The sequence below is a fragment of the Coffea eugenioides genome, chromosome 3 (genome assembly GCF_003713205.1).
Source record: "Coffea eugenioides isolate CCC68of chromosome 3, Ceug_1.0, whole genome shotgun sequence".
Lineage (NCBI taxonomy): Eukaryota > Viridiplantae > Streptophyta > Magnoliopsida > Gentianales > Rubiaceae > Coffea > Coffea eugenioides.
Genome location: NC_040037.1, coordinates 39,466,180 through 39,588,075, shown reverse-complemented (window position 1 = coordinate 39,588,075; position 121,896 = coordinate 39,466,180). Strand labels below are relative to the sequence as shown.

The window sequence follows — 121,896 nt, the reverse complement described above, 5'->3', positions numbered from 1 at the left end:
TGACCATAAAATATTCTTGAATAAGAAAAACTAGACAACAAGAATACGGGTGTTTGGTTGAAGATTGTGTACTGCGTAAGCAGAGATCTTGCTTGACCATCAGAAATATCATTCTTGTTGACATTGTAGAAAATTTGAGGGAATTGGACATAAGACTGAAACTAGATATCTCTTGATCAAGATGGAAACACATTGCTTGTTGGGCAGAGAGAGGATCATTGCAATACATGTCACAATCCAGCACTAGAACATAAGGCGCATTGCTCTTGATTCCAGAAACTCGAAGCTGCAATGCCACATTAAACTTTTTGTTTCAGATACGGTTTTTTTTCTTTCTTTTTTTCTTTTTTTTGGTGGGTGGGTGGGGGGGGGGGGGGGTGGGGTTATTGCAATTTGCATACTCAAACTATTACTAATTAGTGTTTGCACCCTGAACTATCAATTTTAGACTTAAGTACCTTAAGCTATCAATTTGCAGCACATTCCTCAAATTGATTGAAAACCGATTACTTTTTAAAACTTATTTTTTAAATTGAAGTAGCTTTCCTCCCCGAAACTGAATAAGAAAATTTTAGCGAACAGATGTCAATTGGGGGTACTATAGATTGTGATTTAAAAAATACTAAGACCAACTCAATAATTTTTAAAAGCTATGACCAATGTGCCACAAATTCATAATTTGAGGTGACAAAGCGCTAAAATCAATAGATTAGGGTATTAATAAAATTTGATAATAGTTAAGTAGCGCAATTTGCACGCAATTAACCGATCCTACTTTTGGGTGAAAACAATAAAGGATGGATTTTCTTTTTTTTTTTTTATCAATTGGTGACATCTACTTTACTTCTATTTCTATTATGACATGTATATATATATGGATCTTAGAATTCATACAAGAGCATTGAGAACCCCAGCTTTGAAACGATAAGGGCGTGATGGTCTTTTCCCCCGCAACACACATAAACAAGGAGTGGCATTTTATGATCTTTTATCCTCAACCCCATCGTTCACGTTACTATGGCTCACCTGCAAGAGTAACCCTTCTTAGTTTCTTTCTTATTTGGTAATGATCAATTGACTCTGTACCTATAAAATTACTAGTGATGTATTCGATTTCTTATCAAAGATTAATTAAGGGAAGTGATTTTTTGCTCTTCCCAATTAATCTCAAAAACTCCTTGAAAGTTATATTTTTAGTAAGTGATTCGGAGTGTCAAAGGTTAAATGGGGAATGCGAATATCAACTTTTTAAATTAATGTTAGAACTATATATACTATTAGAGGTTCATTGACTTTGGTGCTCGAATCCCATTTCTGCTGCTCGCTCGAACTCAGAGCAATACATCTCTATTGTCAATATGCACAATAGGATTAAAGATCTATGAGATAGATCAAGAAAATTACTCGACCTTTCAAATTATATAAAAAAGATGCCAAAGAAGTTTTGTATGAAATGATCCTAAAAGGGGTTCTTATCTATATCTTATGAAACAACCATTAACGTACTAGGGCCAATGTCTCCAATGCTCTAAGTGTTATAAGCAAATTTTCAATCTAATCCTGGTGAGAGTCAATGGATAGATAGTTTTAAAAGAATATCCTTAACTACTAAGCAGCTATTCTTGGTCAATAAAGGATTAAAGTTGGAAGTTTGAGATTACACTAATACTAATACTAGCAAGTGATAATGCCCAATAGGCAGGAATGAATATGATCAGCCATTGGTGTAACAGGCTACATTATAAGGCAGGAGTATTGGCACGTTTACTCCAGGTAATGGTTGTAAAAATGTGTCTGGAAATGGATTATGCAGTACTTTTTTGCCTTTTCGCTTTGTTTTTTATTCATTTGAGAGCAAAATCTGGTAATAACTGCTTCAGGTAGCAATAATTTTGGACTGTTGACAGCACTAAACCATCAACCAACCCCTCTAAAGGATACACATTAATGAATCTTAGATTGCAGGGAGAAAGTTCACTTAGCAATCAATAACAGGATTTGGTCCATCAATGTTCTAAAGTGACTGCTACTTGACCACTAACAGAAGCAAATTTTTCCGGAATCAGAAGAACACAAGTTGGGTAAGGTGGGAAACTCTATAGGAAAGCTAGTTCATTTTAGACATAGGATCAAAGAAGAACCTAGTTTAACCAAATGCAAATAAAATGAAGTCAATTAGGGAGATAAAATTGTCAAGTGGAACTAATGCTTCACTAGTCCATCTTTAAAAGTTAAGGCAGCTCATTAAAGAAAAATGACAAAATTATGAGAGAAGATGAGCAATGTTGGTTGACAGGAAGAACATTGGAAGAAAGTTGAGCTTCCCAAACATTTGTAAATGACAACGTGAATCTTCAACTAACGAATGTTGCAGGTTGCATGGACCATGTACGAGTTTCTCTACCTTCTTTTGTTGTAGTTGTAGGACAAAATAAAAGAAGATGATTCCTTTGGGCTGGTGGCCACCACCAATACATTAAAACTTGATGAACCCTTGTCTCCCATCAATTTGTCACATTAATTAGTAACTCTGTTCAAAAAATCCAGACGGGTGCAATGGTTCAGTTCCTTCCGAATTATCCTGGGAGCTTTTTAGGTCCTCCCCCTCCCCCTAATATAGGATAATTTATCGTATCGACAAAAAAAAAAAAAAAAAACAAAGGAGGACAAGGGCCAAGGGAGAACTCTAGGGGAGAAGGAAACCAATCAAATATGATTTTTCTTGTGCTTAGTCATATGCCTTTTCATGTCTTCAGAGATCATAGACTAGCTAAAGTGTACCCTTTTTTGGCTTACCAACGGGAGAAAAATCCTTTGATGCAAGATGTTTGGGCAATTCTACTTCGATTGGGACATGGACCAGATGTGCATCTTAATGGCAACAAGACTTGTCCCAATCATCAATTTCCTATATGATGTCACAATGCAAATCCCATTTCAGAAGTACTTGGCTCTTAGTTGAGCTTTCCTCTGCTTCATCCATTAGGGTTTGCCTTTCTTCTTTTGAGTCCTATTATAGGCTGAACTGACAATGTCAAAAAATTATCATCATTCAGCACACGAACAACTCATTATTACGGAATACAAATTTTACCCTTGAACAAGGAGTGTCAATTTTGCATTTTTTTTACAAAATGGAGGGCTATTTCATTGGACGTGAATGTTACAAGAAACAAGATCGCAATTATTATTGTGTATCACTTTCGGAAGGAAGATGCATAAAATCAAAGTTCTGTCAAGCACTACTCAAAAACTACATGATAGCTTGATTATTTGCCTCCAATTTAAGTTATTTTTTGTAGTTATCACTTTGGCGATTCTCATCAATTAACTTGTGCAATTGGAAAAATTCACGATCTTAACAAAACAAATAAAAAAAAAAGAAAGAAAGGAAAGAAAATTGCACGAACCAAATACATTTTTGCAGAACTTATGAGACCAAATTAGTCTATAGCCCAACAATTGAACCGATTGGGCAATTATAGCTATTTCAGCTATCATCCAAAACTGTTATAATGTGTATGCCAAACACGGAACTTTTGGATCTCTCAACATTACTGTAATTGAAGATCCTATTCAGTGAAGGGTTTTTATTGTCACATGTCCAATTATTGATCTTATCTTTCAAGGGGCAACATTAAATTGTAGAATTCGTCACAAGAAAACCCTTATGATCTTATCTTTCATGCAAGTACTCATGCAGACCAGGGAACAGCATTGAATTGTTGAATTCATCGTCAGAAAGCTCCTCTGTATCTACCTTTTGTCACTCTCAATTGAAGAATACCGACCAGTGATTAAAAAATTTTCTTTTTTGATAAAAAATAAATATCATTACGGGTTGTTGAAGATGTCCAGCATGATTTGATTTATATCATAACTCTAATTGCAGATTAAACATGCGTTGAAAATAACAGATCTGCAATTTAACAGATACAACAGATCCAAAAATTATTATAAATAGATTTGAAGAGTACAAAAAATTTTAAAATATTCCTCTAATGAGATAAACCGCTACAACTCCTCCTATGCGTATGTTGCAATTGTCAAATCTGCTAATCAATAGTTTCAAATTTCAATGATGATGATGAGATCCGCAAAGATAGATCTAAGATATATAAAATAAAAAAAATCTAGATCTAACAATTATATTTGAAATAAAATTTAGATCTAACGATAAAATAATAAAAATGTAAAAGTCTCACTAGAACTCCTAGGAGATACGAAAAATCCTTACTAGTAGGAGGGAAACAAAGGGCTCTCATTAAAAAATTTTCGGAGAGACTTTATTAGGAAAATGAGAAAACAAAATCCGTGGGTCTCCCTCGCGAATAACAAAGCCTTTTGAGATGAAAAAGTAAAAAGAAGTCGGAGAGAAGGAGAGGGTACTTACTTTTCAGACAGAAAAAGTTAGAGAGAAGTAATTAAAAACAAAAAGAAATTCCTAGTAGCAGTACTAGATCAAAATTGTGGAATACGAGCTTTGATCACTATATATGATTGACGAGTAAGTACGTAATGGACCATTACTTGTTCTGGAGTAGGTGAAGCATCAAATTTGAATGGGATGATGGCAACTTATAAAGAATAGGATCACACAACGTTCTTTTTTTCTTGTTTTTCGAGGAACAAAAAATGTTCTTTTCACTATCTAGTTTAAAACTTGGCCTTTTGAATCCAAGATCAATTATTGGTTGAAGGAATATACACCACCAAGGAATTGAAGAAAAGTGCTATAATTGCTGCTGCAGCTTTTGTCAATTTGTCACCTTTAAATGATGGTCAAAAAAACAAAATGACCCACGTCCAGAACCAGCATTCAATTTAACCGGGCCAACGAACATTAGATTGCCACTTGGACCCATGACAAAAAGAAATGAATGAAAAGGTTGGGCAGAGGATCTTAAAAACAAGCGACAAAGCACCATCACTAAATACCAATTTGGTAACTTGGCAATGTTTGGATTGCCGTTTTCCGTCGGAAAATTACGTCATTTTCCGTGATCACATTTTTCTATTACCTTTTTTCCTCACATACATCAAATCGTTACAGTATTTTTCCATGAAAAATGCAATCCAAACTTTCTTTATTTATTATAGAAAGGAACAACCAACAATGTCAAAAAAATAATAATAATAAACAATAGGGATTATCGAATGATTAAACTTCTATACACTAATAATACATACATTGTAGCACTTTTTGTGATGTGATGTATGTGAGATAAAAAAGTAATTGGGAAGATAAAAAGGTGGTTGAAATTTGTGAAATAAATTTTTTTATTTGAAATCAAAGTTGTCCAAAAAAATTTACTTCACAAATTTTAACCACCTTTTTATCTTCCCAATTATCTTTTTATCTCATATACATCATATCACAAAAAGTGTTACAGTAATTATCTCAAATAAATCATCCAAATAAACTCTTATCCAAACAAACTCATTGTTGTCGTTAGATGTATAATAATTAATCTGAATTTGAATTTGTAATTCAAATTTTATGCATGTATTATGCATCTAATCATAATAGCATATACACTCTCAAGTGCATATAAAATTAACTTTTATCTGAAATGATTATTATTACACTTTAAAAATTACAAAAAAAAATCGTAAATGTTCACCATCTTTGCAATTTTAAACTCTTGTTTTTGAAAATGCAATGCCTTCTATGGTCAACAATTTGAGTTTTCTTTTGTTAATTATTTTTTTAACTATCTTTCTGCTAGCCTCTCTCCACTTAAAAGGAATCAATTTTGAAACTTCTAATTAACCTTTATAAATGTAACAAATGTCAAATGGAGATCTTGACATAACATAGATGATATCTCAGGGTAAGTTATTTAAACTTCGTAAATTGAAAGCAAAATGAAACTCCTTTAGAGATAAGAAAAGTTTGATTGCTTGCATTTATGAAATTTCGAAAGTAATTCTCTACAAATAATGCTTGACTAACTAAAGGAATAACGGGCCACATATATATGGGTTTTTTTTTTTTGGGTTGAGAATACCTTTTTTCTTACTTTGTCAGGATTATGTGTACATTAATTTATATTGTGAAATTGAATTTTGGACTGTTCGTCATTAAAGAGAAAGGTTAACTAGTTGAACGCATGAAGATTGGACAAATTCTCCATAATTCTTGGAAGTTACAGATTGTAGAAACTCAAAATTTGAGAGAGTACCAATAATTCGTGAAACCCTAAAATAAGACAGCAATAAGTTGGTTTCTTTTCCCAACACAACAGCCATTGTACAACTTTTTCCTCACTCCCTGTTTGGAAGGTGAGTTTTTTGGGAGTTTGTCTAAAATTTTACTGTAACTTACTATAAAAATTTTTTAAAAAATTTTTGAAATGTGTAAATTTTTAAATATTTTGAAGTGTATAATTTAAAATTTTTGAAAATTTTTTTGAAGTTATTATAGTTAAAGTTTTTAAAAAACTTGTAACAGACAAACTTGGCAAAAAATTTAGGTTCCAAACAAGGCTAAGTTTCCTTTTTAGAATTTTCTGAAACATGGTCAAAGGTTATTTAGCGCATTTCGAACATTTTAATAGATTAAATAGGTCCATCCTCTCCTCTTTTTCTCAATAGAAGACCAATTGTAACAATGTTATATTCAAAAAACTACCATAGTACAACTTTGATTTTTTGCAGGCTAAATGCGATTAGTGTAAATTCTTCAACCAGGATTTTTATTTTCATTTTCTTGGGAGGTGTTGGCGGGGCCAAAAATGATATGTATGACAGTAATATGTGACTAGCAAATTCGATTCCTAAGTGATAAGGGGAGGGATGTAATGTCAAACAATTTTTTGAGGTCAAAAAAATTTTGCTATAGATTCTTCAATGTAAAATGAATACTTAGTCCAACAAAGATAAAGATTTTTATAGCAGTAGTGGAACCAGAATTTTCATTTCCTTTTTGGGGGAGAGGGGTGTTGGGGCCAAAAGTGAGATTTACAACAATAATGTCGTTAGCAAATTACATTCCTAAGTTATAAGAGGAAGGATTTAATATCAAACAAATATTGTAATTTTCTGAATTTTTTATAGAAAATGTATTATTTGAATTGCTATTTTTTGGAGTTTTTGTAGAAAGATATACTGTAACAATTTGATTTATGTAAGATAAAAAAATGATTGAAAAATGTGTTCAAGTAAAATGTATAATTTTTTTGATGAAAAATAGCTTTTCAAATAGATTTTTTTCAACTGTAAAAATAAATTGTACGACAAAAAAGTCTATTGTAATTTCTTTTTCTTTTTTTTGAAGCAAGTATTTAATATTAAAATAGTTTCTTAAGGTAAAAATTAATATCAATAAAGTCTACCGTAATTAACCTTCTTTCCTTTTCATTTCTTTTCATTTCTTTTCATTTCTTTTCATTTGCAGTGAAACAGAGAAAATGACAATCGATAATTAATAGTAGTGTGCCGTACAATTTTACCGACGATGAAAATGCGCAACGGATCTTCTGTCCCACATCCTGTGCCACTCTCTATCCCACTTTTTATTATATTACTATTTCTCCTTCATAAACATCATGTTTTAATTCTTTTTTGTTTCCTTAAGATCCAATAACTATTAATTGAGTAATACACAAAATTTAACAAACTCAAAAAAATTAAAATGCATAAAAAATGAGATTTTTTATGAATTTTCTGCTGTATTTTTTAATTTTCTATTATATTTTACTTTTTTGAAGCTGTTAATTAATAGTTATTGAATCTTAAGGAAACGAAAAAGAATTAAAACATGATGTTTATGAAAGAGAAATAGCAATATAATAAAAAAGGGACAGAAAGTGGCACAGGATGCGGGACAAAAGATCCGTTGCGACGTAGATGGCTGTGTGACAACCATACAGGCACACAGAGGGAAACCCGTGATTCTCGCATCGTCGCTTACGGTATAAAAGGAATGGTCCAGGAAACGACACCTGCCGGTTTTGGAGTTGCGCGCCCTATTTCTGGCAGTCAGTCTATCCTCCACTCCGCGGATCCTAGCCTTGGATCCACCGGCAATAGCCTGTCAGTGGGGAATGATTTTTGGACAGAGCATCCAAAATTCCAAATTCCGAGCAAAGCTTTTCACCTTTTGTTGCTAATTGCTACAAGGGATATTTGCCAGTTTGGTCCCTAACATTTTTCATAAAATTTTTTTAATCCCTCATGTTTAAAGCCAGCCAAGATAGTCTATTAGATATGAAATGGTGTGCTGTCTAGTCTGAAAGTTCATTTTCGCTCAGTTCTCCGGGCCGAAAAACATGCGCCTCACTCGCCTGCCCATTATTTTAAAGGTAAAAATGAAAATACACTTCATTTTTCTCTAAAAAAGGGCACGTGACAACTACTTCCACTCCTTCTATCTCTGTTTTTCGCTCACCATAACCCTAATTTTAAACCACCAAAACTATTTTTTAGAGAGAAACAAAGTGCATTTTTATTTTTGTCTTTAAAATTTTGGGCACGTATGGGAGATGTGCCCTTTTTAGCTAACAAATTGAGTGAAAATGCGATTTAGGACTAAAAAGGCACGATTTCTTATATATAAGAGATTATTTTAGTTGATTTTGAATATGATTGGCTAAAAAAGCTTTTTATTTTCTTAATGTGAGATACCAAATTGACAAATTTTCCTTACTATAAACAAATTTGAGACAGATATGGTAGTGTTTGTTTCATTCGGTTCTATCCATTTGTTGTATTTACTTTATGTGATGTTTTAATTATTTGTTACTGTTAGTACACCTAGATTTTATCTAATTTATCATGTAAGTGCACATTACTTGCACTTATTTTACTCATATTTAAACGCTTTCCCAAATTAGTTTTATTTTTGCAGGAAAAGATTAATACCTAAAACCCCTCTTATGGTTGTGTTTGTTCACGTTACTTCCATTTATTTCATTCACATTTAAATGCTTTCCCCAATTAGTTTTATTTTTGCAAAAAAAAGAAAAAGAAAATTCAATACTTGAGACCCATCTTAACGAGTATGCATTAGGCACCAGTTAGCAAAACCGTACTATATGTATTGGTGAATAGTCACATTGTATTGTTATAATGTGTTTTTGGTATATTTGATTTATATACATTAATTTTGTTTTCATTAATATAACAATACAATGTAATTGTAGATAATAGACCAAATAATTTTATAAATACACAAAAAAAAAAAAACCGGAACCGGAACCGGAACCGGACGAAAACACAATGGTAATTCGCCTAGTCCAAATAAATTGAGTTTTTGACTGCAAACTTCCAGTTTATTAATGCATTGAGGTTAGGTAGCATTATTGAGTTTAGGTTACAAATACATAAACTTGCTTATGTAAATAATACTTTACACTAACAGTAAAACATTACGAAGGTAAATTACATATTTGTTTATTTTATTAACATATGTGTGATTATTATGTCCATAAATCTTATGTTCAAATTTGGATCATTGATGAAAAGAGATTTTTCTTTTTGTCTTTAACATCCTACTATAGTCTTACCAAAAGATAAATATATTGCAAACAAGAATTTGTTTGATTTTTGGTAATGAAGTGTGTCTCTAAATCAATTGTTCTTCAACTCCATGTCATTTTCTGTATATTTTAGTAGTTTGTTGTTGATGTACACAAAGGAAAATTATCATGGACGATTCAGAATTTCTGGCACAAATTTGTGAAGTTCTTGAAACTCTGGATTCTTCAATTAAACCCCTTGAACACCATGTTTGATCTTGATAATTTTGTCTGATATTAAGGTTGAATACTCGAATTCATGCAAACTTTTTTGTCCCTATACATCACAAGTGAACTAAAACAAAAACAAAGTATTTAAATAAGTCAATTTAGACTTGAAGTGCTTAATAAGTTACTTTTAAACTAAACTTCGGTTTGGTCCTATTTGGTAGTAAAATTACAAGTTCAGGACAATATGTGCTATATACTAGGATGCTTTGGGTTATTTAGCTTGCCCTTATTATTAGATTATTTAAAATAATTTTTAAAAAAATATTATAATACTTTTTTAATATAATGTATGTGAGATAAAAAAAAATAATTAAAAAATATTGTTTGCTCTAAAATGGTTGATGCATAGACCTTTGAAAAAATTTCTTTGGTGTCATTCTGACAAAATTTCATGAACAATGGATGTTCTCACATATAGCTTTTACTGTTTTTTTTTTTTTTTTTTTGAAAAATAACCACTAATGGTTCTCCGTCTACTCTTTAATAACTCGAATCCGTAACCTTTCGATCACAAGTGAAACTGTCTTATCAACTAAGCTGCATTTTGTTGTCAATAGCTTTTACTACTTCATTGATGCTTTTATTTTATTATGTAATTTTTCTTGACACATATTGAAGCTTCGTTGTTGATTGAAAACGTCAAGTCCCATGAGAAGCTAAAATATCCACTTCATTGATGGGTAACCCTATGAAAGCTTTTGTTGGATAATTAATATCCTTAAAGTACATTAACTCAAAGAATTAAATGTCAAGCACTTACCTACTTAGTCATCACATTATAAGTGGCCCAACAGTCTGTGTCTCATGAATTATCTCCACCTAAAGTATTGATTGTCCGTGCTAAGCATATAGAGTCTCGTATGGTGCACAATTTCTAGTCTCTTTCCATAATTCAAAAATATTGCTAATGATTTATTTATCAAGCACTTTATATCATTTATATCATGAAACAATTATTTCATAATTAAAGCAGAATGATAGGAGACAAAAAGTAACCAAGACAAGGATAGATGAAGATTTGAATTTTGAAGTACTTGTACAACATCTTTAATTTGCTTCTAACTATAGGACTTAAGTTTAGCGGTTATTTGGGGGAACAAAATAATGAAAGAAAAAGTAGTAAATGTGAGCATGCATAGTTTATACCACATATTAAAAATGCATTTTAAGTAGGGATAATATTTTTATTCACTATCAGTATGTACAAAAGCGGGCATAGGTGCATGTCATATAATTTAAGAATTAATTTTTCCTACACTGACAGTGTGTACTCTGATACACTGTTAGCGTTGGATGAATGATAACTATGTAAAATTTGAATTTAAAATTTAAATTTTGTACACATGTCATAAATTCAATGGTGATAGTTTATACACTGTCAGTATATATAAGATTTACTCAAAATTTAATTTTAAATTTGAAATTCAATTTTTATATAGTAATGCAAAACTCAATATTTTATATTAACAGTGTATAAAAACTTAATTCCTTAAGTAATGCAATTAAAAACACTCTTTTAGTAGTTAAATATGGCCATATTCCTGTATGCAAAACTCAAGAAAACATCCAATAGTAAATTATGCATGAAAAAGAGGAAAGACATGAGTAAACTGTAATCGTCATAGCTGTTTGAAGTATGATATTCTTTTCTCTTTTTTTTTCCGAAAACGATATGTTTGAAGTATGATATTCATGGCAGCTGATTGCAAGCATGTTAAGCATATCTTTACATTGTACTAACTTTTCATTACATGGAAATATTTTACTCTAGGATACACAAACTATACAACTGAATAAAAAGTAAAGGATGGCAAGCTCATAATTGTCTTTCTCTATTTTTACATTTATGTCTAATGCACAGACGCATCGTATTTTCTACTCCCTCGTTTGTGTAACTATACAAAATTTAGAACCTCTCGTTTACATTCTTTCTTTATATGCCACATAACCTATCCCTCCTCATCTTCCACAACTATACATTAGCTTTTATATATTAAAAAATTAGGAGGATATTTTTTTTATGAATGCTAAAATTAAATGAAATTTCCTTCAATTTAACTCAAAGAGAGACGTACATTCATGCATTAAAAATGTTTAAAACGCATTGGACAATGTTTGCCTAAGAGATTTTGATTTAATAGTTAAGGTTGAAATCTCGTGCATAACTCTGTTTGAATTGATCATTTTTTCAAAAATAAATTTTTCAAATACAAAATGTTACAATAATATATAAATAAAAATAAAAATAAATTTCTTCTATACAATATATTAAATATTTCAAAAAAATTTTATAATAAAAATTTTTCTTATACAATAAAATTTTTCAAAAAATCTTCAAAAGCAACTTCCCCCCGCCTGCTTTTTAAATCTCATGCCTAATCTGCTTAAACTTTTTTAAAAAAAGAAATGTTTGAAAAAGTGGGTACTATTGAGGAACAAAAGTCAAAAGAACCAGCAACAACAAACGTTCCAAAAAGCGCGCCAGGTATTAATGGCTATGCTTAATTAAAGTCGGAATTTAATATTACACAGACAAACAGGACGTAAGGACAAAATGCGTATTCATGCAAATTGAATATATTAAAGTTGCCGCTTTTGAAAAAAAAAAAAGAAAAGAATATACTAAAGCAGAACGACAAAAGAAGATTGCATGAATCTAGCGCACTGAACGTTTCCCTTTCGAGTTCAATAGACAGTAGACCAACGCTTTTCCTCTGCGCGTGCTGTCAACCAACTATTTTTTTTTTTTTTAAACGGATGCCTAATTACAAGTCACGTTTATTGCATTACAAGACGCTTTTGCAAATTAATTATATTGATGTAAAAAAGAAATTTAACATCTAAGACCAATCTTAAAGATTGTTCACTAAACATTCTTTGGTTAAATCCAATTGATGAGCTGTATACATTTAACAATTAACTTATCTACAGTCAATTTTTATATTTATAAAATTTTAAATACCCTACATGCGATTTTTCGCAACTATACGAATCAAAATCGAATATAGAATATTAAAGGTCGAACCTACAGGAAGAATTGTCAGTTACCGATGATTTTTGAACTCCTTTATTATTTACACTATCACAAGTGTAAGAAATTAAATCTACACTATAAACATGAGATAAAAGTAATAAAGTAACAATAGAAAGCTCATAGGTCTATGAAATTTATTACTATTCTTGCAAATGAAATTACCGATTAATTGAACAATATTATTTTGACTAGTAATGGCGTAATTTTCTCATTTATGTGAAACTTACTGTTGTAGTGAATCAACTATACTTGTAACTAATCTATACCTACTCTCATAGTTATGAATTAGTTTCAAGTTAATTATCTCTATGAAATTACATAAAACAAATCACTAAAACCATAAAAAGTGCATCTCTACTCTCATGAATGTACTCTCTAGATTTAGCATTTTCTTAAACTAAGTGTTAAATCGCAATTCTTATTGAAGAAACAACACCTTAATATTATCACAATTAATGGTTGGTTAATTATGATTAGATAAGCAAAAGTAATAAATAACTTGCTCAAATCAATTAACCAAACAAATATCATAAGCAAAATATAGAAAGTTCATCCATAACTTTAGGCATAAACTTTAGCAAAACATAAAAAAAATGAAAACAAGATCCAAACTTGTAGTATAACCAAACATGAATTCAACTACAAAATAAAAAGTGATAGGAGAGAAGTCACCCTTGTCATATGAGTTCCAAGTCTTCATATTTGTTTCTCAAATTTTCATCTAAATCTAACTACAAGTACAATATGGAAAAACTATACTAACTATACTATACTAATAAATTAAGAAAAACTAGTAAAAACTACATTTTGGTAGTGTCTCTAACCTTCTAAAGTTATGAAAATATTCTTCAAGATCTCTATTTATAGAGGAATCAAAAGTAAAAATAAGATGTTAAAATTAATGAAAAATGCTCATTGAGATTCTCAAAAGATGCCTCTACAAGTCTCCATGTATTTCTTTTTATAACTACACTTGAAATTCTGAGTTGGGAATAACTGAAAAAGTTGTGTGAATGCAGAATAAGTTGATGTGCAAGTTATAGAAAAACAAGGGAAAATACGCAGGCTCTAAATGCGCGACTTGATGCCACGTATTTAGAGCTCATGTTTTACTTCTACGAGTTTAGCACCACTTCAACTAATATTAGCTTGATGATGGAGATTGAATTAACTCTTTTTCAAAACATTAAAGTTTTAGGCTATTGTTTCAGCTTTTGACAACAGAAATAACCGACTATATTTCTATATTTTGACCAGGAAAACAAATGAATTGGATTTTGGTGTCCTCACAAGAAATGTAGAATTTTGTGTTAGCTTCAAAATGACATAAGAATTAACTCAATCTGATACTTGTAACTCAAAATATAGCAAAAATACCAAAAGGTGTCAAAACTATATTAATTTACATTTCATCTTTTGAACATTTTGCACTTCATGTCTTCTTTAAATCACTTCAAATCATCAACAATCATCCAAATATCTTCTCAATTCACTCCATTTGATGATTGAATAATTAAACCTACAAAAACATGAATTTTTCATCATTAAAATTCATAGGAATGCAATTTTTGACACTTAGATTAAAGAATACATGCATAAGATGAGAAAAAAGAACTCATCAATTGTTCTTCTATTATTTTTCTTCTCTACCATTTCATAAAATAGATGCCCCGAATTTATTGCAGAGAGCTTTTGCAATCTTCACCTATGTTATTTAACAGTATTGATTCAGTTAAATAATAGTAAAATGCTAAAATATAGGTTAAAATAGAAGTAACTAGGTATTGAATATGATTTTCTAATTATTATTTTAGTTGTTCATTTAACAAATGTTTTACTAGTCAAGCAAAAATTGGTTTAATGGTCAAAGTTAGGATTTAGAAATTAGAGGTTTTGAATTCAAATTTCCTCTGCTACTCTTCCCACTTTTTAAATCCCATCTCTTCCTTATTTAAAAAAATAAAAAAATAAAAATTTTATTAGATAGATCCTTTATTATTATGCAACTAACCACATGGTTTAATACTTAAGAGTTAAAATGCTCTCTTTTATGCGTTTAGCAATTATAGTGCAACAGTATTATACTCAAAAGTTGAAATTACCTTTTAACCACCATTTTGTTTCATATACACCACAACACAAAAAATGCTATAGTATTATCTTAAATCATTTTTACTAAATAATTTCTACCCAAACACATGTTAGTTTAGTGACAAAACCCAATGAGTGCTCTAGATATCAAATTTATTTTCCTAATCAAGCAAAAAAAAATCTAAAAAGCTAAAGAAGAAGAAAAAGGTATAATTTCACTTTTCATTGAACTATACTCAGACTATCACTTTGCTCTGTAAACTTTAAAGTGGGATATTTTAGTCCTAAACTACAAAATTTATCAAGTTTTAGTCCTTAAAGTATAAAATATGTCCTTATTTACTTTCTAAAATATAAAATTTATTCCACTTTAGTTTCTAAAGTATATCCACTCAAATATAAAAATCTTCCTCACCGAGTTTCTCAACTATCTAACTTAAGGAGGACGAATTTCATAGTTTGGAAACTAAAATGTCTCATTTTAAAGTTTAAGAATCAAAATAAAAATTTGGACAAAGTTTAAGGGTCCAAAATAGAATTAACCCGAAGACAAAGCGGCAACATTAAAGCACGCGCAGCAAAAGAATGTGGGAAAGCGACAGTAGATTCTTCCTGATCAAATTGGAAAAAGGACCATTTTTTCACAAAAACCAACAAAATTATTGGGGTAATTTTATACTCCATTTTTCTAGTTCTCCTTTGACGACAAAGCCAAAATCACCAATCTACTTTTTCAACATACAATGTAGTGTGAAAAGGCTTTGTCATTATTCAAACTCTATTGTCACCGCCACAAAGTCACAGCTAAGTTTAGCTTTTTCCGCTTGGAGTGAAGAAATTTGTAGGAATCTAATAGTACACACACTCACGTAAGGGAGAGAATTGCAAAAGCTGCAAATCCCAGTGGAATGGACCACTCCACCCGTGGTCAGAGATTTTTTTTAACCTGCAATTCAATTAAATCTCCTGGCATCATTCTCCAATTTCTTTTTTGTTTCTCTTTCATTTGAGTAATCAATTTTCTTTTGGTACCATTTTTTGTACAAAAGCGGGGCAAGGGAAAAAAAAAATTAGAGGGTCAAAATATATTTAGTAACGCTTTAGTTCAGGACCTTTAGGCTAGGTCACGCATTAATACTAGAGTTATAAACGAATCAAGTCGTTCACAAGTTATTTGAGTCTGAGTTCTACTCGAATTGAGTTCGAACTAATCAAATCGAACTCAAGCTCCAAAATACTAAGTTTTTTAACTCGCGAATCGATTCGAACTCAATTATATATATATGTATAAATATATTTATTTTAATAGTAAAATTATATATATATTTCTAATATTTTATTATTTATTAATTAAAATTATTATTTTATTATTTTTTAAAATATAAAATAATTATTTTTTAAAAGTTCGAATTCGAGTTTGACTCAAATTAGCTCAGGGTCGAACTCGACTTAAATTAGTTCGAACTTGATATTTTGAATTTGTCAAATTCAAACTCGAATTCGAGTTTCGTAAAATTATATTGACACTTGGTTTGATTAGATCGAATTTTGACTCGACTCGATTCGTTTACACTCCCAACTGATGCTAATCAAATTTCCTCAATTAAATGAGATCGATCCTCATTGTCTATTGAGTACTTGGATATGAAACATTCGCAAAGGAGTGAAATTTAAGAAATAAAGCAAAAAAAAAGGAAATTAGAACCCATCATAGGATGTCAACTTTAGCTATTACACCAACACCACCTCGTGGTCAAAAGACTTATTTTTTTTTGTCAGCCACGATACATTTGTATAACCTACTATATCCTAATCTAGGGGGGAGGGGGAGTCTAAGGAAGCTGTGGTAGGGGGCTAGTGGGTATACAGACCCAACTAGACCAAGGGAGTACTCTGACACAATCCTTAAATTTTTTTTGCTGTAAGTGAGATTTGAACCCTCACCTACAGTCCAAGGAAGGACAAGCCCAAGAAGGGACTTGAGCCACTCCCTGGTGGCCACCGAGCCATTGTGGTTGGGGTCAAAAGACTTATTACCTTGTTAAGTTATTGGCATTAGTACATTATGAAACATTTGTCAATTTACATGTTTTGACCTCTTCCTAAGGTCCTCGGACGGTCACTTCCATGCCATCAAAGATTAATAAACAAAAAAAGAAATAGATATTCATTTCCTATCATCTTAAGTGGAATATAAAAATTCATCCCCGTTTGAAAAATGAATTGGCTGCTAGGTGATGTATAAGGTGCAGATTTGACTGCAAATTAGAAGAGTTTTAAATCTCGGCACTCAAAAGATGTACAATAGAAGTAGGAGTTCATGATTGGCCAAAAAAAAAAAAAGAGAAGTGTGAATTCTAAATAAATAAATCAACATATTCAATTAAGGCAAAAGAATACCCCACATTTTCTTTATTCCTAAATTGCCTCCAGCTTGCTAGAGCCAATCAGAAATCACTCAATGTTATACTGGATAATAATAAACTAGTAGTAAAGTTCTGTCTTTAATCTTCCTTTTAGGATAAGGTAAAGAGGAAATTGACTGCAAACTGTCAAAGGTGAACCATTTTTCAACTCTAAAGTCTGTACCATCCTTCCCTCTGAGCCACCGCTCTCTTTCTTCTCAGTTCTCAGCAGCCTCTGTGGCTCTGTCCTGTCCAAAGACCACCATGTAAAACTCCAATCACCCTCTCCCCTACCATTCCTCTCCTGCCCTGCCTGTCAGTCCTGTGACCCTTCCCCCCATCCCTTCACCACCACCACATCCCCTGCAGCAGAAAACACACATTACACAAACAGAATAAGAACCAGGAGCAAGAATTTCTTCAGCATTCATTAGTCTGTTCTCAGCATTCTTCTTCTTCTTCTTCTTCTTTAAAATTTACTATCATTCTACACTCACCTACCAATCCCATTCTCAGTACTGTTTTCTCTTCCTGTTCATCCAATTCCTCACTGAAAACTGCTCAGTGTATTATTACAACATATACTACTCTTAGAGGAGACAGCAAATCAACGTCAATCTTTGCCAACTGTTAACCATGAAACAAACAACAATAAGTTAATAACAAATCTTTCTTTTCCTTAGCTTTCCCTCTCCCTCTCTTTCCTTTGCAATGCTCAATGCAGAGCTGGGAACAGCCTCCCCTGCCCCCCCTCCCCCTCCTTCCTTCATCCTCTTTTCTTTACTCTCTTTAGCCTTTCTACACATCTCTCATCATCAAAGCCTAAAGTAAAGAATTCCTAAACAAACAGATACTAAGGAGGAAAGGAGAAAACAGAGCTCGTTAATTAGAGACTATCTCTAGCTAAAGATGATGACTTTTACCAGTATTAGCAATATTTTCTTTTGCATTTACTGCTGTTTCTTTACTTCTTTCTTCACCACAGCTTCCACCACCACCACCACCACGACCACCATTAGCCACCACTATGGCCGCCGTATCCTTCATCAGCCATTGTTCCCTGTTAGCCATTCTCTTCCACCAGCTCTTCCACCAACCACCCTACCTCAACCTCCTTTCCCCTCCCCACAGTCTGAACCTCAGCTCCAACCAAAGTACCCTTTCTCCTCACTTTCACCTCCCACTAATCCTCAGTCCGAAAACAACCCATTTTTCCCTTCTATTTGGTCTCCTCCACCAGCTTCTTCGCCGCCTCCCCCCTCCGCTTTGTCAACTTTTCCGGCCAATATCTCCTCCCTCATCCTCCCCCATTCTTCCTCTTCCTCTAATAACAGGCCCATTTCTCACAAACTGATAGCTGTCATTGTCTCGGTATCCCTTGTCTCCACCGTCTTCATCGCCGGCATTGCCGCCTTTATCCTCCTCCACCACCACCGTCGCCTCCGCTACTACCACCAACACCAACGGGATTTCTCCAAGACAGACAGTCTTCGCCTTTTCCCGCCCAACGTCACTCCTTCCGACAGCACCACCACAAAAAACCCACTTCCGGGAACACCTCTGCCGCCACAGCTGGCCCGCCACACTCCTTCCTCTAACAGCTCAGAATTTCTCTACCTGGGAACTCTAGTAAGCTCCAGAGATGTTAATTATGAGGCATCTAATGTTCCTCAGAGCTCAGAAGATCACCATAATACTGTCCCTTCTTCAGCTTCAGTTTCAGCTTCACTTCAGTATCAACGGCTAGGCTCCCCGGAGCTCCAACCGCTGCCGCCGCTGCCACGTCAACAGCAGCACCAGCACCAGCACCAGCACCATTTCCACCAAGACTACAGAAATGGTGCTGCAAGCAACCTGGGTTCCGACGAGGATGATGAATTCTTCTCCCCAAGAGGGTCCACGGGGGAAAAGTATAGTCCTGTCCACAGCGGATCAGGTGAAAATCTCCCTAGCCCAGGTTCAAATTCACACCGTTATTCCACAAAATCCCATTCTTTGTCAAGTAGTCCCTCAATTATGCTGAATTTGAGCCCCAGGAGCAGTATAAGATCGAAATCGCCAGATTCCATGGTGAATTTTCTTGCCCCGCCGCTGTTCATTCCCCCGCCACCGGCCCGAGAACCAAGGGGAATGTCGTCGTCCCCACCATCTTCAGGGAATACCAAGAATTCGCCTACTCGAGTTTCGGATTATTCAGGGATAACTATGGAGTCTCCAGGGGAAAATTTGGATCTTTCGGGGAGGTTTGCTGGTATGAGAACAGTGCCTCCACCACCTCCACCACCGCCGCCACCAAGGTTTTGGGATACTCCTGAGTTGAATGCCGGGCCACCAGAGCTGGTGGCTCCGTCCAGGCCGGTTGTGGGACAAAATCTGAGTAATGGGTTGGGCAATACGGAGGCTCTGGAGGGGAGAAATGAGAATGGTGTGAAGCCCAAGTTGAAGCCTCTGCATTGGGATAAAGTTAGAGCCAGCTCAGATAGAGCTATGGTTTGGGATCAGATGAAATCTAGCTCATTTCAGTAAGATTCTAGGATTTATCGAAAGCCTTTCTTTTATTTATTTATATTTATAATATACGTGTTAAAAGTATTCAATGATGACCTTTTTCTGAGTTTCGATCCTATGAAGTTTTCCAGTTTCAGGTAAAAATACTTTGTAGCTGAATCGTTTTCAACTTTGGTTGATTGGTTTTATTTTATGTTTCTAAAAGAGAATGATTCTTGATGGATACTTTTCTTTTGTATTTAAAGTGATCTATTCTTGCTTAAAGTGGATATTTGGACTTAATAAATAGTTTATTTTTGTGTACAATTGTTCTTTTCTCCTTCTAAGCATGTAGGATATGGAAAGCATGTAGGATATGGATCCTTCTAAGCACAGGGAATATGGATTTTATAGGTTGAATGAAGAAATGATCGAGACATTGTTCACTGCTTCAAATTCAAATGCGAGAGATGGCATAAGGCGTCCATTGATGCCTCCATTAAATCAAGAAAACCAGGTCCTGGATCCAAAGAAGTCTCAGAACATTGCCATCTTGTTGCGAGCGCTTAATGTTACCATTGAAGAAGTTTGTGAGGCACTTTTAGAAGGTAGACACAGAACCCTTTCCTTCGATCTCAGAGCATTTTTCTAATGCTTAAACTTTACATTCAGTATGCATCTGATATGATTCATTGAAATTTGGCGAGCTCACTCAAATTATGCCAACTTTTTGTTTGAAATGAGAACAATGAATCTGAAGCTGATGATGTCCCTGGTTTAAGATTTCATTGGCATTTGAACCATATGCATGATTAGGTTAAATAGGTTAGATTGTCATCTTATGTTTACCTTAATGACCAGGATTTGCTGTCCTAGGTTCCTGAGTTTGGCAATTGCTTCTCTTCTGCATTTTTGTTGGCAGAAGATGGTAGGAGGTGGGCTATGGGTTGGTCATCTGTTGAACAATGTTAATTATGTAAAAGTTCCTATATTTGGACACTAGATTTAATTTTTGCATTTTGCTTACTAAAGTGCTTCAGAGTTCGTAAATTTGGCGGTGGCAGCTGGCGCAGAAAGTCGCTAGTTCCTTGCTTGTGGAAGCAGAAAATCCCAATCCAATGCCATTAGCGTAGTGTTTTAAAAGCCACAAACTAATGGGGTCCTAAGATTTTAATTTTTTTTATTCATTGTATTAAGATTGCTTATCTTGCATGAAGTTTGTTTTGTGTGATACTGACTTCTTAAAGATACTGGGTTGTGAACCTTGTTGTAGTAGCTGGAAATCACTGCTAATGCAAAGTTTGATTGGCCAAATGCACCTCCTCTCTGTCTAACCTGCCAAAAAACTCTTTACTAATGAAATTTTCACCTAATTGCAACTGTAACTAGGCAATGCTGACATGTTGGGAACGGAGTTGCTTGAGAGCTTACTAAAAATGGCTCCTACAAAGGAAGAAGAACGGAAATTAATAGAGTTCACAGATGAATCACCACTTAAGCTGGGTCCTGCTGAGAAATTTCTGAAGGCAGTGCTCCACGTACCCTTTGCGTTCAAGAGGGTGGATGCTATGCTCTATATAGCAAATTTTGATTCGGAAGTCGAGTACCTTAGGAGGTCGTTTGAGACACTGGAGGTAAAGTTTGATCATCTGACTGATTTCTCACGGACATCTATTATCTGGAAATCATATTATCTTGGAGCTTTTATTTCAGTCCGTATTGGCTTCGGAAATCCTGCATTGTTACTTTGCTTTTCGCCCTTTGAATATAGTCGTTTTTTCAGGTATGTATTGTCAAGTGGTTATGGGAAGAGGTTAGCTAGATGATCTTTAAGGGTATCCTTATCATGCAACTTATGATATATGAACCGCATTCTGAAATCGTTGCTTCCAGTTGCTTTTATTGGTTCATACCTTTTCATTCCGAAGTGATAAAAGACAATCGTGTTTCTCTGATGACCTCAAAAACAATGCAAGCAGGAGCATGATCAGAGAAAAGAAAAATGAGAATAAATTTGTGTTTCAACATGTAACGATCCCTGAATCATGTATGAGTACGTGGCCAAAGATCAACAATTGAAAATTTGCAATGTTTATTCTTCTTCCCTGATTTACTGTTCTCAGAGTTCTTTTCATACTAAAACTAAAAGCAGAAATTCTTAATAGCAAACAATATACCCACATCTAACTTGGTGAGCACCTTACTGTTAATTGAAAGTTGCATCAACTAAGTTTGATTGTAATCTTATTGTTCAAACACTATCTGCTCATGTTACTTTGCAGGAAGCCTGTAAAGAATTAAGAAACAGCAGAATGTTCCTGAAGCTTCTAGAAGCTGTGCTTAAAACTGGGAACCGTATGAATGTTGGGACTAACCGTGGAGATGCACGTGCCTTCAAGCTTGACACGCTACTTAAGCTTGTTGATGTTAAAGGCACTGATGGCAGAACCACGCTCTTACATTTTGTAGTTCAGGAGATCATCAGAGCAGAAGGTTCTCGTCTTGCTGGTGCTCGTCAGAATCAAACTGCTGAAACAGACCAGCAATACACATTGCAGAATGAAGTTGAATTTAGAAAGGTTGGTCTTCAGGTTGTTTCTCGCCTTAGTGGGGAGCTTAGCAATGTCAAAAAGGCTGCTTCAATGGACTCAGATGCTCTTAATAATGATGTTCTAAAACTAGCCCGTGGAATTACCGATGTTACTGAGATTTTAAAGTTAAACGAAGAGCTTCCTTTAACAGACAGTCGTAGAAAATTTTCTGAATCCATGGAAGGCTTTCTTAAGAAGGCAGAAGAAGATATTATCAACATCCAAGCCCAAGAAGGCGTTGCTTTGTCCATGGTTAGAGAGTTAACAGAATATTTTCATGGGAACTCAGTGAAGGAAGAAGCTCATCCATTTCGAATATTCATGGTTGTAAAGGACTTTCTTTCCATCCTTGATCAGGTTTGCAAGGATGTTGGAAAGGTCAATGAGCGAACTATTGTCAGCTCTGCTCGACAGTTTCCAGCACCAGTGAATCCAAGCCTTCCCCAAGTGTTCCCAGGATTCAGTGGACAGCAGCATAGTAATTCCTCTGATGATGAAAGCTCATCCTTACCTTAACTTTCGATCCCTTTCAGCAGAAATTTCGTCTCTGCTTGGTCCACTACACGATTTTAGTTTGTTACCTGAACCTAAAGGAGCTTTGCCTTGTGTGAGTCATTTAGCCATCTCCTTTTCATTTTCGAGCTGTATAAATTGATGTAGAGGATTTTTAGAATTATTTCGTCCTATATGTAATATAGCCAGAAGTAATCATATCAATCAGGATATAATAATTTGGTAGTTTTGATTGACGAGGGCTAGCTTGTAAATCTCACCATGTTTAGTAATGCAGCATCTTTGTTAAGCTTACTCTTGCAAGATTGTACATCTCTGAATCAGAGAAATTCTCGTATGCTGCTTTTCTTCTTTTTTCCTTTTTTAATTTTACAATTAGTTTTAAAAGGGGGGCCCGAGGGTGGAAGGGTGGTGGTATTCGAATTAGGGTTGTATATGAATCGAGTTAGGGTTGTATACGAATTGAATCGATTGCGAGCAGTTTGAGTTAAAATTAGACTTGAGTTCGGTCAATATCGAGCAGTTTGAGTTAAAATTAGACTTGAGTTCGGTCAATATCGAGCTTGAGTCTGATCAAATCGAACTCGAGATCGTACTCGAATTTAAAGATACTTAACTCGTTAGTTCGCGAATTGATTCGATTTTACACAAACACACACTCACGCACATATATATATTATTTTAATAGTAAATTAAATATATATTTCTAATATTTTTTATTTATTAAGAAAAAATATTATTTTATATTTTTTATATTGAGAGGTCATCGAGCTCGAATATTTTATTTTTTAAAATAATATTTCTAATATTTTATTTTAAAAAATAAAATAATTATTTTTATTTTTTAAGTTCGAACTCAAATTCGAACTTTAGTTTTATATTGAACGGTCGTCGAGTTCAAGTTTGATAAAATTAAATCAAAATTTAGATTGATTAGACCAAAACTCGATTCATCTTGACTCGTTTGTATTGAATAAAGATGCACGTGTTATGTAGTATTGTCAAACACTTGGCCTTTTTCGGCAGCAGTGTGCAATGAGATAATACTGCAGACATTCTCTTTTCACTGCAGACATTCTCTTTTCTCTAGGACTCTTGGATTTGTTGTCTGGGAATAGTCTTTGACATGCGTATAGAGGAAAATGGAAGCAAGTTTTTGTGCTGTCGTGGAGGGTGTCTCATTCTGAAGAATTGTCACTTACCTAAAAGACATGGCAGTAGATATATGATCAGTACGGTTGGCAGTCTGCATAACAATACTCACTGGACTGACTGTTAATTCAGAAAATGAAAGTGAAGGGAAGCTTAGTTATAGCTTGCAGTATTGGTGCTCATATAGCAAACTTCTTGCCTATTCAAGCGGAAAGAAATTTCTATCAATCAGCAGTTAAAGAGACATTTGCATTCTCTACACAAAAGAAATAATGGCAATCAACAAATTTCAACCCAATATGTCATAAAGAGATTTAAGTCTGCAAAACCTGGCATATTATTATTTACAACAGGTAACTCTTCACATCCGCTGTTCAGGTAACCCAGTTTTGCAGATCAACAATACTGTCCTAGTTAGTAAACATACCATCAATTTTATTCTTGGGATCAAGAAGGGACCTAAGTCTTGCTCATAAGCAACAGATTTTTATGAGCTGAACACCTACTTTTTCTCGGCATCCATACGTTCGATAACACGCTTTGCTTCTTCTTCAGTAGCGGGTACGACGTTCCTGATCTTCAAACCATCTTTGATGGCATCTGGGCGGACAGTGAATGTGAAGTAGAACTTGTTGGATACCTGGAGAGAAACAAATATCGCCCTATAAGCTCTCAACAAAATTAAATATTACCATGAACATATTACTGTGCATGTATCCTTTGGAGGAGAATATGTATTTGCTAACCAACACATAATGCAGTATTTCACTGAAGTTACTGTTTCTTTAATTAGTGTGAAAATTTAAGTTATTGTTTCTTTAATTAGTGTGAAAATGTAAGTGATGTAATCACTGGACCAGTAAAATGCTATATAAACTATTGATTGGGGCATCTATTTCTCAAACATGAGCATCCCCAAATGTCTTCTCCACTTCTCTTATTCATTTCCATTTTTGATTGCGTATTTGGTGACTTTAGATGCCCATCCAAAGAGAAGTAGAACAGTTGTTTCATCTCAGACTTGTTCCACAAATGTCCTATGGAGGATGAAACTACTAATACGGTAAATCAAACCCTTCTCATGGTTCACCAAAGAGGAAAAGTTGAGAAAATATGGCAAAAGTACAATTTAATAAAGTTTGACGAATGCATGGATAATTGACTAATGCGATGAATATCAGCTCAATTCTATTAATTAGAGAACTTACTTCACTAGATCTGAACTCAGGCCTTGTAACATGAGCTACAACTTCCACATTGATCATAGGCTTGTCTGGATTCTCAAGTTCTGTATACAAAACACATGATTTGACACGAAGAAAATTTCCAACATCCACCTGCATGAGCAGAATCATCTGTTAATAACTCATGAGCTTAATATCACAAGATTGTTAAGCCCTCACTAGCAATGCCAGCTTTTCAGGATGTACATCTAATATTCTTGGACTAGTTGGGTATTATGCATGGATTTATCCGCCTTCTTACAAGATATGGTCCATTGGCAGTCTCACCGAATTATTGAAGAATTAGTTGCTTTTTGTCTTATTCAGTATGGAATGAGTGGCAATTTTTCCTATAAGCTAGTTACTACTTTTGCACGATCAGTCAGTGAAGCATTTGATCAACACAGACACCATGAATATGGGATGGCTAGACTAGTACTTCTGATCTTACAATACAGGAAACTATGTGACTAAAAAAATATCTTCGCCCCAAAAGACTAACTTTATCATGTGACCCAGCACTAATAGACTTGAATATACAGGCTAATATTTTTATGCCCTGCAAGTTTCTCTGGTAATGCAAAAGATCAAACAAGAAGCAAATCCAAACCATGTGCAGTTTGATGCTTGAAGTTTGCTCACTCACAAAAAAGAGAGGGCCAGAAATGTGACCACAAAAGGATAAGTTCAGGAACATTCTGAATGTCAAAGAATAATGCTTGTGCTGGTAACCCACCATGAACACAGGGCACATGCAAAATAGTTACTTACAGGTTTTAAAAAATCAACGTGGTCAACTTCCACAAAGCGTGGTGCGGCACCAGCAAAACTATAGGCTGTGGCAAAGGCCAATTCAAAAGCCCTTCGCATTAAAAAGCCTCCAAAAATCCTACCATGAATATTCCTTTGTTGTGGTTGACAAATCAAAGAGTTCTGCAGGCAAGTATCCCTTATGAGAATGCTATCTCTGTCGGCCAAAGCTGGCATGTCACAAAAGACCCGTCCCTCAGCCAGCAACTCATTGAGCCTTTTTGTTTCCTCATCATTATCAATCCCTTGCCTTTTCTCTCCCCTCTTCTTTTTCCTAATTTGGTTCCTTTCTTCTGCCTCTTCCCAAAGCAATTTTTCTCTTTCAGTTTCAGGTGAGATCTGGTTTACTGGAGCTGATTTTCCAGTTCTGGAGTCGCGGGCCACAAAGGTAAAGTTTGCAGTAAGAGCCAATGAGTCTGATTGACTGGATGTCTCTGCAAAGAAATGGCTTACAATTTCAATCTACAGACAAACATAACAAGAGGATACTGAGAGAATAAGAAAACCAGTGATTCGTAACTGTTTCTTACTAAAAGAAACCACTCTATGTCTTATTTCTTAATTCTCCAATATGAAATAAGCTTATAATGGTCTCTACAGGAAAATATTATCCTATATGGAGAAGAAACCAGACAAAAATTTCTTATTATAAGACTGAGGTCTGGGCATCACGAGAAACCCATTGTAGGATATTTGAGACATTATACTCAGACAAATCGATGATTTACAATTACATTTCATGTACATTTTTCCTGCATAACAGCAACATATTGATGGTAAAATCAAATCATCAAGATGTCAGATGATATTTGGAATTGCCTAGAAAATGGATATAATAAAACCACAGCAAAAGAAGAAAAGATTTCCCTTTGAACAAGAGCAGTAAACTTGGTATTCATATTCAAATCATTCAAACATATAAAGTTTCCTTGAATATGAAAAACATTTGGTTACAGCCAAACATGTACACCACTGAGCTTAAACTTTTTATTGTACTCTTACAACAGATATGTGATGCAGCAAATTTCAATTCTTTCTTCAGTTAATATAAAGTTTCTAATGGTCTGTGTTACAAAATGCACCAAAATAAACATGATGAGACATGAATTTTCAAAACCATAACAGTGCTACCTTTTCATCTGTTGTAACTGTTTTAACAAAGGGATACCCTGCAAGGCAAAAGATATTTCTACTAGAACTTCTCCAGAAAAATCACGAGAAACTTGGCAAGCTCGCACTAGAAGGAAAAGCAATTTGGACATTACTTAACTCTCTTCTCATAATTAACATCTCAATCACAAATATCAACTTAATTACACTCTAATTAGAAGCAATTTGATTCCCATATTATAGACAAGCTTCTGAATTTGTCTAATTAACTCTTTCTGCTCCTGTCCCTCTACACTCTAAACACATCCATCCTTGTAATCAAAGACATGACACCTAGAAGTTTAATCCATAAGATATACTAAAAAGCTTGGGATTCCATTTTTCAGGATAAGCTGGAAATTGGAGTACTATATCAAAACCAAAAAGAGTATATGGCTGACAAGTGCGAGATTGTTTCTCACACATTAAATGAGAATTTGTAGGAGGAAGATTTTATCTAGATTGGGTGGAAAATAGAACAGTATTTCCAAAGAAACCTTGCGCAGACTGAGTTACTTCAAGTTGAATCTCCAAGGATGAACGCCCAACCCAAGTGACAGCCCCCACTATTGTGAGATCAGTATCAACACGAATTGGTCTCCTCAGAACAATCTTGTCCACAGATGCAGTGACTAGTAATAAAGGCATCGTAGTGCTGTCAGCGCTGGAACAATGCTGGTTCAGAAACATGTAATTTATGAAGTAAAATAATCTCAAATAGGAGAACAGAAACAAGATCACAAACCATGAACTGTCCAAAATCCATGTAAATCTGCTGAAGGGATATGAAAATTTCGAAATGCAACAATCAATAACATGAAAGAGCATAGCAGACTGGTGAAATCAACATTTTGCTCACCTGTATTTTCTAGAAAAGGATTTTACTTTTCCAAGGACACCTATTTAGAACTGTTCAACAGAAAAGTTCTGCATATCTCTTTCTTTGTGTCTTTCCTTATTATTTTCTTCTGAAAAATGGCTTTCATAAATGTATTTCTGCTGATGAGTTTCATGAACTGAGTCAGGGGATCAAGGGCTACTAATATGCTTGAGGACTATGTTAGGTATTCTGAATCAATAAAATTTCTCTTACATGTATTTTAAGCCAAATCTATTCCAAAATACAGTAAAATGACAAGCAAATAAATAAGACACACATATGGACTCACTTGGTAAAGGAATGGTCATGACATCAACACTAGTGTTAGTGGTGATACTAAACAACAATCAGATGCAACTAAATGAGGTCTTATGAAAAATTTTCTACTCTTATTCTTCTAGCATGTTAGTAGTGATTCTGGAAAGAAATCATTCCGATTAGAATAGCTCAGAAAGCCACAAAATGGGGTTCGAAGCTGGAGTCACACCAAAGGAGAAAAAGGTCAATTGCAAGACTCAAACAGCCCACATAAGGAATGGATATAGGGAATTTAAACAAGACCACCAAGCCCCAATAATAGTGCATGATCAATGAACATTCCCAATCCACAATATTCATTTCAAATGGGATGACTACAGGAAGCAAGAAAACTATGCAATACTGAGAAATAGGCAAACATTATAACACGATGAACTACCAAAGTTTCAATTGAAACAACCAAAGCTAAATATATCACAGCATAACGCAAAATGGTGAAAACTCTAGAATTGGAATATGTCAGTATAAAGTCTCTGAAAATTAGCAGTCAGAAGTTTACACCTACAGGAGCCTCAAATTGAGCATCTATTAGCAACCAGCAAGTGATCTTGCTATAATAGAAAGATAACTAGAGAAAACAATTTTCAAGAGAAGCAAGATATGCACAATGTGACCAATGATTCAGCATAGACACATTTATTGTCAAACAACTCAAATATCAACACATTTATGGTCAAACAAATCCATTTTTCTGGATATTTTATTAAGCAACGCCCAGCATTTGAATTGATCAAACTGCAATCCAAACCTTCTAATGGTGAATAACTTTAAATAATCAATGCTTGCACAGGCCTAAATTAACACTGCAATTAAGCAAATCGAAAAATTACATTACAAATCAAACACTATCCTAATCATATTACCTTGAAGGATATTGTTCCGGCCAATGCATCAAGGTCCTCAACCAATTTTCCCATCCTAATCTCATTCCAAGGATTCCTATACTGTTCCCTCAGAATATAATCAGTGGAAAACTTATACACGATACTAGTCCTACTCTTTGATGGAGGCTTAGCGATCAACTCATTAGGTGAAGGGGCATCAGCTGCAACATTGTTAAGTCTCTCAAAAATACTAGACCTTGCTTCCCATAAGGCATTTGTGACAGGGGAATGGTACATTCCTGGCCACAAACTAATAGGTTTCCTCATTGAATGGCCTGCATCAATTGGTGCAGAACTCTCAAATCGTGGACTCATTGTTGAATTCACAGGGATTGAATCACTAGAACCAAACTCCATTGGTTTAACAGAAAAGGGGTCTGATGGTGCTGATGAAAATGACCTTTTCTGAGTAAATTTATAAAACATTCGATCAAAAGAGATAATTTTGAACATGGGTTCTGGTTTCCTGGATGAATTAAGAAAACGGGTACAAGAAATTCCATCATTTAGGTATTTTCCAGATTGGATACTGGTGGAGGAAAAGTTAGTCCGAAATTTCAGGCCTGTAGCTGTAGGAGGCAGATTTTGGTCAATAGATGTGATTTTGTTAATGGGTTTTGGCTGTTTTGATGAACCAGTAAAGTTGGTTTGTGTGAATTCATGATTTAGGGGAGTTATGGAGGAAGAAGGAAGAGTTTTGGCGTGATAAAAGTGCAATCTTGGTGAAGCAATTGTTCTGTGAAACTCCATGTTGAGAAAGTAAGAAACCAGTGTGTGGATTGATCTTTTACCCACATCCATGCTTGAAACAGTTGGGGAGTTTGGTGATTTGAAGAAGAAATGAGAGATTGGCATGGTTGGACGTTTCATGGATTCAAAAGAAAGATTGAAGCTGATGAAGATTTCAAGATTTGTAAGGTTTGATCCGTCTTGCGTGGAAGTGTTCAAGTAGAAAATGTTAGCAAATTATGGCCAGTTTGGTTCAGACTGGTTGGGCTCTGAGCTCGGTAGCAGTTCGGGAGTATTTTGCATATTGGACAAAATGCACTTTTTATCCCCAATGTTTGGGGTATTGGATAATTTTATCCCTAAAGTTTCGGTCAAAACACATTTCACCCTCTTAATTTTATAATTTCAACCAATTTCATCCCTAACGTTTTATACAAACATATTTCATCCTCATAATTTCATAAATTTAATTAATTAAAGGCAGTTGAATGATTGTTAACCAATTTGGATAGAATATCATCACATGACTAGCATGTCCAGTTAATGATTGTATAGCTAATACTTAATTCAGTCATTGATTAAATTATATATATAATAATGAGTGTGTTGGGTCAAGAGATTATTTTTTTAAATTTATGATATGATGTATGTGAAACAAAAAATAGATTGGATGATAAATAGACAATTTGAAAAACATGTATATGATGCAACAAAATAAAATCTTGCAAATAAATGACAATTTAAACAATTCTTTTGTTCACATTAATATTTTTCTCCAATTGGTTGCAATGGGATTATTTGAAAATTTTCTCCAATTGGCTATAATGGGATTGTTTCTTCTCCCCGACTTTATTTTGTCTCGATCTTTTTGTTCAATTTGTGATTAAGAGAGTAATGTTGGTTGAAAATTTGTTATTTTTTTTTTAAAATAAGAAAGTGAACTAAAAAATAGTTTTTGAGATTTTTGTTAATCTATTTTTTTTTTTTTGTATTTTTCTAACAGGTATGCTATGGTCAAGTGATGATATTCCATTCAAATTTGCTTGACAATCTATCAGTTGTCCTTAATTAGTCAAATTTATGAAACTATGAGGACGAAATGTGTTTGCATGAAACTTTAGGGATAAAATTGTCCAATACCTTAAGTATTGAGGATGCAAAGTGCATTTTTGCCTTGCCTTGCATATTTATCAAGTTTCACCTTTTTACTTTTTCTGTTCCTAACTTATTTATAGCCTTTACACATATTCTATTTAAATTTTTTTAATACCTTTTTTTTGTATAGAAAAATAAAACATATGAAAGTAGTTTTTAGTTATATTAATTTAATTTAGTTTAAATCTATCATTTTTCATTTACTAAATTCATGATTACGTATGTTGTTTGTGAATATAATGACCACGATAGTAGTAATAAAAATAGCAATTAGTATTTGTATTTGGATAAAAAAAATCACATAAACCAAGCTATTAATGCAACAGTGCAATCTATAAAAGGAAATTGCAGTGGAAAATTTACTTCTAAAGATCCATTGTTATCCCTCCTATCTCAAAACAATTAAATCCCAAATATCAATAATGTTTTATAATTAATACATTAGTGTGTCAAAACTAAAGCAATAGAAATGGTGATACTGGTTGGATTATGTTCTGTTTAAGTTTGAGGGGAATTTGTAGCTTAAACTAAGGAAGAACAAAAAAAATCATTTTCTATACAATTTTGCAAAGCTTTAATGTTCTCGATTCTAATAGTAGAAAAGAATTGATTTGCTTCTAGTTTATATCGAGATTCTTATCTTAGTTTTCAATAAATACCTAGGTAAGTACCAAAAAGGATATTATTCAAGAAATCACTATTGTATTGATCCCTTTAATGTCAAGCACTTTTGTAAAAAGATTTATGCAAATTGTTACGTTATTGTTAATTTTGCTCTTATAATTTGTTTGAAGATTTTCCCCCCTTTGTTTGCCAATATTCTACAGCTCTACATTAAGAAAACTTATAAAATGGCAATAGTGAAATAAGATATTGGTTATTAAAAAAATATGAAAGTGTAATGACATGAATATGTGTAATAACTTCCTAGCAATGAGTGCATAATAACGTTTAGTTGACATACCATTAATGTGCTACGTTCTAATTTACTAAATTTGAACCATTTGAACTTATACATGGTTTTTTTAAACCATAGCATTGCAATATTTCCTATGTTTGTAAACCAAAAAGTAAGTCTTTAATAATTCTGATTTTCTGTTTAATTATGAAGTGTTCGAACTTGCAAGCCCTTTTGGGGCTGCCAATAAAGTTGAGGACAAAATGATAACCAATATTAGTCCCTATGAATTTTAGCAAAACAATAAATAATTAATACAAGAAAACAATTTACAATAAATTGATCATCATGCTTTAGTTATTTGAGCAAGCTCTGACAAGTAAAAATATAGGTTGGATAAATATAATTTATTTATGGAACCCATTGAAATATTATAAATACTGTAATATATATGTAATAATTTCTTCTTCTCACTTTTATTTTCTATTTTTCTTCAGTTGTAACTTGCAAAAGTTAAAAGCTAAAGCAAAGTCACCAAATGCCAATATTACCAAGAAGTAGACAATTTTGTTCACAGTATGATAAATAGAATAGAATAGAGAAACTTGGAGGGAAAATGTTGGACCTTTGCACATATGAGATGAACTTGGCTTTTATGTTTAACATCATTTGTTGCTTTTATGTTTAACATCATAGGGAAGTTTTTGGTATAATTTAGATATTTACTACGATAAACAAATTAGAAATGATTTATGATATCGTCATGAGTTGAATAAATTAGTTATGAAATAATAAAACCAATTAACTTATGACCAGTGGCTTTCATGGGTCAATAAATAGGTTGAGTTAATTTTGAAATTTCCTTGAATCATGTGAAGAAGCCTAAGCCCTTGCTACTTGGACTAAGCACAAGTAGGGCAAGGGATGGGAGCTAGAAGGAAAGCAAAAAGGAGGAGAAGGGAGGGAGAAGAGTCTGAGTAGTGGTATATTGTTTTGGATATTTTATAGAAAAATGATTTTTTCCAATGTTCTTAACAAGCTATTGTAATCTTATAGATTGTGTTTGAAAAAAGAAAAAAAAATTGTCCTTACAAAGCCCTTAATTGTTATATATCTATAGACCTCAATCTATTTTTTTTTTTTTTTTAGATTTTTGAATGTTTTAGATAGCTTAAAAATGCTTTTAAATTTTGAAATCCACCTACAAGAAGTGACTTTAAATCACAACATTACTAAAGAATAGGCACAAATAGGGAATCTCTAAAATCAAGGAGGTGAATTATCATTTAGTTTGATTCTGTTGCCGTTTAGTTGTAATCATAATGTCGCATAGTAAAGGATTTTCTTAAGTTTTGAGTAGCAATTGTAACTCAAGATAATCTTACTTTTGAAGTTACTTGAGTTAGACACTATAGTTTTTCATCTTATTACAAACTTTACACTCATAACTTCACATAAATTAATCAATTCAATTATGATACAGAAAAAAATTCCAATATATTCTCCTAATAAGCTATGAGCGGTGTAGAACTGCCAAATCTTAGTCCACTCCCTCCTCATATTCTTCCAGCTTTGCTTCAACTGGACTGCACTTGGATGCTTTCTATACACCAAAAAAGTTAAAAAAAAAAAATACACGTTAGCATTGACCATGCATCCAGAAAGTATCTAAGAGACATCAATTCTAAGGAAAAGGTTTATGTGTATACATTTTCATATACACTCAAAAGTGATGAAACCCCGCTTAAGATTGAGCATTGGACAACTCTCACTAAAGAAAAGCAACCAAAATCATTCTCATTTCTCCATTTTAAACATAAAGCTTAACTTCAAACGGAAGAGTTAATTAATGTTCAGAAATTCAAGAACGAAATAAATAAAAAGAAAAGCATCTCGATTTTATAAACTATAGCTCTACTCAGATTGTTTGTTTTTCTCACAAACTATTTTTTTTGTGGAGTCTACACTAACACACACCCAAAAAAAAAACCGCAAAAACACTTAATCCATACAATTTCAAATACACTAAACAAAACAAGAACCAAAATAAATGGCTAATTGATATGACGACTGTAGCTAAGTCAAAGACATGCATACCCCTTCTAATTTACGCACCGAGAGAAGCCATCCAAACTAGAGCAACATGTTGTAAATCAATATAACTTTTAAAGCCTCATGCTTGTAATGCACTTGAATTGGCAATTTTTAATCATAAAAAGCATTCAACAAACGATTCTTTATGTCGTCAGTTAAAGTTTTATGCCTCAAGTAAATAACTCAATCTCTAAAATGGCACCTGGTGATTTTTTAGCAACCAATCTTCAAATAAGTGCATTTTCTCCAATCTAGACGATACCTGATATGTTCCCACAAGGGTATCAATAGAAATGATAGAGTATCTATCATCCAAATCTTGACCAGTGGATGGATCAAGAGGGACCACTTTTTCATCCAACCATTTCTTCAATGCTTTTCCATCTACAACCTAATAAAGGCCAAAAGCTTCACTGCTCGCAATTTGCATCACAAGGATATGAATAAAGACAGTAAAAATGGCATACAACTTGTCAATTTTCCAAATTTCAAGTTTACAAGTTGCAAGGAACAAAATCCCAGCTAATCACATAAAAATTCATATTCCATTTTATAGAACTTTTAGTAGATGATAAGACCATTTGCTTCTTCCTATTCCACTCAATTCCACTCTAGAAAATGTAAACATCTTTATAATATTAAACATGAATAAAAAAAGGTTCAAACTATGTATCAATGTCAAAGTGATTGTCTTAGATCTTGCTTATCCCCTTCATCCCACCAAGCCCCCTTCACATCCTAATACTATCTAGAAAATCAATAATTTTGTTAGATATATCTCACACCAAACTTAATAATGTCAGGAATCAAAAGTGTCCAAACAAGAAAAGGAAGCAAATTAAACAAAAATGAAATCGTCTATTCCAATTGTGTTCAGATATTTTAAAGATCTTTAGCTTAAAAATTATTTTTACAGGAAAGGAAAGTAGAATGTTGTTTGACCAAAACTAAAAGAATTGCACAAGCAAAGTTCCAAACATCTAAATGTAAAGTGATAATTGGAATTTCAAAGAAAAAAATATAAGCACCAATGTATTAGAAGAAGCAGGTGAACATAGGTACTAGTTCACTACATATTTTTTCATGACAACTAGGACATGTTTAGAAGGAAACAATATTAGTCCATGTTTAGAGAGTTCTCAAACCTTTTGCCTTAGAATTAGACTGACAACAACTGTAACACCTCGTAATGCATCAAAGACAATAATATTATCTAGAGAATCTAGTAAGTGCCTTGCAAAATTTTTTCTCGCCTGAAATTATATCAGAATGCTTGCTATTAGTTTGCAAGTTGAATAATCATAGACAACCACAAGAGATACAGTACGAAGATCTAACACGAAAACAAGTAGAGAAACATTATCTTCTCTGCTAATTTTCTGTATGTTGGGAGGTGAGCCTTCTCTCCAAAGATTTGCACAGGTAAAATCAAATAGATAAGGAATGCACTTTTCCTTTTTAGAGGAAATTTATCTCCACGAGAACTTGCTCTCGACCTCTTGTTTTCAAGGTATGGTCGTGAGTTAGATATGATGGAGGAATATTAGACTTAAGCTGCTCAAAACTGATATTTGATATAATGATTCTAATTGAATGACTGAAATTCACATGATGACCATCTTTATCGCTTAATCTTTTGTTAACGATGTTTGGAAGAAGAGCATTAACAATAGATTAATGGGTCTTTTCAATTTGTTGAACAGAATAAGACTATGCAGCTTCTTTCTTATAACCTCAGAAGCCATAAAAATCTGCATCTAGAATCTCGTCCTTTGATATAGTATATTATCATAGTCAAGAATAAATTAATGGCCACGACAAAGAGGAACAGAGTAACACTCTAGGCAGTAACGAATATACCTAGATATCTTTCCATTAGACTGCATCTTCGCATATTCCGACATGTCAACTTGAATTAGCATGCTAGCGTCATCGAAGACTATCTTAACAATGCATTTGGCTACTTCTGTCTTGCCAATACTAGAAAGGCCCAAAAAGAGCAACGAGACCCAAGGGTGGTTATACAAGGATATAGGGTCAAGAGGAAGTCTCCTGGGACTGAGAAATGATATCACAATAGCAACAAAGATAGAGCCCTAATTGCCAATCCTCCTAAGCAATTTTTCTTTCAAGTGCAAGATTTGTACCTAGCCAAAAGTAGGTAGCATGGGGATAGAGATACAATAGATTGACTCACCACTTACAGGTGACATAACAAGACAAAAATGTAAATGATATTGTAGTGTCGCACAAAGAACGCGAATCATGCAATGCCTATGAAGTTGATAAAAGATGACGTCATGGACAAATGTGTCTTAACTAGTCAAAGTAGAAAGAAGAAAGATAGCTAGGCAAGGAGAAAAAAGGTACCTCTATAACATGATGCGGACATACATCCATATATTCATTAGCCAAGTAATTACGAAGAGTTTGCTCTATCCAGATAGCAAGGCATCCAACTCCTGGATTGACTGGTAGCACATTGAAAAATCTTTTTCCATTAGGTTCATTGAAGAGAAACAGACAGGTAAATCAAAAAAACACTTCTTGAACAATTTGATGGCCAGAGATCCCAATTGAGATTGATTTTCTCAGTTTCAAGCAAAGCAAGCTTCCACCTGTTGATAAACTTTATCAATATGCTTAACATTTTGACGTGATTCAAGTTGACTTGGGCAAGCCACGGGTCATGGGGGTTTTTCTTGTGCAATTCAGAACGCTCAAACAAACAACACGAGATAATATATTTCATTTATCCAGTTTCGTCTCATCAGCGCTGTAATTTATTTCATCCCATTGGATTTTTATAACCATTGCCAATCCCAGTACTCGTATAAGAGAGTGTCTCTATGGACTTTATCATAGAGTTGCCAAGATCAGAAGGGTGCACAAGCATACTTGTGGCCGTGGATCAATTGTCCAAGTATTTAGTATTCATATTCATCCCAAAAGAGTGCATAGTAGAAATGATGGTGAAACTATTCATAGGACACATCATCAAGTATTGAAGTTTGCTAGCGTCTATAGTGAGTAAGCGAAACTCACGTGTTATGGGTAGACTTTGGACGGAACTGTTCTATTTGATAGGGTTGGAACTCAACATGTCAACAACGATACATGCATAAATAGATTGGCAGATAGAATAAGTCAATGATGTGCTAAAAGTGTAGTTCCGGCACTATATAGTTGTGAATTGAGCCGACTGGACAAAGATGATAGATATTGCCCAATTTTACATCAATTTGTAATAAAATAAAAGTATCGGTAAAAGTTCGTTTGAAACCTATTAGATTTTCATCCGACGACCCCAAAGAACATTGATAGTAAGTACAAGGATCCAAAACCTCTCGCATTTAGATTTACCAAGGATTGGCAAGAACGAGTGAAAATGGCCAAGTTGTACTTGGAGAAGATCTAATAGTGAATGAAAAAGTAGGTTGATTTTAAATGTACATTTCGCGAGTTCAAGAAGGGGGGACCAAGTGTTGTTAAAGTTCTACAAACACAGATGTATTTTTGGGGTGCATGTGGGTCTCATGAGGCGACATGAAGGATTACTTACCATGCTAAAGAAGATTAGAAATGTGATCTACAAAGTGGAATTGTTTAATGCTCTATTCCAACTTCACCCTATCTTTCATGTTAGTATACTCAAATCATTCTACAAGGACCCGCATAACCCATCAAGGAATGTATCATTAAGGGCACACGTAGATTGTTAGGGGAGAGCATGATAAGGTCGTTAATGAGATTCTATCTAATTGTATTATTCTTCACAAGAACTGTGCGCCATTAATAGAGTATTTGGTGTGATGACGTGACCTACTGGAGATCGAGATAAGTTGGGAGTCGGCTGAAAATTTATGGTAGTTTGTGGAGCTTGTATAAGGATGTAAAGACTCTTGATGTCTTGTTTAAGTGAGGGAGGATAACATGTCCGTACGTATTCGTCCTGCAGCCGGCCAGACATGCATTACTACTTATAAGGGAATCAGTAAAAAATTACGATCGGTAATAAAGACATAGTCTTCTACAGTGAACAAATAGGAGGTCATGAAGATTTCTTAAAATATTTTGGTAGGTTGTAACAAGTTTTATAAACTTTTGAAGTGTTCTAAACTATTTAAAAATCTTGAAAAATAGTTTAGAACTTGTATATAAGAGACTTGTTTTGTGTAAAAATGTTCTAAAGACTAAGTGTAAAGAGTTAGGGGGTGCTCGTTTCACAGATTGGAATCGAAAATAGAAATGAAATCATGGACTTTGGTTTTGAAATTAAACTTTTCATTCCAATATCTTAGCTTGGTTCACACACTGGAATTAGCATCATTCCAATTCCTGATGCTTGGTTTGATGAGTGTTTCAGAATTAAATGCAATTAAATTTCAAATTTATCCTTGATATAAAAATTATTATAAAATAAAAAAAATACACATACAACAAATTAACATCTCCATAATTGTAACTACAATAGTTAGTTGATTTTTGATAAAAGTTAAGAAAATCATAAACCATAAGAAAAATTAACACCAAAAAATAAATATAGTGGTTGTATTAACAAGTCGTTTGTGGTTCCTACATTAGACAATGATATGAAATAGAAGATCTCTCCTTACATATATAAACAAAAGAAGGAGACTCAAATGAAAAAATCTAATCATACAAAATACAAACCAATGGTCTAAACCAGTCAAGAGTGCCACTCAATATCCACAATCTCCAAAAGACTAATCATATAACCATCTAACAACCACCATAACAAAAAGAAATTGCCACCAAATCATCACTTTCCAACTAGAAATAATTTTTACTTCAGTGAGTAGATGGAGGATAAAGGAGGTTAATTACATATTGTCGTCTCATTTCTGTAGGAAGATTGTAGAACACATGAAACTTGAAAATCTGCTCCGAAAGTATGTTGGTTGTATTCATTACATCTCCACTTGATAAAAGAAGTTTCAATAACTTAGCAATAACTTGATCTCTTCTATCGAAGACCAATTGCTCACGTTTATCCTCATTTGATATGGTTGTTGCAATAGTTATGAAACTAACTTGAATTCCCTCCACGAAATCTCCAAATTTACTGGTGATAAGTTGCAATGATGCATCAAGATCACCCGTAGCTTATTGTTAATGAAGATTTCATTTTTTTGACATATTTTCAGGGAGGTGATTGTTTCTTTGCACATTAAAGTAAAGAGAACTAGTCTAACATATGCTTCAATAATGACAATTATTGAATAATGAATATTATTCAAAGACATTAATGCCTTTGAATATTCAAAGACATAATGCTTCAAAGAGAACTAATTGCTCTAAAAAGATTCAAAAGATAGTGGCTTCAGAAATAAATGACAATGATCAAATAGTCTACATAGATAGCGTAAGCATTTAAGGTTCAAGAACCAGACCACAACCATTTTCCATATTCTGTGTAAGCATTTTTTGTCTTACTGACCACATATGCATTTGATTTTGAGGTCTTCTTAAAAAGCAGAAAGTCAGCAAAGCAATCTCAATTATTATGTTAAAAATTACTATAATGTAGCAAGGTGTTCAGTAGGAGGTGATGATTTTGCAACGTGCGGATTCAACAAATCCTTTACCAATTTTTGATCAACCCAAGCAAATTCACACTGGTTGACCAGGGGATAAAAGGATCGAGCAATTCACAAGTTTTAATGTCATATGAAAGCATCTATTAACGTATCTTAAAACAACTTAAGACTAATACTGATGAATCAGACATAGAATTGGACATTAAACTTGCCAGAAACAAGGGGAAAACCATGAAGCAGAAAAGTTTGTGAGAAATTCATAGAGTAAGAGGACTAAAAAATCGGAGAAAGAAGCATTCCAATAAGCCTATAGAAAAAAAAAGGAACCAGTACTATGATTTTCCTGTATATATCATTCTTTGTCCCCTCCAAGAACATTGAAAGATGTAAACAAGTTCATTTCTGAGCAACTAAGAAATGAGTAAAAACTTATATATTATTATTATTGGTTTTAATTATAGGAGAAATTTGAAAGAATACATACCTTAGAACCCTTAGATTTGGGTTTAGGGTTTTCTTTTTCAATTTTTCTTGGAGATCTTTCTCTTGGAGATCTTGTTGAACAATTTGTCTACTCAAGATATTTGTCCACTGTTAACCCATTTAGATATACTTTAAATCTTTTTTTAAAGAGATTTTGGATAAGAGATGAAGATTATATAGGATGATAGAAAAACTGATGAAAAAGAACAAGAGAGTGAGGGGCGTATGATAGAGAGAGAGAGAGAGCAGAGGCATTAATTGTATGTGATGGGTAGGTCTGTCCATAAATGTTGTGAAGGAATAGTTTGAGGGTTTTGTCCAAAACCCCCCAATTTGTTCTGGAATGAGAGAAGTCCGTTTTTTTAGAAATGATTTCAAAAAGTGCATTTCAATAGGTTTAACCCAAGCAACAAATAAGAGATTTATTGCATTCCATGATTCCCAAACCCTTTAAATAAGTAGCCCCTTAGTGTATAGAAGTTTCTAAAATTAGTTAATATTTCTTGACTTGTCTATAAATAGGCCAAGCCTCTCTTATTTGTAAAACATTGTGTAAGTCTTTGAGTGCAATATAAAACTTTTCTTTAGCCTCTAAATGTTTATTTATTTTTTGCTTCTATATAATTGCGCACTTGAAAATTAGGCTAAATTAACAATCATTTAATTTGTAGATTAAATCTAGAAACTTGCTATGCTGTACGAGCATTATGCTAATAGGGATTTTAGCCAACCTGTAACACATGGGAGGCCTCGATCATAATCATATATTGTATAGTTATGATTAGCGATTGAATCCCCACAACTTAAGCACTTTTTTAGATTCTGCACGATCGATCAACAAAGGCTGCTATTATGAAAATCATGGCCGTACTCGACGAGTGTTATGACGTGATTCTCAAGTTCAAAAGCAACCATACATTAGCCATAAACCATGGGGTTTACTATTATGGGTTGAAATTGAGCACCCTCTTGGCTAGCTTGCATAATTTCCTCATTCTCAGTAGCTACTATTTCCAAGTGCTCTTACTCCTCAACTTCTCCCTCAATAGCAGCAGTAAGTAAGTCCTCAATATCATAAAAATGCTCATGGTTCTCGTTGTTGTCATCATTACTGCTACTATTGATACCAATATCTTCATATTCATTCTCATCGTGCTTCTTATCAGTGCAAAACATTGTGACGAATGAGAGTTTGGAATCACTGCTAAAAACTACTTAGCGGCACTGATGACGAGGGGAGGGAATTTAGGAATCACTTCTCAATGTGTTTCCTACAGTAGTGACAACGCATGCCCAAGATAGGAAGTGAACTATCGCAATAATATTTGTGCAAGTGATGTAAATAGGGGAGCGACAAAACCACAAAATCACCATATTCGTACTCAATCTGATATATTGCACACATTCCCTGATTTTTGACCATTACTAATGGAAAATAATAAAGATTTGTTTTTGCCTTCAATGACATGTCATCATGGCTACCAAATAATGTTCTAAAAGCACTAAAGGTGACTTCTTCAAACTCGTCGTCATAGATGGATGGTAAGTTCATGAGATTCTCCATCAAGAAGGGTGAACAAGAGAAAAAAATTCAAACTTTAGCTTCAATCATTAAAAAGAATCCAACTTTACCTAAAAAACTACAATTTTGAGGTACATAAAAGTAACTTGATAGACAAAAGTTAGATATTCTAGTTGGAAGAGGAGATTGGATAATTGTGTGTTTGATCGGTACACTAGAATTGAAGAAGAGAGCGAATAGAGCACTTGTTTAGACCCCAACTGCGCGAAATCGAAATGGAAAGCTTGCTCTATTTGAAAATTTGGCTCAGTACTGCTAATAAATATTACTAGTATAGTATCGCTGCTCTTGAGTTGCATATTAGCCTCAAATTTTTATAATTTTTTAATTTAGTGCTTAAAGTCTTTGTAGTTGACTATTTGTTGTGATGATGGGTTTAAAATTATATACATAACATATTCTCTAATGAGTCTCATAGATGAAAGTTTAAACTATGCTTATGATCTTGTTTAGCAAATGAATTTTTTAGGTATTTATCTAAAATTTTATTGTATCTTATTGTAGAAGTTGTAGCTGAAATTTTTGAAATGTGTAAATTTTTGGATATTTTGAAATGTACAGTTTAAAATTTTTAAAAAGTTTTTTGAGATTACTGTAGTTAAAATTGTTAAAAAATTTGTAACAGATAAATTTGACCAAAAACTTGTTTTACAAACAGGCCTTATGTTAAAAGGACAAGTAATAAGCTAGAAAAAGCTCATTTATGAAAAAGAAAAAATGAAAATGAAGGTGCAAATGTTTCTTATAGAGCAACTAAAATAACATTACCTAATCTTTTGGTCTTACAGGCTTATGTGCTTGCAATCCCACCAAAACAAAGATATAATATGTAAATAAGAAAATTTCAAATTAACATTACGTGATAGAATAATAGTTAATCAATTTACAATTATAGGGTTAATTAATCATTTTATACCCAAAAATAGACCATTGGTGGGTTGCAAAATTAAAACATAGACCGTCAATAGGTCGTACACGTACTTATTTTCGATATTAGGGGTAGGAGACTTTGAAACTTGTTGAATTGGAGTTTAAGAGGTCTAATTTATTATATTTACCCTTGAAATATATTGTTGCGTGCATGTTAAATTAATCTTTCAAAAATTCTAAATTTGACAAAATGGACGATTTGATTTGCGGTGTACTACTGGTAGATTTTTTTTTAAAGTGATAAAAAATTCCAACTTAGTCCCACTTAAAGTGAGAATATTATTCGAGAACGCATTAGCAAGTTTGTTTACAAATAGCAAAATGAACCATAAAGCATTAGTTTATTTATAGCAAAATAATAAGATAGAATAGTAAGTTTGTAGAGAGAGAGAAAGATTAGGTTATTATGAGCCTATATGCTTTTCTCGCGTAAATGATTTCGTACTTTTTTTCAAAAAACAAAAGGTATTTCATATAATGAAAATAAAGTAATATAATTTTTTTCATGTCAATGAAAGAAAATGTGGCGCTGATGAGAAGAGGTTCGATGAGATGGAATGTATTGCCTCATATTGTTTGTTTGAGCATTCTGAATTGCTTAGGGAGGACCACAGTGACCCATGGCTTGCTCAAATCAGCTTGGAACACGCCAAAACATCAACAGGTAGAAGCTTGCTTTGCTTGAAGCCGAGAAGAAACAATCTCAATCGGGATCTCTAGCCATGAAATTATTCTAAAAGCGTTTTATTGTTTTACCTGCCTGTTCCTCTTCGATGAACCTAAACGAAGAAGATTTCTGTGTGCCCTACCAGGCAATCCAGGAGTTGGATGCCCTTGCTACTAGGATAGAGTAAGCTCTTCCTACTAACTTGGCTGATGAATATATGACTGTACGTCTGGATCATATTGTAGACGCACCTTTTTTCTCCTCCTCTAGCTATCTTTCCTCTTTTTGTTTTGATTGGTTAAGACATATTTGTCCATGAAGTTGTCTTTCATGGGCATTGAATGATTTGCATTCTTTGTGCGGTACTAAAACATCATTTATGTCTCTATCTTGTTATGATATCTGTAGGTGGTGAGTCAATCTACTGATATCCTTGTACTTGTGCTGCTTGCTTTTGGTTCGATGCAAATCACACACTTGGAAGCAAAATTGCTTGGGAGGATCGGTGGTCAGGACCCTACCCGTGATGCTATTGTGAGATCAATTTTTAGTCGCGAAAGGCTCCCTCTTGAACCTACATGCTTGCGTAACTGCCCTTAAGTCTCATTGCTCTTTTTGGCCCCTTCTGGTGTTGGTAAGATAAAAGTAACCAAAATGCATTATCGAGGTATTTTTCAGTGATGTTAACAGGTTGATTTAAGTTGACGTATTAGAGTATGTGGAGGTGCAGTCTATTGGAAAGAGCTCTAGGTATATCCGTTGTTGCCTGGAGTATTGCTATGTCTCGCTTTGCTATGACCATTAACTTTGTTTTAACTCTGATAATATACTAGGTCAAAGGACGAGATTCTGGATGTAGGCTTTCTATGGCTTGCTGAGGCCATAAGGGAGAAGCTGCATAGAATAAGTCTTATTCTGCTCGACAAAATTGAAAGTGCCTATCAATCTATTGTTGATGCTCTTCTTCTAAATATCATTAATAGAAGATTAAGCGATAAAGATGGTCATCATGTGAACCTTAGTCACTCAACCATAATCATGACACCAAATATCGATTCTGAGCAGCTTCAGTCTAATGTTCCTCTATCATATCCAATTCACGACCATACATTAAAACAAGAGGTCGAGAGCAAGTTCTCTAGGAGGTAAATTTCTTCTAAAAAGGAGAAGTGTATTCCTTATCTGTTTGATTTTACCTATGCAAATCTTTAGAAAGAAGGTTTCGCTCCCAACTAGGGCTGCAAACGAGTCGAACCGAGTCAAATTTTGAGCTAATCGAGCCGAGCCTCGACTGAATTTTACCAAGCTCGAACTCGAGTTCGAGCTCGACGAGCCGGCAATTTTCAAGCTCGAGCTCGACTCGAATCAAGTCGAGCCGAGCTTGAGCTCGAAAAAAATAAAAAATAATTATTTTATTTTTTAAAAAATAAATAAAATAATATTTTTTTCTTAATAAATAATAAAATATTAAGGATATATACGTAATTTTACTATGAAAATAAAAAATAAAAAAAATATATATAATATACGTAATTTTATTATTAAATAAAAATAAAATTTAAAAATATATATATATATATACTCAAGCTCGCGAGCCGGAGCTTAATATTCTGAGCTCGAGTTCGATATTAATCGAGCTCGACTCAAGCTTGACTCGAGCGGCTCGCGAGCGACTCAATTCGTTTGCAGCCCTACTCCCAACATACCACAGAAAATTAGCAGGGAAAACAATTTTTCTCTTCTTGTTCTCATGTTTGATCTATATGCTGTATCTCCTGTGGTTGTTTGTGATTATTTGATTTATGAACTAATGGCAGACATTTTGACATAATTTCAGGCGAAATTTTTTTTTGCAAGGCACTTGTTAGATTCTCTAGATGATGTTATTGTCTTTGATGCATTATGAGGTGTTATAGTTGTTTCTAGACTAATTTTGAGGCAAAAGGCTCGAGAACTCTCTGAGCATGGCCTAATATTGTTTCCTTCTAAACTTGTTCTGGTTGCTATAGGAAAATATGTAGTGAATCAGCGCTTAATTCCCCTGCATCTTCTAATATATTGGTGTTTATATTCTTTTTCTTTTTTCTATGAAATTCTAGTTATGCACTTTACATTTGGGTGTTTGGAACTTTGCTTGTGCAGTTCTTTTAGTTTTGGTCAAACAATATTCTCCTTTCCTATCTTGTAAAAATAACTTTTAAGTTGAAAATCTTTAAAATATTTGAACACAGTTGGAATAGAAGATTTTATTTTTGTTTAATTTGATTCCTCTTCTTGTTTGAACACTTTTGATTCCTAATATTGTTAAGCCTAGTGTGAGATGCATATAATAGTATTATTGACTTCTAAATAGTATTAGGGTGTGAATGGGGGCTTGGTGGGATGGAGAGGATAAGCAGGGTTTGAATGAATCACTTTGAAATTGATAGGAAGTTTGAACGGACTTTATTCAAGTTTAATATTATTAAAGATGTTTTTTTCTTCCTTATCTTCTTCTGACCCTCAAACAGCTGCCCTCAATTGCACATTTTGACACATTTTCTTTCTCCTTATCTCTCTCTTCTTCTTTCGAAAATGGCTAGAAAAAAATAAAAAAAAAAAGAAAGAAACCAATAAAAGAAGAGAAGATATGTGGAATCTGCCGGCTGTCAACAGAAATTTTGTGGTATCTGCAAGATCTAAAGTGAACTAACTGCCTGACTATCTTAGATTCTCTGATAATTGACCAACGAGAAGAAGCAGAACAAAAAGACAGATGGAAAATGCGGGATTTCTGCAGGTTGTGGAAAAAAGCTTGATGATGGTGAGAAGCAAATACCTGTAGAGTTAACGATCATTGTGACCTCGAAACTCCCCAGTTTCTGGATCGACATACATCTAGGCCGCATCTGGCACACTGCAAATAAGTGAACAATCTCAGAAATTAGGCGCATAAAAAGAGCGACTTTTGGAATTGGCGAATCAACTATCAACTTTAGTCAGGTAGACTTTACTCCTCAATGTTTTTCGAGGCATTCCTTGGGACTTTGTCCTGTAATTAGAATAGTAACAATTGATTATTCGAAAAATAGTCCCAAAATAAAAAATGAATTTAGGGTTTCAATCAACCACCTTTTTGGCAGGGCAGTTGTTAATGTGATTCATTATTGTAGTGAGCATTGTCAACATAAAAAGAAATATTATTAAAGATGTAGACATTTTCTAGAATGGAGTTGAGTGGAATAGGAAGAATCAAATGGTTTTATATTCTACTAAAGTTCCATAAAATGGAATATGAATTTTTTATATGATTAGCTGGAGTTTTGTTCCTTTCAACTAGTAGACCGGAATTTGGAAAATCCATCTATTGTATGCCATTTTTTCTGCCTTTATCCATATCGTTGCAATGCAAATTGCGAGCATTGAAGTTTTTGGCCTTTATTAGGTTGCAGATGGAAAAGCATTCAAGAAAAGGTTGGATGAAAAAGTGGTTCCTCTTCTTCCTTCCACTGATCAAGATTTTGGTAATAAATACTCCATCAATTCTATTGATACCTTTGTAGCAACATATGAGTTATCTTCTAAATCGGAGAAAATGAATTTATTTGAAGATTGGTTGCCGAAAAATCACAAGGTGTCATCTAAGAGATTGAGAATTATTTACTTGAGGTATAAAACTTTAGTTGACAGGATTTTCCAACTGAGAAGTATGCTCTCTTGCTTGTTGAATGCCTTTCATGATTACAATTTGCCAATTCAAGTGCATTACAAGCACGAGGCTTTAAAAGTTCTATTGATTTACAATACACTACTCCAGTCTAGATGGCTTCTCTCAGTGTGTAAATTAGTACAGGTATGCATTTCTATGGTTAGCTATAGTCGTCATATTAGTTAGCCTTGTTAATATAGGATCTGAGTCTCTTATGCATTATTTTAAGGGAATATCAAGCTAAACTAAACAGAAGGGTTTATGTTCAGAATCTTGGAGCAATATAGCTAGAGAGAGGCCTCAATCAAGTAGCTGATGCTGTTATGAGATCCATGCATTTGTCATCAAGCCTTCATTCTAAGCCTGCTCTAGCTCTTCTCTTAATGGGTTTGACTGATACTGGCAAAGCCGAACTTGTAGACATGCTCAAGAATGACCTAGTACCTGATAATGGGGAATCTTTGCTTATTCAAGTGAAATTTTCAGATTACATTAACAACATACTGCAGCTGTTTATGTTTTCTTCAAGATACTATTATTGTTGGCTATACCTTTTCTATTTGTTCTAATTTGTTTAAGTTGTATGTGTTGGGGTTTTATTCAATCTTTGACCTTTAACATGCAGCTCCAGCATTTCTGAAGACAACAACCGCAAGATCCTGGAGGCTATTGAAATATTCCCATATCGCATTATTCTCTGACTTAATAGAGAATACCAATGCATTTTCCTTTAGCACTTTGCTTAAGATCTTGTACACTGGTATGTGGAGCGTTGGCCCATACATGATGATTGACTTTAGGCATTCCATCATCCTCATTACAATGCAGTAGTTAGGGAACATAGAGAAAATAACTAAGCTATTTAGTTTTTCTTCCTCTGTGAAAAATTTAGATGGCACAAAAAAGGTACGTCAGTGAAATCCAGTTAATTGATTGTAAAGTTTTCTCGGTTGATGTTTACTAGTTTTCTACCCATCTTGCGGCTTGTCTACAATTTGATTGATTTTAGTTGTCAATGATGACTTGATTATCTTAAACTGCCTGTGGCTACTAGATTTTAGCCACAATTGATGCTATACTATATCCTTCTCATTTGTTGACAGGAAGCAAGACATTTTAGGATGGAATTACTGAACAGACTGAATAATATTTTCTATCTTCAATCCTACATCACTGGATCAGAGGAGAATCTTTGAATTAAACTTAAAATGCAATTCTTTTGGTCAAAGGGTGCCAGTGCCGATTTATGATACTTGCTCTTCCATCTATTTAAGGATTATGCAAGTGTTGAACCAAGTTTTAATTCTTCATTTGAAGTTAAGTTCTATGGTTAACAGTATGTGAATACGTAAACACATAAACATTTACCCTTCGAAGTGATGCCTCTTATGTTCAATGCTTACTTGATGCGGGGTCAAGGCTAGTGTGTGTGTGTGTGTACATATATAAATTTTATTGGTGTTTAGGAAGCAGCCAAGTGCAGTCCATTTGAAGCAGAATTGGAAGAATTGCAGGATGGAGTGGACTAATATGTGACTGTTCTCACCATTATAGACACCCTCACAGCTTGTTGGGAGAATTTTTTTTTTGTTTTGTACCATAATTGAACCATTTAATTCATGTGAAGTTAAAGGGTGTGAAGCTTGTAAACTTAGGATAAACTGTGGTGTAAAATCAAGTTCAACAGTATGACTATCTTGAGTAACAATAATTATACCAATTAAAACCTTAAAAGCATTTTTAAACTATCTAAAACATTCAAACATGTCAGAAGAAGTTTTGAATGAGGTCAGGAGATATTAACAATTAAGGGCTTTATTTGGCACCTGGACATTTTTTTTTCCAATCACGATCTATAAGACTACAGTAAATTGTTAAAAACACTTAAAAATATTCAAAAATTCTATAAAACATTCAAAATAGTGTACCACCATCCAAAAAAAAGAAAAAAAAAAATACCCCATTGCCTCCTCTATCCTTCCCCTCTTCTTCCCATTGCGACGGGTACAAACTTTTTTAGGAAAAGGATAAAAGTTAAGGCAAACAAATGAAGGATTGGACGCGGATGCAGGTGAAATTTTGAAAATAAATAGTAGTTTATAATAGTTCTTTATTTGAGTTCATAATATAGCATTCAACTTTTGGAATGTTAATTTTATTATTTGAAAACAAAAATTAGATTTATATTATTTTTCAACTTTATATATTTTTAAAATATTTTTCTTTTTGTTCTTTACTGTATGTTCAAAAAAATACCCACAAATACCTATTGGATACCCAAACCCATAGAGTTGAAGTCTAGATTTACTTTTTCGGACCCATTTTTCGGCCATGCAAGTCTGAATCTGAATTTAGGTCTAACTAAGTTTAATGACTTTAGATCTAGACCAACTAGATGTAACTCAAACCCTACCTATTGACATATACTTAACTACAGAGGACAAAATTTTCATATTCAATAAACATGCTGAAATAAAGGACTTATATGGCCTTACTCTCCCGTCAAGATATGAATTCTTAATTATAAATCTTATCAATATTGCCGAAATTTTCCTCTCACTAAATATACAATGACTATAAGTGGAATTAAATTAGGACCCTACCAAATCTGAAGCAACCTATCATTACATAACGTAAACGATTGAAACTAGAAGTCAAATACGGGGAGCTTGGATTCTATGAAGATTTGAAGTAATTGAAAAAGGGAACTAAAAAATAAATGGTTGCAGGAAAAGGAAGAAGGCTCATTATTGATGATCAGAATACCCTAGTGAGGTGTTGTTTGTTTGCAAGTAGGACAGCAAGTTAGAGAGGAGGAAAATGGAAAGAACTCCACTTGTGTGGGACTTACTGTCTAATTAGTCAGAAGCAACGCATATATTGGCAATCGTCAGGATTCAAGATCTGAATGCCATCCAATGGGAGGATTTGATCAAACCTCAATTGCATTTAGGATAGGGAAATATTTGGATCTAAATTATTTGCTTGCATTATAAACACAATTTTCAATACACTTTTTTTAAAAAATTTTTCAATCACCTTTTTATTTCGCATACATCACATCACAAAAAGTATTATAGTAATTATTCCAAAATAATATTTCAAATAATATCCTATCCAAACACACTCAGTTCGCACTTCCATTTTGTTAATCACACTCCCACTATCGTTTTAATCATATATTTTTCATTTATTACACTATATGATAAAACATATGATGGGAGTGCAAATCACAAAAAATGAAATGAAAATAACATTTCGCTTAGGATATGGTCGAATCATATATCTGATGTATTAACTAGAATGACCTCTAATTTGAGACATCTCAGCGACTTAGCCTTGACAAGTGCACATAACTCTAAAAGGACCCAAATGCACATAACTTCAAAAAAGATTGATATGTTTACATTACACTAAAGTAATAAGAATTTTACCTCATGTATTAATACCCAAAGGGATTGCGAGAAAAAGCAAACTTGACAGAATAAAAGGAGTAAAATTAAATATCAGAAAGAAAAACAAAAGAGAAAAAAAAAATATAAGTAGAGGATAAATGATCGGGAATGAATAGAAGAACTTAGCATGGAAAAAAAGAATACGAAAACAAAATTTGCTTAGTCAAACAAAAATTTAAAGAGAAAAGTTGACATTCCCTTATTTGTTCATAGCGTAAAGGAGTGCAGATGAGGCAATGGAATGAGATGAAGATGAGTGACAGTGGTAGTTCAGTTTGCTTCAGTGGGTTGCTTGGTGAAAAGGATGCAAATGAGGACGTCCACCTTGTAAAAGAGGAAAAAGATATATACATAAAAAAAAAAATTTATAGGGAAATAATGAAATTTAAGAAACGAGAAAGGATTTGAAGCTAAAACTTTTAAATATTGAAATTTCAACTTTGACCATTAGATCAAAACTGGATTGCATTATATATTACTTCTCTTTCCTTTTTTTTTTCTTATTCTTTTCCCCTTTGGTTCTAGGATGGCATAAAATTAGATTACTGATGTCGTCTCATGATTGGTTATAAATGTTATTAAACATTCCCTTTCATTGAATTAATCCCCCATTCATGAACAGTATAATCCCACGGGTGGATGTATAATAATTTCTTCCTGAGATGATAATAATTTCTTCCTCCGATCAATATCCTATTTATAAACAAAGTAATCCCATAAGGGTGATCCCTAGAAGGTGATACGTGTCATTCCGCAATAACTAAAAGGTAGGATAAAAAAATTTTGGCTTAGTTTGGCCATATTTATGATATAACCATATGCTCTTACAATCTGATAAACCTACTCTCACAGAAACAAAACAAAATTTTGAACTAATAGCCCTACAAATTGCATAACAAATTTTTCGACATTTGCCCCCTCTTATTAATGATATAACATTACTTACTCGATCAATTCCCGCAGATGAATGATTTAACTCATCGCTTAGGCCTTGTGACTTGGGTTCAACAAGCTTAAGCCCCGCCCAAAGAAAAAATTTACTTGGCAATTCGATCCGGGATCAACATAATAATTGTGCGCGCGCGCGCATTCACTGAATCAAGGGTATCATATCTCGTTCAATGTCAGAGAAGGGAAGGAAAAGCAAAAAGGAAAATAACAGACAGAGGGGAGAAGAGGGGCAAAATCGAGAACGAATTTGGGTACAACACAAGAAAATCTTTTGTTTGGTAGGCCAGCAAATCATGTGTTGATGCAACATTGGCAGAATACAGGCACCAGTAGCTATATCTACTTCAACTGTACGTCAGACAATCTGCAAGCAGCCATCCATATATAGTTCAACAGATAACATGTTTTCTGCGTTCAGAATGCTGATTTAGTTCGAAGAACATGTTTAGGAGTACAAAGATTCTTGATCTGCCTAAAAGGAGAACAGCAAAAAAAAAATCCTAATCTATGAATTCATCAACAGCACAGAACATGATGAAATAACTTGGATGTATTTGGAACCTCAACTTTATGCCCCCTCTGCTAGGGTTCTCTTTGATGTGCTGATATATAGCACTGCAACCACAGAAACGCACACTATTATCATTACAGTGGAAGATAAATGAAAAACATACTAGAGCAACACCAATTTAAACTTACCATTATTTCCACGAATAAAAGCGTCTCCATATTTATTCTTCAGCTGTCCATTGACGTATTCCTCTGTTTGTTCCATTGCTATATTCATGTATCCATCGAGACAAGCTAAGATACCTGCATTCAAATAATTGTGATGTTAAATTGCAATTGCTCTTATTTTGCTATATCAGGGCTGCAGTCAGCAACACTTCGACCAACTATGTTTAGCCAAATTTATTAGTAGTCATTTTGGCCTACTAACTTAAAAGAAATTAGAGCATTTTAATTGATGCATAGGACTAAGCATAAAACAAGAAAGACCCCTGGACATTAATCAATGCTCCGAAACTCAGAAGATCCAGTAACATAATTTCCTTTTAGCCCAGCTACAAAACATACAAATAATTTGCTTCTATCCAAGTCCTATTATCATCTTCTCCTCTGACCAGCTCCCCCACCACAAAACCCCCATCTTCCATCTATATTCAGTCACCATTCTGGCAAAGTAATTTTTGTTTCTTCATTTTTAACTTAACCCTGCCACTTTTCTCACATTTTCTTCACTGACATCTCCACTCCTCCATCATCCTCTTCTGGTTTTAAAGATCTTTCTTCTCTCTCTTACCATTTATCAGCTTGAATACAGGAAAAATAATGAATCTACTGGGCGTGTCAGAAGCTATTTTCTTTTTCAATATCCCAACAGCCCTGAACAAAAAAGCAAATGATTGGCAGACATGCTAACAAGACACCAAAGAAAATGTCATGCAAAACAAGACAACATGAACATAGTCGTTAAAAGAAATTATGCTCAACTTCCTTGAGTATTTACATGACGTCCAACTGGATAATTGTATAGACATTCTATAAATTTATGCGTCAACAAAGGATGAAAAATATTAATCCAAAATTTACCAGTAAAGCTACTACTGATTATTTCATAAAACACATAAGAACAGGTAGCAGTGCAACACTTGCTGCATGTCAAATGAGTATCATTTAGTACCTTCTCATACAACAATCTCTCAACAATAAGCAGTAAGTTCAACTAAAATCTAAAGTTACAGACAGCATAAGTTCATCACTGTCATTATCACTGCATGATCAGAAAGATATTTTGTAAAACTGAACATCATCATCGAATAAATGCAATGGACAGAACCAGGTCACTTTAAACATCTTCTGGCCTCTAAGACGTAATTTTTGACACTGATTTACAGATATTACCACCCACATAAACCACTCCCACCACAGCCCCACGGAAAAAAAAGGAAAGAAAAGGTTAGCTTGCTGCATTTATGTATTGATCATGATACATGGAACTACCCAAAACTTCCTTGGTTTTGCTCAGCTATTACCATAGTTACATTTACATTGCCAGTGGTATACTATTACAGTACAAATAGCTAAATTCCAGATTAATCATAAAGCATAAAATGGACACCTCGCACATATTTGTAACACAAATATGACTCAGAAGTAAAATGGTTGATTTGGAAAGTCACATGGATAAATCATTGACAAGAAGCAGATGCTCAATTTGCATAATCAGCTCGCAAGAGGGTAATTCAAATGAGAAAACCACAAAAACTAGTCGCAACATCTGACTAGGTAGATGCCTGGACATGATAACTACAGAAAGTTAATACTACTAAATAACAAAAAGTGGTAAGCAAAACTACGTTCCAGAATTGGAAGAGAAGGTTTCTAATTGAAAGGAAAGAACCACTAAAATAAAACACATAAAATAGTATCTAACCTCGATAGTCAACGCCAGAGTTTAGCTTGACAACAACAGGTCGCCCCCGAATAGATTTGAGAAAATCAGCTGGGGTTTTGGTGGTTGCTGAGCCTTTCTCTCCTGTTCCACTCATGTCTTAGTGCTAACAATGCCACTGGTTTCTTCACGGTACAGTGACAACAAGATTATTTATGAAAACATAACCAGCCAAAATCCATATCAAACATCAAATCCAAGTAATTTATGGTAGCATTAAATATTTCATCTACAATACCATCAAATGGACATTGAACAATGCATTTGCTACACTACAGAGTGATCAATCGAACAAGGGATAGTGCATCATTAACCAATCAACAAAATTCAAGCATTAGTCAATAATGTCTTAAATAGATTCCTTTGGACAATAAAACTCATTTTTGGCAAAAGTCATTGTAACAAGAAATCATAAGCAGTTACAAACAAAATAACAGTAGCAATTCATTCCGTACAATATATATCAAAAGAATCAACTTTGGCATTCAGAACATAAATCCACTGACCTCTTAGCAGAATAAAGAACCCAAAAAAAAAAAAGGGAGACGTTCTTCTCCTTAATTCTTTGATGAATATGAACACAGAAACTGAAACGCTTTATTCTCTTCTTATATTGTTAAAGTAATTTAACAAACAGTTAATAAAGAACAAACTCTCATATTTCAAAAATCCAAGCCATACATCAGCAGAAACGCTAACCCAAAAAATAAAATACATAAAATACAAAACGAGATTTGCACCCAAGAACAATGGTAGCAGGACAACATGACAAGAATATGCTACAATAATATCAATACCATGGTAAAAGGTACTAACAAAATACTAATAACAACGATGATACAGAAAATCAACCAATAAAGAAGCTGAAAGGGAGCTCAAATTGTAAAATTACAACAAAAAAAATCCAATTTTGCATTCGTAAACTAGACTCCAAGAACCCAAATCACTGAAAAAATGTAATATATAATCACGAAGAAATTGGGTAATTGAAGTCAATATACGAGCTAAATTAATCAAGAGGAGAAAATTCACTAACCACGAGTTCAAACTTCTTCAATTGGGCCGGATTCCGATAGCGATTAAGAGTGGTGGAAAGCTAAGACTTGGGAGATTTTCGTCCGGAAGGGCTATTAGGGTTTTTATAGAGTTTTTGGTCAACTAGTCAGTACTTCCCGGCTACTGAAGACTTTAGGCTCTCTCCAGTTGAAATTTTGGAAAATTTTGAAAATTACGAATTGGTGCCTAATGTTTTGAACCGGTATCAGTATGCACTAGTAAACTTTGTTGAGGTAAAAAAAATAGCTTCTTAAAAAGCATAGCTTGAATTGAGGAATTTGATGAAAGATTTGAAATTCATCCAAATCGTGTAGTTGTTTGAATTGCTTAATGGACATTTGGGTTTGTAATATATCAATTATTAAAAAATATTTTAAATACAAGAATAATGGATAATTTACAAATTTAAATACCTCATAAATAATGTAAATGATGAGAGAGATTTCAAAAGATTTCAAATTCTTCATTAAATCTCTCAATCCAAATGCATACTAATTGAAGTCCATTTTCAATCCAAAGTGCACCTAGAACTTAAAAAAAAAATTTAAATTAGCTTCTAGAGAAGTCATTTTTAAAAATGAAATTGGTTTTCTCGATTTGTTTCCAGATTCAGGGACATTGGTTTTTCTTCTCTCTCTCTCTCTTTTTTTTTTCCGCCCCATATTTTTGCAAGGCTTCTAGAGGATGATCCAAAAAGCAGTTTTTCTTGTCAATTGATTCAAAGTTTTAGCACTTTTACCTGTTGATAAAATTCAACGTCTAGGTACAAAAGCAAACGAGAAAAATAAAGAGATTGATTTTTCAAAATCAAAATCTAAATTCGGTCAAAATGATTAAACAAGAATACTCCCTCTAAAAACTCTATACCTGTTGTCACTCTAGTTTGATTTCTTTTTTTTTTTTACCTCAAAACAAAACACCAATATCCACATATTGTTGATTACAATTTTGAGAAAAAATTAACCTTTAACTAAATGCAACATAACAAGGGGCGAAGCAAATAGTTGGTTGAAAAGCCACTGCACATAGTTGGTTATTGATTCAAAAGCTGTCCTTTTGTTCTTTGATCTTCTCCACGATAAAAAATCCTCAGCTAAGCCTTCTATATATATATATATGTATAAATAGAAAGATATACACAAAACCAGCACAAATCATCATAACCTCAAAAATTTTGAGTTCTTCATCCAAATTATCCATCATGAATCTCATATACAATGTATGCAGGAAGGGAACGTGAATGGGCCTCGAGAACACATTCACACCACCTTCCAACTTTAAATCCAAGATTGCCTTCTGTTGATCTAACTTCTGAAGCCTCATCACTTCAAAAACATCAATTGAAGAGATATCAGAAAAACAGGTTATTCTCTTCCACGAGCAAGCTTTGATTTATTACACATTGTACAATATTCTTTTTCTTTTCAACAATGTACAAATTTGATATGGCCACCTAAATAAAAGGCCACAATCAATATATATTTTGGTCATGAAAAACTTGACCTCCGCGACATGAATGGTCCGAATGCATTCTTGGTTGCCATGACCTTGCTTACCAAAAGTTTCCATTTTGCCTCGTCTTTCTTACTTTGCTGCTGCATTTTCTCCTTGAAATGCCTGAAACCCAAAGAAGGGCAGTGGCAATTTCTGTTATAGCACCTTATTGCAACTGTTTACAGAGCTATAAACCACAATCATCGCTAAAAAGTTTGTATGTCACTGTCATTTTAAAGCAAGTTTTTGATTGGCAATGGTTATCTTTGTTTTTCCAGCCAAGTTTTATCAGTTGGTGACTTTAAAGTTTGCACATTTTATATGTATAAACATTTGAATGTGCAAGTCGCATATATCTGCAACTTCTTTAGTGTGGTTAAATAGCTTTGCTTCTGCACTGCCAGCTGAAAATTTAAGAAATGATGCTACTATGTACACTGTACACATACCTGCAAAGAGGAACCTTGCAAAGATCAGGTTCACTGCACATGCGGGAATGAAGTTCAAGAAGCTGCCACATTCGCTTGCACTGCATGCATCCACCAGGGACTCTTGTCTTACAGATAGAGAAATGACGGACTAAAGTTTCAATTCCCTTGCAAGCAGGGAAAGTACAAGAAACCTGGCTCCCTTTGAGAACTTTGTCACAAGGCCCAATTGTCCTACATCCTTCCTTGCAAATATGTAGCAATGCTTCCATTGCCTCGTACAGTTGCAAATAAACCTTTTTCTCTTCAATTTTCTTCAACCTCTCCTCTTTCCTCTAAGACAAAACGAGTAAATTAATATCCTCTGTTAATGAACCAAAGCATAAGTTAAACCCTTTCCAACAAGGTAGTAGCTAAAATATGTATACCTCAACTAGTTGATTAACACATTACAGCACAGATCTAGTGCACATCTGATGTATGATATCTCTAGATGCTATGCACAAATATCATGAGTAGGTAACTGACATTTCCGGAATACCAATAATGCAACCGACACTTGTTTTGGCTCTTTATTATTACATAAAATAGTAAGCAGAAATCCGTGAAAGAACAACGATGAAGTTACCGAAAACAAAATGCATACAGGACAGCCAAATGAAATAACAAAGTAAACGCACAACAATCCCCCAGTCCCTCCTTGCGGAATATCAGGTCTAGATGCCCTTATGTCTGCGGGAAGAAATGCAGTTTCTGCATATGAAGGCCTACCGTCTAAGTTACTCTTAAGCAACCAATTTTTGGTGCCATAGCTTGCTGTTAGTTCAAGTGTGAAATAATTTTCAGATGACTCTCACAATACATAAGCAACTGAAACTAATCTGGCAAGCTACAGGAGGGAGAAGAAAATTATCCTCTTTCTTTGGAACTTGGAATTTGGTGGGTGTAAGGGAATGATGGAGGAGAAAATTCTCATAATGTCTTCTTCTAACTTAATTGCAAATTCCTCAAGATTTGACCATAAATTTACTAACTAGAACAAAGAAAAATTTGACAAAAGTAACTTTTTCTTTCACATTTTCTAGTGCTCTTCCTTCCCATCAGGGTCTAAATACAGCTCAAAACCCCTGCCTGAAAGAAAGCAATCTCTGTAGACCCCGAAGAGCATGTTGTTAACCAGATTCAGTTGAAAGTAGACATTTCCAAGATATCTTGAGCAACACATCTTATATTACATGATTGACTTCAGACAATTAGGATTCTCTAACAGGTGTCTTCCAGTCAGATATTTCAAATAAGAAAACATACATCGGTCCACCATGCACTGCTTAGCTGCTCCATCCATGAAGCAGTAGCAGCAACTGTTTAACATTTTATGGGAAAGGATGAACACTGTAATCTATCAGAATATTCTCATAGATACAGAGAAAAATATGACTTGGAAGGTTCCACAATAGTTTATTAGTATTCATATTGAGATGACCATCAGGAAGTCACTCACATCAGGCATCTCATCTTGTTCAACAAGAAGCCAGTCATTCAAATGAAAGAAATAGATTGTATTCTGTGGAGATAACGAAGGGTAGCTCTCTTACAGAATCTGCTTCAACAACTGACTCCAAAAGCTCCTGTTCAAGACTGGGATTTGCACGTTTCATTACTTTCCATCCTTCAGTTAAAGATATGGTTTTGAAGTCCTTAACAATCATACGAACACATATTAAGGAAAGTCTTGGTGCATCACAGTTTTTTGCTAGCTGCAGAACATCTATCACATTCTCGGTTGTCAACCAACGTTGCTCCAAAAGGTCTACACAAACTTTTTTAAGCGATGGTACTGAGTATGAATGTGATAAAACCAATAAATGGAGAACAAATTTCTTCATTTCTCCTTCATCATAGCTGATAGGAAAAGATTAAGACTACAATTTAGAATCTGGAAGAAGATAAAGAAACAACATATCCAACATTATAAGCCTTGACAATCATTAAAATGAAGAGGAATACTAGAAATATCAACGCAATGTTCTGGTTTTTTGCACTAACTGATACAGCAAACAATGTAGCAGTCAGTTCAAAATCCACAGGTCCAGTTAGATGGTGTCACTGTACGGTTTACACTAATTATTCATTGTTTACTCTTTGACTGGTAAAAATTTTAGGTATATTTTATGAGTTACAGCATTTTACTAAGAAAAAAAGACCACCTTTATTTGTTAGAAATAAGCATTTCTGCAAATACGAAGACGATTATGTTGACCTTGCCAATTCCAGCAACTTAGATGATAAGACTTTTATGCTACTGATGCCACTGGAACTGAATCTATTTGATAAGGAGAGAATTAAGTATCAATTTTCACTTCTACTTATAAGGCGGTCGAAGAGGAGTTTCACAAGAAGAAATGATTAGTTCTGTCATGCTACCAGAATAGACATGAGCAGAATTTTGAAGTTTTGTACCATCTATTCCAATGTAAGAACCAATGAACTCCACTGAATTATCTACAGCCATTACTTCCTAATAGACAATCCTTAGCCATGAAAAGTTGCCTACTATAAACAATTATATCAAACCCCTGCATTTCTGATCCTTCAGGACACTAAATAATCTTGACATGTTAAAGCACTCTACGTCATCTAAAAGAGGTTATATTGCAATATCAACTACTATCCATGACACCAGAAAGTTCGGGAGGGAATTCTTTATCAAGAACATCCATATTTGGTAACCCAAAGTATTGTTCTGCAAAAACCTTCATAACCATTCTTATCAGAAGCCTGGTCCAAGACTGCAGGCTGAACTGTCACCATCATGACAACTGACTGAGAAAGGGGACTGTTTAGAAGGATTAAACAAGGAACAGATACTAAGTGCATGGAGAATTAGAATGACAATGACTTCACTTATGATTTTGTACTGTACTGAAGCAGAAGAACAATAGACGAGAAAGTAAATAGCGAGATGGGCAGCATACCAGGATGAATAAAGGAAACGTATGAAAACATAAATAGCATCATAGGGTAGCCCAGGAATCTTTATATATCTTATACCATTCTTTGCTTTAGATTGCTGCAGAAAATTCTCCAGGACTGCTGATGCAACACACTACCAAAACAAAGAGGAAAAAGGGACATATATCAGCTATTACAAATAAAAGTGAATGTTGTCTAGTCATCTATCAGATTAAACAATTTCCAGGCAGACAACGACAAGCTTTCTCCTTGTCATTAGCAAGCTTTCACATAATCTTCAAGCCTACTAAGTTTAGTTGTGCTTTCAACTACAGTGGCTAAAGTGCAAGTTGCACACAGCAGACTGTACAGCTTAGAATTGATCAGGGTATGCCAACTCAGGTGTAAATAAGGTACGATGAATTTGACTTACATACCAGAACACTATAATGTGCTGGAATTACAGACCCATTTTCTGTGATGATATGCACATCTGCTGCATATCCTTCTCTAAAGAGCCTGTCCCATAAATCTTTAGTTTCCTTGGGAACAAAACAGGATTTTGTGAGACATCTTTGGTTTTTGGTTCTTTGACATATTTTAGCTGGGAGAGGAGGTGGCTTTGGGATAGTCTGGCTACAATGTATGATGGACTTCGATTTGTCTAGTGAATCTAAACTAGCAGAAGAACTAACTTCCTCTATGTGTATATCTAGGGAACCATCAAAGGATTCAATGGATGAGGCCAGCCATGGTGTGTCAAGGTCCAGTGAAGCCATGAGATACTACTTTACACAATTGATCAATATACCTGCACAGGAAAATGAACAGAACTGTAGATATTGCAAGCTGAGGAAGATTTAAAAATGAATACAAGTATAATCAGGAACAATAGATTCCTTTAAGGCAACAAGAAGCTTATATCAAATAAATCTCGTTATTTCTTCTTGTCAAGACAAGTCTGACAAATGAAAATGATACAGAAGAGATAAATTTATCGTCTCCAGCAGAAAAAGAATAACTAGCAAGTGTTCTTTGCTAATGACTTGGAACCAAGACAATTAGAAAAGTTGGATTTTATGGAAAACTAAGGATTCTTCAAACCTAAGTAAAAAGATTCCTGGATAATGTCTTAGTTTACTTTCTAGCACAACTCAAGGAAAGATTTTCATATCAATTGCCTCATTTTGTGGACATGCATTAGACTAACATGATACACAGTTCAAGTTTTGACCAAAATATTCCAAATTCTCCAATAAAATCCAAATATAAATAAATAAGACAGTGATAAGGAAAAGGGTAGCCCAGAATAAATTCTTCATGATTTCAGATTCGTGGGGAGGTTAGCTGAAAGCAATCTAATGGAGAAATTGACACCGTACCCTTATGAGCGGGTTAAAAACAACATCCAGAGTACAAAAGACAACATCACGTTTATACAAAACAAGCAATACATGAAATTCTCTACTTTATAAAAGAATCAATTCAGATCAACTAAAGTTTTAGACAAACCTCATTAGATACTACCATACTATACAGAAAGCTAAAGTTGAGAACCTTTCTTGATTAAGCTGTGGTTATTACTTAAACAGTCACCCAAATGAAACAGGGGAACCCAAAACCAGAAAAGGAAATTAAACAAGAAGATCTGATAAGACAGAAAGTGTATCCAAGTATACAATATCACACCTCGAAACATGCCAAGTATGAATAACTCTGATTAAGCAAGCCAAACCACCAGGCCTAACATGTGCTTATCTCCTTGTTCCTCCACCCCCACCCCCCAAACCACCCCAGAAGAAAAAGAAAATTAAATAAAAGTTAATGATCTATAGACTATACATACAGATAAGCATATATGTGTCTACCTTACAACGAAAAATCAGCAAATCTCCTGAAAAATTATTGAGATTTCTGCAATCTTTTTACTGTTACAACTACTACAACAGAGCTGATATTCACCCTGCTGAGGTAATATTAAAAAAGCCTGCAAAAAGAACAAAAAGGACACCAAAAAGAAAATCAATGCAGCAGAATAATCTAAATCTTCCTTCAACAATCAAAACCACCTTTTTTCCAATATATTACGTGCAACAGAACTTAATAAATGCAGCAGAGGTTTTGGAATCGAATCAAGAAAATCTGAATTCAACCCTTTTGACTAACACCTGAAAATGAAGCAAGAAGATCAAGAACTCACCTCAGAACAACATCAAACCAATAGTTGTCATCAACTATTCTGCATGTAAATATGCAAACACCAAGTACTGTGTTACTGTAGAACCATGGATATATGATAACCTTTAGCATTAAAGTTATAAAAGAAAACGTGAAAAAAATGAAGGGATGGGGAGAGGGATGGGGACTTGTGAAGAAAAGAAATGTGAAGTGGAATACAAGTGGGCTGAGAGAAGAGGAGTGGACGGAAATAGAGAGGCAAAATGGGACCTGGTTCGTTTGTACTTTGTATATTTCTCAGAAGAATACAATAAGCATAAATTGATACATGTACACCTTGTACATTGTTGTTATACATTTAAATTTTCATTGGCATGATTCTATTTCTGTGGATGGGGTGGGGACTAATTGTGGGGAACTGGGATTTGGCTTTTCTTTTTTTGGGATGGGGTGGGGACCGAAAAGATTTCTGATTCAATAATGTTTTTCTTTTTCTGACATATACACACACATATACATATACATATATAGATATATATATACATATACATATATAGATATATATATACATATACATATATATATACATCACATATATATACACATATATATGTATATGTATATATTTGTGTGTTAATCACTTGAAAGTGTTTTAAAAACAATTTATGGTCACTGACATCAGCAATATATTTTATAGTTTCTGGAATGCACATATATAGAAATAGATTGCAGTTATGTTACGAGACTATCACACAAGATTAAGGTAGTAATTTTTGGGTTAAATATGAGAAAATAAATAGACAATTAAATGTCGAGAAGACCTTAGTTTAGTGACTACGATCGGAACTTTTAAGTTAAATATTTTGAATTCAAATTCTCTTTCCCTGCTTATTAAATCTTATGCCTCCCATGTTAGAGCAAAAAATAAAGAATTAAATATGAAAAATGCATATCATGTTTCTAAAGAAAATCAAGTATAAACTAGCCAATCAACTTAGCAAATTAAGTTTTATTTTCTTAGAAAACAAAGAATAAAAACTTAACCCCCACCCCCTCCAAATAAAAGTTTAAAAACTCAGCATATTTTCATTTTCACACTGACTAAGATGCGAGGAAAGAAAGTTTAATAAGTAAAACATCATAAATGTTTTTTTTTTTCCATTTCTATGTTCTTGCTTATTTGCAAATTTAAATACTCAAAATCCTTTTAGAAAATTATAACATGTTGTTTACTTTGCCTCAAATTTTTGAAAGGTAAAATATATATTTGAACAAAGTCATTTCTACCTTTTGTTCCTATAAATAAAAAGTCCAATCGAGTTCATAAACCAAACATTAAGTCAAGACACCTGCAAAAGTGCATATTTTTCTTGAAGAAAAATTTAACTTATATCAAAGGCAAGAAAATAGCATACCTATATAACAAGCAGAAGGTTATAGGCTAGATTAGGTTATAAGAATTCTACCTTACGGTGCAGATTGTCCTTTTCTGAGTACTGAATGAGCGGAGATTAGTTTGATTGTCTATGGTCGGTGATTATGTTATATTAATGTCAATTTTGTCACACAGAGTCAGGATGACCTGTACCAATTTTAAAGTAAAGAAACGTAGGACTAATGACAAATACTACTGTTAAACTATTTACTTACCATGTATATCAATGAATTAATTGGGCATAGTTATCATTCTATGATTACATTATTATGGATAAAATAATCATGTCATGATTACACAATTATTTGAGCTTGAGAGTCATGCATATCCTATAACTGTTGACGTTAGAGTGAAATTACTATTACTATTATATTATTTTTTGCCTCCCATCTTCGACCGTCAGAATTAGGATTCAAACACTAAATATAGATCTCGAGAAAATTCTAAAAGTTCTCCCCTGCACTTAGAGTGAAATTAGTCAATTACGGCTAACTAAAACAAATTAACCAACTCCCTTTAGTGGAGTTGGCTACCACCTTTAGTGTGAGGTGTTGAACCCTTGACCTCTCATCAAAAAGTTGCAACTTAATGTGGCTTTGCTTAAGATCCATATGGGTGTTGTGGACTCGTATGGTTCGATGGTGATTTAGTCCCCATCGGTTCCCCGTGACCCTGTTGATTCACCTCCCTGGTATAGGTTAGATTAGGACTAGGAGTAAGTGTAGATGTAGATGTAGATGATGACAAGTGACAAAAAAAAAAAAAAGCTAACTAAAACAAATTAAATATAGGGGTATTTTATTGTGCATGATTGGGCATAGAATGGCAAAAACTAGATGATAATTCTTAACCTTTTTTTTCCCATTTAAGACAATACGAGTTAGAACTTATGGCAAACTATGTGAGTTGAACCAGGGCAGGTAAGATGACAAATCTTCAGCTGTCAACATCCAGTCAGGTAGAAAGCAGAGTTTCATACATGGAAAGGGTTTAGGGAAGGGTCACTTTAACGTGAAGCCATCAAGAAAAGTGACTGCCACAGACAAAAAAAAAAAAAAAAAAAAGTCATCAAAATGGGATTAGGGAATCAACAGTCTGTCGCAGGTGCAACTGTAGAGGCTAACTCACGAATCAGATTTTAAAATGAAATCCAAATTTGCAACTCAAATTGTATTATTATATGAAAATGCAAAGTTGATTGAATTAGGCCGTTAATTATTGACTGCAATTACACCTCTAATGACGGATAATCGACTATCGATAAATAAAAAATTAATAATTCATATTTAAATTTACAATTTATGATATCTTGTGGTCGATAACACATTTGCAAAATTGCACACTTTTGAATTGTAGGTAAAAGTAACGAAATTTGTCAATTTGGCAACGCATGTTCCTTCTTTCCTTTATTTTTAGGAAAAACTATCTAGAGAGCCCTTAAATTATTCCATTTGTTTCAAAGTGGTCCCTCATTTATTTCAAGTCTCAAAATGGTTTCTTAATAATAAAAAGCGTCAAATTTTGATCGTTTAGTCAATCTCCACCACTGAAACTGATGGATGTAAGGGCAAATTTTGACGAATCTAACAATGAAAATAAACTTGAGAATCAAAATTTGACATTTTTTATTGTTTGAGATGTCAATTTAATACTTGAAATAAATGAGGGACCAATTTGAGATAGTTCAAATCGTTTAAGGACTCTGTAGGTAGTTTACTCAAGATTTTTATTGAGTTGGATGCATGCATATGTAACTTTCTAGTCTCAACTGAGGAAAAGTTTTTCCTGCAATAAATCATGCAATTCTTTAGCCCATTACAAAAGATTGAACGATTATTGTGTGTTAAGATCCATAGTCAAACATAAGATTGAAATGCACCTTAATTTTCTTACCAAAAGTAGGGAAATATAGACTTCTAATTTTGGTTTTCCAAATAGTGTCACTTTAGAGGTTAGAAATGGGGATTGCTAGGAGTAATTAATATACAGTTTTAGAATAGATCTACATCTCTCACCGATTAGATTAGCCAAATTATTGTCAACTTCCTTGCTAAAAAGTTCTTTAATTTCTTTCTCAATAACTTACAAGAACCGCATGCTTCTTACCTTTTACACGACAATCTTACTTTTATTTCTAGATATTATTTAACATTGTTCTAAGCGTAAATCTTACATACACTGATTGTCAGTATAATATATATCATCATTGGATTCATGACGTATGTTCTAAACTACACAGAAAATAGAAATTAGTGAACTTAAAAATTTGACATGTCAATTCAATATGTGAATATATCCTAGAAATCTTGAAGATAGTGAACTCATGAGGCCATAATAATCATAATGAAGAAAACTCATTAAGTCGAGTTGTTTTAGTTGTCCCAAATCCACGTAAAATAAGACAAGGTACTATTTCTTGAGAAATTCTTTAGTACTTTAAAGAAGTATGAATTCATTTGAAGTAAAATATATTTGAAGGTTAATGTAGACCATTGCTTCAATAACAGGGTCATATTAGACAAAAGTAATATTTGTACTACACCCAAACTTACTAAGATACATTCACCCCAAGTGTAACACAATTTTTGTAATGAACTCAAAAACTTCCATTTATTCAAAATACTTTATGAGATGCTACAATTAACCTATGGCTGCCCTAAGACGGAAAAAATTATCATTTATCTTGACCAAATAATTTACGAACATTTCAAATCAAGTCATGCATAAGATTTTTGACAAAGATTTGATCATGCCTAAATTGACAGATTAGAAGCATCTTTGACAAAGATTGGATCATGCCTAAATTGACAGATTAGAAAAAGGAATTGTCAGCATCCACTAGGGGGCGGGAGGTGGTGGTGGTATTCAGAAACAATCAACTAGCAACATCATCATGCCTAAAGGTCGGATTTTCAAGTTTTCTGTTGGCATAAAAATTGATTGCTTTGTTTGGATAAGGGATTTTTTGAAAAACAAGTTTTTCAACTATAATGGTACAGTAATACACAAATAAAAACAACCTCAAAAACACCAAAAATAATTTCAAAAATACCAAAAACATATAAAAAAACCTCAAAAACATAAAAAAAAAAGCTTCAAAAACACCAGAAACATAAAAAACAACCTTAAAAAATACCAAAAATATAAAAAATAATCTCATCTACAGTAAAAAGTTTTTCAACTACATTGCTACAATAAAATATTTCAAAAACACCTCCAAAAATAGCTACCTGTAAGAATTTTTATAAGTTCTGGAGGCGTTCCCTAATCTGTAATGATGATCAGAACTAAATCCAGCCAAACTTTTTATTAAAAAGAAGAACAATAGAAGGTATTGGTCATGAACAATATGACCTAACGTACAAGGCAACAAAAGGAAAACAAAATGTTGAAGATTATAGGCCGGTTGGGTATGAGAGAAAGATGTGAACGACGCGTGGAAGTGGGAGACAGAATAACGTGGATAACGTCGATGGGGACCAAATGAAAGCAGTCCACGGGCGGCTATATTTGGCAGAATCACAAGAATGCAAAAAATTAATGGAGAGGACGACAATGGACGGTTGTTGAAAAAACTGGGATGCTAATTGACTGATTGGATTTGTTGGGTCCCCATGACTGTTGATAGATTCCAGCAATGAAACTCATACAATCAAACCCATGAATAATTTGGAAGAGGAATAATATGATTGTCACTGCAATCGTTCCTGAATAATGTTACATTACAAGGGCTCGTTTGGGAATGCGGTACGTCCGCGCAGAAAGCTCTTCCGAGAAGGAAATGCACTTTTAAGATGTTTGGTAAAAGGAATAAAAAAAACCAAGCTCAATGGCCGTCTTAAATCCTTCTTTGAGTTGTAGGTGAGGATTCAAATCTCGTCTGCAGCGAAAAAAATTTAAGAATGGTGTCAAAGCACCCCTTTGATCTAATAAGGTCTCCGGAATAGAATATATTGTATAATAGTTATCGTCTCCGAACAAAAAATGGTAAAAGGGATAAAAGTTTTTTTAAAGTGTTCAATGAGTATCATTCTTTAATTTTGGGAGTAGAGTTTTTGGCTGTAGGAGCACTTTTAGTTTTAGCACATGTTCTAAATTGATGTTTTTAGAACAACAAAAGATTAACTTTAACTATTTTATCACAAATTTTGAACTAATTGAGAGATCAGTATGTTCTAAAAATCCAGAACCACACATTCTCAAATAGAAAAAAAAAAAAAAAACCCTCATGCAAATATGCATTGAAACTATATTATTAAGCACTCAATAAGTAAGCACTCAATAATTATTTTGATAAGTTTTTCTACAAATTGAAGTGTTTTTAAGTCACCGTAGTTCCAAACAGGCACTAATCTTCGCAAATTGTTTGTATGTTGTTGTAATAGATATGCTATATTTCGTTATTGTTCATATAATCCCCTACATGTTAGTTGTGTTAAAATTATATGGTGTTCACATTTCCTTAGATTTTAAAATTTGGCCTTATTGTTAAATTTAGGGCTTTTTATTGTTTGGGACGGTTTATCAATTACAACCATCCTTGCCTCTTGTCCTTAACAATTCATCCTTTTTTGATTAAAAGATGAAATCTACCAGCCAACAAATTGTAAGGCACAGAAAATTGTATGAAGGGCCTGTACCATATCATTGTCGATGAGTCTTTTCTGAACAATGTTTCTTTTTGGTATAATTACAGAAACCTCCCCTGAGGTTTCTGACAATTTCATTGAACTCCCCTAAAACTTGAAAAATTACACATACCTCCCTTGTCATTTAAAATGACAATTTTGCCCTTAAATATTTTAACAAGACTCCCTTATTTGGTATGCTTATACTTAGAATAAGTTTTAAAATTATTTTTTCATTCTTTTTCCTTCTTGTTCCTTTTTAAAAATTTTTCACAAATAAAACTGTAGAACTACCATTATTACCTCTAATTTCTATATAACCAAACGTCGAACTAGCGATTTTTTTTGACGAGTTAATTTTATGTTAATCCAATGTTTTTAATGATTTTTGTTTTTTATTTTTTGGTATTAAAATTAACAATAAATCAAAAAATGGTCCAAAAGCACTACTAAATTATGATAATTCCACTGCTCCAAAAATTCATAAATTTTAAATGAATTATTTCAACATTTTCTTTTCTATCTTATAAATCTAAATTCATAGTAAAATACTATCAAAAGTATCATATCATAGTAATAAAATAATTATTATAACTGTTTATCAAATAATAGATATGGACATGAAAATTTTGGCAACTTTTCCTTATAATTATACTAAATAATCTTATAATTGTTTAAAAAATAAATTAAAACTCATTACACAAGGGCATTTTTGGATATTTATATAAAAAATTAACCAAGTCTATATTATTTTAAGATTTTGTTACTAAAACTATCAAATCAAGGGAGATAAGTGTAATTTTTCAAACCTTAAGGGAGCTCAATGAAATTGTTAAAAACCTCAAGGGAGGTTTATGTAATTATCCCTTCTTTTTAAACAACCATGCCGTATATCCGATTATAGTTTGTATTTTGTATTGACAAAACCATTTTTTTTCCTAATTTAATTTTGAGTTAATGACCTCCTTGTTACCCGTATTTTTCATCGTATTTTAACAGTTTTCTTCTTTGACCATGTAATTCTGTTCACTAAAACCCTGAACATATTTTTCAGAAAGAATGACTGCACCCATTGTTCCAAGGAAACTCTGAATTTCATTCTAACAAAGATCTCAGAAAACTCCAATAAGCATTTGATCAAGCCTGGAGTCTTATAATTTTTCATCATCATGCTTCACAAAAACATAAGGGTTCTTGTTGGCCTTGTGTACAATCATCTAAGAAGAATTACAAACTTGCTCATTCTTCAAGGCCATAAACAACAGATACTAATTCTATTACTAATTTTCATCAACATTGCATATGACCATCATAATTGCCAGCAAACGAGCAACAAATCTTGTCCACAACCATTGCAGATGTACCAAGAACCAATTCACCTGATAGTCATTTACCATCTCCAGAGCGGAGAAGCACCTCAGCAAAAGGATCTTGTAATGTACAAAACCCTGGTAGATTGCCAAAAATTCCAACCCTTGAAACATCATTCTCCGACCACAAAGAAAGGAATGCTCCTGGTGGTACAAAATTAATGCAAAATTAACAGCAAGTTTTATGCATGTTACGATAGAAACATTACAGAAACTATAAATTCAATGGTCAGTACCAAAAAATAAGGACAATGGAAAATACCAGCTTTACAACCACAGATAAATCTTTGGCCTATAAGTTACCAGAAAACATATGCAATACTATTGGCTATGAGTTTGTCCCTGTACTTGTCTACATGGTGATTCATAAAAATGGAGCAACACAAATTAACTTACACGCCACCATGCATTGAGAAATAGTCATTATCCAGTGAGATAGCTAAAGCAACAGCTACTGCTCTCTGTGCCAGAGTCAACGGATGATTCACTTGCAACTCTTGACTCTGCAATGAGGGAGCAGTTAAATGCCCATATTAACAATAGATGACATACAGAATCAGCAATTAAAAATTTACCTCTCCATCAGGATAACTGGGATCAGCAGTGCCAAATCGGATAACATACTGGCCAGCGTCAGTAAAAAGCTGCATCACATTAAGTGCAAGCACAATCAATTTGGCACCATGTAAGGAAAGTGTTCATTAGCAGCCTTCTAAGAGAATGTTTCACCAGTATTATGTCATTATTCACATAACTTTAGCAAAGAAGATATACTTTGGTTATTGATATCTTTGGTAAAGGAAGAAAAGAGGAGAGCCAAGACAAAATCTTCGGATTCCAAGAGGAACAACAGCTGTACCAAAACCAAAGTGGGAAAAACAAAAAGCAAAAAAAATAAAAATAAAAATAGAGGAGCAATGAGTGCACTAGGTGCAGTAATAAACCAAGGTCTGCATCATTTACCCCCAACACCACCACCACCCCACCCCCCCAAAAAAAAAAAAAAAAAAAAAAAACCAATAAAGTCCAAAACAAAAGAAAAGAAAGAAGAGTAGAGCTTTACTTCATATAAAGTCCAAAAAATGCCACAACAAATTGGATAGCACTAGACTCTAGTTTAGGAAACAAACATAAATCATTAACATTGAAAAACTAAACCTCAAAACCAAAACCCCTCCAGTTACGATCTATTTCAGCCAGCACTTCTCCATTAATGTCCTTCAAAGTAAATGTCCAGTTCCAGAATCCAGGATTCTCAACCACTGCAAACTGCATATTCCTACATAAGCATCAAAAAATCGTGGTTATATATGCAAAATACCATAATATTCTTGGAAAAAATGTAATATACACTTTAGTCATAGAACCCAGCAAAAATAGGAGGGATGTGTTATATGACCACTAAAAAGAGTATGACTAAAAAACAGATTCAATTATAAGGAGGATGCAGGAAGAGTATGTTCCAGTATAAGGAAGCATTCCATATACATTGTTATGAAATTTAAAGCTACTTCAAAAATTAATGCTTTTCCTGAATTTCTTCAAGTTACTGATTCAATTTCAACTGAGTATAAAGGATAAAGATACAAGTTTAAGGACAATACTGGAAGAGCACTTTCCAGTAAAAAGCAGCAATCTATCATATTTTCTTATGAAATTTAAAGCTACTTCAGCATTTAATATATGCTCTAAAGCTCTTCGAGTTGCTGAAAGCATAAAGCACAATAACAGAAAGCTCTGTCCTACAAAAGATATGCAATTGCAGCAAAAGCAGACTATTGCAAAGAAGAAGAACAGGCAAAAACTTTTATTGGAGGCATAGAGCATCAAGCTCCTTATCAAGAGAGACATATATTAGACATGGGAATTGCTTATCGAGGTGAACAATGAAGACTATATATTCTTGCTATCTTTCATATCTTCCAGTAAGCAGAAATTATGAGTTTCCAACAGAATTAAGTTTACGGCAGCCAGAAGCAAGTTATTCAGAATGGCATGAACCAAAGAAATTGAACTGCACGAACAAAAGAATGAAACTTAAGTGAGAATAGGAGGCTTCAAGGTGTTACATATCATGAAATCCTTACTGGGAAGCTGGGTTAATGAAGGCACTTCCAAAGCTTGTCAGACGAAAGGAAAACACTAGAAATTTGGGGAAAGACCACAGAAGAGAAGGGGAAACCTAAACAGGAAAGTTTCCTTTGCAAAGATGATTACTTTTACCTAATCTCGGTTTCAAAGGGGTTTAATTTGCTGTTTTAGGCACATTGCTGGCCTTCCAGTCACGACTTATTAATTTTACCATTGTATCACAACCTAGGTGCAGACGTGTGATTTCAAAGCCTTAATCTGTTAGATCTTGGTCTCCAAGGCCAAGTTTTACTAGGAGATCCTGTAGTCTGGGCCCTCAAAGAATAGCCGTGTAAAATTGCTATATATCAGCTCCAGGAGGCAGCTCATGACATGAACCTTCCAGGAATTAACTGCTCCTGTCTCAGCTTGAAGCCTAAATTCTCTTGTTTCTTTTCACTATTGTCCTTCATCCATTTTCTTCACCAGTTTCTGTTCTTTTTTTCTTCTTGTAAAAGTCAATTTATGCATAAATATTATAGCACAATGAAGCCAATCTTTTACAGTGATTCATTGCACTCAAGATTAACTCTCTTAGCTCAATAAATTAGCAACTCCCCCCAACTTTTAAGCTACTAGCTCATTAGCCTGGTTTTGTATGTGAAAATTAAAGATACAGCATCATTGTGGAAAAGCTTGGAACAGCTGACAATTCAAAAACTTTACAAGGAAGAAAGACAGCAAATGTTGATAATAAAAACACTTGAAATCTAAGTACATTCACTAGATGAGTAAGAAGTAGAAGAAATTGAAATAGTAGCAGCCTTCCTTTTATGACTGCAAATTAAACTTGCATGTGACTTGAGAAAATGCAAGAGTACAGTTCTCATGATTCTCCAATGTGAAGTCACAGAGTGAAGACAACAAAATGTCCTAAATTAACAGAAGAAATATTAACCGCTAGGTAAATGAGCTCCAAAAATGAGAAAGAACATGAACTTGCAGAAATCTAATGAATAGACACCGCATCAATTGCTTTCACATGTTGACTTGTGATCATTCCTTTCATGATACACACACTTGGTTGCCATGGTCTTGGTCAAGAAAATTACATGTACAATTAAAGTGCCATTAGCTGAATAATTTCAGTTCAAATAAGAGAAGGCACAATATTCCAAATGGAAAATCGCATAGGTTAAGATAGAAGGTCACCCCAAATATAAATCGTAAATTCTCTTCCAAAGATGCCATCTCCTATGAACAACACCAATTTCCTGAGAACAAGTAATTAAACAACACAATTAAGTTTATGTTTGCACAAAATAGTTTCCATCAAAGAAAAGAAGGTTAAAATATCATAACATGGTAATCCAATTCACTTACCTTTCCATTAATCTCAGTATAAATTGAACTGGTGATCCACCAAAAAGGCCTGCGAACCTATACAGACCCACCCATATAATTCACCAAACTACAGCTGAGATTTTTGAAAGACTAAACTGATCAGGGTGCTTACAAACTCCACAATACAAAAAGTATCATGCTTACCCTAAAGAGTTCGCTACCCAAAGCATCGGTTATACTCGCAGAGAAAGGACGCCTTGATCGCAAAAGCTGGAATGAACAATGACAAGCATTTTTTTCAGCACAAAAACTGATACCTAGAAAGGAAAGTAATGATAACGATGTGGGAAAACTTGTTCTGAAGGGACTCCCTTAGGAAGTTTTTTGGCTGCCGTATCAACTCTATTCTTGTGGAAGAAGATGCAATAAGTGTACAGGGAAATTAGATCCTTTAATAGTCACGGTAAGAACTCTGGAAAGTGACTGCCAAACTAAATCGTCCATAAAGGGTAGATAAGTGGGATTGAGGGCAAAAGAGGTGAATCTCCATAAAAACATTGTAAACTCGTTAAATAAACATAGAAGTCTCTTTATCTTTACATTGAGAAATAATTTGTTGACAGCTTAGCCTAGTATTATGATTATCTTTTAGCTTCCCATTTCCAATTTCTATATTTATCTAAGGACCATTGGAAGTATTCTTCCAGGCATGCTTTTACTATTTACATCAAATCATCCAGATCCAGTCCCTCTCACATGAGAAGGGGAACAAAAGGAAAAAAAGTGCTAATGCCAAATGTCATTTACGATTGTGCAGGAGGTGATTCTCTACTAATTAGAAATAAGCAGTCCTGGTGTCCCACACAAAATTTTCCATTTTTTGGCACATTTAGCCCCAGATGCAGACATAAGCTGCATTCAGTACTGAATGACATTGTGAAAATTGTGCCAATATTCAACTCCTTTTTCTACCGGATTTGAGACCTCCAGGATAAATGTCAAAATGTTGCACACCGATATTAACTAAACCATATTGCAGAAATGTTTGACATACTGGACTTGGTAAACATTTCAGCAATGAATTTACTGTGTAGCACACGAACACACAGAAAGGAAAACAAAAAGGAAAAAGAACATATATTCAGGTGGAGACAGGGCAGGGGTTAGAGGGGAGCAATCTTCCCCATTTAGATTTCCCCTGCTTGTTATCCTCCCTGAACAGGCACCACTTCCATTTTCATGCTTAGCTGTATTGATACCTTGTTAATATACCTTCACCCTGAAGTAATTTCATGTGTTACATCATATTGGCTACTGAAGCGAAGTAGCTTTTTTTTTTTGTTTAGTATTTGACTAGAAAGACCTAGTCAAACTAATGACCACATACTCGAAAAACCTTGAAAAAGTGAAGGAATAGTTAGTGTCTGAGGGCTGGGACTTGATACCAGACTTGGGGTTTCCAAATTAAAGAAAAAGAGGTAGAAATTCATTTGAGGTCCAAGTATTCTGGACATATACAAACATAGACACATCATACACACACACACACAAAGTTATATCTACATATACATATGTACATCTATATATGCATGTATATATGTGCGTATTGTATATATGTGTGTGTGTGTCTGTATATACATATGTATATCTATATATTCATGTACATATATATGTGTGCACACACACACATATATATACACACATGTGCACATATACATATACATATATATTGCAAAAGGAGAATAAGAAACAAGATGGCAATGTGGATGGTAATTGCACGAGGAAGGGTAGATTGAGAAGCATTTTAATAGTCTTGCAGCTTTCAGGAAGAACTGTATTCTTTTTAGGTAGGTGGCATGACAAGTATGGAATGCTTTTTCCACTGTAGATTGTGAGGTGCAAGGGTGAGGGAAAGATAATTCTGGCATCTTCAATGAAAATGAGCATATAGGAATGAGGTTTTTCAAATGAACTCTAAAGCTACATATAGAGTCACAGACTAAGACAAGGCTCAAATAAGCTCACTCAGGCTCAATAGTCTTTCAATTTAAGTGATCATATAAATGTATGCCCCAACTCTTTGCTCGAGCAGCTTGAATTCAAATTCCAAAAAAACAAAAATGTCAGAAAGAATGTTATGCCAAGTAAAGCACAGCAGAGGCAGCTCACAGAAACCTCAGCTCATTCATAGCTGTACCCTAGAGTATCTTGCAACAAACTTATAAAGCTAGTTAAGAGGCTCTGAACATCACATAGAAGGGTCACTATTTGGTCAAGAGAAGAACAATGCATACCTGTCTTGCAATGACATTACTCTTTTCCCGAATATTACCTACAGGCTAAAAAGATACAGTTAAGCTAAGGAACCACTGATAAGGAAAAATTAGCAGCAGGAAAAAATTTTGTATACTGGCAGAAAAAATTTTCTGCCAAATAAATTTTGTATGACTGCAAGATTTCATTTATACTGCAGAGGGTAGGAAGAGACAACATACTGAGTGAGGATAGCAGAGATCAACTACCGCATATCGATTCTCCTGCAATTCCAGAGTCAGTATTATAGCGTTAAACAGAGATGAGAAATGAAAAGCAGCAGCTACTAAAAATAGAGAATAAAGAAGACACCAAAGTTCTCAGAAAAATCTCGCCATGAGTGGAATGCACAAGAAATGATACACTGGAATAGACACGAACATACTACCAAAAAAATCTGGCTAAGTTGCTTCTAAGCTATTCACTTTTCTGTTTGTATTGGTAATAATACAAAGATCAAATCTTTAAAATCGTTTAAGCATCTAAAAATTTCATAAAGAATCTTGAAAAGCAGATTAATACCATTGACACAATTGATTACCAAAAAGGAAGAAAAAAGAGCTAGATGCAAAATCAGCAACTACTTAATAAAGACAGAATTAACAACCATCACAGTGCCCCTAAGAATGTCTAATGTGTTTGAAATGGACAAGATGGGTAGATTGCTATCAAAACTTTATTTTTTCTTTAAATGACGAGATTAATATTTCTGACTCTTACTAGCTTTTGGTTTGGAACCTTTAGTACCATGATTCCAATTTTTGCAAGTGTAGACACGCATTAGCTCTATCTATTAAAGTTGTTACACATAAACCAAGAAAATCCCTTGCATTTGAGTGGTTAAGGATTATCATGATCATCTGAATAAACAAAGCCAGAGTACAGGAGAAAATGCGATAGAACTGATATTCAATATTACCAAATGAAATTAATCAGAAAAATAAGAATATGTTTTATCGTGTCAGTGACAGTCGAGAAAATAAGGGCCTTTGTTTCTAATCCCCCCCCTCTCACAGGTCCCATGCCTGCACCCTGTTCTTCTGGGAATAGAATAAAAAGCAAAGATTCTGCTGATATGCAAGTTTCTTACATCTAAAGGGAAATGAAAATCTCATTTTGTCAATTTTAACAAATTTGAAAAACAACCAAATAAGATACAGAAGGTAACTTATGTAGACATATTTTTCCAATGTTTCAAGAATGAACAAATAAAGGCAACTATGGGTTCTATTGAAAGTAATCACAGAAAACCAATATTAGTGGACAAAGATCAAAGATTACCTGCTCAAAACCAACAGTAAGATTTGCCCATTCTATATCCCTTGTAATCAGGAGATTGGATCTTGCAAGAAGAGGAGCAACCAGAGCCTAAATAACTCAAAACATTGAGCCTAAAGCATAAGTAGGCAAAAAATTGTAATGGTACTCGTTAGAAATCAAGAAAAATTATAAATTCTGAAATCTTACCTCCTCTAAAGACGTAGGTTTAAGAAACCCCGTGACAGGTTGGCTGGTAGGTGGTTGCTCCAAGGCTGGCTTCATCTCTTCAAAAGATCCACGTGGAACTTCAAAGGAAGATTGACTACCAACAGGTGCAACATCATTGTGAAGATGCTTGCGAATCTTTCGACTTCTATTTTCTTCAGAAATTAGTCTTTTGTTATCTTCAACCCAAAGCTGCACAAGAAAGTCTCTGCTCAAGTCTGGATCAGAGTTCCAGCCATGTTTATGTCGAAAAGATATAGACATTGCACATTTCTCTGGTCCTAAAGTATTCCTTGAAAGGCCAAACGGAAGCTTAATCTTCCATGGTGTATCTCTTGCTGAATTCGATATCTTTTGAGGATGTGCACTTGTATATCCATCTCGAACAAGTGATGTTGCTGCTACATATCCTCTTTGTGCTAATGAAGAGGGGAAACTATCATTTTTGGCAACAAGAACACCATTCTCAAGCCGTCCGAGCACAGAGGTGCTGCACTTCAATTGCTTGGTGAAACAAGTCAAACCTTTAAAGCAGTTCATCTGGTCATGCTGCAAAATGACATTTTGCCATCCCAACCCCAAGTAGGGGGTGAAAGGAATTGCTAAGATGAGTCACACATTGAAGATGGCAAAAGAAATATCATCTAAACAGAAGTACAACCTTACGTACTTGATCTGGAAATGTCAGTCTAATCATACTTGACAAGTAATACCTAGTCAGTGTCTTAATACTCAGAAACACATGGTATCACAGAGCAAGTACTAATAACAAGGACAAATAAAATGCTTTAGGATTATTGTTTCATAATGTAAATTACGTAATTTCATCTTGCAAGTGATGTCTGGAAATGATGAATGCTTTCACTTAACAAAGCTGCACAAGGTTTAAGTATAGTCAACCCCAAGAATTATAAAATACTACGAAAACGTGCTTTAATTGTGTAATATGGTCCAAACTGGTTAGGAGCTTCAAGATATCTCAAGACTGAAAATCTGTCAGCTCTTATGATGATCCATGTGATGTCAGTATCCCCCAGAGTTGGTATTGTAGGAGGTTAATTCGTAGAAGAGATAGAGAGGGAAATGGAGAGCTTCAAAGACCAAGAGAGAAGATGGTGTAATTTAAGTGCAGAGAAGTGTTTTACGAGGCCTTTAACTCTAGGGGACTGGAGCGATTCAAGAAAAGCCTTTTTAAATCTAGGTTACCATAATTAAGTCCAGAAAAGGCTTATTCAGTCTGACGGCAGTATATAAGGGATATTCTAGGCTAGAATGGGAGAGATCCAGCAAACTATAGTAATTTTTGTGAAGAATGCTGATTTAGCATAAGGATCTGAGGATTAGTGTTTTAATTCAGTAACTGACCTCAATTTCACTTGGACATATAATATATCAAAAAAGTTCCAAATTCTTTACCATTTTCATTAAGATTTCATCTCTGTGAAGAATTTCATTTAATGATGCAAGTATCAAGACCCAAGAACCATGAGTCAAAACACCTCCAAGTTTCAAATCCTAGAGTTCTAATTTCTAAAATAACTGCTCTGCTCAGTACAGCTGAATCAGGTACCACCAAACATTTGAATAACAGAGGGTCATACCTACAAAAAGGTAATCACTTTATCATTGGATTATAAACTGATGAATCACAGCTACTATAAAGGTTGATACCAACTAGATAGCTAATTTTGTTTAGCATCACTCATATACTACTACTTTTGCAACTACAAGAGGTATAAACAAGCAAAACAGGCTCCAAGAACAGTGGTGACATCTTCAGCCATATTATGCATTACTAGTTTAGTTTTCTTCTTCTTTTTTTTTTTTTGGGGGGGGGGGGGTGTGGGTGGCACTAGTTTTTAACACTATTGATGGCATTGACAAATCCTCTATAATAACAGCAGAGCTACCTTACTAACTAAATCCTAGCTTTTCTTCTCTGCATCACTTTGAACCCCATATGGCTTCAAATAGCTCAAATGATAAGGACAAACCCACCAAAAGAGGGCACCTATCACAAAACTAACTTTATAAGCAGCCCCAGAATGCTAACGAAGCTACTACCTTATATCTTAAAATATACGGCAAAGTGAATTTATCTCCTAACAAATTGGCCATTTATTTTCTCATTGTCATTCAAGAAATAGGGAAATATTGCAAATTTCAGCACACACTAATCCAAGTTTCTAAAATTACAAGGTTTTGCAACAACCCACAGAGCAATAACAACTCTAGAACCTGTTTCTTATTAACAACACGACGGCAGATGAAATTGACAAGCAATGCAGCATAATGTGTTAGTAAAACGAACATTACATTCATGCAATTATCCGCTCAAAATCCGACTTAATGCAGAATGAAACATCCCACAATTTTCCCAGATAATCCGTGTACTCAAACTAATAAAAAGAACAAAATTTACGCCAAAAAAAATCAACTCTAATAGGCACTTGTACAAACAGTTGATATGCATATCCTAAATTCCACCCATTAACACGAAACATCTATCAGATGATTCAGATATACGAATTTGTACGGAACTCATCGATAATTGAAGATAATACAAGCTCAGGTGCATTAATTTACCGTTCAGATTACGAAGAAAGCTTCCCCTGCGGGCTTCAATGGCGAATAGGGGTACGGCCAGATTCAAGGAAGAGACCATTCCAGAGCTTCTTTTACTGCTGTTAAGTGCTCCTATTAGATTAGAGACAAATGACGTTTGTCAATACGGAAGTCTCGAGATTTGACCCAAACAAAAAAAATAGTAATAATAATAAAGGAAGTCTCGAGCGCTTAATTTTTTAAAATTTTTTTTTTTTACTATTCTGTTGTTGTTATTTTTATTATTATTATTGTTATTATTGTGTTATTGTTATGAGCATATATGGTCAACACTTGAGGGAACCCAATTATTAGAACTTAACATATTATTTCACACAATTCAATACATGCACAAAAAAGAGGGTCAATGACAAGTCCATTGACATATATGAGTAATTCTTAACAGCAATTACAAGCCAATACATTATTCCTAGAATGAGAACATGTCTTTGCCAGTCTTAAACATGACATTTTTATTCACATTTTCCAAATCCTATATTTTAGAGATCCAATTTATGAAATTACAAGTACTTTACTGCATACTAGAGCTAACAATAGCAAATTACAAACAACTAAATTCGGAAAAACTTCAAATACCCGCGTAACCACAGGTACTTCATTAATGCGCGGACTTTTGTCCTCAGTAATTATTGAGCGTGTTTGGATAGGAGATTATTTGAAATAGTTTTTTGAAAAAAAAAAATACTATAGTATTTTTTTTGATATGATGTATGTGAGATAAAAAAATAATTAAAAAATGTGTTTATGATGCAAGTAAATAAATTTGTGCGAATAATAAACTATCCAAATAAATCCAATTATTTTCTTCAAAAACTCAGTTTAGTCTTGGGCGCAACCTAGAGATGTGGTTAAAACCACCAACTGAAAAGAATTAATTTGATATAATGGTCCAAAAATCTCTGATCCTAAATTACTACAACGGCTACCTAATGGAATTGCGATGATTTTGCCTGCAAATCCCAACCCTAAAACACTAATCCCTAAACCCTCACAATAATACCCTAATATGTAAACCCTAACCCTCAAAGCAGCAAATTTAATTTAACTACAAAAATTGTGCAAATTTCATAAATGGTGATTAATCATCCTATAAAAATTCTTTCAGCTTCCTTCTGGTTGAAAATATAAAATGAATTGAAAATTAAATATGCCCAAATCATCCATTTTTTGAATTTTTTGGTTTTAATGTCAGGCAAGACATATTGAAAATTAAATATGTCGGGTACATGAACAACATGTGTGGAGGTGCCTTTTTCCGACGCCTACCTTCCTGTTTTCTATCACGCATCTGCTTAGCTTAATGCTCGATAGGTATCTCAAAAAGGACAGTACGAAACGTAGATGGGCTAATATCTTGACGGTCAAATGGACTAACTACATCCGTATTCATTGATTCAAGTATTATAATTTCTCGAAAATCTTTTCTCATATCGCTATCAATCCAGGATGAGCACACTGCGCAGGATTGATGTAATCGACATGATCGAGATACATATTACAGAGGTTTTGCAACTATATGATGTCAGCAATTGTGGTGATATAACAGACCATCAGTTGCAAAATCCTCTATTATAAGGCTAGACGCCACCACTTTGTCTCGTACAAAATGAACAACTCCAACAAAAAGTAATAATTCCAACTAGCAGAGGACTCTGACGCTTTTGCTTAAATTTAGCATGTCATGAACAACATCATGGGAAGTAACACATGAATATTTATATAATTATTTTCATGTTGAATGCAACTAGAGCATGGAAAAACTACTACTGATAATAAGACACAAATGGACACAAATGGCGGTTTCTCCTCTGTCGCAAATGAAATTTGCGGTTTCTCAAAAAAAAAAATAAAAAAAAATATTTTTTCATGCTTCGCTGCAAATGTAATTTGTCGAAATTCAAAAAAAAAAAAATTTCTCAATCTCATTTATCATTTGCGGCGAAACTTTTGTGAAAACGAAAAAAAATTGGTTCTAACTTTAAAAAAAGAAATATAAATCAAATTTTCTACGAAATATTGTCTGACATTTGCGGCGATCCTTAATCAAGAAGCAAGCCCACAGTAGCATCACTTTTGTGATGTTTTCTATTTTTCGCATTATTCCTAGAAATTTGCCTTTTTTTTATATGATGTATGTGAGATAAAAAATAATTAAAAAATGTATTTATGATGCAAGTAAATAAATTTGTGCAAATAATAAACTTAAACTATCCAAATAAATCCAATTATTTTCTTCAAAAAACTTCTTTTATCTTGGGCGCACCTTAGAAATGTGGTTAAAACCAACAACTGAAAAGAATTAATTTGATACAATGGTCCAAAAATCTCTGATCCTAAATTATTACATATAAGCTTGTTTATAGACTCTAGGTTAGTAGGAGCTTAGAAAAAACAAGAAAGAATATAGTAAGAAAACTATGTAATGAAGAATAAACTATTATACTAAAGCATAAAACATATACCAAAGCTACCAAAAGAAACATAGAAATTATGAGAAAAATAATAACTACAACGGGTACCTAATTAGAGCCCTAAAAGGCTTCCTTGGCGGCTTATTTATGGTTTCTTATCAGAGGGCAAAGAGCCTAGGGCTTGATATTCCATATCAAAATTGTTAAAGAGTCTCTTTCAATCTTCCGTTAATGAGTCTCTTTCAATTAGAAACCACATTGATTAAGTATATAAGGGACTACTTTAACTGGTTTGTCATGCTAAAAAAGGAACCAAATAGGTTAAGACGTGAAATATGAGGGACCTTTTATTGATTTTCTTTTCCTCTTTGAAACTCTTTGTTTGATGGAGTGGTTTCATGATGAGATGAAAATGGCCAATTATTTATGGGTAAAGATGGAGAAGGACTTGGTGGAAGACTTTTTTGATCATTTCCTTGATCAGCCAATTAATTATGGGCAAGTATGATAATCCCTTAGGATTATCTAAAGCTCTGTACAACGAAGTCAAAAGTTGACTTGTAATGATAATCCCTTTCAAATGAAATGTTTAGTTGTTATGACAGAGCTTTCTATGTACATTTTTCTTGGAGATGATTTTGCTACTCTTGCATGATAGTGTGTCTTCTTGGGCTTTGGGCAAAACAACTTTATTAAGCCATGATTGATACTGTAAATCAATTATCAAGTGTTTTAATACCTAACTAATATGCTAAACTTGTACAGAGAAACTTCCTCTATATATATATGTGTGTATATATATATATATATATATATATATATATTTATGTCAAACTATAATTAAACAGAAATGAAATTGAGGCTTAGCAATGCATTATTGCAGGGAGGGGATCGTCAACCATTAATTGCTGGACAATTTATTTCTGGGATCTTCCTATTTTGAAATTTTATAATAGAGATTGAAATTCCGAGAAATTTTAGAAATAATGTACGACCTAGATGGATGCTATTCACTATCCACATACATATATTCTCATAAAATCAACATTGTCAACACAAATTAGAATGTGTAATTGTGAAGCCCAGCCCCTTAGCTGCAGAAATGCTCAAGTGTGGTTCTATATATTGGACAATTCAAGTTTTAAATTGTTTTAGTATTCCAAGTTAAATTTATTGAAATTATTCCTTTCCCAAGGGTGATGAGGAGTTGAGGACTTGCTGCTTCACAAAGATTGTAAAATTGTTGATCTCAAGTGTCGAACTCAGCAAGACCTAGATCTTATTTTCTACACGGAATAACGTTTAAAAAATTGTAGCATATATGTCAAACCAAGGAAAATCTCAGTGTGGAACGTTAGATATGACAAAATTAATTGATACAATACAAATAGTTGTGAGCCAATTGCCATTTGATGGAATTTCATCATTTCACATTGATAGCCAATTGCCATAGAAGCACAGGAGTTCACATTAATATTCTAAATTCTTTTTTTAATATATAAAATATCACAATTTTACTAAAATTTGCAATAATGGCAGAAGTTATATCATCAACCATATACAGATATTAAAGAACATATCTGAAGAATGGATATTAGAAATATGAAACATAGATAAAAATTATACTGTGAAGGTCCAAAAAATATTTTAAAAATATGATAAAATAATTGTAGCCCAAAAATATGTGGGCATGCTTCTAATCACTAGATCTACTGATTAAGTGCTTCAAGTTCAGAAATTATAGTGGGATCTATCGAATAGACCCAAGAAATTTCAATTTTGACAATCAAAACTTGAAAAAACTTAGATCTAATGAAAGAACAATGAAAAAAACTACCTAAAACTCTCACTAAGAATGAACACCTAGGAGAGAAGAAAACTCTCATTAAAAAAGTTTAGAAGAGAAGAAAACTCTCATTAGACAATTATATAAGAGAAGAAACTCTTATTAAGATACCCTAAAAAAGACTTTACTCTCACAAACAAAAAGAAATTAAGAGAGGTATTGTTTCATGGGGAAAGATTAGAAAAATCTGATCCCTTCCATGGAAGAGTTGGAGAAAGTTTTGGATGGAGAGTTTTTTAGAGAGAAGGAAGAAAGAATTAGTTTTGGAAGAGAGAAAAGGGTTCATATTCTAAATTCTTATGCATAAGAAAATAATTACATGATCGCAATTCCAAGTTACATGTGTATCCTTTAAAATTTTCACCAACCAATTGTCTTACTATGCTATGGGTCTGTTTGATAACATAAAAAAGTGCTGAATCTGAATTTTTTCAGACACTCAGATGTTTTGAGTGTTTGATAAATGAAAATCCATTTGCTGAACTTGTGTGTATTTTTTCAACACAAGAATGCTAACTGAATGCTTAATTCTGATAGGAATCAATAGAATTACTTCAATTACCTTATCTTATCTACCAAATCTACCCTTGTTTGTTAATTATGTTCAAAATTCTTATCTAATTAAACAATCTAATATTCTCTATCTAATGATTTTCTATTTCTTTTTTCTCCCTTTTAAATGATTTTCACATCTTCTCCATACTCCACATATAATATATTTCATCTTTTATATTAATTTGATTTAAAAATAAATATTATCATTTTCATACCTAACATTTTTAACTAATTAAATCATAGGTTCTATTTCTTTTTTGGATGAAAAGATATAAGGACAAATTTGTCAAATTTAACTTATTAAGCATTCAGATATAAATGTTTATCAAACAGGATAAAAAGGTTTAACATTAAAATTCAGACATTCATATATTTCTTTTCAGTACTTAAAATTCAGCAAACTAATTGTTTCAGTATTCAGAATTCAGATTCAGTTTTATCAAACGGAACCTATATAGGATTCGATCGTATATTATTCTGAACCGTTTAAATTTTATTTAGCCAAAAAGAAAAAATAAATTAGTGTTGTAGTTCTTTTAGTTTTATCCAATAATTTTCATCTTAAATAGGAAATTCATCTACAGGACCAAAGTAGCTATATGAAATGTCTCTGCAGCTCAAGATCTCCATCCGGTAATTCTCTTAATTTCCTTCTTCCTTCATTGTTTTCATCCTATGTCTTCTAAATGTATTCTTATGATTATTATCCATTACGTAAAATCCTTTTTCTTGCGTTCCATCCTCCCTCAAAGTTATAATTTCTTTCTATTCATCGTCTGATTTAATATAATCTTCTTATGTTTCATTATTTATTAAATTATGATGTGTTTTATTGAAAAAAAAAAAGAAAACCAATCTTCTTAGAAAACTATATCCAGTTTTACTAATAATTTGCATAAGCCATGTGGAAAGTCTATTCTTGTGCCAAAATTGAAGGCCTGCTAGGGAGAATATCCAAATCCTGATCGACCCATGTAATTATTGAGATTGAACCTTCTTGGTCAACTATCTTTAGGATTATTTTCTTGGCAACTCAAAGGATACGTGTTATGATTGAGACGGAGTTTGAAATTGTTACTGCTCTATATTGGTTGATTCCGTTAAAAATACTAAGCAATGAAAAAGAAATATAAGGACAAGACTCTAAGAAGAAAAGTCAGGATTGATGATTGAATTGTACCTGGTGCCAATTTTATATATTATCCTTCACGACAAAAAGAATTGGACATCATCACAAATGGCAACGGGGACCCGCCCGGCCGCCCGCCCCCTACTAATTCCCCCATCCCCCGGCGCCGTTACGTTTTTGGGGTTAATAAAAATTTGTTATATAATTTTATTATAATTAAAATTTAATAAATAATTAAATATTTAAAATATCAAAATATCACTAAATTATTATCTATTATAATTTCACAATTGAAATTCATAAAAACAATCAAATAAAAGTTATTTGAATACAATCCAACATGATGAAACAAATACAACTAAAATAGTTAAGTTTTCACTTTTGACACAAATACAATTACTAAGTCATTTTTGTGTTTTTTTGAGAAAAAAATGTAATTGTGTTAAGTGTAATTAAAAATTTAGTATAAATGTATTAGTAAATTTAGTATCACTAATTAATAATTTCTATTAGTAGACACGTATGATTATTAGTATAATTGATAATATCAATTATATTACATATATTAATATCCATTATATAATACATATAACTAATAATATCATTATGATAAGTTTGTAACTAATTAAATAAAATAATATATATAATTATATACATACACACACATGTATATAAATTTTTTTAACGGTTGGCAGGGGAAAAAATTCCCCCGACCCCGCCCCAATCCTCACCCCATTAGCCACTCGAGGGCGTCTGCTCCAACTGTCATCCCTACTCACCACACAATATATCAATTGTCATCTTCTTTGTGGTAATTATATTTCTTTGTGAATTGACTAAAAGGACAATATTCACCACATAATATACAAGTCCCATTCCCACGTTGCTGTCATTTAATTGATTCTGTAACGTAAACTACCAAGAACTTTCATACCTAATTCATGAGTGAAATCCCAGTAATCTTTCAACAAATTTGGTTAGTAATACCATAGACAAAATACAGATATAAAATACATTCTACCTATTTTTCCTCAAAAGTACGATTTATAAAAAGTCAATCAAAAGTAAGAACAAGTACCTCTCTTTTCTTTTTCTTTTTATTTTATTTGGAAAGTGAGAACATGGGTCAAGACACAAAGTTGGAAAAATTAGACAAACAAATTTACGAGAATAGTATGAGTATACATAAACTTAAAATGCGGATTTATTTACAATAATTTTCGTATACTAAGCTACACTAATGCTAGTTTTAACTTCTATTCCAATTAAACTTTAGTAAATTGGTAGTGTCATATATATATATATATATATATGCAAAAATAGCTTAATTGCCTGTCTATAAAACGTTAATAAAAAAAGATAGAACTCGGTAAAAATAGATTAAAGGGCAGAATTGATGTTAAAAACTTGTTATTACGTATTTAAGATATCATCTTTTATTTATTTATTTATTTTTGAACTAGAATAAGGTGTCACTGACTTTGAAGTGTGAGGTGTCGTCTAAATATGAAATTTGAAATAGCGAAGCATGATATAGGCCATAAATAGCATCTCTCTTTAGAAAACATGTTCAGAAATCAGAAGACTAAGAGCCAACAAAAATGGAGGATAGGAACCAATCTTACAGAGCCCACGTCTTGGCAATTCCTTATCCAACCCAAGGCCACATAAATCCCATGTTGCAATTTTGCAAGAGGTTAGTCTCCAAAGGCTGCAAAGCCACTCTAGCAATCACAAATTTCATCTCCAAAACCATGCAGCCAAAATCAGAAACTGTTCAAATTGATACCATTTCTGATGGATTTGATGAAGGTGGCTTCACTCAAGCAGAGAGCATCCATTCATATTTAGAACATCTACAAGATGCTGGCTTGAAAACTCTGAGGGAACTTCTAAATAGGCAGAAAAACGCAGGGACTCCTGTTGATTGCATAATCTATGATTCTTTCTTGCCTTGGGTTGTGGATATTACTCAAGAGTTTGGTCTAGTTTCAGCTGCTTTCTTCACTCAACCTTGTGCTGTTAATTTTGTATATTATTATGTATATCATGGGCTTCTGACACTGCCGATTTCTTCATGTCCCGTATCCATTCCTGGATTGCCACTTCTTGATCGCCTGGACATGCCAGCATTTATTGCTTTTGAGGGTACATATCCTGCATATTTCCAGCTGGTTCTGAGGCAGTTTTTGAACATAGACAAAGCTGATTATGTGCTTGTGAATACATTCTACAAGTTGGAAGCCGAGGTAAGCTTAAAGACCTGAACTTTATTATTCTGTATTAAACTTTTGTTTTTGGTTTTGGATTAGCCTAACCAGTAGGAAAACATATGTGGTAAAGGGTCCCTCTATTATAGTTTATATTTTGGAATTTGGATCTCACAAACCTTTTGTTTTTGGTTTTGGACTGGGATCATCCATGGCTGGTGTTTTAAAAAAATATATATATGTGTGTGTGTGATGTATGTATGTATGTAGTGTGTGCATATATATATATATATATTGTTGAATGGGCCACTGTACAAACGATGAATAATGGATTCCAAAACAAAAATATTGTGGATATTCAACGCTTAGGTGGAATATCACTTAAAAGATGAAGCAGTAAAATTTGTAAGCAATCTGATTTTTTTTTTTTTTTTTAATACTAGTGATTGAAAAATAATTATATAAGATACATACTTGCCCAGTCCCCACAAGATTGTTGGAACCTCCGGTCATGGCCAACCATTTTTTATATCTAATAATACACGATTGCAGCTGTGATAATTGTCTCAGCAATTAATTTAACCAACCGTCTTTGGCTCTTTGTTTTATTTGTTTAATTGCAGGCCTTGGATGCCATGTCAAAAGTTTGTCCATTACTTACCATTGGTCCAACCGTTCCATCGGTATACTTGGACAACCGAGTTCCAAATGATGAAGAATATGGGCTCGACCTCTTTGAATTAGACCCCTCAATGAGCATCAAATGGTTACATAGCAAGCCTAAGGGTTCTGTTGTTTTCATAGCATTTGGTAGTATGGTCACTTTTGATGAGAAACAAATGGAGGAATTAGCAATGGGACTGAAACAAAGCAATTTCTACTTCTTATGGGTGGTGAGGGCTTGTGAGGAAGCTAAGCTTCCAAGAAACTTTGTGCAAGAAACAAGAGAAAAGGGCTTGTTGGTAAGATGGAGTCCACAGATGAAAGTACTAGCCAATGAGGCAATTGGATGCTTTTTCTCACATGCTGGATGGAATTCTAGTATTGAAGCTTTGAGCATGGGAGTGCCTATGGTTGTCATGCCTCAATGGACTGATCAAACTACTAATGCTAAACTTGTCCAAGATGTTTGGAAAGTGGGGAAAAGAGTTAAAGTTGATGAGAATGGTCTTGTAGGGAGGGAAGAGGTTGAGGGTTGTGTAAGGCAAGTTATGGAAGGAGAGAGCGGAAAGGAAATGAAAGACAATGCTATTAAATGGATGAATTTGGCTAAGGAGGCAGTCTGTGAGAATGGGACTTCTGATAAATGCATTGATGAGTTTTTATCAAGATGGAAAGTGTAAATTTATGGACTTGTATCCTCTGAGGACCGATGGTGATTCAGTCTCCTCCGGGTTGTTTTTGGGTCTTTTCAGGTCTCCCCTCCCCTTAATATAGAGTAATGTAGGTCTATCGTGTCAGGCCATATAAAAAAAAAAATCCTCTGAGGACTTATAATTTAGATGATTCAATTAGAGGTAGTCATAGCACTCATGTTGCACTATTGCTTATTTTCAACCTTAATACAAAAATAAATAAATAAATAGATAAATAAACATGTTTGCAAGTACTTGTTGATAATTTACGAAGAGATGGTATGGGGGTTAAAGTTAGACTACAATAACTACAATTCTAGCAATGTTTGTAGGAGTATAATTTTTTCTTTATAAGTTCTGTCATAGATTAGCATTGGTCTATCCAATATGACGTCCAAATGATTGGATGATTTCACCCGGTGTCAATAATCTTGATGCCAATAGCCTCTCAGACGATGGAAAAAGACGAATATTTTTCTTTACTTTTTAGTTCCTTTTAACAAGCAAATATCTAGTGATGTCGAGACAAAATTAGTGGCAGTCATACTATAGGGGGCAAGATTGTGAGATCCCACTAAAAAGAAATACAAAAAACCGATATAAAATTATTATTCATAAAAACATATGCGAGTAGATGTAGTAAATGTAGTGTCTTCAACTAAAGTATATAATTTCTAGTATTATATGCTAATAGATAAAAGTTCAAGTCACTCTAGGATTTATTTTTTTGGCTAAAAATTTGAAATTAATATTCTTGGTCTAAATTTGTGAAATATAAGATTTTGAACTCCAAATTAGTAAGACACTAGTTTTGTACTCCCGTGCTAAGCATGGGGGAGATAATTAATCAACTGAAGAAGTAATAAAAATCATAGAACTAACGTAATTTAATTTACTTAAATAAATTTGTAAAGGTTGGTCATCTGATTTTAGCATAATTAGAATGGTTTAAAATTACTCTGCATAGAGCAAATTGAAAAAAGATTTTTTTTTTTTTGGGGGAAAAAAGAGCCATCTGTGCAGCAAATTGAAGTTTATATAAGTAATCTAATGAGAAAAAATTTCATGTACTATATTAGCCACAGAGGACAAAGTTCACAACAAAACATTTTTAACAAAGATATATTTATGAAATCAAATTACAACTAAATCTTGCTTTATTAACAATTTTTAGAACAACTTTGTTTACTTGTGCACACATACAAATGCTGTCTACAACTGGGCCATTACACGGAAAGTGAGTCCGCAGTCCATACCTCGTACAGCCCAATTGTTTGGTGTACAAATCATTGTCACAAGTAATGTTCCGAATCTATTAAAATTTGCTTGATGCCACGGCTAGGACCTCCAAAGACATTAATATACAATATCATTTTTGTGCAAAGCTTCTGCAAAGAATTAATTCTAAATAACATAGTCATGCTAATTATCAATGAAACAAAGAAATACAAGCTTGGTCAATGAACTCAAATGTTCATTCCTAGATTTATGCTTTGCAGATGTATCACAAACATTTGCAATGTTTTTTTTTTCTTTTGTTGCCCATACATAACACTTAGAATAGTGTTCATATCAATTAAACCTTAGTGCATTCAAAACCATACATTTTGAAACCTTATAAAAAGGTCATGTTTTTGGAAAACAATAAGTTCCCTTCAACCAAAAGTGATAAACCAAAATGACTAAGACTTGCATTAGAATTTAGATAAATACTCGTGCATTTCTAAAGTTAAAGCTTGATAAAATATGGATACAAAAGCTTACCTGATTTTCCCCCATTTGGATGATCTCTAGTGTTTGGACTTGAAATATATATTTACCTTACGTTAGAAGCAAATATGATGCGTGGAAGGATATTGAAGTCGTTCATAATTTAGAAAGGATGATATTAAAGTATGGATTGGGCAAACATTTTTCGTATTTTGAAAAAATTAATTATTTGTATAAGTACGTTTACAAAGTAAATATGTATTAAATGGTTTGATTTTAGATAGATTTTTATTATGCTAGATATATATATATATATATATATATGCATGTAAATTTTTTTATTACGGTCCTTGGAAATGAAGCTTGATGATGCTGGCAAATTCACAAGAATCAATTCGTCTGCCTAGAGTGATTGGGTTCTCAAGCCAGCCCAAAATATATAATTCAAAATTATACAATAGATTGAATGAAATTACAAAAAGAAAAGCACTTGGAAAATAATATCATGTTTCATGATAAAATTTGTTGAACATGAATTTTTGTGTTTAGACAACTGTTGAACATGAATTCCTTATACTATATAAGAATGAGTTTAGGGGCAAAGATAGTTTTTGGATTTCAACCGCAAGAGTGGGGCTATTTGGGGAATGTGAGAGTGTTTGAAATACAATTGGAACATTAAGTACAAGTTATTACATCTTTAATTTTGCTATAGTTACTTATATAACCTTTCAGACATTTAAGGCTAGGGGCAGGTTTGGTAAGTGACAATGTTTGGTGCCTAGTTGAGTATCAGGTACAACTGAATTAAACTTGTGTTTTGATAGAATTACATAAAAATTCTTTTAATCATTTATTATACTAACATCCAAACCTTCCAATTTTTGAAGCCTTTCTCATCCGTTAAGGAATTAATTGGATGTTTACATAATTGGATTTTAATTACAATTAATTGACCTAATTATTACCTGAACAATCATTATCATATTTATGCTCCATGTTTAGTCATTGCCCTAAACAACCATCAGCATAGTTATAGCCTGTCTTCTTTTTCCGTTTCACCTCTTTGGTTTTATTATGGCTATTAAATATTTGGTGGAAGGCGTAGCTTTTCCTTTAAATTGAGGTGAGCTCTTTGAGTTTGAGGTGGTTTTTTTTTTCTTTTTTGATGATTGGTTTATTCAAGAACTCCATATAGTTTGCTTTTTGATAATTCTAATTCCAAAAAATAACTAATTGTACTTATTTTCTGGTTCTTGTATTTGTGGAATAGGTTGAAGTTGGTATCAAAACCTGGCTTTGTTGCATATATCTTGAATAAGGTTAGTAATTTTATCATCTTGCTTATAATTCATTAAATGAAGTTGTGTAGAACAAATTTTTAAAGTAGCAAAACTTATTTGTTCTTATAAATTTATTACTTATAAGTTATAGATATTAAGTCAAAGTTTAATTAGAACAAGGTATAATATGAGGGCATTGCAAAAGCAAGTTGGACGACGACCTTGAGGAAGTCCCTCCAATCTTGAAAAAGATTGATTTGCTTTTTGGAAGCATTGAAGCTCGTGCCACACCGGATCCAACACATGCTTAGTTTCATATCCCATCTTCACCTTCTCGACCAAGTTGCTAACATCAAATATTGCATTCATCAGACTTTCAGGTATGCCGTGATTTACCTCCTACATGCGCCGTCACATACTATATATCACTCAAACGAAACCATGTAAAAGCATGATGTTTTTTGATAGTTCTAGAAAGAAGGGAGTCTGAATTTCTAGAATTCCCGGTGTCTTGCTGCTATTAAGTAGCTAGGAATCCAAATTCCCAAGCGAAAAAGGAAAAAAGAAAAGGGAATGATCCGGTAGTTACCATGAAGAAGCCTCAATCTTGACATCTTCTTCCAAAGTCTTAGATAGCTTGAAGATGCTAATCAGTATTGTTGAAAGTAAGGTGTGATGCTTAAGAGTTTACGAAAAAATAATTGTTTATTACTTTTAATGGGCAAGGTGATGCTGCATAATTCGATTTAAAAAAAAAAAGAGAGTAAGGTGTGAAAAAATAATGATAGGGACTGAAACTTGAGATTCTGAGGCAATAGGCTTATGGGTGTGGGTGTTACAGTAAGCATAGCAAGAAGGGATGGAACCGAGGCCTGGTGATTCTACCAGTAGTTTAATGCTTGACAAAATTTTTGATGGTTGAACAGAATTATTATGGCATTTTATATTATGGATAAAATATGGTTCAAGTAGTTATTTTTATTTAGTTTTTCATTTAATATGATTTGGGATTCGGCTTGTGTTTATTTTAATTGGAAATTTTATGATTGTAAAATTTATTAACTTAGAATTTTGTCCTTCATTGAAACTAAAAAAGAAAATTAATCATGTTACATAATACTAAGATGTAATTTGCACTCTATTTGCTTTCCATGTTATGATCTTGTTCTTGTATTCTGCTGTTTATATAATTCCAAATACAAAAAATTTACTTTTTTACTTTGACAACTCGTTTTGCGATATTATTTAACATGCTACCTAAAAGAATTTGTAGTGGAACTTGATGAGTTTAAATGCTTCAGCTACAGCACCATTTTGATTGCATTGTATTAATTCATTTACTCATAATTGTATACTGTACAATGATAAATAATGTTTCTTGATTTTGTTGAAACAACTATTATCATAATTCAAACGAGTCAATTAAGTAGAGATGTTTATTGAATACTTATATAAGTAAACATTGGAAAATATCATTAAGCAGTTTCTACCCATAGTTTGCAATTCGAATTCATATGAGGAATTTCTTTTGATTTTAGTTACCATTTCCTACAATTTCAAATTTAGAAAATATTATTTGCACCAATTTTTTATAATCAAGGTAGTTTCAATTCAGATCTTTAACAATTATGCAGATTTGAACTTATTTATGAGATTATGAAGAAATGTCCCTAGCAAAAAAACACCAAATCTGAATCGCTTCTACAAAACTTTGAAGAGACCACTTAAGTTTCTTATCTATCATTTTTGGGCATTATTATATTTATAAGAAACATGTAATTAAGTCGTATTATGCCCACCAAATTATATAAACAGTTAGTCTAAAATAAAATTATTTTAGATTAGATTGGACGCAAAGTGATTGATGGATAAACTTGGCTTGATAATTCAAGTTGAGCTTAAGTCGAGGGAGAAATCAGAAGCATTACTTGAGGGATCTTTCATGAATATATATAGATTTGGGAGATGAAGGGTACAATTGATACTTTTAAATGTTTTATCATCTTGGACAAGTTTTAGAAAATAACTTTTGGATACTTTTCAATTGCACGTCAAACATTCTTACATTTCCAAACTACCCTTATTTTTGTGATCGAAATTCAAACATAACCTTTGATCACAACTGATTTTTATATAGTATAAGGATAAGGATATTTCATTGCACATTATTTTATTGACTCATTATGTAATTTATGATTTTTCTGGTAAAATCACATGATAAAATCATCATACTTCAGTTCTTATACTACAAAATATTAAACAATAATTATTAATTATCTTCAATCACAAGTACCAAATTCCTGCGCGTCGCGCGGACTCTCCCTCCCGAGTTTAGTACATGAATTTTAGTGTTTAGATGACTTGGCTAATTGTTTTTTATTTTTTTGAGCAAAAGAGATCAATTTTATTGATAGAGCATTTAAGTTTGTATAGCTCAGGCAAAGAAGCCTAAATAGATGCAAGAGTATACCTCCCTTGCCAACAACAAGAGACCACACTGCACAGTGCATGAGCTAAACACTATCGAAACATTCATGGGAGATCCCCCATTCCATCACCAAGTCCCAATTAGTCTTGGTTCTAGCCACACTTCTCCAAGTCCCAACCACTCCTTGAACCTCAGTAATGATATTATATACAATTTGTACAACAGACAAAGAGCGATGTTGAAAGATAGCAGAATTTCTTGTCCACCATAAATGATACGCTGTGCATGCAAGAGCTAATCTTTTGAGTTGAACGCCGACGGATGTAGACTTCCGGTGTTGACATATCTATTCAAGTTCAACAGCCCAGGGGTAAGTAGCCTTATACACCAAACATAAGGCCTATATCTTGTGCCAAATTGCAGAAGCCACGATGCACTCAAAGAATAGATGATCAACGGTTTCATCTGCACATCTACATAGCACACATTCTGGACTATCTGAGCAATACCACCATTTCCTCACTCTACCTTTAGTATTTAGCCTTCTTCTGCAAGCTAACCATAGAACAAATGCAAACCTCGGTACGTAACCCTTACTTCATACAACCTTGTACCAGTTTACCTGTTGCCTAACAGGTCTGAGTATTTTCAAAGCTGACTTGACAGTGAAAATACTAGATGAGCTAGCTAACCATGCAGTTTGATCCTCGTCAGCTGTAAAGGGGACAAAAAAAATCAGGAGTCTGATTCTTCAATATACTTCATTTGAGAATTTCCGGCCAGTAGCCCAACCCCAAGCATCATTCTTCATACATTTATCCACTGTGTCCTCGTCATTCAATCCAAAACATACCAAGAGATGTTTACTAAACTTCATAAATAAAGTACAATGAAAAAGTCCAAAAATAATTGTAGCCCAATTCCAAAAATAATTGGGTCCAAAAATATGTGTATATGCTTCTAATCACTAGATCTACTGATTAAGTGCTTTAAGTCCAAAAATTATGGTGATATCTATCGAATAGACCCAAAAAATCTCAATTCTGACAATCAAAACTTGAAAAAACTTAGATCTAATGAAAGAACAATGAAAAAACTACCTAAAACTCTTACTAAGAATGAACACTTAGGATAGAAGAAAACTCTCATTAGAAAAGTTTAGAAGAGAAGAAAACTCTCATTAAACAATTATAGAAGAGAAGAAACTCTTATTAAAAAATCCTAAAAGAGATTTTATTCACACAAATGAAAAGAAACTAAAGAGAGGCATCGTTCCATGGGAAAAGAGTAGAAAAATCTGATCCCTTCCTATGGGAGAGTTGGAGAAAGTTTTTGATGGAGAGTTTTTTAGAGAGAAGTAAGAAAGAAATAGTTTTGGAAGAGAGAAAGGGGTTAATATTCTAAATTCTTATGCATAAGAAAATAATTACATGATCACAATTCCAAGTTACATGTGTATCCTTTAAAATGTTCACCAACTAATTATCTTACTATGCTACATAGGATTCGATCATATATTATTTTGAACCGTTGAAATTTTGTTTTGCCAAAAAGAAAAAAATAAATTAGTGTCGTAGTTCTTTGATAGTGAGATAATTGTATGCTTTATTCGTTGATATTTGGTATTGATTTTGGCTACTTATGGTCCAGAGTAATGGGTTTCTGCTCATAATTGGTATATGCGTCTGTTGCAGGCAATTGGTGTCAAAAGTGGCAAAAAGAAGTGAATTTCCAGAAGACCAGTCCTTCCAGAGCGTGCCCACGCCAGAGACCGCAGAACTGCGTTAAAAAGACAGACCGTGGGTCCTATCCCTGGAGCTACCGCTATTCTTTGGAGACACCTTTTGAACTTGCGTGGGATTAGGAAACCTTTTCAGAGAAGACTTTTGGCAACAATTCAAGAAGGAAAATAAGGAAGCAATTCTTTTTAGAAACAAACTCTATTTTGGCAAAAGAGAGGCAGCAGCGAAAGCTTTAAAGAGAAGACAGCAATAGACTAGAGGGGAACCATCTTTTGATTTTTTAAACTTGTAACTGGGATCTTTAGTGAGGTTCTCTCTCTCCCGAACGAGAATCCACAACTAGCGACCGCGTCCTTTTTTATCTTTTTCTTTCAATCGTCTAAACTCCATGAAAGCCTTCAATTGCTTCGTGATTATGCGACAAGGCTAAACCTTTTTATCTAGTTGAGGAATAATCAAGACTTGGTGCACAAACAATTGTGAGATCGTTTTAATTGTTTTGCTCTATTTTAAATTCCGCGTTCATGGGTATTTAATTATTCTTTGTTTTAATAGCCTATTGTTATTTGGATTTATTGGATCAATATGGCCAGTTGTTCAATAGTCTGAATAATATACCGCCAATTAGGGCAAGGGTACGTATAACTTGATTGTCTTAAATTAGTGGCAAACGGCATAATTTTATTGCTTCGCAAGCAGTCTAATCTGTCCCGTAGGAATAATTAATCTAGTTTAAATGAACCCGTGTGTGTGTTTGTTAACTAGAATTGGGTCTCTCTAATTCTTAAAACTGTGAATAGATTAAATCTTTCGAGCGTCTCTCGGGTTATCTATTTTACAAGGGAGTAGTTTAAAAGTGTCTCTGGACTACCATATAATTGAGTAGAGATTGGTAGTTTGACGGTAGTTGAATTGTTTTAAATAATTTATTTGCGAACGTGCGAATTAATTCAGGTATCTATGATCAATTGCGTGAATCGATGCCGAGATTATCTCCTTGATTAGGTTGTGTTAATTAATTGTTTATTCCATTCGTTAGCTACTACACTTCTGCGAATTAGCAATTCAGTACCCCTGTATCTTTAATTTGTTTCTTTTATCTTCCTTCCAAAAATTCCCAAATTCTCCGTGTGTGATAAGTTTACCAGTTCCTTGAGGAGACGACCCTACTCACCACTATATTTATTCAGTTTTGATAGTAGGTCTAATATAAATTTTATTTTTGGTAGTTTGACAGCCACCAAATTTTGGCGCCGTTGCCGGGGAACTTGTGTCTGATTAATTTGTTTCTTTTTGAGTTCATCTTATTTTCATTTCTATTTTTTTTCTCTTATTTTTTAACTAGTTTATGGCTGCTAATCTTCCGTATTTTGGTGATGGACTGGATTTTATTTCTAGAAGAGATTATGAGACTCATACTTTTTCTAATGATCAATTGGCTGTTGCAAATTATGAAAGTTATTTTGCCTCACATCATTCAACTGACAGATACCCCATATTTCAAGATGGCTTGAGTGCTCCAATCGACACTTTTTGGAGATTTTTCACCTCAATATCAAATGCGGTATGACCCTTACTCAAACGGGTATGAACAAGGATGGTGGGACAACTCCTACTTTAATTATATGCCAGAGCCAATCGATTTTCAATATTAATATCAACAGCAACAGCCATCATCCATGTCAGGTATGTCTCTTGAAGAAATGGTTGAATTAATAGCTACTAAAACATATCAATTTCAACAGGAGACACAAAGGATGATTAAAGAGATGGAAGATGGAAGGCGTGAATTGGTATCTACAATGAGTAAATTGATTTCTCCAATTTATGAAGAATTATCCTCACAAACCATCAACGACCTTAAAGAAGATGAGAGTCTAATTATCCTGACAAATGACATGGAATTGCAAGAGTCTCAAACAGAAGAATCTAAAGATGCAGTTGAAAAGGGAATTGAAGTACAAGAAATGGAACCCCAATATCAACTTGTCCAAGTGAATGAATCCAGTGAACAATTTCCAAATGCGGTGACATCTCCTCCATTTATTAATCAATATTTTCTTGACTCTTATTCTTTAATTCCTGTTAGTGAGATTGACTTTATTATACCAGAAGATTTTGAATTTCATGACAGGAATAAGTTAAGAGTCACGATGGCGAAATATCTCGAACCAATAAGTGCTCGTGATGGAAGAGTAAGTGAAGAATTAAGGTCATTATTTGTTTGTTTGGCACCATCTACAAATCCATGAAAGACCGTACCTCGTGTGCTCAATGATTACTCTATTTACGAGGGTTATCAAGACTATATAGAGAACGAAACATTGAAACGAGCCACAAGATTTTATCCTCCGTGAATAAATAGGGCAGTGTCTAGCCAAAGATGTTAAAGAGAGGCGTTACTTGGGAGGCAACCCAAGGACTAAACTCTTCGTTATTGTTATCTTTCATTTTTCTCTTTAATTCTATGTTTATTATTATATTATTATTATTATGTCTCATTCCCAGTGCTTTATTGGTGTTAGGCAGAAAACTATGGGTTCCAAGGCATGCCCACGTTTCACAGAAAATTTCATGGGTGCTGTTACAAAGAGTGGACGGTCGACTTACGCTTCTTAAGTGTGGTAACGCCTCTCAACCATGGACCGCCGCTGCTCGCCATTGCTGCCCCACACTCCCTCGATGTCCATCCCCTCTGCATCCTGTGTACTTGGGGATTTTTAGTTCCGCGCCTTGGCTGATCCCCTTCGCGGGTTGGGTGAACAAGTTGATCATCTGGATGATCGTCTCACAGTCTTGCAACTCCATTCTCCATTCTTCTATTCGACACAAAATCTGGCAACCTTCTTTGCCTATGTTGGATTTCAGCCACCTCATCCTCTTCCCCTATAATGCTTTCGCAGCGTCCTTTCAGCATTCAAGGAAGTTCTAGCTCCTTTCTATTTGGTTTCTATTTTTCTTTGCTACATTGAGGACAATGTAGGCTTCAGGTGTGGGGGGAGTAGTTGAAAATTGCTAGAATTTGATGCTATGATGATGATTGCAATTACTCTACAAGCATGAGCAGTGCTATTATATGGATTAAATGTCTTGTCTTCTTAATAATGGAATTGAATGATGAATTTTGCAAGACTTGGCGATTAGTAACTATTTTGTGAGTTGTCGAGCCAATGAGCATTGCATTGATAACTGCTCTATTTTCTTTCATTGAGTGATACCACACATAATTTGATTGTTCTAGAACTTGTTTTGTTATGCAGATTAAGACCGCACTCTTGAATTTGATGCATTAAAATGATAAGGGCACTTAGATTAACCATTTTGGACTTTCTAAAGATTAACCCTAATCAGATCTCCCCTAGTTGACCATGGTTGAGTCTAGACCTTTTCTTAGTTTAATAACCCATATTGTCGCCCTTAAACCCATTGTGTTCGAAACCTCTTTATTTTTACCACGTGTCAAAGGAATGCCTTGATTTCAGTGCATGATGATTTCAAATTGTGTTGAAAAGGGATGATTGAAGTTAGCAAGTGTGTTTATATTTCCTTGTAGTGGTGCATATTTGAAAAAAAAAGAAAAAAAAACTTGGAAAAAAAAAACAAAAACACAAGCAAAAAAAAAAGAGAAGAAAAAGCAAAAAAAGAGTTATGAAGTGCTATTGTCAATATGTGTTGAGATAATTGGGTGAAACCATTGGTTGAGCTTGCATTTGCTAATTTTTGGGGAAATTTATGGGTATGTTTGAAAAGATCATTGGAATGAAGAAGGAAATGGGAATGGGTCGATGGTACTTTTTTTGACATAATGAGTCTAAAATACCTGTGTGATCCTATCCGTGCCTAAACCCTATTACAACCCGCATCAAGACCCTTTGATTTTTGCATTAAATTTGGTTTTGGTGGTGGCGATGTGATATATTAGCAAGCATATGGTAACATCATTTCATTGTGTGGTGAGAGTGACCTTTTGTATTTCATGTCGGTGTGGTGAGTAATCATATACCACTCTATAAGAGAGGGTTAAGTCTTGCAATTTCTAAATTTGATAGCATTGTTATGAGGATAGGATACTTGTGCTCACGTGTTGGATTGCTACATGTGTGTAACTGTGATTGAATTTCTGAGCTTTGAAATGCTTGAGGATAAGCATTGTCTTGGTGTGGGGGGATTTGATAGTGAGATAATTGTACGTTTTATTCGTTGATGTTTGGTATTGATTTTGGCTACTTATGGTCCAGAGTAATGGGTTTCTGCTCATAATTGGTATATCCGTCTGTTGCAAGCAATTGGTGTCAAAAGTGGCAAAAAGAAGTGAATTTCCAGAAAATCAGTCCTTCCAGAGCGTGCCCGCGCCAGAGATCGCAGAGTTGCGTTAAAAAGACGGACCGCGGGTCCTATCCCTGGAGCTACCGCTATTCTTTGGAGACACCTTTTGAATCTGCGTGGGATTAGGAAGCCTTTTCAGAGAAGACTTTTGGCAACAATTCAAGGAGGAAAATAGGGAGGCAATCCTTTTTAGAAACAAACTCTGTTTTGGCAAAAGAGAGGCGGCAGTGAAAGCTTTAAAGAGAAGACAGCAATAGACTAGAGGGGAACCATCTTTTGACCTTTTAAACTTGTAACTGGGATCTTTAGTGAGGTTCTCTCTCTTCTGAACGAGAATCCACAACTAGCGGTCGCGTCCTTTTTATCTTTTGCTTTCAATCGTCTAAACTCCATGAAAGCCTTCAATTGCTTCGTGGTTATGCGACAAGGCTAAACCTTTTTATCTAGTTGAGGAATAATCAAGACCCGGTGCACAAACAATTGTGAGATCGTTTTAATTGTTTTGCTCTATTTTTAATTCCGCGTTTGTGGGTATTTAATTATTCTCTGTTTTAACAGCCTATTATTGTTTGGATTTATTGGATCAATATGGCCAGTTATTCAAAAGTCTGAATAATATACCGCCAATTAGGGCAATGGTGCGTATCACTTGATTGTCTTAAATTAGTGGCAAACGGCACAATTTCATTGCCTCGCAAGCAGTCTAATTTGTCCTGTAAGAATAATTAATCTAGTTTAAATGAACCCGCGTGTGTGTTTGTTAACTAGAATTGGGTCTCTCTAATTCCTAAAGTTGTGAATAGATTAAATCTTTCGAGCGTCTCTGAGGTTATCTATTTTACAAGGGAGTAGTTTAAGAGCGTCTCTGGACTACCATATAATTAAGTAGAGATTGGTGGTTTGGCGGTTGTTGAATTGCTTTAACCAATTTATTTGCGAACGTGTGAATTAATTCAGGTATCTATGATCAATTGCGTGAATCGGTGCCGAGATTATCTCCTTAACTAGATTGTATTAATTAATTATTTATTACATTCGTTAGTTACTACACTTCTGCAAATTAGCAATTCAATACCCCTGCATCTTTAATTTGTTTCTTTTATCTTCCTTCCAAAAATTCCCAAATTCTCCGTGTGTGATAAGTCTACCGGTTTCTTGAGGAGACGACCCTACTCACCACTATATTCATTCAGTTTTGGTAGTAGGTTTAATATAAATTTTATTTTTGGTAATTTGACAGCCACCATTCTTTTAGTTTAATCCAATAATTTTCATCTTAGGAAATTCATCTGCAAGACCAAAGTAGCTATATGAAATGTCTTTCCAGCTCAAGATCTCAATCCGGTATTCTCTTAATTTCCTTCTTCCTTCATTGTTTTCATCGTATTTCTCCTAAATGTATTCTTATGATTATTATCCATTACGTAAAATCCTTTTTCTTGCGTTCCATCCTCCCTCAAAGTTATAATTTCTTTCTATTCATTGTCTTATTTAATATAATCTTCTTATGTTTCATTATTTATTAAAATTATGATGTGTTTTATCAAAAAAAAAAAAAGAAAAGAAGTGAAAACCAATCTTCTTAGAACTATATCCGGTTTTACTAATAATTTGCATAAGCCATGTGGAAAGACTAGGGATGGCAACGGGGCGGGGTTGGGGCGGGGGACCCCTCCCCCGTCCCCCGCCCCGTTGCCTATTAGTTCCCCCGCCCCGTTGCCTATTAGTTCCCCCCGTCCCCCGCCCCGTCCCCGCCTCCCGCTCCCCCGCCCCGCCCCCCGCCTTGCCCCGCTTCCCCCGCGGGGGCACCCGCGGGGTTAATAAAATTTTATTATATAATTTTATTATAATTAAATTTTAATAAATAATCAAGTACTAAAATATCAACACATCACCAAATTATTATTCATTGTAATTTTACAATTGAAACTCATAAAAACAATCAAACAGAAGTTATTTGAATACAATCCAATATGATGAAATAAATATAACTAAAATAGTCAAATTTTCACTTTTAGTACAAATGCAATCACTAATTCATCATTGTGTTTGTGTTTTTTTTTGAGAAAAAAGTGTTATTCTATTAAGTGTAATTAGAAATTTAGTATAAATGTATTAGTAAATTTAGTATAACTAATTAATAAATTCTATTAGTAGACATGTATAATTATTCATATAATTGATAATATCAATTATATTACATAAACTAATATACATTATATAATACATCTAACTAATAATATCATTATCATAAGTTTATAACTAATTAACTTACATATAATATATAGTCATTTATATATATATATATATATATATTTTTTTTGCGGGTGGCGGGGCGGGGGATGGGGCGGGGGAGTATACCCCCGCCCCGTTTCTAAGCGGGGGGAAAAAATTCCCAACCGCCCCCGCCCCACCCCCCGCCCCAACCCCCGCCCCGTGAGCCCCCCGCGGGGCGGGCACCCGCGGGCACCCGCCCCCATTGCCATCCCTAGGAAAGACTATTCTTATGCCAAAATTGAAGGCCTACTAGAGAGAATGTCCAAATCCTGATTGACCCATGCAATTAATGAGATTGAACCATCTTGGTCAACTATCTTTAGGATACTTTATTTTGTTGGCAAATTTATTTTAAGCTTCCAAGAACTTTGCTTTACAAATCGATTCATTGAATGGACAACCCAAAAGATACGTGTTAAGATTGAGACGGAGTCTTTGAAAATTGTTACTGCTCTATATTGGTTGGTTCCGTTAAAAGTACTAAGCAATGAAAAAGAAATATAAGGACAAGACTCTAAGGAGAAAAGTCAGGATTGATGATTGAATTGCAGTTGCTACCAATTTAATATATTACCCTTCACGACAAAATGAAGTGGACATCATCATTTAGGTACGGCAACGGGGCCCCGCCCGTCTGCTGCCCACTAATTCTCCCGTCCTCGCCCTGCGCGGCTACGCTTTTTCACGAGATTATTAAAAATTTGTCATATAATTTTATTATAATCAAATTTTAGTAAGTAGTCAAATATTTAAAATATCAATACATCACTAAATTATTATTTATTATAATTTAGAATTGAAATTCATAAAAACAATCAAACAAAAGTTAGTTGAATACAATCTAACACGATGAAACAAATACAATTAAAGTAGTCAAGTTTTCACTTTTGAAACAAATACAAATACTAATTCATTTTTGTGTTTTTTTGAAAAAAAGTGTTATTGTGTTAAGTTTAATTAGGAATTTAGTATAAATGTATTAATAAATTTAGTATAACTAATTAATAATTTCTATTAGTAGATATATATAATTATTAGTATAATTGATAATATCAATTATATTACATATACTAATATCTATTATATAATACTTATAATTAATAATATCATTATGATATGTTTGTAACTAATTACATAACATAATATATATAATTATACACACACACATATATAAATTTTTTTAACGGTTGGCAGGGAAAAAAAATCCCCCGCCCCTCCCCAATCCCCATCCCATTAGTCCCCCGCGAGCATTCGTCCCAATTACCATGCCTAATCACCACACAATATATCAATTGTCATCTTCTTTGTGGTAATTATTTCTTTGTGAATTGACTAGAAGGACAATATTCACTAGAAGGACAATATTCACCACATAATATACAAGTCACATTCCCACATTGCTACCATTTAATTGATTCTTTAACGTAAACTACCAAGAACTTTCATACCTAATTCATAAGTGAAATCCCAATAATCTTGCAACAAATTTGGTTGGTAATACCATAGTCAAAATATAGATATAAAATACAGAGTAAATCTTATATATACTGACAGTATATACATTATTGTCGTTTAATTCATGATATGTGTGCAAAAGTTGAATTTTAAATTCAAATTTTGTATACTTGACATTCATCCAATCCTGACAGTTCAATCAATTACACAAAGAATTATTAATTAAGTATGGATTATTATGATATCTTCGCATTTGAGGTATCACATATTTGTTTAATAATTGTATAATTATTTTTCAAAAAATAACAATATATTATTTTTGACAGATAGAAAAAGATATATTGTTCAAACTTAGAAATTAATAATATTATTTTTTAGAAAATAAAAAATTCAAAAGTAAAAAATTTAATGAAAGTTAATAACTTATTTTTTAAAAATAATGAAATTATTTTTAAAAAAATTACTTTATTTATTTATAAGATATGAGTTATGCATTATTAAAATAAATGTTTGATTTAATTATGGACCCATGCTATTACACCTTATGGAGTGTAATCCATTATGAGTGAGAGTATAATAAAAAAGGAAAAAGTGAAATGCTGACGTAACATGTGGATTACACTCTAAAGAGTGTAAACCATTGTAGATGCTCTTAGTGGATGTTGTTGTTGGTGATTGCGTGGCACTATATTTTATATGGTGCGTTCCATCATTGTTGAGCTGGCTGCAGGAAATGTGTTCATTCTCATAGTAGACGTTGCCTTGCATCCATTTAAAATTTTAGTTGCTTTTGTTGTTTCCTTTTGCTCTGCTTCGTTCCTGCTCAGACTTTGGATCATTTGTATTCACATGGAAACATACTACAACTGTCCCCTGTAAACATACAAGTGTCATACAAACTAAAAATATTTGGCACTCATGCAACCATTTTCAATTGACACGTCATGCATCTCAAATCACTACATATCCAGACAAGCAGCTGGCACTCCATTCAATTCTTTCAATAAATGTTACAATAAAGATTAATAAATAACAATTTTCCCATAATAACTAAGCCCTGCCACGCCATTGCATCAGTATTGCCATGCAACACTCTTCTAAAAAATAACACTAAAATTACACATACTAAACACAAACCTGGGCATTGGCGTGGCACCCCAAAACTAGTAAACTTAAAATGCGGATTCATTTACAATAATTTTCGTATATTAAGCTACACTAATGCTAGTTTTAACTTCTATTCCAATTAAACTTTAGCAAATTGGTAGTGTCATATATATATCGAAGTGCCATGGGAGGTATAATAAATCCCATGACACGGGTCCATTACACGTATCATTCTAATGGTTTGTTGTTTAAAGAAGAAATGGGAGATCTGGAGTTCGTTCTAACAGATGAAGCCATAAGCAAAAGATAAGTTAAATAAATAAATAATTAGACAAATAAATGATTTAAACAACTTATAATCCTCTTCCCTTTGGCACAGAATCTTTTGGGATCCATGGAGGATAACCATTTTTCTAAACAGATTTGCTCGAATTGAGGAATCGACCCTTATTCAAGAAAAATTAGAAAACAAACCTTCTGAATTTCAAATTGACAAACAAAAACTAAGATCTGAATTCCTTGCAAACCACAATTATTTTAAAAGAAAATAATTTTTTGACAAATATCAGGGAGAAACCCGAAAAAATATACAAGAATACTTTTATGACTTTTTGACAAAAACAAAACAACATATTCATTTCTTTGACTGGTATGAGTCAACCTTTAGATCTACATCAGGATCCGTAGATCTAGAACAAACTAAATCAAAACCTGCATCTTCTATGTCAAAAACTATAAAACCTCAATATTCCACACCAGATCTTGTAGATTCGGTCCAAACAAAATTAAAACCCATAGATCTATCTCAAACAACCCATATAATACCATCAGATTCACTAAAACCTTTTTCAAATTATGACTCCATACCATGATCTATAAACCTATCAGATCCACAAAAATTTTTGGAAAACAAATTTTTAGATCTACCAGATTCTCTTGTAGATCTATCAAACTCAATAGATTTACCAAACCAAGAATTAATTGAGACTCTGAAAACTCCGGTATCCAGCCAACCAATAAACAATTCTGACAATAGTACTAGTCTTGAGACAAGCATAGGATATTCCACAATAAATGTTTTAACCAAAATTCAACCCAGTGTCAAACTTATAACTGTCAAAGATCCTCAAGAAAAATTTACTGAGGAAAAAGTCCAAACAATTATTAAAGAAGGTATTACTAAAAATCTTTCTCAACCTCTTACCAAACCTACAGTTATTAAAAATCTACAAATTATTTCTTCTAAAATCCAGCTAGTTGAAGCCCAGTTAACTAACCAAAATACTAATAATTCTTCACAAACATTTATCTCAACCTTATTCCATAATTCTAACCTCCCTTCCAGTAGCACAGGTAACAAACTTAAAATTCAAAAGAAATTTTCAAATTTTCTATATATTCTTTCATAACTTACAAACAGTTGCAACCTGATAAGCTGAAGGTAGTTTGTTATGGCCCGTATCAGTTCAAGCTTCATGCACAAGCTACCAAGATGAGTCAGCAAAGGAATGAGCAGAGGAAATGTGATCACAAGGGCAGGATCACGTGGCTGAGCATTATTACAACAGAATTAGGAAGTTAGTTATTTGGCGGGAAAGTTAGTTAGTCAATTGCAGATTGTTTTCTTGAGCTGAAGGCTCTAATCTGTATAAATAATGCGTCTGTCTACTAGGGAGCTTAGCTTGATTGTAATCCAGATTTTCCCTCTCAATAAGATCTCATCTTTCTCCTTCTCTGCCCTTTCTTCTCTTTCCCCCAATTTCCCTTTCTGATCACTTCTCTTTTCTCCTTCTATCTCTTATCCCTAATTCAACTCTGTCTGATCCATTACATAGTTAATATCGAGTACCCAAACCTCAAGGTGAAAACTTATTCAGAAGAAACATGGTTATCCAGCAAATACAAGGGACAAACAGAGGAGACATGGATCTTCAACAGAATAAAGGGACAGTCTCAAATATAAGGAATATCTGAAAAATCAGATCTATCAAAGTTGACTAGATCTCGAATCGATATTCCAAGACTTATAAGACCCATCAAATAGAGTCAGAAAAACCAGATATTCAAGAAGAAATACATCCAACCTTTGTATTTTTGGAAGAAAAAGATTGATCATCCATCTGCTCAAACAAAAAATACAAAATGGCAAGCTATTAGATGTATCCGGCGGAAAACTCAGACAAGATCTTCTCTGAACAAATCAGTCACCAAACAAGAGATTCAGGCAGAATCTGCTTCAACAAAATTGGTCATTCATGAAGTTGAGATCGGAATTGACCAAGAAGCAGCCTATACCCATGCCAAGGAAATTCTTACAATCTATCCAGAAAAATGCCTCTTTAATCTTTTTACCCAATTCATTCCTAAAACTCCTTTTACAAATATCTGTTTTCTAAACTTACTTCTTAAGCCTTTAGAAAACCAAAAATTTAGGATTGAACAATTCTTTCCAATTCCTTTACCCAAACAAGAATTCGAAATCCAAAGAGCCACCTTAGTTAATACCCTACAAAACTTTCAAGGGTCCTCTACCCTAAATAAATTATATCCAAACTCTTTATTACAAAATTATACTCCCAACCAAGAAAGCATTCAAAATCCATACTACTCTCAAATAATCCATTCAGATATTTTCAATATTCTTCAGCACTCATACAATACAGATGACATCTATGAGTGGAGCATAGATAGAATGTTTAAATACAATCTTTTTATGACATCTCAACAGATGACAACCACGACTATGTCTAAACAAATGTCACATGGCTACAAACAGTTATCTACTCATATCCTATCCATATGGTTTATTGGGCAATTCAAAGAATGTTGGGAAGAACATCTCATCATTGGAGACAAAAATATTATTCACAACATCCTAGTCACAACCAACAAGGATGAATCTGATCTACAAGATAGGAACATCCTCCCAGAAAACAATGAAATTCAATGTTATATTTACCTTGGACATATTCACATCTGATGCAGCCCAAGAGATTCATCAAAGTTATTCCCAAATTCCAGTAGATATCTACATATATTCCTGACAAAGTCAGACAGAGACAAGGTTCACAATAAAGATTTCTTCAAGGCCTTCTTGGATCCCAATACAAGAAGATTAAACCCTGGGAAGAAACAACTTGTGAACAGAACCAACAAGCAGGCTGGCTTTCCAAACAACTTATAGAAAAACAGCACCAAGAAGGAAATCTTGAACCTCTTTACAAATAGTTTGAACTATCTAGCTACCATACAAAAGGCCAACAAACAGCCCAAATCTATAGACAGACTTGAAAACCCTTTCTCTTCTACAAAACAACCAGTCTTATCCATTTTCAAAACCCATCAACCTAGATATATAACCCAACATTACAAATTCAACCAAAATTTCAATATTTCAGCACTTGCAACCCAACTTTCAAATCCTCTGATCGAATCAGATATTATCAAATCTAGACGAAAGGAAGATTATGACTATTATACTTCAGCCTCTTCTTTTCCAACTATCAGTGATGAAGATGAAAAAGAAGGACATACCATTGAAAAAATGAGACAACCCTACCTACACCAAATTTCGAATCCTTTAACAAAAACCCTTCTCTTTGATATTCCAAATAACTTCAAAAATCCTAAACAAAATTTTCTAGAAATCCTTGACAAATCTCTTATTCGGAATTCTCAAACCAACCTTGTGAATCTGAATAACAATTCTCAGTTACTTCAGGAATATTCGATCCAAATACGATTACTAATTATTGGTAATTATGTAATCGAAACAAAAGCCCTAGTTGATACAGGGTCAGACCAAAACTACATTCCTGAAAATCTTATTCCAATCCAACTTTTAGAATTCCTTAGAATAACCAATAATCCTAAACCTGATATAAAATTCAAAACCAATTCTCAAATACCTTCTTTTTGACTAAGTATCTGACTAACCATATTATTTTAGGAGCATCATTTCTCAATCAATTGACTCATTTCCAAATTATCTATAAAGGATAACATTCCAACTTTTTAAACTAACTATTTCTTTGTGCAAAAACATGGCAAGTGAAGGAAGTTCATCATCACACAATTTAGAAGAGAAAAACTGACTCTTCGATGGATACTCTACTTGGAAACAAATCTCCCACGGTGAAATATCCAACAATCAAACTAATGAGTGCCAAACATCATCAAATCAGAATCAAGTTAATTGGGAGTGGATCCCTAAGGAATCATCCTCAAACTGAATACATGGGAATCTACTTCAAATTGGGTGCCCGATGAAACAATCTCAAATCAATTCCAAGCAATTGATGAGACTTCAACAATAAACTGGATCCAGAAAACTGAAGAAAATGAAAATTCATTTCTAATTCCTAAAGATCCTACTACTTAATCCTTCCAGATCAAACTCAGAGATTATACTTTCTCATAACTCTGGATGGAATATCACTATCTTGAAAATGAGAGAAAAGAATCCAGAATCAGAAACTTTGGCATCATATACTTTAACAAGGATACTGGTGAAAGAATCCCTTGCTACAACACCCACAGATACAATCACATCGGGGCAGGAAACTCAAACTATTCGGTACAAACATTGAAAGAATAATGTTTTATGCAAAGAAGAAATATTCAAAGAATGATTCTCAACAACTACTTGCTTGACAAACAAGGAGTCAATACAGAGCATTATAAGGAAGGGATCAAAGAAGCATCGAAAGAATTATTAGCAATGATTTGTTGAACAAATGCTTCTAGAGACATTCAAGCTGGCTCAATCGGAACAAAATTCAGAAAATTTTTTTTACTGTAGCACCGGAAGCACTGTAGCAGTCCAGCAAGTTACTGTGCAAACACGGCAACAAAAAGACAAACGATGCATTGTAGCTCGTACTGTAGCGGTACTGTAGCAAATCACTGTAGCGGATACTGTAACAACACGAAAATTTTGCTATAAATACCCCTCAAACCCAACACCATTTCAACACCATTCAGAACACAATTCTGAACACCATTTTTCAAACTCTTCCTTCTCTCTAGGCTTGAAGAAAATCTCCTCTACAAACTAGTTTTTAGATTTTTAGTTTAGATTCAAACAAGGAAGCAAGTCTTGTGCAAGTTTTATATTCTGTAAGTTCTCTTACAAACTCTTTTATTCTGATATTCAATCAAATGGTCGGTTGACTCGCCTTATATCCATTTACTTATTCTTGTTTTATTCATTCTGTTTATACTAACCATCCATGGCCGGTATTACCGCCTAAAGTAACACTCTAACTAAGTGGCAGTCCGACTGCGATCCACTTTCTAACTTTTATGCTTTCATTTTAATTTATTTAATTTATTTTCCTAGTTTAAGGGGCTAACCCCTCGTCCCGTCTGGTATCAGAGTTAGAGGGGGAAGTGGGGTGATGGCTATCTTTCTTTATTTCTTATAATGTTGCTAGTGTAGATCTACAAGTTTATATCTTCCTAATGAGATTGTTTAATTTCGTGATTACTATCTTTCTTTATTTATGATGTTGCTAGTATAGATTTACATGTTTAGATTTGTCTGATGAGACTGGTTAATTTCGTGATTACCATCTAATATATTCAAGCTTATTCTAGTATTGATAGTATTGATTTTATGATTTTGATCTGTCCGAGGGACATGGGACCTATAATTGCTAGTATCCGGTCCAGGTAAGGTCATAAGATTTGGCACTGTAAGGATGTTAAGGTTCTTGTGGTTCGAGATTCAGGACGGTGAAATGTCGAAAGATCAGATCTGATTTCATGGGTTTTTACTATTAATATTATAATTTTGTTCGAAAATTTGGTCGTCATGTATAGTTAATCTTTCTCAAAAGATTTAGATATATTCTTGTAGCTTTATTACTATTTTTATTATGATAAATATATGATCGTTATGTATAATTAATCTTTCTCAAAAGGTTAGATCTTTTCTTATAGTTTTCACGCTATCCTTTATAATCTGTTTGGCAAAATGGTTATCCTCCATGGATCCTGAAAGATTTTGTGCCAAAGGAAAGAGGATTATAAGTTGTTTAAATTATTTATTTGTTGAACTATTTATTTATTTGACTTTGTTTATGGCTTCATCTGTTAGAACAAACTCCAGATCTCTTGTTTCTTCTTTAAACAACAAACCAATAGATGACCTTCAAACTAGAATTGCTTGGATCGAGCAATCAATCCTTATTCAGGAAAAACTAGAAAACAAACCTTTTGAATTCCAGATTGACAAACAATACCTTAGATCGGAATTCTTTGCAAACCACAACCATTTTGAAAGAAAACAATTTTTTTTGACAAATATCAGGGAGAAACCCGAAAAATATACGAAAGCTTTTATGACTTTTTGAGAAAAAGAAAACAAAATATTTATTTCTTTGACTGGTATGAGTCTCAAACAACTCAGGTGTTCACACCTGAATTAGAAAATACATTTCAAAATATTTCAGAACCTGCATCCTCTATGTCAAAAAACTATAAAAAACTCAGGATTGCACACTAGATCTTGTAGATCCGGTCCAAACTAAGTCAAAACCCCTAGATCTATTTTAATAGATCTATCCAAACAACTCATATATTAAAATCATCTCATAAAACCTCAGCAGAATCAATAGATCCATCAAGTCCATCAGATTTACAAAAAACCTTTTTCAAATCACATATGCACACCAGGATCTATAAACCTATCAGATCTGCAAAAATTCTTGAAAAATGAACCTATAGATCTGCTAGATCCTTTCGTAGATTTATCAAAAACCTAGTAGAATCACAAAATCAAGAATTCATTAATACTCCAAAATTTTCAGTTTTTGGGCAACCAATAAAACAATTCTAACAATACATTAGTCTTGAGACTAGGAAAAGACATAAAAGATCCTTAGAAAATAGGAGATCTCATGATAAATGTGTTAACCAAGACTCAACCAAATTAAACCTATAATTGTCAAAAATCTTTCAAGTAGAAATTGCTAAGGATAAAAATTCAATCAAACATTAAAAAAGGAACCATTGAGATTCCTTTTCAACCTCTTAACCAAACCTATGGATATTAGAGATCACAAACAAAGATTATTTCTTCTAAACAAAAAACAGTTAGCTGAAACCCAATCGGCTAAAAATGAGATCCCAGAATTCTTTCACAAATATTTATGTCAAACTTGTCCCGTGAATTTAATCTCTCTCCCATAGCAAACCTGTTTTCAGGAAATACTACAAACAAATAATCAGGAAGAAATTCCTAGATTATCTATATATTCTTGTATAACATGCAAACAGTTGCTGTTTGAACAAGCTAAAGTACTTAAATATTGAGTACCCAAGCCTCAAAGTGGAAATCTTATATAGAAGAAATATGGTTCTTCAACAAATAAAAGGGACAAACTGAGGAGACATGGATCTTCAAACAATTAAAGGGACAGTCTCAATACAAGAGTTTCTGAAAAAATCAAATCTATCAAAACTGGCTAGATCTCGAATTGATATTTCAAGACCTATCAGACCCATCAAATGGAGTCAAAAAAGCCAGATATTCAAGAAGAATCAATACATCCAGTATTTATATTCTTGGAAGGATAGGATTGATCATCCCTCCGCTGAAAATACAGAGGCATCAGGCGAAAAACTAGATCTCGAATTGATATTTCAAGACCTATCAGACCCATCAAATGGAGTCAAAAAAGCCAGATATTCAAGAAGAATCAATACATCCAGTATTTATATTCTTGGAAGGATAGGATTGATCATCCCTCCGCTGAAAATACAGAGGCATCAGGCGAAAAACTAGTCGCATCCGGCAAAAAACTCAGACAAATTCTTCTCTGACAAAATTAGTCACCAAATAAGAGATTCAGGCTGAACCTTCATCGAAATTGATCATTCATGAAATTGAAATCAGAATTGACCAAAAAACAGCCTATACCCATGCCAAGAAGATTCTTACAATCTATCCAGAAAAATGCCTCTTCAATCTTTTTACCCAATTCATCCCAAAAACTTCTCTTCCAAGTACTTGCTTTTCAAACCTTTAAAACAAAAAGTTAGGATTGAACAATCCTTTCTTATTTCATTCCCTAAATTAGAATTAATAATCCAAAAAACCACCTTGTATAGTGTTATACAAAACTTCCAGGGTCTTCTACCCTAAACAAACCATATTCAAATCCTTTCTTACAAAACATCCCAAGTCTATACCATTCTCAGACAACTCATTTTGATATTTTCAAAACAGGATCCAATACCCTTAGAAATTCATACAATACAGATAGCATTCATGAATGGAGCATAGATGGAGTATTCAGCTACAACATTCTTATAATATCTCAACAGGTGGCAAGCACAACTATACCAACCACAACTATGTTTAATCAAATATCACATGGCTGCAATCAGCAGACTGCTCATATCCTATTAATAGGATTCATTGGGCAATTCCAAAAGTTGTGGGAAGAACACCTCATCATTGGAGACAGAAATATTATTCACAACATTCTCGTCACAACCAACAAGGGTGAATCTGATCTACAAGACAAGAACATCCTCCCGGAAACAATGTTATTCATTATCATATCAATTAGATATATCCTGGATATATTTACATCTAATGATGATACTGGAATAGCCCAAGAGGATTCATCACAACTATTCCCAAGCTCCAGAAGATATCAACATATATTCCTAACAAGATCAGATAGAGACAAAGTTCACAACAAAGATTTCTTCAAAGGCCTTCTTGGATCCCAATACAAGAAGATTAAGCCCTGGGAAGAAACAACTTGTGGACAGGACTAACAAGCAAGCTGGTTTCCCAAACCTATAAAAGATCAGGCCCAAGAAGGAAGTCTTGAACTCTTTTACAAACATTATGGGTTATCCAGCTACCATACAAAGCCCAAACCTATAACTCTTGAAAGCCCTTTCTCTTATGCAAAACAACCAGTCTTATCCACTCTTAAAACACCATTTCAACAGAATCCTGAACACCATTCTTCAAGCTCTTCTTTCTCTATAGACTTGAAGAAACTCTCCTCTCTCTCTCTACAAACTAGTTTTAGTTTCTAGTTTTTAGATTCAAACAAAGAAGCAAGCCTTGAGCAAGCTTTATATCCAATAAGTTCTCTTACATTCTTATATTCAATCTCATTCAATCAAATGGTTGGCTGAGCCGCCCTATATTCATATTCATTTACTTGTTTTATTTATTTTGATTATACTAATCTTATATGGCCGGTTATACCGCCTGAGCTAACTTACTAACTTATTTTTATATTTTATTTACATTCTGTTTATACATGGCTGGCTCAACCGCCTATACTAACTAGTGGCAGTCCGACTACGACCCACTTCCTAACCTTTATGCTTTCTATTTAATTTAATTTATTTAGTTTTCTGGTTTAAGGCGCTAACCCCTCGTCCCGTCTAGTATCAGAATGATGCGTGTAATGATGGGTCAGACAAATTTTTTTAAGTTGCAATAGACTAATTTTCAACAGTAGTATTCATTTTGTTATTATTTGTATTTTATTTGATTTAAATTATGTAATATTATGTTATAGAGTTCAATTAATTACATAAAGAATTATTAATTAAGTATGGATTATTATGATATCTTTGCATTTGAGGTATCACATATTTGTTTAATAATTGCATAATTATTTTTCAAAAAATAACAATATATTATTTTTAAGAGATAGAAAAAGATATACTGTTCAAACTTAGAAATTAATAATATTATTTTTTAGAAAATAAAAAATTCAAAAGGTAAAAAATTTAATGAAAGTTAATAACTTATTTTTTAAAAATAATGAAATTATTTTTAAAAAAATTACGTTATTTATTTATAAGATATGAGTTATGCCGAGTGTGCGCGGAATGGGGGTTTCAGGAGGTTTTGGTGGAGGTGGACTCTGCAGTAATAGTGTCGCTAGTTAAAATGTCGGCTCTGGGGGGCTGGTCATATTGCAATTTGCTGAGACGAATCCGTTGTCTTCTGGATCAAGTGTCTGTTTCGTTTTTACACATCTTCCGTGAGGCAAATTTGGTTGCCGACATGTTAGTTGCTCTGCGAGGGTGTCCTAATATGGTCTTTGATTACGTTCATCAGCTCCCAAGGGAAATTCGAGGCTACCTGGCTATGGATGCTGGGGAAGTCCCGGGCCTGAGGCTAATGCCTCTTTAGGTGGTAGGGCTCAGTCAATTTATTTTCTATTGTATCTGCTGCACGTTGCCTTGGAATCAATAAAAATAATATTTTAACCAAAAAAAATGAGTTATGCATTATTAAAAGAAATGTTTGATTTAATTATGGACCCATACTATTATACCTTGTGGAGTGTAATCCATTATGAGTGAGAGTATAATAAAAAAGGAGAAAATGAAATGCTGACGTAACATGTAGATTACACTCTAAAGAGTGTAAACCATTGTAGATGCTCTTAGTGGATGCTGTTGTTGGTGATTGCGTGGCGCTATATTTTATATGGTGCGTTCCATCATTGTTGAGCTGGCTGTAGGAAATGTGTTCATTCTCATAGTGGACGTTGCCTTGCATCTATTTAAAATTTTAGTCGTTTTTGTTGTTTCCTTTTGCTCTGCTTCGTTCCTGCTCAGACTTTGGGTCATTTGTATTCACATGCAAACGTACTACAACTGTCACCTACAAACATACAAGTGTCATACAAACTAAAAATATTTGGCACTCATGCAAGAATTACAACCACTTTCAATTGACACGTCAGGCATCTCAAATCACTACATATCCAGACAAGCAGTTGGCACTCCATTCAATTCTTTCAATAAACGTTACAATAAAGATTAATAAATAACAATTTTTCCATAATAACTAAGCCCTGTCACGCCATTGCATCAGTATTGCCATGCAACACTCTTCTAAAAAATAACACTAAAATTATACAAACTAAACACAAACTTGGGCATTGGCGTGGCACCCCAAAACTAGTAAACTTAAAATGCGGATTCATTTACAATAATTTTCGTATACTAAGCTACACTAATGCTAGTTTTAACCTCTATTCCAATTAAACTTTAGTAAATTGATAGTGTCATATATATATATATATATATCAGAGTGCCATGGGAGGTATAATAAAACCCAGGATATAGGTCCATTACACGTATCATTTTGATGATGCGTGTAATGGTGGGCAAGACAAATTTTTTTAAGTTGCAACAGACTAATTTTCATAAGTAGTATTCATTTTGTTGTTATTTGTATTTTATTTGATTTAAATTATGTAATGTTATGTTATGGAGTTCAATTAATTACATAAAAAATTATTAATTAAATATGGATTATTATGATATCTTTGCATTTGAGGTATCACATATTTGTTTAATAATTGCATAATTATTTTTCAAAAAATAACAATATATTATTTTTGAGAGATAGAAAAAGATATATTTTTCAAACTTAGAAATTAATAATATTATTTTTTAGAAAATAAAAAATTCAAAAGGTAAAAAATTAAATGAAAGTTAATAACTTATTTTTTAATAATAATGAAATTATTTTTAAAAAAATTACTTTATTTATTTATAAGATATGAGTTATGCAATATTAAAATAAATGTTTGATTTAATTATGGACCCATGCTATTATACCTTGTGGAGTGTAATCCATTGTGAGTGAGAGTATAATAAAAAAGAAGAAAGTGAAATGCTGACGTAACATGTAGATTACACTCTAAAGAGTGTAAACCATTGTAGATGCTCTTAGTGGATGCTGTTGTTGGTGATTGCGTGGCGCTATATTTTATATGGTGCGTTCCGTCATTGTTGAGCTGGGTGTAGGAAATGTGTTCATTCTCATAGTGGTCGTTGCCTTGCATCTATTTAAAATTTTAGTTGCTTTTGTTGTTTCCTTTTGCTCTACTTCGTTCCTGCTCAGACTTTGGGTCATTTGTATTCGCATGCAAACGTACTACAACTGTCACCTATAAACATACAAGTGTCATACAAACTAAAAATATTTGGCACTCATGCAAGAATTGCAACCACTTTCAATTGACACGTCATGCATCTCAAATCACTACATATCCAGACAAGCAGTTGGCACTCCATTCAATTCTTTCAATAAACGTTACAATAAAGATTAATAAATAACAATTTTCCCATAATAACTAAGCCTTGCCATGCCATTGCATCAGTATTGCCATGCAACGCTCTTCTAAAAAATAACACTAAAATTATACAAACTAAAGACAAACCTGGGCATTGGCGTGGCACCCCAAAACTAGTAAACTTAAAATGCGGATTCATTTACAATAATTTTCGTATACTAAGTTACACTAATGCTAGTTTTAACTTCTATTCCAATTAAACTTTAGTAAATTGGTAGTGTCATATATATATGTATATGCAAAAATAGCTTAATTGCCTGTCTATTAAATGTTAATAAAAAAAGATAGAACTCGGTAAAAATAGATTAAAGAGCAGAATTGATGCTTAAAACTTGTTATTACGTATTTAAGATATCCTCTTTTATTTATTTATTTATTTTGAACTAGAATAAGGTGTCACCGACTTTGAAGAGTGAGGTGTCGTCTAACTATGAAATTTGAAAAAGTGAAGCATGATATCGGCTATAAATAGCATTTCTCTTTAGAAAACATATTCAGAAATCAGAATACGAAGAGCAACAAAAATGGGGGATAGGAACCAATCTTACAGAGCCCACATCTTGGCAATTCCTTATCCAAGCCAAGGCCACATAAATCCCATGTTGCAATTTTGCAAGAGGTTAGTCTCCAAAGGCTGCAAAGCCACTCTAGCAATCACAAATTTCATCTCCAAAACCATGCAGCCAAAATCAGAAACTGCTCAAATTGATACCATTTCTGATGGATTTGATGAAGGTGGCTTCACTCAAGCAGAAAGCCGCCATTCATATTTAGAACATCTACAAGATGCTGGCTTGAAAACTCTGAGGGAACTTCTAAATAGGCAGAAAAACGCAGGGACTCCTGTTGATTGCATAATCTATGATTCTTTCTTGCCTTGGGTTGTGGATATTACTCAAGAGTTTGGTCTAGTTTCAGCTGCTTTCTTCACTCAACCTTGTGCTGTTAATTTTGTATATTATTATGTATATCATGGGCTTCTGACACTGCCAGTTTCTTCATTTCCCGTTTCTATTCCTGGATTACCACTTCTTGATCGCCTGGACATGCCAGCATTTATTGCTTTTGAGGGTACATATCCTGCATATTTTCAGATGGTTCTGAGGCAGTTTTTGAACATAGACAAAGCTGATTATGTGCTTGTGAATACATTCTACAAGTTGGAAGCTGGGGTAAGCTTAAAGACCTGAACTTTATTATTCTGTATTAAACTTTTGTTTTTGGTTTTGGATTAGCCTAACCAATAGGAAAACATATGTGGTAAAGGGTCCCTATATTATAGTTTATATTTTGGAATTTGGATCTGACAAACCTTTTGTTTTTGGTTTTGGATTGGGATCACCCATGACAGAACTATTGTAGCTAGTATGGTGTTTTAGAAAATATATATAAATATATGTGTGTGTGTATGTATATGATGTATGTATGTATGTAGTGTGTGCATATATATGTATATTGTTGAATGGGCCACCGTACAAACGATGAATAATGGATTCCAAAACAAAAATATTGTGGATATTCAATGCTTAGGTTGAATATCACTTAAAAGATGAAGCAGTAAAATTTGTAAGCAATCTGATTTTTTTTTTTTATATACTAGTGATTGAAAAATAATTATATAAGATACATACTTCCCCAGTCCCCACAAGATTGTTGGAACCTCAGGTCATGGCCAACCACTTTTTATATCTAATACACGATTGCAGCTGTGATAATTGTCTCAGCAATTAATTTAACCAACTGCCTTCGGCTCTTTGTTTTATTTGTTTAATTGCAGGCCTTGGATGCCATGTCAAAAGTTTGTCCATTACTTACCATTGGTCCAACCGTTCCATCGGTATACTTGGACAACCGAGTTCCAAATGACAAAGATTATGGGCTCGACCTCTTTGAATTAGACCCCTCAATGAGCATCAAATGGTTACATAGCAAGCCTAAGGGTTCTGTTGTTTTCATAGCATTTGGTAGTATGGTCACTTTTGATGAGAAACAAATGGATGAATTAGCAATGGGACTGAAACAAAGCAATTTCTACTTCTTATGGGTGGTGAGGGCTTGTGAGGAAGCCAAGCTTCCAAGAAACTTTGTGCAAGAAACAAGAGAAAAGGGCTTGTTGGTAAGATGGAGTCCACAGATGAAAGTACTAGCCAATGAGGCAATTGGATGCTTTTTCTCACATGCTGGATGGAATTCTAGTATTGAAGCTTTGAGCATGGGAGTGCCTATGGTTGTCATGCCTCAATGGACTGATCAAACTACTAATGCTAAACTTGTCCAAGATGTTTGGAAAGTGGGGAAAAGAGTTAAAGTTGATGAGAATGGTCTTGTAGGGAGGGAAGAGGTTGAGGGTTGTGTAAGGCAAGTTATGGAAGGAGAGAGCGGAAAGGAAATGAAAGACAATGCTATTAAATGGATGAATTTGGCTAAGGAGGCAGTCTGTGAGAATGGGACTTCTGATAAATGCATTGATGAGTTTTTATCAAGATGGAAAGTGTAAATTTATGGACTTGTATCCTCTGAGGACCGATGGTGATTCAGTCTCCTCCGGGTTGTTTTTGGGTCTTTTCAGGTCTCCCCTCCCCTTAATATAGAGTAATGTAGGTCTATCGTGTCAATTGTGGGTTGTTCTTGGGTCTTCTTGTCTAAAAGCATTGTATTTTGGATAAATCAATGTCATACTGGGGCATATTTGCTTCTAGATTTGATCTGCGTGGCAGTTGATTGCAAGTAAAAAACTAATATCAGTTTTCTTCTCTTAAGATCCCATTGTTGTTTTCGCGGATCACCTGTCACCTAGCAAGCCATACAAAGTTTTTTAAAATTTTTTTTTTCTCGAACCAAATTTTAGTTGATTAGTGTGTGAAATTAGATTTCTCATCCTGCTAATAAAAACAAAATTCATTTGATTAGTATGTGAAATTAGATTTTTAAGGATTAGTCGAAGCCGGCGATAAAAACAAAGTTGGAATCTGTGATTTCCAACTTTTAAGGATTAGTCGAAGCCGGCAAATCCATTTCACTTGTTCTCCATGCCCTTTATATAACATCTTGTAATGCCGATTTCTTCTTCCGAAGTATTATAAAGAAAAAAAGCAATGTCTAGCAAAACTCATATCCTAGCTGTCCCTTTGCCTTTTCAAGGCCATATCAACCCAATGCTGCAATTCTGCAAGCGTCTGGCTTCAAAAGGCATCATGGTCACGCTAGCAACTATTGCATTGCCCAACATTTCCTTGTTAACATAAGAAGCCGACAGTTCTAATCAGTTTCTGTTTTCTCTAGTTTGTTGGCTTAGTATAAAATCGGCAGTTTAATTTCTGATGCCACATAGTATATATCATCCTTCAGAAACGATTTTTTCTTGACACAAAGCCACACAATCAAGAAAAACGAGTGCGAAGAACTCAAAGTTGTTAGAAAAGATGGCTGGCAAAACTCATGTTCTAGCACTCCCTTTACCATTTCAAGGCCACATAAATCCCATGCTGCAGTTTTGTAAGCGCCTGGCCTCAAGAGGGATCATGGTTACACTAGCCACTGTTTTCTCGGCCAACATATTTGTGCAAAACCAATTCGAGTCCATCAGGATCGAGTTTATTCCTGATACTAGTGGAACTGAGTTAGCTACTAGCCTTGCAGACTTCGTGAAACGCTTCACAGCAACAATTTCAGATAATTTGCCCAAAATTGTAGAGGAAAAAGCCAGGTGTGGCGAGCCAGTCAAAGTTATTATGCACGATTTGCTGCTGCCACGGGCTTTAGAGACAGTATACAAACTAGGCATTCCTGTGGCTGCATTTTCCACTCAGTCTTGTGCTGTCTGTGCCATATACAACCATGTTCGTCGAGGAACGCTGAAAATTCCATTGGAGAAGCCTAACATTTCGCTTCCTTCATTGCCAGTATTGGAGTCAAATGATCTGCCTTCTTTTGTGTATGATCCATGTGCTTACCCCGACCCTTCAGGGGTTCTCCTCGATCAAATTACAATTCTTGAGAAAGCAGATTGGATCTTTTTCAACACTTTTGACAACCTAGAAAAGGAGGTAAGTTTCTTATTGCACAAATCAATTTAATTTTTGGATAAATTACCTTTTACTCCCTTGTGGTTTGATACTTTACCACGCAACCCCTTATGATTTGAAAACCTATATATAATCTCTTCATAATTTGGGTTAAAATGTTATCATTATTTTTTTTCATTAAAGCTAATGGTCGGTAGTAAAATGTCAAAGTTAAACTAATAAATTGACAAATTCACCCTTTCACTACTTTTTTTTTTCTTTTTTCCTTTTCTTTCTCTCTCTTTTTTTTTTTGGGAAAAGAACAAATGATTTTGAAATCCTATACTTTGGCCTACAAAATCTTAATTTTCTCTAAATACGAAAGAGATGGAAGGGCAATAAAAGATAAATAAATAAGAAACAAAAAGATGGAAAGGAATTATAAAACAAATAAATAAGAAACAAAAAATACCTAATCTTTTTTTTTACTACACATATCATTATAGGTTTTTTAACCAAATATTTAATGGTATTTTCTGTTTCTCATTTATATATATTTTATTTCAATTTCTTCTTTTTTGGTTTGGAGGAAAAAAAAGAAGC

General features: G+C 33.7%; 8 protein-coding genes across 10 annotated transcripts in view; 4 read left to right on the top strand and 4 right to left on the bottom strand.

Annotated features, from left to right (window-relative positions):
* Positions 1-17,504: 17,504 nt before the first annotated feature.
* LOC113765069 (formin-like protein 1) lies at positions 17,505-23,167 on the top strand. Its single transcript, XM_027309117.1, has 4 exons — positions 17,505-19,804; positions 20,184-20,377; positions 21,159-21,403; positions 22,052-23,167. Exons 1-4 carry the CDS (start codon positions 18,192-18,194, stop codon positions 22,874-22,876), a joined length of 2,877 nt encoding a protein of 958 aa, XP_027164918.1. The 5' UTR covers positions 17,505-18,191; the 3' UTR covers positions 22,877-23,167.
* Positions 23,168-24,197: 1,030 nt separating this feature from the next.
* On the bottom strand, positions 24,198-30,262 carry LOC113765391 (acyl-coenzyme A thioesterase 9, mitochondrial-like). Its single transcript, XM_027309551.1, has 5 exons — positions 29,269-30,262; positions 27,705-27,882; positions 26,020-26,492; positions 25,234-25,362; positions 24,198-24,665 (listed from the first exon to the last, which is right to left on the bottom strand). Exons 1-5 carry the CDS (start codon positions 30,157-30,159, stop codon positions 24,528-24,530), a joined length of 1,809 nt encoding a protein of 602 aa, XP_027165352.1. The 5' UTR covers positions 30,160-30,262; the 3' UTR covers positions 24,198-24,527.
* A 21,455-nt stretch (positions 30,263-51,717) lies between these two features.
* LOC113765130 (sm-like protein LSM36B) lies at positions 51,718-55,099 on the bottom strand. 2 transcript variants are annotated; one of them, XM_027309200.1, is made up of 4 exons: positions 54,974-55,099; positions 53,920-54,062; positions 52,182-52,295; positions 51,718-52,097 (listed from the first exon to the last, which is right to left on the bottom strand). In XM_027309200.1, the coding sequence occupies exons 2-4, from the start codon at positions 54,032-54,034 to the stop codon at positions 52,051-52,053; spliced, it is 276 nt and encodes a 91-aa protein (XP_027165001.1). In that variant the 5' UTR covers positions 54,035-54,062; positions 54,974-55,099; the 3' UTR covers positions 51,718-52,050. The 2 variants fall into 2 exon arrangements, with proteins under 2 accessions (XP_027165001.1, XP_027165002.1); XM_027309201.1 differs by having other exon boundaries at positions 53,920-54,055.
* A 1,029-nt stretch (positions 55,100-56,128) lies between these two features.
* LOC113764631 (BTB/POZ and TAZ domain-containing protein 3) lies at positions 56,129-62,201 on the bottom strand. 2 transcript variants are annotated; one of them, XM_027308592.1, is made up of 7 exons: positions 62,068-62,201; positions 61,736-61,854; positions 60,305-60,678; positions 59,891-60,021; positions 58,511-58,817; positions 56,937-57,250; positions 56,129-56,610 (listed from the first exon to the last, which is right to left on the bottom strand). In XM_027308592.1, exons 3-7 carry the CDS (start codon positions 60,644-60,646, stop codon positions 56,481-56,483), a joined length of 1,224 nt encoding a protein of 407 aa, XP_027164393.1. In that variant the 5' UTR covers positions 60,647-60,678; positions 61,736-61,854; positions 62,068-62,201; the 3' UTR covers positions 56,129-56,480. The 2 variants fall into 2 exon arrangements, with proteins under 2 accessions (XP_027164393.1, XP_027164394.1); XM_027308593.1 differs by lacking the exon at positions 61,736-61,854.
* A 6,979-nt stretch (positions 62,202-69,180) lies between these two features.
* Positions 69,181-79,428, bottom strand: LOC113765292 (altered inheritance rate of mitochondria protein 25). Its single transcript, XM_027309418.1, has 12 exons — positions 79,277-79,428; positions 76,673-77,239; positions 76,487-76,573; positions 75,388-75,429; positions 75,187-75,231; positions 73,097-73,162; positions 72,932-72,988; positions 72,761-72,822; positions 70,637-70,757; positions 70,054-70,122; positions 69,875-69,981; positions 69,181-69,622 (listed from the first exon to the last, which is right to left on the bottom strand). The coding sequence occupies exons 2-12, from the start codon at positions 77,228-77,230 to the stop codon at positions 69,592-69,594; spliced, it is 1,245 nt and encodes a 414-aa protein (XP_027165219.1). The 5' UTR covers positions 77,231-77,239; positions 79,277-79,428; the 3' UTR covers positions 69,181-69,591.
* Positions 79,429-86,794: 7,366 nt separating this feature from the next.
* On the top strand, positions 86,795-89,086 carry LOC113764791 (UDP-glycosyltransferase 74F2-like). The gene is made up of 2 exons (XM_027308790.1): positions 86,795-87,505; positions 88,090-89,086. The coding sequence occupies exons 1-2, from the start codon at positions 86,858-86,860 to the stop codon at positions 88,807-88,809; spliced, it is 1,368 nt and encodes a 455-aa protein (XP_027164591.1). The 5' UTR covers positions 86,795-86,857; the 3' UTR covers positions 88,810-89,086.
* A 28,727-nt stretch (positions 89,087-117,813) lies between these two features.
* Positions 117,814-119,996, top strand: LOC113766579 (UDP-glycosyltransferase 74F2-like). Its single transcript, XM_027310754.1, has 2 exons — positions 117,814-118,461; positions 119,067-119,996. Exons 1-2 carry the CDS (start codon positions 117,814-117,816, stop codon positions 119,784-119,786), a joined length of 1,368 nt encoding a protein of 455 aa, XP_027166555.1. The 3' UTR covers positions 119,787-119,996.
* Positions 119,816-121,896, top strand: part of LOC113766578 (UDP-glycosyltransferase 74E2-like) — a 4,043-nt gene continuing 1,962 nt past the window's right edge. Inside the window, exons 1-2 of the mRNA XM_027310753.1 lie at positions 119,816-119,858; positions 120,662-121,335. Coding sequence (XP_027166554.1) covers positions 119,816-119,858; positions 120,662-121,335 — 717 coding nt within the window. The remainder of the gene's footprint in view (positions 119,859-120,661; positions 121,336-121,896) is intronic.

Excerpts from the sequence above, each read along its gene's own strand:
- LOC113764791 (XM_027308790.1), top strand. The coding sequence starts at position 86,858 with ATGGAGGATAGGAACCAATCTTACAGAGCCCACGTCTTGGCAATTCCT. Across the intron at positions 87,506-88,089 it reads TCTACAAGTTGGAAGCCGAG|GCCTTGGATGCCATGTCAAA; the intron begins GTAAGCTTAAAG and ends GTTTAATTGCAG.
- LOC113765130 (XM_027309200.1), bottom strand. The coding sequence starts at position 54,034 with ATGAGTGGAACAGGAGAGAAAGGCTCAGCAACCACCAAAACCCCAGCT. Across the intron at positions 52,296-53,919 it reads CTCTGGCGTTGACTATCGAG|GTATCTTAGCTTGTCTCGAT; the intron begins GTTAGATACTAT and ends ATTTGAATGCAG. Across the intron at positions 52,098-52,181 it reads TTTTATTCGTGGAAATAATG|TGCTATATATCAGCACATCA; the intron begins GTAAGTTTAAAT and ends CTGTGGTTGCAG.
- LOC113765391 (XM_027309551.1), bottom strand. The coding sequence starts at position 30,159 with ATGAAACGTCCAACCATGCCAATCTCTCATTTCTTCTTCAAATCACCA. Across the intron at positions 27,883-29,268 it reads CCGGAACAATATCCTTCAAG|CATTGTTCCAGCGCTGACAG; the intron begins GTAATATGATTA and ends TTTCTGAACCAG. Across the intron at positions 24,666-25,233 it reads CTGAGTTCAGATCTAGTGAA|GTATCCAACAAGTTCTACTT; the intron begins GTAAGTTCTCTA and ends GTTTCTCTCCAG.
- LOC113765292 (XM_027309418.1), bottom strand. The coding sequence starts at position 77,230 with ATGAACTGCTTTAAAGGTTTGACTTGTTTCACCAAGCAATTGAAGTGC. Across the intron at positions 69,982-70,053 it reads CCAGTTATCCTGATGGAGAG|AGTCAAGAGTTGCAAGTGAA; the intron begins GTAAATTTTTAA and ends CCCTCATTGCAG. Across the intron at positions 69,623-69,874 it reads TTCTCAATGCATGGTGGCGT|GAGCATTCCTTTCTTTGTGG; the intron begins GTAAGTTAATTT and ends TTGTACCACCAG.
- LOC113765069 (XM_027309117.1), top strand. The coding sequence starts at position 18,192 with ATGATGACTTTTACCAGTATTAGCAATATTTTCTTTTGCATTTACTGC. Across the intron at positions 20,378-21,158 it reads TTGTGAGGCACTTTTAGAAG|GCAATGCTGACATGTTGGGA; the intron begins GTAGACACAGAA and ends AACTGTAACTAG. Across the intron at positions 21,404-22,051 it reads GGTCGTTTGAGACACTGGAG|GAAGCCTGTAAAGAATTAAG; the intron begins GTAAAGTTTGAT and ends GTTACTTTGCAG.
- LOC113764631 (XM_027308592.1), bottom strand. The coding sequence starts at position 60,646 with ATGGCTTCACTGGACCTTGACACACCATGGCTGGCCTCATCCATTGAA. Across the intron at positions 58,818-59,890 it reads CGTTTCCTTTATTCATCCTG|CTATGATGAAGGAGAAATGA; the intron begins GTATGCTGCCCA and ends TTTTCCTATCAG. Across the intron at positions 57,251-58,510 it reads CAGTTGTTGAAGCAGATTCT|AGGAAAGAGGAGAGGTTGAA; the intron begins GTAAGAGAGCTA and ends GTTTTGTCTTAG.
- LOC113766579 (XM_027310754.1), top strand. The coding sequence starts at position 117,814 with ATGGGGGATAGGAACCAATCTTACAGAGCCCACATCTTGGCAATTCCT. Across the intron at positions 118,462-119,066 it reads TCTACAAGTTGGAAGCTGGG|GCCTTGGATGCCATGTCAAA; the intron begins GTAAGCTTAAAG and ends GTTTAATTGCAG.